The following is a 142896-nucleotide window of genomic DNA, read 5'->3' on the forward strand; positions in this document are numbered from 1 at the left end:
CTCTGGTCTCTCCTGGTCTTCCTCAAGCACAGCTCAGGGTGTTGAGCTGAGTGATGTGGGCTCACTCTGAGCCCAGATAAAGCATTTCCCCAGCTCTGCTGCTGCAGGGGGGCCAGCAAGGGGCACTCAGGGGCTGTCCCCACACCATTCCCAGGGACTGTAACCCTGCCCTCAGAGCAGCACTGCTCACACTGCCTCTCCACGGAGGGAGAAATCAGAGTCCTCTGCTCTTTCCATGCTTTCTTTTTTTCCTCCAGATGAAATTCAAGACTGTGCAGGAACATTTTGGGAGGGCTGATTGTTTGCTTATGAAGTAAATACCATTTTTCTCTCTGGCTGAAGTTACACAATGATTTTGTGAAGTTGGTTCATTGGTTCATCCCTCAGGGTGTCCAGCAGCAAAGGACCCTTCCCACACAGACTGCAGCATCCCACAATAGCACAGCCCCACTCTCCCAAGCACTGCCTGTGTTGGAGACAGGATTCCACATAATTTCAGAAATGGAAACTCTTACTGTGCTCCTTTTCCCTAATTGTGTGCACATTTTGTCTGTGCAGACTCCAGCCTTGCCTGGGAATGGGAGCTGAGAGCCAGGCCCAGCTCCAAAGTTTCCTCAAAATGTTGCATTTTTAGTGCCATAGGTTGGGCAAGTGTGACTTTGCCATGAGAAGGAAGAGGAAGGTGGCCAAGCACTGTAGGAGCTCCCAGCCCTGATTGCAGCAGTGGATCCTGCTGCATCCCTGCCTGTTGGGAGGTGCAAAGCTGGCAGGCAGGCCATGGATGCTCTGGTGCTCCCAGGAGCTGTTTGCAGCTGTGCACAAGGCCCAAGCTGGTCCTGCAGAGCTGCTGGGCTGCAGGGTGGCTTTGCTGGGACACTGCCTGTTCTCCCCTGTAGCCTTGTCCTGCCAGCAGCTCTGCTGGGCACCAAACAGGGTCTCTCCTTCCTAGAACCAAATCCCTGAGGAGGCAGAGGAGCCCTGCAGTGTAAAACCATCCCAGCCGTGTGTCAGCGCTGCCTGCCCCGGGCACGGAGCTCAGTGCTGGTCCTGAAGGGACAGAAATGCAGGGGGAGCCGGGCAGGGTGCCCGGAGAAAAGAGGCAGAGCTCCCAGGGCAGGACAAGCTGTTGCTGAGCCCTGAGCTCCCAGGGCAGGACAAGCTGTGGCTGAGCCCTGAGCTCCCAGCACAGCCCCACTCCCTGGCCGGGAGCAGCCCGGGTTATTCCCGGGACCCTCGGAGGAGGGATGCTTTCCCGATGACATAGTGTGTGCTGCAGGGACTGTCTCTGCTTTATCCCGGGGTGGGTTTCCATAAACAGTCGCTGTTGTCCCACGGCAGGGGGACGCTCTGGATGAGCAGATCGGGGTCCGAGCACCAAGCGCTTCCCTGAGGGCTCCGGCCGGGTGAGTTTGGGGCTGTTTACATCTCAGTCGGCACCGCTGAGACAAACGCAAATTGAAAAGCCTTTCTCAGAGTACAAGCCCTCTGGCCGGCAGAGCGAGGTTAACCCGGCCAGAGGCAGGTGAGGCCCCCGGGCGGGCAGGGCGCTCACCTCTCACCCCCGCCTTTCCCTTTGTCCTCTGTAGCCGCGGTCCCCGGGCGCCCGTCCGGGGGCTGCTCCCACCCCGATCCCATCCCATCCCACTGTCCCGGTGTCCGGCCGCGCTGCCCGGGGCTCCGGCTCGGGGTGAGCTCGGGCAGTCCCCGGCGCCGCTCGCTCGGCCCCGCCGCGGCTTTCCGGCCCCTCCCTCCGTCCCTCCGTCCCGGGGTCCCGGGCCCCTTCCCCGCCGAGCCGAGCCGAGCCGAGCCGAGCCGAGCCGAGCCGAGCCGGGCCGAGCCCAGGGGAGCCGAGCCGAGCCGAGCCGAGCCGAGCCGAGCCCAGGGGAGCCGAGCCGAGCCGAGCCGAGCCGGGCCGAGCCGAGCCGAGCCGGGCCGAGCCGAGCCGAGCCGGGCCGAGCCGAGGCAGCGGCGCATGGAGCCCGGTAAGTGCGGGGCAGCCCCTCCAGCCAGAGCCCTTCCTTCCTTCCCGGGACAAATACGCGAACGGAGATTTCCTTTTTTTTTTTTTTTTTTTTTTTTTTTTTTTTTTTTTTTCCCCTCTTCTTCTCTGTTAGTTTGAAAGTGGCAAATTGTCACAGGGAAAAAAAAAAAAAAAAAAAAAAAAGTTGCGGTGGATGTTTTGGGAGCTGTTTGCTTTATCGAAAACGACTGGCAGGGTAGAGTGTTTGCAAAGCAAAATGTCATTTCGGCGCCAGGAGAGATCGCTCCTGAAGCGCCGAGTGGTGCGGGCTTGTGAGCCGGGGAAAAGCCACGGGCAGCCCCAGAGGAGGAGGAGAAAGCACACGGCAGAGCTGAGAAAGGCGCTCCCCGCCTGCCTGTGCCGGTGCGCTCGGATTGCTGAACCAGCCGCGTTTGAATGGCCCGGGGCTCCGGGCACAGGGCAGGGATATGCCGGGCACAGGGCGGGGATGGGCCGGGCACAGGGCCGGGCACAGGGCAGGGATATGCCGGGCACAGGGCCGGGCGCAGGGCCGGGCACAGGGCCGGGCACAGGGCCGGGATGGGCCGGGCACAGGGCCGGGCACAGGGCCGGGCACAGGGCAGGGATGGGCCGGAGATTGGGGCACCAGGCTGGGATGATCGGGGCAGGATCACGGCGGGCTGAGCCAAGGCACCGCTGCTGTCCCCTCCCCTCCTCTCCTGCCCGTGTCACCCTGAGCCCCCGCCCGGCCGTGCCCGGTGAGCCGCCCCAGGTGAGCGCAGAGCAGCGGGGTTTGGGCACAGACAGGGCTGGAACACCTGCGGGAAGGGCCCGGAGCTGCACTGTGCCCCACTGCTATCGAATTCTCTATCCCAACCTTTGGTTTTCTTTGGAAAGGGAAGCTGCCACCATTGCCAAGTTGTATCAGCGTCCAGTTTGGTTTCTTTGCAACCCGCAGGCGATGAGTTGGGGGCGGTGTTTGGGGTCTGTGTTTGGGGTTTTCCTGCTCCTCCTCATGCCCCGGCTTTGCTTTGGCCATCCCGGGCCTTTCAGATGCAAACGGAAGCTTTGGGCACATCCCGTAAATGTGGCTTTACTCCTAATTTACTGTCATTTAACAACAAAAACTGCAGCTTGTGGTGTACAGTTAATGGGTGTGAAATTATCTGAGAAGATTTTAGGCACATCCCCCCCCCCCCCCCCCCCTTATTAGTGGAATGGATGAAATTAGTTTTATTATGAAAGATTTTCCCCTAATGACAGAATGGAGCCTACAGAGGCCAAAACCCAGTCTTTTAACTGGTTCTTTTCCCAAGTGGCGTCAGCTGGACCTTCAAAATCACTTTGAAGACATTTATACCAGTGTTAATAGGGCTGATGTTGGCCTAAAAATATCATCCAAAAATCACACTCTTAATTGGCATTGCTTTGTTGGCAGAGCTTTCCCAGAGCTGCCTCGCTCCTCAAGAGCCGTGTTATTCTAATTGCATCAATGGATTCTGTCACGAAGGCAACGCTCCCAGCAGGGTTTAGTGAGTTTGGTGTGGAGCTTGGAGCTTTCACTTCTGCATTAAAGACAAGAAACCTCAGCCCTGGGAGCTCCTCAGGGACCCCACCTCTGGCTGAGCACACTGCATCAGGCTGCTCTGCAAGCAATGCTGGAATAAACCATAAGGAAACAGTAGCCTTGCAGTGTGTGTAAATACTAGGAAAAGTGGTTGTCTCTTGGTTTAAATCAGTTCTTGTGACTGAACTGACTGAACTCTCTTTTCTTTTCATGCATCCACTTGGATCTCTTTCCAGATGCATTAGATGATATTACACACTTCTGAATGTCTCTGATGTGCTCGGAGCTGGAAGAAATGGTGTTCTGCAATTCTGTGCACTGAGTGTAGGTGGCCTTTGGGAGGTGATGATGGGCAGGGAGTCCCTCACAGTGCTTGGTGTCATTAAAGATGACATTCCAAACAAAGCTCAGGTATGAGCTCGAGGAAGGGCAGCAGCAACCCCCATCTCTGGGGGCTGAGCATCAGCTGGACCCTGCTGGGAGAGGCTTGTGAGCTCACAGGGGCCTCACCAGAGTGCTCCTGGGTGTATCTTCACCAGGGTGAACATCACCAGAGTGCTCCTGGGTGTATCTTCACCAGGGTGACCATCACCAGAGTGCTCCTGGGTGTATCTTCACCAGGGTGAACATCACCAGAGTGCTCCTGGGTGTATCTTCACCAGGGTGACCATCACCAGAGTGCTCCTGGGTGTATCTTCACCAGGGTGAACACCAGAGTGCTCCTGGGTGTATCTTCACCAGGGTGAACACCAGAGTGCTCCTGGGTGTATCTTCATCACAGTGAACATCGCCAGAGTGCTCCTGGGTGTATCTTCACTCCTGCAGGTGTGAGATGCATCCCACCAGGCACCAGGCCCCTTTTGGGACTCAGGTGGTGGATGGCAATGGAGCAGTGAGGAATTGGCATCTCCTGCAGCTGACCCTCTGTCTCTGGCTGGGAAGGAGCCCTGGTGTTGCTCTACCTGGGAAATGTTCTGCTGGACAGTTCCTCAGTTCCAGGAGGGGACACTGCTGGGGCTTCCCTGCTGCCAGAACCCCTCCAGCCCTGCTGAAGGACATCCCTTCCTCTGGGTGTGCAGGAGCAGAGTGGTCACAGCCCTGCTCCAGGCTGCTTTCACTCCGTGGTTTTGTGCCTTTTTTGTGTGCCCTGGAAGCTCGGAGGGCTCCTGTTGCTCTCCCTGCTGTCATATCTGGTGGCTCAGGTCTCACAGACTGCATGGGGACTGCTGGGGATGGAAGGGACCTTGGCTGTCCCTCCCTGTTCCCCTAGGTTTTGCATCCCATGTAAATCAAACCAAGCCTCCTGCCAATCACCTCTCTCTGCTGCCTTCTTTCCCTCATCCAGGGCAATGAGAAATCTTTACAGGGCTGGTCTTCTCTTTCAAACTGTTCTTTGGGAACGTTTCCATCCCTGGGGGTTTCTTCCCATCATTTGTGGGTACAGGGTGGGATTTAACTGCTTCTGCCAGAACCAGAAGTGTCTCTTACGTCCTGCGGAGATTCTGGTGCTTGCTGAAAGGCCTGCAGTGGGCAATGCTTTCCTCCTGCTGTTCAGCAGAAGGAACCAGAGTGCTGCTGCCTGGGGCCTGCCTGACTCTTCCATGAGCCTGTGACCCTGGGGCCACTGTGCTCTCAGGTGCCCTGGGAGCTCCCCTTCCTCCCCTGTCCCAGGCTGAGTGTGCTGGGGTGTTTTTCTTATTTGTATGCAGATCCCTAGTGACAGAAAGAACCCTGACTCTTAATTACTGTGCCTCTTATCTCCTCCTGGATGTGCCACCAGCCCATATGTTTAGAGTAAGGCTCTGATCTCCTGATATGGGCTCATGCATTCACTTTTGTTTAGCTTTTCCCCCCATTCTCTGGCATCAGATATTTGGATTTCCTTCCAGCCCGTTGGCATGCCATTAACCTTTCTTTCTGCTGGAAGTGAAATGTTGCTTTTAATAACAGGGGCCTGTATTTAATATCCCAATAAGTCCCTTCCAATTCCACATTCATCCAGATCAGGACTTAAACAAAAGAGACTTGCAAAGGTGTTTTCCCGAAAGTGGATTGTTTTCTCCTGCTTATGTTATTGTGGTCTTTCTGTTGGGAATCAAGGGGTGGAAACCAACGTAGGTATGAAGAAATGCAGCTCACCTGTGGCCTGGCCACTCTTCCTGCCGCTGGATGTGACCAGAGCAAGCCCAGAGCCTTTGAGCTACATTTTCATTCTTGTGTGTTACAAACCTAACCTGTTATTCATGAGAATTGAGCTGTCTTAGGTAATTCCATCCCTCGGTTTGCATTAAGGCACATCCCTGCCTGTTCTGTCTGCTGACGAGCTCTGGGGGCTGGATCCAGGGGCAGGGGCAGCCTGAGCCCTGTCCCTGCTCACTGACCTCCCCGTGCAGATGTGGCCGGCAGGGGCAGAGGTGTCACTGCCATTTCCTGTTGGGCGTGCTGGAGCCTTCGTGGCTCTGCTCAGACTCGTTTTTGTGAATGGAGGCAGGCAGGGAGTGCCCAGCCCAGCCCGGGTGTCCCTGGCATGGCACAGTGGCACAGACAGACAGACGGAAAGACAGACAGCTGCCATGGGCCACCCCCATAGGAACGAGGACCTCATCCCCTCCTTTCTGTGTCATCGACGCTGAGGAAGTGCCTCACCACACCTCGCAGACTTTCTGTTTTGGTATTTCTATTTATTCTATTTTGGTAGGATTAATATTATTCTATTATTCTATTTATTTTATTCTATTATTTATTCTATTCTAATTATTTTATTCTATTACTCTATTTATACTATTCTAATTATTTTCTTCTATTATTCTATTCTATTTATACTATTCTAATTATTTTATTCTATTATTCTGTTATATTTATACTAGTCTAATTATTCTATTTTGGTAGGAGTTTATTTTCTTTAATTTTCTTTAATTTTTGTGTGTGCGTGATTGTGTGGTTTGAAAGCAAAATGAGTGAGAGGCTCCAAGTCAGAAATACAATTTAATAAGAAGAAAGGTTAAAAGGTTAAAATAAAATAAAATAAATGCAATAACACAAAGGATCACTGACAGAGTCAGAACACAACGTGAGCAGGGTGGTGGGAGCAGTCCAGGTGAGGTGCTCTTCCTGAAGCAGTGATCCTGTAGAAAGGTCTGGTAGCTCTGCTCCTCTGGAAATCCAGTGGGTCAGGGCTGCTTGTCCTGTCCCAAATCCCAGATTCTCTCCAGGTGGGAATGCTTGGCTCCTCCCCCTGGGTGGAGCATCTCCCAATGGGATGAGGAGTCGTGCAGTGGCTCCTTGATGGCCCATTAAACAGAGATAACTCCTGGAGGGAGTTACCTGTGAGTCCTGGGCAAGGCATTGATGGGCCATGAGCAGAAGAGCCCAAAGGAAGGGGGGCCTGGGAAAACACTGCCCCACTTGGTTTAACAGTTCATGAAGATGGTGATAGAATAAATACTTTGTGCACATCCTACACTGCAACCCACGACAGTGATCCTTGGCAGGAAACTTCTTTTTAGTTTAGTTCTAGTTTTTGCTCCCAACTCTATTCACTGAGAATACCTTGGAGACAAGGAGCTCATTTTTTCCTGTATCCAGAAAATCTTTCAGTGACTGCTAACCCTTTACACCTGTACACATAAGTCAAGAAAGGATCTTAATGCAGTTTTGTCTAGACTGGTGATGGAGAGAGAGAGAAAAAGCAGTTCCTGGGGCAGGCATGCATGACATTTTGGAAATAGAAAATACAAGCAGCAAAGATTATATCCCCACCAGAGCTGGCAGAAGGGGTCTTATGGGTGTTCCTAATCCACCTCAGTACAAATCCAGCCAGGTTAGCTCAAACCACCTTTGTTTTTGACTCGAATTAGCTGAGTCTGCACTAGCACAGTGAATGTTCTCTCTGTCCCTCCTGCCAGACATGTGGTGGGGGACTCCCAGCCAGCTGCTGGTGCTCAGCCAGCTCCTGCTCCAGCCAGGGCCAGGAGACTCTGTCTGTGTGTCCCCAGGCTTCCCCCAGTGACAGCTGGGCCCTTGGGCAGCCTGAGATGTGCCCCTCACACTCTGTTTGTGCTGCCCTAAATCAGCTCAGGTCAGTTCCTGTCCCCACCCAGCTCATAGCTAGGAAATCCCACAGATCCCTGGTGGTGCTCAGGGTGGAGCCAGCTGAAATCCTCCAGGGCATCCATGTGCTTCCCACTGAACAACTGTTTTACCCATGGAATGACAGACCTGTTCTTCTACCCGAGCATCTCTGAACCTTCTCAGGTGACTCTGGATGTGCATGGACAGAGGTTGAGGGGATGCCTGTGGGATCTGAATTCCCATTGAAGTTACAAGGCAGTTTGTTGTCTGAGTTTCTGTGGCAATCACATTTGAAGTGTTTTGTAGAAAAAACCTTCTAGGACTGCTGCTTTTCTGTGCTATGTTCTGGGTTTGGAGGTGAGGTTACTTATAAAAAAAATTAAGGTGAAAGCTGGGAAAAGTCTTTTGCTGGTGTCATGAATCAGATCAGAATGAACAAATACATTTAAAACTCTGAAGTGAAACCTTTTCACAGGAGAGTGTTACTTTAAATATATGTCTGGAATGGGGAAAGCCCCCCATTCTGCAAATGATTTTTAAAAAAAATAATTAAACTGCACTGTTTAGAAATGATTAATTATTGTAACATGTGAGCGCTGCAGAGTTTCATCTATTCACAGTAGTATTTCAAATGATTTAAAGTTGTTTGTTCAAGGTTTGCTTTTAGTGTGTCATTAAATGTCGTGGATTTATTCCAGCTGTCCTCCACGAATGTATCACTTGTGAAGGGTTTTGCATGGGAACAGGCTGCCAGATTTTAGTTTTGATAGCAAAGCCCAATTTTGTTTTATTTTTAATCAGTTTTGCTTTGCTAAGTGCATTACTGGCTCTAAATGGAGTTGGCAGAGGAGATGGCAGCAGCTCTGCTGGGCAGGATTATTGGGCTGGTGTGCACCTCCTGAAACCCCCTGAGCCTGGAGTCAAGGGTGGGCAGTCTGTGCAGGTCCCTCGCCCCACTGACCACTGTCAGCCCTCCCCTGCTCAGTTCCCACCAGCACTTCCTAATTTGCTTTAATCAAAACCAACTGGATTATCTGGAGCCACTAATTAGACGGCTGAAGATAATCCTGCTGGATTTTGGGTTTGTCTTTTTCTTTCCTGACGTGAATCAGCGAGGACTGAGAGGCTGCTCCTGCATCCACCTGGAGAGGCTGAGCTGCTGAGCCTGCCCAGGCCTCTGGCAGCTCTGTGTAGCTTTTTATTAATTGAGTTGTCATAAGCAGGACACTCAGCTCTGGCAGCGTTGTGTTTTAATCTCCTCTACCTGTGCAAGGAGCTCTGTCACACAATCCATCCAACACCCAACAGACGTGGTTCTGATGGCCCTAAAGGTGGGATCCTGGCTGTGGTTAATGTATCCAACTGAGATGGCCACTTGGAGAGAATATAATGGGATAGAGAGCAGATTGGTGTGGGGGTTTTACCCCTTAGTTCTGAGCTGGTTAAAGTGGACTACCTGGTTCTGCTCAGGGGAGCTGCAGAAAGCTCCAAAACATTCACTCTCCTTCAGAGCAAAACCAAAAATGCAGTCTGCTCTCTGACACGCTGTTTGGTTCCTGGCATGGCTGCCTGCATAGCCAGGAGGATATGTCCTGTGGAAAGTGTGTGTAATAACTCCTGGGCTTTTGTAAAATGCAGATGTTAACAGCTAGAGTGCACGATAAGCAATCTCTCCCCGCTTTTATTGAGACGTTTGCATTCTTCTCAAGGTGTTGACATAGCACACTATGCCCTGGGGTGCTGCAAGTGTCTGAATATTTAGGATGTGTAAAAGAACAAGAACATTTAATAATGTCTCTCCAGTCCGGGCAAACAGGTCGAGTGTATCACTTCTATCTCTGCATTTAAATAGACTGAAGTGAAGGAAACTCACTGGGGTTTACTTGAATTTACTAAAACCTCTCTTTTTGTAACAATTTAAAAAATAAATCAGCACATTATGATGTTTGCCATGAAAATGAAGCCTATGCCTAGAGCAGGCAGCTGCTGTATTTAATGCTTTGTTACATTTCTGTGGTGTGGGGTTGTCTCTGAGGTGTAAATAGCAGTGGCTGTGTCTGTGCAGTGCTGGGCACTCCCAACATGCAGCTCCATGGAGTTCCATGTTGTGCCACATCTGGGGGATGTCTCTGCACTGAGAAAAAACCCATTAACTGGGAACTGGAACTCAGTAATTGTGTTGGATCTGGATGATCTTCGGGTCCTTTCCAACCCAAACCATTCTGTGCAAACAGGCAGTGAAGTGTGTCAGGCAAGCATGTGTGTGTGCTTCAAATAAACTCTGCTGGGTTCAAAAGGAAATATTTCCATTTGGGTTTAAGCCTGCTTTTCTAAAACTCGTTTAAAGAGCCTAAATAACATCTGCCATCAGTAATGTTTGGGGTTTGGGCTTTAACAAAGGGCAGGAGTCGTGTTGGTGACTGAGGTGGCTGCAGAGCTGGGTGTTCCCAGGAGCAGAGCCCAGGACTTCTCTAATAACACCAGTAACAAATTCCAGTTTTCCCTCAATGCTGTTTTTTTCCTGATGGGTGAATCGAGCAGGTCTTGTTTCCTCATTAAAAAGAAAAACTCAGTTAAAGGAGAAAAGTGCTTTCTGCAAAACATCTTGTTTTCATCTTTATGTAATTAACAGGTTTTAAGTTGCAGAGTGACTGTCATCCATCTGACCTGCCTCCCGTCCCCTCCCCTCCTATTGACACTGATATTAGGAGTATGGGAAAACTTAGACTGTTGGCAAAATGGGTGGAAAAATCAAATGTTTAATGTTTTGCTTGAACATTTTGTGGTTTCTCCTGAAATTCTTCGTCTGAAACAAAGGATGTTCTTTGTTCTTTATTGGGAGGCTTGCTTTTTGCTTGAAATAAAAAAATGCAATGTCATTGTGATTGCAGAAGTTTCTACAGAAATGGCATAAGTTCTCTACAAAAACATTTTTTAAGACCTGGAAAAAAAAGGAGACAGTTACAAACTGAAAAAAATATAAAATAATTGACTAGTTTGATTTTTTTTGGCAGATTCTTACAAATACATTCAGAGTCAAAATGTTGGTGATTTGGAAAAATCTTGAAACAGAGCAATTTCACATGACCCCCTTTTGGAAGCCTCTAGGTTTTGCATTCTTTGCTCCAACACAATTCCCACTGAAGAAATACTTCAAAAAAACAAAGATTATGGATTCTTTTAAAAATGTCACTCCTTGCTTTTCGGCTAACTGCACTGAGTCGTGTTTATGTCTCTTAATCTCACCGCGATTTACATGATCAAAACAAAGCCTTCATGGATTTGTTTCGAGTCTGGAAAGGATGTGAACTCAGCCATGAGACAAGAGGAACTGGCAGGCCCTAGGTGCCCAGCTCCTCCAGCTGGATATGGGGGTCCTGTGGGGGTCCCCTGAGCACCCCAATCCCCTGAGCACCCCAATCCCCTGTCCCCTGGCTCTCTGGCACCACGAGGGCCCCCTGTCCCTCCACTCCAGTGGGATGAGCAGTGAGGGTGGGGTGGTGCTGGGAGTCTGAAGTGGGATGGAAAGGTAGCTTTGTGCTGATATGGTGGTCACACACCTCCTGCCCTTCCAGCCATGCCTGTGCTGTTAAAGAGCTGGTAGTTGTCACTCCACCAGGATTCCTTTGTTATTTGAGAATTACTGAGACACTTAATTGGCTGTTCATTAGCTGCCTTAGAGAAAAATAAGATTTGATTAATCATCATTTCAGCGAATTATAGCCTATTTCTGCGGGCTAATGGAATGAGGCAGTGAAGAGCTGGCTCCCTGCAGAGCTGTGCCCTGCCCTGGCTTTGCAGCCCTGCCTGGCCTCACCTGGGGGACTTGGGGAGCACAGAAATCAGGGGGCACCAGCACCACTCAGGGATGGGGCTCCTGCACTGCCAGGGTGGTGAGGTAGGACCAAGCAGTGCTGCTGGGGGGCAGAGGAGCAGGTTGTGGATTCCCTGGCCCTGGCACAGGGTGCCCAGAGCAGCTTTGGCTGCCTCTGGATCCCTGGAAGTGTCCAAAGCAGGGCTGGACAGGGCTTGGAGCAGCCTGGGACAGTGGAAGGTGTCCCTGCCCATGGCAGGGAGTGGAATGAGATGAACTTTAAGGTCTCTTCCAACTCAAACCATCCCATGATTCTATGATATAAACACAACCATTGGCAGAGACAACTGTTGGCCTCCATTCCTCACCTTTGAGGTCACTTCACTTCCTTTCTGTTGCTTTTTTTTTTGTAAGCAATTGTCATTATAGCAAATCGAGATCAAATTTCTGAGCTGAGATGTTGAACTCATCCTTGAAGAATATATCTTTTTCTCTGAAATAGTTCATTATATGATTCCAAGTTGTATCTTACTGACATCCTAATTTCAGACTTAACTGGGTTAAGTGAATGCAACAGGGAAGATAGAGCTCTCACCTTTGCTTTAGAATAAAGGCCAAGAGTTTGAGGACAGGAAAGCTCAAAGATGCAGAATGCAGTTGTTAGAAATCCCGCACAAAGTATTTGTAGATGTTAAATAGCAGGGCAAGGATTTAAAGAGCAGGTTCCTTACATGAAATTGCCTTGCTGCCTCCTGGCCAAGAGTTAAAGTTCCCCCAAAGGCTTTCTGTTTTCTGCCATCCTTTTGTCTTACATCTTTCCTTTTCCAAGGTCCCTGACTGTTTCTTCCCTTTCTTTAATCTCTTCTAGGGGTCCTCACTTGGCAGTTGAAGAGCAGCTCTACCTGCTCCCCCATCTGCCCAGGGCTGGCAGAGGGAGTAGCCGAGACCTGCCCCTGGCCAAGTGGGGCTCCCTCTACCTCCCCAGCCTGGCTTAGCAGTGGTTGGGTTCACTGGCAGTGTGGACACTGGGATTACATGGAATTTGCTTGCACAAAAGCTGGGGAATAGCACAATCAGTCTGCACCTCACCCTTTCCCAGAGCAAAGGCTCAGGAGATGCCTGTGCTGGGTTGGTGCTGGTTGGCACCACTGGGATTGACCTGAGTGTGGGGCTGGACCAGCAGGAGTGACAGGATTTGAGGGCTGCTCTCCCTCTCCTCTGCACCTTCTCTGGTGCATTTGTGCTTGGCAGCTTCACAGTGGGTGTAACTCTGCCCGGTGCAGAATTTGGGAGGAAGAGGCATTTCCTCCTTCTCTCAGGGTAGTGTTCTGCTCAAGCACGATGATAATTGCAGATTCAAACCAGAAGCAGATCAATAACGGAAGAATATTAACAGAAGAGTTAATTGGCAAAGTTTAGAGGCTCGGTTTTTGGGCACTGGTAATGGCTTAGCTGATGGCAGCTCTGGAGAGGAGCAGATAAAACTCTTCCAGCCCAGCTTGTGTGACATCTTCATTGCCAGGGATCCCAGACCAGATGCCCAGGGCTCTGCTGGGTCTCCAGGGGCCTCAGCAGAGCTGCCTCAGTGGGGAGCCTTACTTTGGCCCCCGGGATGGTGGTGGCCCTCAGCAGGGGGGGGGGGGGCTAGCCCCTCTGTGATGGGTCCCTGCTGCACCAGGCACCCAGGGGGAGGCAGACAGGGGCCTCAGCAGCCCCTGAACCCCCCTGGGGGTCTGGGAGGGGGAAATGAGCCATTTCAGGGCCCCACTGGGGTGCAGGAGGCAGCCCCAGCCCTGTCCGGGCTGTACCTGGGTCAGGCAGCCCTGGGCTCAGCTTTGAAATGTGAAGCAGCTTCCTTAAGCATTGCAGGGGGTAAAAAGTGAATTAACCATATCATAGGCACATGGTACTTCCCTGCTCAGATTACACTACAAAATCTGGGCAGTTCCTAAGATAGAGCTGGAAAAGGGGATTTGGGAGTGTGAGCAGCACTTGGAGCAGAGCACAGCTGACATGGCTGGGAACAAAAGGTGACAGGAGAATTCACCACATCTGCACTGCTGCTCATTCACAGGTCAGCAGAAACCTTTCCTAACCGGGCATTTCTTGCAGATTCGCCGGGAGAAGTGTAAAATAACTTTGTTTGAGTGCTGGCTTTGCTTTGTGGCTTGTGCTCTGCTCCTTGCAGAGCTTGTATCTGGCTGGGTTTCACTTTGGTTTTTGTACTTTGTTTTCCGGATTTACTTTTAAACTCTTCTTTAGGCTCTAAAGCTGTTGTTAAATATCTCCAGTTTGATGCTGTTTAAGGACTTAAGTAGAGAGGGGCGGGTTTGCTTTGTTAGTTAAGGCTGCTAAAGCTGGGTCTTTGCTGCTCGTGGACAAAGCTTTTTGCTTTTTTTGCAAAATGCTCCATAAGCAACACATGTGTTTGTGCTATTAGGGTTAGTCAGATCTTCACGGACTTTTTTTTGTTTGTTTGTTTGTTTGTTTTCTCCTCGAAGTGAGCTTCTTACAAAAACAATCGCCTTTAATGCCACTTCTGGCCTTTTGACTGAGAATTCAAAGTTTTACCTCACAGGCTGGAGCGAAAAGCTAGGTTTGTTTTTGTTAATGTAAGTCAAGGAGTAGCAATGATTCACTGTGACAGGCTGAATGTGAGCCATATGAACCGAGCTGCACGGGCATAAAGGAGGATTGTGCTGCAAAATATCTCCCAGTAATTTAGATTTTGACACACTTACCACTTCTCAAGTTGCATTTCCCCCTCTCCTCGCACTCCTGCCCTTCCCCCACCACGCAGGATCTGATGTGATGGAAAAATATCGGCATTGTCTCTGGGATTAGGAATGGCTGGGCTGAAAGTGCTTTGCTTCTGTGGATTTTATTATAGCAGTGTGAGAGCTGCCCAGAGAGATGGCAATGATTATACACAGTCACAGGGTCTTCAGTGAGGACTTTCTGGGCTGGAATAATTGAGTTTTGGGATGATCACTGCTGTCCCTGGGGGTGTGCAAGTGTCCTGTGCTGGGTTGTGTCCCTGGGACACTCCGGGCTGGGATCCTGCTCCAAGGAGTGTGAGTTACATGGATTTGCTGGAGCCCAGCTCCCACAGCTGTGGGGGACGGGCGACAGGGGCTGCCTGGCCCCCAGAAAACCCCAGGAAATGAGCACTGTGTCCCACTCTGGGGGCAGCATTCTACAGAGCCATTTTTTTCCACTTCTATTGATTTCTTTTGTGTGTGTTTTGGGGTTTTTTTGCTCTTTTTTCCCCCCCTCTCTTTATTCTGTGGTTTTCCTGCATGAATGGCAGATGAAAGCTGTTTTAGTGTTGACTCAGATGATACACACTCATAGCAGGACTTTATGTCCAGCCTTTTTACTGATTAAATGTCTTGGCATTGGGGTGTAGGAAGGAAAGGCAAATGGCAGCTCATTTCTGGCTGGGGTTTCTTACAAGAAAGTGAAGGAGAGAGTGTGGAGCTGTGTGTGAGTGCAGGAAGTGTAATATCTATAAAATAAGTCATATTTTAATGGCTCTTAAACTTGAAGACTGGATTCTGTTCTCTTAGGGAGTGTATCCTGCAGATACAACAGACACACACCAGGGGAGAGGAGAAGAGAATTTGGTGTTGCAGTGAATTTGTTACAACCCAGTGGCCCATTCTGGGTGTCTCTGTCCCTGCAGTTACTACAGAGGATCCTGCTGGAGGTGGGGATTAAGCCAGACATTAAAGTCCCATCTTGACCCACCTTTGCTGCTTAATGTCCAATGTCAAGTTTTAAAAGCCAACCAAAAATAATACATTGGATATCTATTTTTAAGGCAAACCCCCAGCAAAATGTCTGTCATGGGGTTGGTTCCAAACGATGCCTTGCTTCACTTTTAACAGTGAGCTATCCATTATATGGCCTTAATTTATGGAATGTTAAACAGTTTCTGGCATTACTGTGCCCCTGCAGGAAGAACAGATGGTACTTTTGAATGAGTTCTGCTATGGGATAAAATGTTCCAGGTCTTCAGCAGATCATATCCATCTGTAAGAAAGGAGTAGCATTTGTGTAAAGTAAACAAGATAAAGTCAAACAACCCCAAATCTCCTACTGAAGGAATAGCAGTGCCTGTGGGCTGAGGTGGTAGTACAGATTGGAAGGCAATTCCAATTCCACAGATTGGAAGGTAATGTGGAAAGCTGCTGCTTAATACTATTTTAAAAGTGAGCACTGATGTTGGTGAAACATCCCAGAGGGGAAATCTCATTTATCAGGCCTAGGAGGCAGTGCTCAGGGTGTGACATGGTCAGTGTGTACTGACAGGAGCCTGTGTGTAACAGGAGCACATTATTTTTATCTCTGGTTTGATTTATGGAGCTTTGGTTCTCTGAGTGTGGAAACCATGAAAATCCAGCTCCTGACAGTCCTTATGTGCCCATGTACTGTGTGGCCACCCCATCATTACTGAACATCTCCATCAGGATGTGCACCCTGAACCCTTCAGAGATGTTTGTCTTGTAGGTGAAGCAGAGGACTGGAAGAACTATGAGATGTTGCTCCACTCCCCTTCTCCATCCCTCTGGATGAACTGCTGCAATGATGGAATCCATCATTTTTTTCAGGGCTCTGCTGGGATTCTTTCTCCCAGCTGGCCTCCAAGGAAATGATTGCTTCCTCCTCCCTAAGCTCTGCACTGTTGTGATCCACATTTGGTGAAGAAATATCCCCTTCAGTTTATTTGTATTCCTTACAGCTCTGTCAATTTTGTTCATGTTGCCCATAGAGTTCTCCTTTGCAAAGTGAAAAAATCACAGGCTCTGCAGCTTTATTTACTCCAAAATAAGGTAATTAATCATGTAAAGTCTCTCTATGGTGCACAGTTGTGGACATCCTATCCCTGGAAGTATCAAAGGCTGGGCTGGACAGGGCGTGGAGCCACCTGGGATGGTGGAAGGTGAAACTGGATTATCTTTAAGGTCCTTTCCAGCCCAAAGCAGTCTGGAATTCTATGGTAAACCTCAAAGTAGAAGGACAGTCCATCCATCCCAAGCAGTTTCTCAGGGGTGTTAATTCCCCTCTGAAGTCTTACCCACCACTCCACTGGCTGCAGCGAGGTGACCTCCAGAAAACTGATGTTAAACTGCACCAGTGACCTTCTGAGAATTTAAAACCCATGGACCTCTTTGCTCTATGCTTGTTCTTTGTCCTTTGGATTCCTGGGATGGTGGTGGGGCTTCCAGCAGGGACCCTGCAGAGTCAGTGTGTGTGAATTCCTGAAATCCAGGGAAAACCTGTCCCGTGGAGCCTCCAGCCCAGGCAGCTGGGTGTGCACGTCTGGGCTGCCAGAGCACTTCAGCCAGATAGGGTGAGGCAGGGTCGTGCCACAGGAAGGTTCTCAGGAAAGCTCCCTGCAGGTGCCTCAGCCCAGCCTCGAGAGCATTGACAGCCCTGTCCGGAGGCTGAAACACCTCCCACTGCACCTCCCCTGCTTCCCCTGGTGGGGCTTTTATCCTTCTTTTATTGTTCTAAATACCGAATATTCTGTGCTCTTGAGAGAGTTTATTTTATCTCTCACGTTAGCAACTTTTCCATCTTCATTTTCCTTCTCAGTCATGTGCTGGACTGTGCATAATTAATGTGGAAAGAGGGACTACAACCTCATTCTTCTTCTGTTGTACTAATTATCCATTTCCCCTTGTACTAATTATTAATTTCCCCTTGTACTAATTATTTACTTCCCCTTGTATTAATTATCTTTACAGTTATAGTATTTCCTCAGCTGGCAAATAAAACAGTTTCCTTCCCTTCCAGAAGATCATTGACTAAAACATAAATATGTATTTTAATGTGCCAAGACTAAACAAATTGTTGCTACTAGTCAATACCACTTTAGGTGGAGTATTCTATTTAAAATCAGATTGTATTTACTGTTTGGTCAGTGTGTTCAACAAAACCAAGACGATGTTAAAGGAAAAAAAGTTTTCTTGCTTTAAATTATGTGCATGTCTATAAGGCAACATATACAATTATTTAATCAGCGTTTTTTGTTAATGCAGTATCATCTGGTTTACTGGGATTTCTGTTTTGAATATTCCACCTGCAGTTGCAAGTGATCATGGGTTTAGTTGTATTGGGTAATGATCAGTAACTGAAAATATTCAAGGGTCTGGGTTGCACACAGCAGATCATACTAACTCCGTGGTATTAGAAAATGCGATGTGTAATTTACAAAATAAGCAAGAGTTACTTTTCTAATCTCATTCTGGTTTGTAGATTGAATATGGTACAGAACCACAAATTGTTCTGGACACGAGAAGTGCACTGGTGCATCTGAGGGCAGAAGCTGTCCCAGTGCATTGGGACACTAAGCAGCTGAGTGTGCCAGGCTGGGGCTGTGTGCAGACAAACCCGTGCTCCTATCTCCAGGAAACTATTCTGCAAATTCAGGTTCCCCCCTGGGCAACTGGGATCTGTTCCCTGTCAAAGGAAGGGAGTCAAGACACAGGATTCCACCTCTGCTGCAGGCAGAATGAAGGAGAAGCCTGAGCTGGGAGATGGAGGCAGTGCACGTGTGACTTCTGTTCTCTCCACCTGCAGTTATCATTGTCTCTGGAACAGCAGAGCAGGCTTCTTCCTTTTTCAGTTTGGTACCCACCAAACCAAATTAATTCCATTATCTTTTATGGAAGGTTTTTTCAGGAATCCTTTGGGTTGATGGATTACATCTGTGGCTGCTGACTGATTAGCAGCATGATAGATGCAGCTTCATTTACAGGGATTTACTTTCATTCATGAGGAAAAAATTGAAAGTTTCTTTCCAGCACTTTTTTTTTTTTTTGCATTAAAACTTTTCAAAGCGCTCAACAAATGGTAGGCTTTGATTTCCATTTGTTTAATGCCTGTGGTAATTAACATTTCTATGAGGACATTTTAACCAAGTGTTCTAGTTTTTCCTCCGTTAAAATAATAATTTTTTGCTTTAGCTGGAGGATTTAATTGCTACATATAATAACCCTGATATGGTCTTTCTTTTGTCACCATATGAGATGAAACTGTTCCCAGGGAATGATCACTGCTGCTTTTTCTGGATTTTATTAATTTATAATTGGCAATATGCCTTGTGGTACGTCCAGTCCACGATCCAGATATGGTCTTGCCTGCAGTCCATGGGAAGGCATGCTGAAATGAGGCTGAATTCCTTTTCTTCACACCAAAGAATCCATGGTTGATCCAATATTTTTTGGCATTTTTCCATGCCCAACAGCTAGACTTTCACCATTAATCACGACAGTGACAAAGTCAGAACGCAATTACGGAAAAAAATGATTTGCTACAAACTTGCTGTATTGACTTTTTGTTTGGACACTGATTTGGAATTAATTGGTAGACTGGAGTGAACACCTGAGCTCTGTAGAGTCTCCAATCTGATGGCTCAGTTCTGAGGCTGAAGTTGAGGTGATGGAGGCAGCTCCGCTCCTCTGGCTGTGGCCTCACAGAACTGCCTGGCACTTCCCTTCAGCCTCCCCTGGGTGAAAACCTCTGGTAATTATTTCCAAATTGCCTCATGGCAGCGCACAGGGCAGGAAAGGCCACTTGCTAAGCTGTCAGTTAAATAGCAGGCTTTCTTTGGCCTGATTTGGGTTTTAGATGGGGGTGGGGGAATTTTCAGTTTGACCTGTTTGGAAGGAGCTGCCTGCAGTAGGCAGGGAGCGCCCAGACGTTCCAACCAACACATTTCCCAACGAAAGGTCTGTGTTCATGTCACTGCTTAGGGCAGTAGGGTTCAAAGGCTGTAACAGAAGACTGGATTATGAAAAAGAAACAAACCCAAAACTTAAATCTGCTGCTTACAGAGAGGTCTAAGTAGTACCAGAGTTCTTTTGTGGAGGAAAGGAGGAATGGGGAGAGGGGATCACAGAGGGACGGGGAATGACATTTCAGGTTTTGGGGCCACTGTCCCAGAGGCTGCAGCAGGCTCTGCCCTTGGTGAGAGGCACTGCAGCCCTGTAAATGGCAGCTCTGTAAAACTGTGGGAAGGGGCAGGGGGCTGGAGCATCCTGGAGGGAGATTAGAGAAAGGAAGCACAGAGAGAGAAATCTAATCCAGGATCTTGACGGGATATATTTGAGGGGCACGGTTATGAGATTGTGCAGGGGTTGTGCTTGAGTTGTTTTTTGGTGGGAAATATGTAAATAATGGGAAACATCGTGGAAATTAGGCATTTGTTCCTTCCTGAGAGGGAAGAGAGGAGTGCAGCTCTTTAAATAAACGAGAATAAATTCTCTCTTTCACTCCACCAGAGCAGCCTCAAGTATTGACGGTGCTCACCTGAGCCCAGAGCTGGTGCTGGCTCCTGGGAGCTGTGCTGCCCTATCCTCCAGGCTGTCTCCACATGTGTGAGGCTGCTCGAGGTGCTGTGGAGCTCAGGGACCTGCCTGCTGCCAAAAGAGCTCTCCCTGTGCAAATTAGTTCATAACTTATGAGCTTTGACAAGTTTTTGTTGGCTGTGCCTTGGGAAACATTTTTGAGTGGCTGTTGCTGAGTTTGCTTTAATCTTTTCCCAGATTTCTTTGGCCAGCGTGGAAATAGCTGGATTATTTAATTGTGTTTTTGAGGAGTATATATAGTCACCTGAAACTTGGTGATGTAAAAAGAAGAGAAAACACGTGTATCAATAGCAAACACATTTATTTTCACTACAGTGTAAGAGTTTGGCTCCTTCTGCAGCAGAGCTATGACCCTGGCCCAGCTGCCAGGATCTGCTGAGCCCCCTGTGCATTGTCCAGAGAGGAAACTGGTGGTCAGTTTGTCAGGGATCCCATGGTCAGTTTGTGGGGGATCCATCCCATGGGCAGTTTGTGGGGGACCTCATGGTCAGTTTGTCAGGGATCCCATGGTCAGTTTGTCAGGGACCCCATGCTCAGTGTGTTGGGGATCCATCCCATGGTCAGTTTGTCAGGGTCCTCCTGGCTGGTTTTTCAGGGATCCTGTGGTCTGTTTTTCAGGGACCCCCTGGTTGGTTTTTCAAGGTCTCCATGGCAGAGCCCTGGGCCTGTCCCCACTGCTCTGATCCCTGCACAGCCCTGTGCTGAGCTCCCTGTGTCCCATGCCAGCCCTTCCTCTCTGGCTCCAGCTGCCCTGTTCCCACTGAGTCACTTTGGATCTGCTGCCCCGGTGACTCCCAATGACACAGAATTTCACTCCTCTGAAATCCAAGTACCTGCCCTGTTGTTTTGGGCAGGGCTGGGCTGAAGGGGAGCACTGACAAACAGCCCCAGGACATGATTCTCCCCTCCCTGGCTCTGTCATTCCCTTGGAAAAATTTGGCTGTCTTCGCTCTCCAGGACTTCCAAAAGCCTTTAAATGCTGCACATTCTGGAAGAATTAGTTCCAGAGCTGCCTGGTCACTTCTGTTAATGCTTGGCTACTCCAGCGGCAGTACCTCGGGTGAGGCTTTTCCATTGCTGCAGTGTCAGGTTCCTGTTCGGATTTGACTGTGGGGAATGGCCTGGGAAGCTTCTGGAGCATCTCTGCCTGAAGGAGCATCTTCCCTTCTGCTGGGAAGGGAGTTCTTGTCAGGGTTCTTCTGAGAGGCTCTGTGAGTTTTGATCCCATCCTGCTTTCTTCTTGTTTGCCTCCTCTTGAGTTTGCTGTTGAATTAAGTAAAAATCCTCCGACTCCCAAATGTCCATTTTGAAAAGTTTTTTCATGAAAAGAGGGTTAATGATAACTGATTCCTCATTGAAAACAAAGCTGAGGAAAGCTGCAAAAGCTATGGCTCCCGAACACAGGCTTGTTTAGCCGAGAACCAGAGCGTTGACAACTCCAGAGTGCTTCACTTTCAGTAACAAAAAGCAGCTCATTGGTTTGGGATTTGCCCTGAGGTTTATCCTCTGCTCTTTCTGCCCAACACAGGGGTTCAGCTCGGCTCAGATTCCTTTAATTTGCTGGCAGAGATGAGGGGCCCTGGGCCTGAGTGTTGTGTAAGAGCAGTGATGGAAACACTTCTCCCTTTTCATTCATCCTCCCGGTGAACAGCTCTGCAGTTCCCTCTGCGAGGAGAGCAGCAATCCCTTCCCTTCCAGCAGCAATGCCTTTCCTTCCAGCAGCAACGCCTTTCCCTTCAATCCCTTCCCTTTCAGCAGCAATCCCTTCCCTTCCAGCAGCAGTCCCTTTCATTCTCTTTCCTTCCCTCCCAGCAGCAATCCCTCCCCTTCAATCCCTTCCCTTCCAGGAGCAATCCCTTCCCTTCAATCCTTTCCCTTCCAGCAGCAATCCCTTCCAGCACCTGGTGAGATCACAAGTTTCCGGATGGAGAGGGTGTGAAAGGAAGATCTAATCCATGGGCTGGCACAGGAGTTACTCGGTTTAGGGTTTTTTCTGCTTTTCATACAAGATTCAAATGCTCTCACAAGTTTCCATATTCTCTTGCATTTAAAAGGGATTGTTTTTAAATTGTTGTTTCCTTCCGTCCCCTCCCTTCTTCCTCCCTCAGTGTAAGCCATGACCGCAGGCAGAGAGGAGCTGCTGGCAGCTGCAGCTCTGGCTGGGGAGAGGTGTGAAACTGCTCAGGCTGGGGAAATGCATTCCCCTTGCTCCCCGGGATGGGTGTGCACATGTGCTCTGCCTGCTGCCCTGCTTTCTGCAGAGCTCTCACTGCTGTGAGAAGGGATTCAGCATCAGCAGAAGATTCACCAGCATAAAGCAGGGCTGTGTTTGGTCCCTGCTCATGTCCAGCTCGAGCCCGCAGAGCCAATTTCAGCTGGCAGGCCCTGGGAAACCAGGAGAATTGTTCATGGCAGCTCTGTGGGCTGATGAACCTGCTTAGTGCACAGGTGGTGGGTGCCAGCCGTGCACTGGCTTTCCCACAGGGTTTCTCTTTGTGTGTTGGATCATGGGCAGGCTCAGGGGCTGCCCCCAGTTACACCCAACAGGGCTTGTGCTCCAGTACCCAGCACAGGAGGGATTGCCACCTTCTGCTCCTACATCAGCCTGGCACCTGGCCCTGCTCACTCCCAAAAGCAGAAGATACAGATCAAACCAGCATTTCTGTTACTGTCATCCTTGATTGCCAATTCAGTGAGGGACTGAGAGGTGGGACAGAGAAAAGATTTGCTCTGTCTGAACCTCTTCACAGGGAGCTGCAACTGGTGAAATCACAGGTACACCTTAAAGATGGAAGTCAGTGAGTTCTCCTACAATGCACTGGATTTGTTCTCTTTACAGTGCACTGGATTTATTCTCTTTACTGCTTTTTGTTTATGAATGCCTGCCTCCTTTTGTTCAGAGCATTGGACAGAATGCTGTTGCTCTTGTGGTCTCTCTCCCACATGTGCCCACCTCCTGCCTGTCTCTTGGGCACCCTTCACACAGAGAAGTTGTTTTTGTGTGAAATCTTTGAAGGAGAGTTCCTCCTGTCACCCCTGCAAATCTAGAATAGGCTTTCTGGTTCAGCACTGAAATGGAACCATCTGGAAAAGGAATCTCCCAATACAATTCTCCTCCTAATTTAAAGAAGTTGCACATTTAAAATGTCTAGATCTTCTGTGGGAACACACTGGTTTCATCAACATTTTCGAGTAATACAACTGAGCAATTTTAATCAAGTCAACATTCTTCCTTTTGGTTTTATGTTATGGCTTTGATTGAAGAAAATCACTTGGAGTACATTGTTTTGCAAAAATGTCAAAATTTATAACTTTTTGGCCCCCAACTGAATTGAAATGAGCATCTTGAAATCTTCTTTTATTCCCCTGCCAGGAGACAGGGATATGATGTTTTTCAGCCAGGACTAGTTATAATTTTGATGGCTGCTGCTGTTAGCCTTGGATGTCCCATCACACAGATACTGGGTTCATCTGCTTTCCTTTTGCAGGAAAATGTGTGCCTGCAGTTCGTGCTCATTTGGACTCTTTTTTTAAAGCTGGTTTTCCATGAGGTGTCTTTACTCTGCCTTTCCTTGGAATACTTTTTAAAGAAGGAATGGAGGCTTAAGGAACTGCAGCAGTGTGACCATGCCGTGTTTCCTGCTGGTTTACCTCACGTGTTTGCCTGGGTGGAGTTTGAGGAATCTACTCTCACTCCAGAGCATTTCCCCTCTCTGCATGGGCACCCCTATTGCTCAGGAGGTATTAGGAGCACAGGAATGGCAACAACTTCTTTAATAATGGCCCAGTAAAACCCAACAAAGCCAGCAGGGCCAGCCCTTGAACCAAGGCAGACCAGGATATGCAAGTTAGGAAATTCCACCATGGATATGAATGGAATTCTCCTGGGACATGGAGCAGTGCATGAGGGTTGGCACGGGTGGCACATGGTTCCCTTGTAGAGTTCAGTAAAGCTTTCTACAGAGCCTCTGAAAGATTTTTATTTTAGGTGTGCAGGGCTTAATTTGTCACTCAATAGAACAGCAGAAGTCAGTGACATTGGTCACTGGGTGAAGGACATTGGTGAGAGTACAAAGAACCAATTGTCATTTTAGTGAAGCCCTTGTGTGGTGCCCCAGCTGTGTAAAAAGACGTTAAGGAAAGCATGAAAATAGTTAATGGAAACAAATTATTGCAATAACATCTGCTGGTATTAAACTCCCCTATCCTACAGAGATAACTTGGTTTGGGGTTTTTTTACCCTCTTGGTTCAGACACCTTTATTTACAGCTCCAGCTTTTGATGCTGTTCCCCAGCAATGAGCTGCAGTCTCCAGAGGACAGTTGCAGTGCTGGGGAAGGGCAGGGATCCAGAGAGGAGCACATCATCTGCAGGGCTGGCAGCAGCACAGCTCTGTGTGCAGGGATGGGGCTCAGTGGGGCTCAGCAGCTGTGCTTCCCTCAAAGAGGGTTTTCTCTGTGCCCAAAGTAGGGCTGCTGCTTTGATTTGTGAATTTATGGGTTGGGGGGAGTGATGGGTGTGGGAAACAGATGGAGAAAGCACAGGGAAAAGCAGGGGTTTAAAGGAATAAAAGATACTTTTTGTTGGAGTTGTTGCACCAGAAACAAGGAGCCTCTGAGGAAGGAAAGGGAGCCTGAGGAAAAGGAAGGTTGTGGTGTCATTCATGGAGGAAGAGTTTATAAGGATCTCAGCCTTATCTGTTAAGCTTGAAAAGCCAAGTGCTGAGGGATGTGGGAAGCGAAAGGCACAGGGAGACTGAGCAGGGCAGGGAGCAGGGACAGGGTTTGCCAGGAGCTCTCTGGGCTCTCCCTGGGCGAGAGGCAGCAAGGATGGGAACACAGGAGGGACTGGTGGTGACCCAGACAAGCAAACTAACCCTTGGATAGAACCTGGTGTGGGTGAGGGGGGCAGGAGGTGGCAGCACAGGGCAGCAGCTCCTGTCACCGAAGGATGTCCTGTGATAAACCCTCAGCTGTCCTTGAACACCCTGCTGTGAGTGATGAGGCTTTCTGCTCTTGCCTCAGCATGGGGATCACTGGGGTTTCTCTGAGGAGTTGGAGTGTGTGCCTGAGGAGTTTTGGGGCACCCTTTCCCTGAGGTGTGCCCCAGCACAGGCTGGCTGGGCTCAGGGGAGTTCAGCTCATCCCTTACCTGTCCCACAGGTGATGCCTGGCCCTGCCCTGGTGCTCCCAGGTGGGCCGTGCTGGGTGCTGGGGCTCTCTGGGAATCCTGATGTGGAGAAGGGAATGTGGCCAGGGCAGAGCTGAGATCAGCTGCCTCTCCATGGGGTTTGCCTAGGAGACCCACAGGCATCAATGCCAGGAGATTCCTTGGGAGGGGATGTGACAAAACCCTGCTGTGAGCCCCTCACAGGAGTTATCTGTAGCTGTCCTCCCATTCATTATTTCCCGGCTAAAGCAATGTAACAATTAGAAATTTAGATTACCTGGAAAAGCTGCTGAAAGCAGGGTAAGTTATTAATTCCCAGGCTGCCTTCTGAAGAATAAATTTCAGCACCACATATTGAAAATTCTCCTTTGTGAGAAATAGCCTGATTTTGCGAGCAGTGAGAGTCTGAAAAAGTGAGATTCTTCCAAGCCATTACTGTATTTTCTGACAATTTTATTTTTCCTTCAATCATTCTCCTTTAGCACACTCAGCTAATATACTCAAATTAGTACTAGGAAAGCTGCGTTTGTAAGAATTCTGTCTCTATATGAGGTACTGAAGTAATTGGGATTCCAGGGCAGAACTGTGGAAATTCTTAGCACTGTTTGTCCATATCTTATCAGAACAGGCACACTTTTCCCATAGCCTGGCCTCCTGCCAGAGGGCCTGAGCAGACTTGTTGGAAGCCCCCTCTGAATGGGAGAAACAATCTTTCTGAATGGATTTTCTGGCACAACTCCTGTTGCATGTGTGGTTCATTGTTCTGGGTGATGTGGATGTGTTTTACCCGCTAGAAAAATGTTTCAGGGTTGTTGTTCTTTTTGATGATGGGAGGGGTCCCGGGAAAATAATCAGATTGCTGGTTCTATAAAATTCTATAGGCAAGCTGTTTTCCTGTTGTAAGTGGTTTTCCATGTTAATTGTGTTGCTTTGCGAGCGTAATCTTGATATGAACAGCAACAACTGATTAACCCTTGAAATTTTTGATGCTTAAGGGGCTTAGTAAAAAAGCAAACCATTTTCTCTTCTTCAAGGCACTCTAACAAAGTGTCATTATGCCAGTTCATGTATGTATAGATGTACATTGTGTGTTCATAGTATAATAGTTCACGAAAAGTACATTACTGCTGGTGTTGTCAGAACTAAAAGAAGTGGTTGCCAGTGGTGGCACATCCTCAGTTGTTGTAAATGTCCTCCAGTGGGGTTGGAGTGGATCCTAGTGTGCACCACAGTCCTGCTGTGGAGCTGTGCCAAGCCCTGTGAGCAGAGGATCCGGCCCTTAATATGTATTACAGGATAGTTAATGCGATGTGTAACCGCAGAGTAACCGCAACACACAAAGAAGTTCTATTTTAGCCCTGCTGGAGCAGAGAAATCACTGTTATTGCTGAAGGCTGAAGTGCAAGAGATTGCTTAGTGGGGGAAGGAGGCAGGAAAAAATCCAGATTTTGAGTTAACATGTGTACAGACAAATTCTCACGTCCCAGGGCTAAGTTTTGTCTATAAAAATTCCTTAAGATTTGAGTCTTTGTAATTAAAACATAAAGAATAATTATCTTAAGCTCATATCTGCAGAGGAAGAACTGTGTATTTACTTATTCTCTGCCAAAAAATCTCTTTAGCTGGAAAGATTAACAAAAAGGCATTGAAGTATAAAGAAGGGCCTTCTTTTTATTGAAATATGTATGTTTTGTCAACAGATTCAAAACAGAACAGCCACCACTATTTTTTCCCCTTCCTTTCTTTTTCAAAATAGGGGTGGGGGAAGCATTCAGATCCAAACTTAGTGCCTCTAACGCTTGGAAGGCATTATGATTAATTTTTGTCCTTAGGTTTCCAGATGTTGGATTCTGTCCCAACTCTTAAAGACCTCTGACGTTTAACAGGGTATGTGCCGAGTGTAGCCTTTTAACAGAGTTTTCTTTCATAACTCCAGGATCTATGAGAAAAGGTAACTCAGGAAACTTCTGCGGATCAGGAGACGAGCCCCCAGCCTTCCAGGACAGCTGCCAGGGCTGAATGTGCAGGGCTGGAGTGGAGTGGAGTTCCTTGGGAGCGTCCCAGGAGAGCCACCGGCGCTGACCGTGCGCGGCTGGAGCGGAGTCGAGTTCCTTGGGAGTGTCGGCGCAGGCAGGAACGGGACAGGGCTGCCGGGGTAACTCTTCTCACTCTTTAATGAAGCATCAGTCTCATAAAGGGATTTTTGCATAGCTAAAGGATGGCAGCAGGTCACGGTCTGCCCCCCAGCAGCCGCAAATTTCTTAGTTACAGAGCATCTTAAAAGTTTTTCAGCCAATAACATGTTAAAGTTTACAGACAATTGTTCTAACGAATTAATTATAGGACACGTGCACCTGCTTTGAACAATGTTCGTTTGTGTGTTTCCCTATTAACAATACACAATACCCTTATTAAGCTTAAGACCTTCTGCTATCTTGTCAGGGATATGTTTTCTGCAGTGTTAAGATTTATTCAAGCCAAACCTATAAACTCAGCCTTTGTTTCCCATGTCCTTGTTTTCTATACTACTGTATCTCTTTTAGTTTCAATCTTTTTCAGCTACAGCAGATTCTGAGTATCTGCTCAGATATCTTTTCTAGTTTCAATCTTTTTCAGCTACAGCAGATTCTGAGTTTTCAGCTTTTTCTGTTCGAGGCCTGCTTTTTCAGCTCCTAAAAATCCTTTTTTACTTTCAGTGTTTCCCACACTTGGGGAAGACGATGGCCAGGGCGCGGAGCTGGCGGCACAGCCCCTGGCACGCCCTGCTGCTGCTGCTGTGCATGGGCAGCTGCCAGGCTCAGAAGGACTGCACGGGTGCTGAGTGCCAGCCTCTGGAGAACTGCATTGAGGACGTGCTGGAGGCAGGCGAGTGCTGTGCCACGTGCCTGCAGCACGGCTGCACCTGCGAGGGCTACCAGTACTACGACTGCGTCAACGTGGGCTTCGTCAACGGCAAGGTGCCCGAGGGCCAGTCCTACTTCGTGGACTTCGGCAGCACCGAGTGCTCGTGCCCCAAGGGAGGGGGCAAGATCAGCTGCCAGTTCATGCTGTGCCCGGAGCTGCCCCCCAACTGCATCGATGCCGTGGTGCCGGCAGACGGGTGCCCGCAGTGCGGCCGCATCGGCTGCCTGCACGATGGGCAGAAATATGTGGCCGGGCACACCTTCCACATGCCTCCCTGCAAGGTGTGCCACTGCCCCAATGCTGGAGGGGAGCTGATGTGCTACCAGCTGCCTGACTGCGACTCCTTCCCCCTGAACACGGCCAGCCCGGGGGACGTCGAGGATGGCGAGCCTGAGAGGCACTACGACGATCCCTACAGCTATGACCAGGAGGCCTCCGAGGGGGACAACGCCCAGGTGGAGTCCCCAAAGAAGTACAGCAGTTACTCAGCCCAGCTGGAGCACGAGAGCCTGAGCCAGGAGCAGGGTGAGGACTATGACTACCTGGCGGCCAGCGTGGCTCCGTCGGGCCAGCCCCATGCCCAGGGCACTACCCCAGGGCCCACAGAGCGCCGCAGGCTGCCCCGCACCACTGCGCCCTCCCTGCAGCAGGGGACACACCAGGAGCCAGCAGCCACCACCAGGGCTCCTCCACAGCACACCACGGCCACCACAGAGACACCACAGAGCCCAGGGGAGACAGAGAGGAGACCGAAAGGGAACAAGGAGAGGCACGAGCACGAAAGAGCGCCCCACTCTAAGATGAAGAAGCATGCCAGGAAGGAAGAGCCAGAGGACAGCAAGTATCAGGGCTTGAGAGAGGTGAACTTCACAGAGCCGAGCTCAGCGAGGTCATCCCAGGAAAGGCTGGAGGGGAATGAGTTCCCCAAGGTGAAGTTCAGTGCCACGACCTCTCCTCCTGTGGCTCTGGAGGAGGAGCACAGCGAGTCCACCCCGAAGCAGTCGCAGACGCTGTATCGCTACCACCCCGAGGAGGATGGAGACCCCAACTCCATCCACGCCAACCCCAGGCTGCCAGAAGGTAAGAACTGCTCCAGTGTGGGTGTCTGGAGAACTCTTACTCATGATAGCATTGGTGCTCATCCTCTGCAGTGCTATTCTTGCTGCTGCACGTGGCCTTGAAATCAATCAAACCACCACCAACCTTCTCCCATCCCTGCAGGAGGTGCATTGTGTTGGGTTTCACAGGACAGGTACCATGTCACTGTTGCCTGTTGCTGTAGGACATGAAAGAAAGACTCCAAGTATTTCAGAAGGTAAAGAGCATAGAAAAAAGGCTTTATTGTCTAATCTTTACTACTTTTTATAAGGTGTTCTGATACAGACTTAACATGGTTGGGGTGAATAGGAACGACACCTCTCTGATCCCATTGGTCAAACCAGAGAAACAGCAAAACACCACCTGGAGAAAGATTGTTTTGAAAAAAGGAGAGTTGTTTGCCAAGATTGTTTTGAGAAGAAGCTTTCCTGAGAATTTTTTTCCTTGGGAAAAAGTTAGCAGCTGCCAGCAGGTTAAAAATCTTCCAAACTCAGAAATATCCAGCCCATAGTTGCCCACCTTGCTTTGATCTTCCCCATGCACTGATGGGGTTTTCTGGTATTTTAACTTTATTTCAGATAATGATTTATTAAGCTCTGGCATTTTCTTTCAATTACTTTCTTTTAACTTCTGTTGTGATGTTAAAGAAGTGTCTTCCTCTACATAGAAAGATTTTAATTAGTTATCTCCAGTTACCAACTCAGTGTAATCACACTAGTAGCTTTTGTCTTCTTCTGGGAAGGAAGTGAAATAGTTGTGCTTTTGCTTTCTAAATAAAAATATTTAGAGCACTTGTAATATTTATCTCATGGTTGAAAGCCTGTCTCAGCTCATTAGTTCAAGAACCTTGAGAGATATACTCAAATACCCCTGGGCACTAGCAAGGAGAAAATGGGCTCTCTCTTGCTTTATGGGTTTTTTTTGGGGGGAGGCTGGAAATTTATGATGTTTATGATCAGCTGTGGCAAGTTTACGTATTTCCTCCCTGCCTCTGGATTCCTCTTGACATCTGCAGGGAATTTTGATTATACTCTTTATGCAATGCTCATTACTATAATGAATGCAAACTTCATCGCTCTAAATTAACACATACACAGCTCATATTTCCAATTCATTTTTCATCAAATCAAGAGCAGTACCTCCTCTTTCAAGATGTGGCACAAAATGTTCTCAGGGGACTCAGCTGGAGGCTGCTGGCAGGGGATCCTGATGAGTCCCTAGGCACTGGTATTTCTCCTGGACTGTGCAGGGAGCCCTGAAATCCTGAGCTGTCCAGTCCATCTCCTGGAGAAGTTTAAGGCAGGTGGGAGGAGAAGAGCAGATCTGGAGCTCAGACCCTGAGTCCCAACACAAGCAGCACCTGGTGGCTGTTCAGACAGAAAGTGTGCCAGGCCCATGGATGGAGGTGGCAGCTTTTTCCTTTTCCTTTGACTTCCCTTTTCTTTGCTCCAGCCTATCTCAAAATCTGAGCTGTGGACCTAGGCTGTGTATGATCCATGGGCCTGAGTAAGGACTGACACACAATCACCTGTCTCCTGGTGTAACTTTAGAGAAGATTTTTTTTTTAAATTAAATTGCTTTTTCTTTTCCTTTCAAAAAAGGAGAAATGAGTGGTGGACCCTGAAATGTTCAATGAGAGGGTTTAAGAAAGCCTGTTGGGGTGAAAGTGTTCAGCAGCAGAGCTAAGTACTGGATTTTGGAGTCTGCTTGGGTGATTTGCAGTCTGTGATCACCAGGAATTGCTTGGCTGAGACAGGTCTGGCTGGGGGCTGGCTGAGGTCGAGATGCCTGGAGCAAGAAGTGATGGATGGCATGTCAGGCAGGAATTGTTCAGCTGGCAGAAACAGGCTGGGGCATCACTGGGTACCATTTTCCCCTTAGCTGAGATACCTGTGATTTCCTTTAAATATTGCAGAAGTAAGAATGAAAAATGAATGTCCTGTGGGAGCACAGAACTCCCTGTCTGGCTGTAGGTGCTGCAGCTCTGGGGCTGCTGCACCCCTGCCCCACAGAGCTGCTGCAGGTTTTTGGGAGCCAGCTCTGGTGCCACCATACCATTCCCATCACCTACAGCCACTGCCAGGTGGGACTGGCTGATCTTCCCCACCATTCCCAGCAGGAATAGTGGTGGAAGATCTCTCCAAGGATGAGGGGTCTCTCTTGTCATGGCCAGTGCCTGGGGACAGCCGTGTTTACGCTCTTTCTGCTGTTTTCATTGACGTGCTTGTGATTCATGGGAATAGCTCCATATGCTTCTAGTAATAAAACACATACATCTTGTGTCTTCAGTGACTCCTGAGCCACTGGTGGAGGGGGAGGGAAGATATCAGTCAGACTTGAAAGGAAAATTAATCTCTCCTACAGATATAGAAAGAAAACATAAGTTCTGTGCGTGTATTTCCAACTGTAACATGACAAAATCTACCAGAATTGCCAAATAACTTTGTTTCTCCCTTCAGGAATGGTCAGCGTGAGGTAAATAAACTACATCAATCCCTGATTTTTAGAGCCTGTGGGGCTGTTGTGCTGTTCCCTAATGAGGCTGCAGCCACTCTGGCAGTGTGCAGGGTTTTGTTCACCCAGCTCTCAGCAGAGTGCTCTGGAGTACATTTCTGTGACTCCATGGCCATTCTAGTTTTATTTTTATGTTTTGTTTAATGTTTCTTTTCCCCCAGAGTTTAGGAAAGTTTAGAGAACTATGGGAGCTTCCAGAGAGGCTTTCAGCCCAGGTGAGGTGCTGTTGCATTTGTTCCTCCACTTTATGCTGACCCCAGAACTCTGCTGTGGTTGGATCCTTGCTTAAAAACTTGGCTTTATTACTTGTATTTTACATATCTCCCTTTGGTTTTATATGTAGCTGAGTTTTCATCTCCCACATCTTTGCTGGTTCATACGTAATCTAATGGTGGAAACAAGGTGGGACACTTTGGTGCTCAGGAAAGGTTAATTTTGTGACTTGGTTTTCTTTCTAGCATTGTTGTTCATCTGTAGTATTGCCCTGTGTCCACATCAGGCAGCTGAGGTGATCCCTGGAGCATCATCTCCTCTCACAGACTCTGCTCATGGCCATTTGTTGGGGGTTTTCTCCCTCTCCTTTGTGGGCTGCTCTGAGCTTTGCAGGACCAGCCCTTTGCAGGTTTTGTGGTGCTGTGTGTGTCTCCTTGGGGCAGCAACAGAACTCCCAGCCCCAAGGAGGAGCATCCCAGAGCTGCTCCCTGTGGTTCTCCCATGCCAGGAGGGGAGCCAGGCTCAGTTCTGTGCGAGCCCAAGATGTGCTCCTGCCTCCCCAGGGCTGCTGCCTCCTGCCCAGGGTGTCCAGCAGCCCGTGCCAGCCCCAGCATCCCTGCAGGGATCTGCTCCAGGGCACTGCTCTGGCCAGGGGGGTGGGATGGGGACAGAGTGCTCCCTGCAGCAGCACACAGACCCACCACAGACCCTGTGCAAATGCTGCTTACTCCTTTCCTGAAAGAGCTGGGAGTGTACAGCAGAGGTAATTACTCAGCTGAGAAAGTGTAAATTAAGTGCTTTCACCATGAGAAGGGATGAGATTAATGGAGACTGTTCTCTTTATGCAGTCTCTCTTCAAACATTGATCTTACTCTTAAGATAGTAACTTACTGCAAGAGCAGCAAACGGGGGCATTCTAATTTCTGTATTGCCTAGTTCCTCCTCCTAAAAATGCCCTGATCAGGACAGGGATGATTAAAACATATTTCAAGAACTTAGTGTCAAATTCTGTTATGATTTCCCCACTTTCTTCCATTTCCCCAAGCTCTGGCAGTAGAATGCTGCTCCTTGGAGAAATGTAACTCAGGTAGCAAGCAGCCTCACTGTGGATGTTTTATGATTTGCATTCTGGTTTTGGCAGGCTCAGCAGCAGTTTGGGTCTAGCTGGACCTGTCATGTTTCAGAGTGTAGCTGTTTTTTTCCAGTTAAACTCCTCCACGACTGGTGATTGTTTTTTATCATGGTGGCTCATAGAGATAAAGGTAATTGTTCTCGAGCAGAAGTGAATTGCACCAATTTGTGAGCTGAGATCAGTGGATGTGAGAGTGGCATTTATTGCCAGTGAGTCCTGACCAGGCAGGAGCTACTGGGAGGCTCCTGTGAAACTTCTCAGGGTGTATCTGTGATTTCCACCAACCCATCTGCTGCATGTTTGCTGATTCTGAAACTCCTGGAGAGAGATGACCTTGGATTTCCTAAACGAGGACAAACAGATCCATGTGCAGGTCCAGGGGTTGGACTTGATGATCCTTTTGGTCTCATCCAACCTGGATACTGTATGACTCTGTGAAAGCAGACCTGCAGTGAGGGTTTGGAAGCATTCCCTGAGCACAGCCACTCTTTGTCCCTCTTACTGCCACCATAAAAAGCACTGGAGGTGAGAGAGTGCTTGCATGGTCCTTCAGAAACAACCTCTGTTTGCAATTACTTTGTGTGTTTTGCTATCAGGTGAAGCGTTGTCTCATTTTTACTTGAATTACCTCAGGCTTAATCCTGTGTCCTCTACTTTATCCCAGTCCTTTCTCTAACAGGAAGGAATCAGCTTTGAGCCCTCAAAATAGGATATCTGAGGAATAAAAATAAACCTCAGGAGACTGGTGTGCGAGGAGAAAATGCCTCTGGGCCAGCAAGTGTGAATCAGCATGAATTACAGCCCCAGGTGACAGTGTTCAGTGCTTTCTTTGGTGGGTTGGAGTTCTGAGCTAGCACAAATGGGAACATGGCAGTCAGAAAGAGGAAGACTAAAATACTATAAAATTGAATAGTGTCTCTCTGTTCTGCCAAAAATGGCCTTTGTATTTTATTAGGCAGCCAGATGCTAGTTTAGGAGGGAAAAATGAAATAATTGAACCATTTCTATTAATGAAGATGTCCCATGTATGATATGTGGGGGGCTGATTCTCTCACGGCTGCTAGTGCACAGCCTCCTCTTGTCCCCTCAGGCATGGATTCGTGAGCAGGGGTTTCAAGCAAAAGCCAGACCTGCCCAAATGAGACAGAGGAGTGCACTCAGAGTGATTGTTGACAGGCTCTGCCATAAACAGTAGCCAGAGGATCCAATCTGCAGGCACAGACAGCCAGATGTGGCCTGGCTCTCTGCATCCCCAGTTCCTGCTTCCAGTGCCTGCAGCATCAGGGCTGGATCCTGTGCTTGAAGCAGTCCCTGTGAGGAGTGGGAGCAGGGGTGGGGGCTGCTGGAGCCCCCCAGGCAGGCAGGCAGGATTCCCAGTGTGCAGAGCTGTCCTCGCTGTGCTTTTGGGGTCAGTGCTGCTGCTCTGGGGTTTATGTCGGGGTTTGTCTGTGGACGTGTTGCTGCAAGGCTGCAGCTTGCCTGGCTGTGTTTTGGGAGCTGCTCTGGGTCAGATCCTGCTGTAGCTTTTCCAGCTGGCTGGGCTTCAGAGCTGCAGGCTCTGCACTGGGAATGTTCTCTGCAGGAATTCCCCCGTGGAGCCCAAATCCTCCTCACCACCATCCTTCTCCCATTCCTCATATGTATCTTCCTTCTGAAACGGAGCTGTTAACCACAGGCTGTGAGCTCCTGGCTACCAATACTGTTGAGTCAGGCTTTTATGGGGCTGTTTGGCTCCTTATCTTAAAGGGTATTTTAAGCTGTATATTGAACTAGTGGTCTTCAGTTAGAGAATACAGTTTAGGTGATCCTTTTAAAGCTGCCAAGATCTTTGCAGTGGCACAGGCAGAAGCCTGGTGTGCAGAATGCCAAGATTGGGTGCCATGCTCTGCTAAAAGCTGTGCAGCCTGGCACAGTCAGGTGTCTGCCGACTTTTAAGAGCCTAAATAATTTAAGGAATGCTCAGATCTTGACTTCTGCTCTTTTCAAACCCCAGTACCTAGCAATCTGTTAAACAGAGATGTGTGAGAAGGTGGCTCTCCATCTTCCTGTGTTACTCATAAAATCAAGGTGACAGCTACTGCCCTCAGTGTGAATCACTGGGGACCACGACAGGCAGGTGCAGTCTGCAAGGTTGGATAAATGTCTGTTCCTGCAGCTCCTGCCAGTCTTGCCTCCATTAAATACCCTCTGAAGGGCACAATTCTTCAAATTGCAGCCATAATACAGCTGGAGTTGGGTACCCAGCCTAGGATGGTGTTAAAATCCCTTTGAAAACCCATCTCATGTGCCTGTTCTGTAGAGGTAAAAATCAGTATTTGTGCCAAGTCAGTTCCATCCGTGGTTTGCAACAAGAACACTGAAACTCAGTTCTGAAGTTCAAACATGCTGCTGACAAAGTATGAAAATAAGATGGGAGTTTTCTTGTATAAATTAATTACCCACTGGAACAGACGAGGCTGTTGGGCTCACCAGCTTTCTCGAGGGGACCCCATTTGGTGTTTATTTATAGTAAGTATCCCAGAGTATATTTTCTTGCTCTGCATCACGGATACTCCTTCAGAAAACAGAATTTAAATGAGACTTCTTTGCAGTAATGTGTCTGTTGTTCTAATCGATCACCAAGGAATTAAAACCAACTCTGAATATAGCTCCTTGTTAGAGAAAGGAAAGTGTAAGTAGTAATTCCTGATCCAGATTTTGTGAGACAATAACCTTTTGAATAGTTTCAAATATGTAGGCCAAATAAACGTAGCTTTCTAGCATGTGCTTACTCATGAAAGGATTTGTAATTTCATTACCCCGGGCCTCACAGCGAGCAATTTCTCTTACCTCTCAGGGATTCTTAGGTAACACGCCAGCAAGTAATTGGAATTTTATAAAGATCCCCTTATGTGTGAGCAGGTTTTATGTTTTCTTGACTCTTCCCATTCTGTCTGTGCTGCACCTAACATGACCAATTCCTTTCCAAAGTCACCAGAAATTCCTTAATCACTACCCCAAAGCCCCGGCGGTGTTTGCACTCAGCCAAAGGCTGAGAGAGGGGTAGGAGAAAGAAGTATTTGTGCTGTATTTAGGGCCAGCAATCCTCCTCTGCACATTTTCCCCTTCCCTGCCTTTGCCAGGGAGCTGCAGAGTCCCCCAGGAGCTTCCAGGCACACAAACCTTGCTGTGGTGGGGAGGAGAATTCCCTGGAAAGCAACCACTGAGCAGCAAAGCTCACCCTGTGCCCCGGCTGGCTGAGCCTTGTCTAGAGGGGACTCATGTCCAAACCTGTCTGGTCTGTCATTCCAAAAGTGAACTTCATGACTGTGAAATGAGGATACATGAAAACATATCTTTGTGATGAAAATGGAGCTTTTATTATGGAGCTTTATTAAACCACCATTATATTAATGATGGTTTCTCACGGTTCTTTCCATGAGGTTAAAGAGTTTTCTTCTTCAGAACAAGAAGCCCTCAGCAAGTTTAATGGTGTTTAAGGAGATTTTTTTCCCTTTCTTTTACTTCTAATAATGATTGTGAGAAGGCACTAGGAGGAAGAGTTTTGGCTAAGGGTGTGCAGGCAGTGCAGCCCTGTGTGCCTGGTGGCACGGAGAGCTGTGTACCCATCCCACAGCCCTGCCAGGAGCTCTCAGGGGTTGGCTGCCAGGCTCCCAGCTGATGGCTTTAAAGCTTCCTTACACCCCACTGTAATTCTGCAGCCATGTCTATAAAACTTCTCGTTTATGGCCTATGAGCAGCTGAAGATTAATACAGTTCTCCCTCTTATCCAAGAATCCTTCCTCTGCAATGTTCATTAATTTTCCTGGTGTTGGAATTGCCTTGCGTGGAATTACTGGCAGTTTTCATTTCCAGATTCAAACCTACAGTGTTCTGGCCAAGTGATTTTGTAAGAGATTCACTCTGAGGAACTGTTTTCATTGAAGATAGCATACCCTTAAGTAATGTCTCATGTAATCATGATAAAATTTGTACTTTTCCTGGTTCTGGATCAAAGTTGATAAGTGTTGTCTGAACTCGTGGCATTGAAATCAAAAGAAAAATGTAGTGACCATCAGTGATGGCTGGCTTTACATTAGAAAGTTCCATAAATGTTGAATTTCAGTCAGTTTGGATTGCCTGTGGTGGTTTTGCTGGTGGGAGATAAACACAGAGACTTTCCAAAATCTTGTGCTGCAGTGTCAGAAGTTTTGGACGATGCTTTAAAGTGATGAATGTGTTTTGCATGTGTTCTTGAGGCACAGACTTTTGCCTTGCTCAGCCTGTGGCCCTGGGACAGTTTTCCTGGTGGTGTCTGTGCTCTGTCTCCTCCATTCTTGGCCCCCAGGAACAAGAGGAGCAGGTTTGTGCTGTGGCGTGGCCAAGCTGTGGGACAGGCAGGGACTCTGGTACCCTGTGACCAAACCTACTGAGATGAAAAAAGAATTGTATTGCTGCTTTTCTTATTCTTGAGGAATATAGCCAGCCAGTTGAAATGGGCAGGAGCTTTTGGAGTCAGCCAGTTGCATCTGAGCCTCCTTCAGCCTCCTGAGTCCCCGTTATCACCCTGGGCCGTGCAGAGAGCTCGAGCAGGATCAGCGCTGCTGTTTGTCTGCACCCTCCAGCCACGGGCTCTGACCTTCATTGGGCAACACGGCAGTCTCCTCTTGGTATGGGGAACAGATTCACACGGCTTTGAAATCTGACCCTGCTATTTCAGAGAGAGTCCAATATGGAGTCAATAATGTTCCTTGAAAAAAGACTTTGAAGGTCAGCCCCTGTCTTGTCAATGCCATGTTATAACCCCATTAGTTTCAGCGAGGTATACACTCATTTTAGCTCTAATGCTCCTCTGATACTACTTTAAAATGGTGAAGGGCAACCGTTAAGCATTAGAAATTTTGAAAATTAAATGCTGTCTTTAAGAAAGAGCTCCTTACATCTCACATGGGCATACAGCAGTGGCTCTGCTCCACAAGGTTTCCTTTGCAGTAACAAAGCACTTACTTGTTTGTCACGTTTTTTGGTCAGATTCAAATTCCTCTCCCAGAACTTACAGTTATTCTATAGTAAACGAATACCTCATAAACCATAGATTGCTATATAAATACATTATTACGGCCATTTGTCTCTTTTTGTTTGTGAATTCCCCAAGCTGGATGTCTGTGTAATGGACGTTTATGGCCATGCACTGATAGCACTGAGCCCCTGGCACCACACGGTGCCGAGGGTCACAAATGAGCTCCTCTTCCCATGGCAGGCAGGAAAGGGCTTGATGCCTGCTCATCCAGCATCACCAAACACGTTCCTTTGGGAAGGAAGAGCTGGTGTTGATTGATTAATATGCTTCCCCCACCCTTGCCCGGGTCACAGAACAGAGATTCTCACTGCTCTGTTTCAAATGTGGCACAGACAGCTTCAGACTCCCACAGAAAGTTAATCCTGCACTTGAACATAAATATCTGGGCGCTGGTCAGCTTTAAACCCAGAGGAATTGCACAGTTTTCTAAGTATTTAGTGTGAGAATTGTCCTTGTGTGTTGCATCCACTCTAGGTCATAATGCTGCTTGTCTTGGAGCAAGTCTTGGTTTAGTTTGGTGTAGTCCTGGTACTAGTGAAGAAATCTTCACAGCAGTTTCCTATTTGCTATTTTAATGCCAAGAAACATGTGTGTATATGATAGAATCAAAGAATCAGTAAGGTTAGAAAATAGCTCAGAGATCATCAAGTCCAGGCTTTCTCTCACTCCTGCAAGGCTGAGGAAGAGTCCCTGTCCTGGGGGCCCAGGGCACCAGGCTGCTGACGTGGTGATTGAGCCTGTTCCCAGGATGAGCCAGGGAGCTTTCCTAACCCCTTCTCCTTTGTTTTCACTGGCTGTTTGCTGCCACCTTGCTGAGATTTTTCTTTTGCTGCTTGAATCTGCTCCAGATCCAGAACCTGAAAGCTGCCAAGGCTCGTGGCAAGTGAGAGGGAACAAATGTTAATGCAGTGCAAGGGGAAGGCAGCTGGCAACGGATTTGAGGATGTTTTTGGTGTAGTAGCCCACGGCACTCTCAGTATGGGGCATGTGTTGCCTTATCTGTGAATTCTCCCAAGGATGAAAAGCAAATTATCTGCTCTCCAAACCTCTCCCCTCTCTGCTGCTCCATCAGTTCTAGTGCACAGTGCAGGTTTGTTTGGCCCTGCCTCTAGTGGGGCAGAGAAAGTGGAGTTTAACTTTTATTAAGTCTTTATTAATGAGTCATTTACAAGTATCTTGGTCTAATTAAGAGCAAGTGGCTCCATGTGGGCTCCCCTAGCCCAGCTCAGCAGCCTGACTGCGTGTGCAGCTGGGGAGAGTCAGGACAAAGCTGTGCCCTCCTGTGGGCATGTGCAGACTCTCTAGAACAGGAGTTGTAGTTGGTTTTCAGTACAGACATCACCCACAGCTGCAGGATGGGGAAATACAAGCAGCGCTGCTGGGCACATGTGTGTGACTCTGTTGGGTATCAAATGTCTCAAAAAAGGTGCAAAGGAGCTTCCAGCTGTGTGCTGAGGCTGGAAAATGCCTTTATCTTGTTTGCCCTCTTTTCTTATTCCCTGGCAGTAAGGCTTGTTTGTTAACTTTCAAATTGCTGAGCAACTTTTAACTACTTGTGTGGACTAGAACTACACCTTCGTCAAATGCTAAAATAGCTCCTAACACGTTCCCTGAATCAGTCTGTCAAGCAGGGGAGAGTTCAGTTCTGCAGCAGCAATGGCTGTGGCCACAATTTCTGTAACTGAAAATAAAAAATAAAAATAACTTTTTTAAAAAATAAAAATAATATCTTTGTAAGCAGGAGTTTAGAAGTGGCAGAACTGCTGCACAGGTGTTTGTGTGGTGCTGTGGCAATGGGGGCTGCCTCAATGGAAATATTTGGCATACAGGCAGATGGGAATTCTTGGTGCTGCACAGCCCCAGGGGTTTGGTCACTGGAGGTCACCAGGGGAGGTGTCCCCAGTGGAACTGGGAGCCTTTGCTTGGGGACAAAGCTGAGCCCCAAGGCTCAGAAAATCCTCAAAGTGATTCAAAGTAGGGCCTGGTTTGCAAAGCAAACAGAGCACAGCAAATACAATTGTGAGTGTAGCTCAATAACAGGGATGTGTAAGCCGAGGGCACCTGGCTGCCTGTTTAGCTGCAACACTCCCTGCATTTTCCTTCCATAACTGCCAGTTATGCAAATGGATTAATTTGACAGATTTCTGCCTTTTGTAGCAAGTCGTGTTCAGAACAAGGAAGAGCGTTAATCTGGTATGAGAGTAAAGTTGCTTGTCAGGTGTTGTGCTTGTAAAGAAGGTGAATAAACTCTTCCCAGCATGGAAATGTATGCTTTGGACATCACATACAAAATTAAAGGAGTGCCAAATTCTACAGCGTGTTTCAAATAATCCAATGTTTGAGGTTATTTGTAAGGTTCTGTTCCCTGTAGTCCTCTGGCTGCCCAAAGCCATCACCTTTCATTTAAAACATGTTTATTAGAAAAATAAGAGTTTCACAGTTTTCCTCAGGGAGAAAAACTAAATCTCAGATGTTTAAAACCAAACAAAACCCACCCACCCTATAAGGAGAGAACAATTTAAAAGCTATTTGTTAGACTTTCCCAGCAGGGACTGGAACACCCTTCCCATCAGGGACTGGGGTGAGCTGGGGTTGTTTGGGGTTTGTTTTTTTTTGTTTGGTTGGTTGGTTGGTTTTTTATCTATTTAACATTCAATCTGGAGGTGACTAAATAGGAATGGTTTAAAATAGCCCCACAGTTGCCATAGATACTTGTCTAAATTGGAAAGAGAGGTCTGGCCCAAGCTTGTAGTGTGTCCTCCACAGCCAGCCTTGGAGGGAGCTGCAGGAGCCCTAAAAACTTAAAATTTGGGATTTTAGTATATAGTAATACATATAAGTCAAGTTGGAGGATTTTAGGTGTTGTCTTTGTCCTTCTTCACCTTCTTCTTTCTTCTTCTTCATGGGTTTAGGTGGTTTTCTGTAATGAGGCAAAAAAAGTCCACATTGCAGGCTTTGGGTAGGTCATTATTGGGTCGAAAACATATATAACATAGGTATCATCTTCTTATTGGGTACTTATCACATAAATAACCTTGGAAAGGGTTAGAAGCACTCCATTTTACCCTTGTTTTCCTTGCATGCTAGTTAAGCTCATGGCTCCTGAGCCTGTAAATACTGTAAATAGATAAGAGATAATAAACATTCCAAGTCCGAACTCGACATCTTCGTTTCCTCTGTTATCCATCCTGACCTTAGCAAGGGAAAAAAGAAACCACAGAGCCCCACAGAACTGAGGTGCTGCAGGGATTCAGCCCAGGATGTGTTTGATGTCACCAGGCAGCTCCAGCAAGGCTTGGCTCGGGCCCGGAGACTGGCAAGGGAAAAATCCTTCATGCTTAAAACGCTTTTTTCCCCTCTTTTTTGCCCCGGGAGGTCTGCAGAGCTGGAAAAACCACCATGGAATGCTGCTTTGCTGGCACTGGGCTTGGTTTTTATTTGTGAAATGTTACTGTGCAACAAAGCAGCAGCAAATTTAAAGTAGTTCAGCTGGATGAAAGCACCCTATTAAGGTAAATTTGGTTTATTTGTCCCAGGAATGTGTAACAAATGCGTGTCTAATTACAGATAAGGCAGCTAAGCCTTTCATCTCCTTTCAGTGAACAAAAAAAACCTCTGCAAATAATGTGGAAAATGTTTTGGTGAAATGAATGAAGGTCTTTTCAAGGATTTGGTTATCACAGGTGAGAGCCCCACTTGAGGGAATTTGGAATGTTTCTCCCTATCCTCCCCTTGGATGGATGCTTTGGGACTATGGCAGCTGACTCTGGAAATGCCTCACTTTGAGATAACAATCTGTGCCTCTGCCTTTGGGGTCATCCGTGGGGTTTGGGATGGGGAGGGCAGGTCTGTCCCTCTGCCTTTGGGGGTCTGTGTCATTGTCTCTGGATTTGGGATGGAGAGGACAGGTCTGCAGTGCTCGGTGAGGATGATGGAGATGCAGGAATCTGACTGAAAAGTGCACACTCAGCAATGTGCCATGTTTCCCCTCCAATTTCTCGCTCTGTAGGTGGTAGAGAATTAGTGCTTAATTACTTGCAGGCTGTGGACAACAACCAGCCCCCTTAAGCTGTTTACAGTTCTGGGTAAGGCTGGAGCTGGATATCCTTTGAGGTTCAGTCCATCTCAAAATCTATGGGAGATTTTATAGTGCTTTTTATCTTTTATACCATTGCTGGGATAAATGTTGGTTCCCAAAGAGCTTTTGTCTATTAAAAACCCCAAACCCCTGTTCTCCACATCTACATCCCATTATATAGGATAAATCCCATTCATGCCATTCAGCTTCCCAGGCTGTGAAAAGGCCCAATCAAGAGGCTTGTGCAACTGGGGGAGTTCAGAACTGGGCAGAAAATCAGATTCAAGATAGAGCTGGAGTTCTAGACCCACTTGGATGCAAGGAATTATATCCAGCAAATCTCGCTTGAATAAAACATTAATTTCCCATTATAAAACATAATGCTGCTCTGATAATGGTTCCTGTTTTAAGTAATCCCCATTTCCTGCATCTCTCTGGTGACTCATCCCAGCAGAGCTCCCATCCATTCTGCTCTGCAGATGCTCCCAAGCTCTGTATTCCCCATCTGACTCAGCTCCTGTGTACCAGCATCTCCTCCCATTGCTCTGGAGCTGAGGGAATGTTTGCCTGCTGCAAACTCCAACCTCCCTCCAGCCTAAAAATGACTGCTGCTCCTGGCTGAGGTTTTAAATTTAACTCCAGTTTTTGACAAGTTTTTTTGGTGAAAAATTCACATTTCAAATTTTCGTGTTGTCTCAAGTCTTGAATGTGGAACTGAGAATCCCAGATTGCAGAAATTTCTGTGTCTGTCCTTGTGTGTATGTGTGAGAGGAACCAATCTTTCTTCCTTGCAGGTTTTCAGTGAGGGGTTGCCTGTGTGAAACATTCCCAATGACATGTGTGCCTCCACAGCTTTAATTAAACTTAATTAAACGGGTTTAACAGTTTTTGACCTGTTTTAATCCATTTTAAATGGTTTTTAACCCTGGTTAAAAATGATGAGGTGCAAGGGTCTAAATGGAGGCTGTGGTTCAGCTGCCACCTCTGTAACAAGGGCTGAGCTGCTGCTGCTGAGGTTTATAGGTAAATATAAAGTTCTAAGAAGTTTTAAGAAGGCTGATGGGTGGGTGGTGGACTAAGCAACAAAACCACAGGATTCAAAGCAATTTCTGTTGGAGCTGGGGGGGCTGCAGTGTTCTGAGGTGTCAGAAGGTCCATGCAGAATGTTCCACCTGTGAATTCAGAGCCCCCAGAGCTGGGGCAGAGCTGTGGGCAGGACTGCTGAGACATCTGTGGTGCCAGGGGAGATGTTTGCCACCTCTGGGGGTACAACAGGGCCTTTCCTGACTCTCTTTGCCATTTGGGCTAAAGGAGGGGAGGGTGCAGGTGTTCCCAGGTGTAACTCCCATCACAATTACCTGGCCATAAGTAGATTTTTAATACTTCCCTTCTTGTCTTGCTGCTTGAGGTGAGGTTTGGGCTGGAGGCTCATTCTCCAGCTCCTGGCTGGTGTTGAGCCGTGCAGGGGAGTTTTCCTTTCTGAAGCCAACCTCACCCGCCTGTGAGCAAAATGGACCCTGGTGTTCAATGAAGGGAGCACTGCAGTGAATATAGAATTGGTTGTGCCTCTCTGGGGCTTTCATTACTCAGGGTAAGCCCATGGGATTGGCACTGCCGTGGAGCTGCCCTGCTGTCACCTGTACAGGTTGCACCTGGGACTCATTGCAGCACAGCCTCTTTACTTTTCATTGACTTCTCCACTTATTTCTGGCAGCTAAGCTTCTTACCTCATGTTTGGGTAAAGTTTTCCTTTCCACACTGAAAGCAGTTTCTAGCATTAAAAGTTGCACAGGGATGAGAGTTTTCACTGAATGAATGATGACAGAGAGGGGAGTTTTGGGACGGTGCCACGCTTCATGCAGTTCTTTAGATAGATTGTCATGAGGTGGTTACCTCAGCTGTCAGTCTGTCAGGATTACATAACATTTTTAAATTATCTCCCTTCCTATGGCCAAAAAATGATTCAGTCCTCTTGCATATTGTATTACCTCGAGCTCTTGGTATTTATAACATATGCAATCAAGAAAATAAGAGTCTGAGGCTCGCAGAGATTTATTTAGTAGCATTTAACAACTCTCTGTCTGCTAGTAATTTGGTTCATCAGAATGAGGAATTCATTCCTGAATTGTCTTTTAATGAGCAGATAAGCAGGTTTCTCTATCACTCTAAAACTGTGGGTTGTCACTTCAGGGCTTTGTTTTTACAAATGGAAGTTGTTATGTCTTGGGTAGGTATCAGCCTGCTGTGGTGGTTTCTGCTGCTTTTAATGGTGCTTGAATTTAAATACCCCAGCTAAAAGAAGGATAAGAACCTTCCTCTTTAGAGATACTTCTTTTACTGTGTTTAGTGCTTGATGGAATTTATGCCGCCAGAACAAGCCCCTAAATGATTTTCAGCTCTATGAATAGTGACTTTTTACTTGGGTAGATGGTAAAAGGACAAGGGGAAGTGGTTTTAAGCTAACAGAGAGCATGTTTAGATTGGATATGAGGAAGAAATTGTTCCCTGTCAGGATGCCTTATGACACTGAATTACCTGGTTTTGGGAGGGCCAAGGCAAACAGAGGTGTTTTTCTGTGACAAGGGTTTCTGTGACTGAAACAGAAGATGAGCAACGTGGTGTTTCTGTGTGGGAAATGAAAGTGATTGATCAACTGATGGACTAGCTGGATAAATGTTTGGGATATTTTTGGGTGGGTTTTTGTTTTTGTTTTTTTGGTGTCTTGGTTTTGTTTGGTTTTTAATATTTTTATTTATTTATTTATTTATTTGTATTCTATATAAAGTATTTTTATATTGAACTTATTTTTTATTTTATTTTTATTGAATTTATTTTTATTGGGGTTTTATTTATTTTTTAATTTTAATGTTATAATTTTATTTTTGTTTTATTTTATTATTTTGGGTTTTATTTTGTTCTTTTTTAAATTTATCATTTTGTATTTTTAAAATTTTAAAATATTATTTATATTTGCTATTTTACTGTTTTATTTTTGGTGGGGGGTTTTTGTTTGTTTTTGTTTGTTTAATTTTGTGGGGGTTTTCTGTTTGGTTTTTTTTGGGGGAGGGGGTTGGGTTTTTTTGCTTTTTCTAATTAGAAATTTAAAATGAAAAGTCCCTGCTGCAAAGCCTGTAGATGACACGTGGGCTGAGGGAGCAGTGAGGAACAGGGAGGCCTGTACAGGGCTGTGTGAATTGCTTGCACTTTAGCATGCTCAAATGAGAGGTCATTCAGCCAGGCTCTTCAGCCTGGAAGGAACAGGAAAAGTTAATTCTCACTTCTTCCAGTCTGGGAAAGCCACCAGGATTTCATCACACAGGGCTGGAAGCTGCCATGAGGTTTATGGAACAGACATGGGGTGATGGAAGGTGTGCTCAGCACCCGTGCTCAACTCTCACTCAGCTTTAAGGTTGCTCTTCCTACAAACAACTAATGTACACAAAATTATTTCCCTCTGGGTTGTGATGAACAGCATCAATCCCTTCAGGTAAAAAACCCACTTCTGTCATTTGCAGCTTGTGAAATCCTATGGGAAACAGGAAAAGAAAATTACTATTGCCTTAAGGAGATAGAAATTGAACTTTTAGTAATTGCAGCTTCCTCTCTGTTTTACGAACACAGGCATATTTAGCTGTTCAAAGCCTCAGATATTTTTAAAGAAACACAGAATAGTATGTAAAATGTGAGGGATTTCTGGTCAATATCCATTTTTTAAGGAAGTGAGAAAGACATGTAGCAATACCTGTTGTTCATACTTTTCATTGGCTTCTTGCCAGGACATTGCTCTTTTTTTTAACCTTTTTGTCCTTCAGTTTACCCCAATTATAACTGATTTACAAATGGATTCCTCGGGAATGCCATTCAAAAGCCACGTGCTGTGAGACAAGGCAGATTTTCATTTTTCACACCATCAGGTTAGGCTGTACAAAGTGGATCAAACAGGACACAGGGCTGGCCTCTTCCTTGGGTTTTTATCCTCTTCTGCTGAAATAAACACATAGCTGTGTGCAGGTAAATCCTAACTAAGAGTGCTCATACCTGTGTGGGAGGTAAATCCTCACCAAAGAGTGCTCATACCTGTGGGCAGATAAATCCTCATGAGAAGTGCTCATAGCTGTGTGCAGGTAAATCCTAAATAAGAGTGCTTATAGCTGTGGGATGCTAAATCCTCAGTGCTCAGAGCTGTGTGGGGGTAAATCCTAACTAAGGGTGCTCAGAGCTGTGTGCAGGTAAATCCTGAGAGTGGTCCTTGCTGTGAGCTGGAGCTGGCTGAGGCGTGTCTGCGGCAGCTGGGGATGCTGATGGACTCTGATAAATCAGGCAAACCATGCACACAGCCTGCAGCAGCTGCTCCTCAGGAGGGATGGCTGGAGAGGGGCAGCTCCAGCAGAGGGGCAGCTCCAGCGTGGCCAGGCTGAGCTGCAGGAGCAGTGTGGGCTGTCTGGAGCCCTGCAGTGTCCCCTGCCCTGGGAGCAGCCCTGGGGAACCATTCATTCCAGGCTGGAGGGTCATCCCAGGACCGGGGCATGTCCATCCACACAGCCCCAGGGAATTCTGGCACTGCAGGGCTTCGCTGCAGCCTCCCCTCCCTGTGGCTTGGCACGGGGCAGCCCTTTGGCACGGGGCCTGGCAGGCATCACTCTGTGAGTGACGTGGAGCAGGAGCTCCCCATGGATGTTCCTAGCCCCCCCTGCTGCTGGCAGAGCCCAGGGGACACTAGCTCTGCTGCATTCTTGGCCTTTGCCATCATCCCTGTGCCCTGCATTCCTCAAATCCTGCCAGCTGCAAAAGGAAAATGAATGTGGTGTTTGGGGTGCTGGTTGGACTTGATGATCTTGAAGGTCTCTCCTAACCAAAATGATTCTGTGATTTGATAAAACATGAAAAGTCACCTTTTACTTATATGGGGTAAGAAGGATTGCAAGGGGGAATTTGTATTGCCCTAGCTGTGGTAAGTGAAGATTAGCATTACTAAGAGATAAACCAGTTAAAAATATATCAAAACTGCGTGTTGGCTTGGGTCCTACTTTGAAAAAGAGAGCAAAGTATTCTGTAAAGATGATGTGTGATGGGCCCATTTGTTTATCTGAGGTGAAAAAGGAAGGAAAAAAGTCCTCTGAGATCTGTCTGATGTGAAGATGACGTGAGCTGTGCTATATGTATCTCTAGAGATGGGAATGATGCCTCTTGCTAGCAGCCAAAACACTTCTTAAGGCATTGAGGAGATTTTCAAGAGAGATTATTGTGAGTTAGACTGCTGGGATTTAAATTATGGCCACGTTGAAGGGAAAGCATCCTCAGCTTGAAGCCGTTCTAATTGGTGCCAGGTCAGTCTGTCCTCAGACTGTTGTTGTTGCTAAAAAAGTGAATGCATTGCAGTGTGGAAGAATGGGGACAGGCATTTGTGAAGGCGTGACTGAAGTTATACCTGCAATCAGCAATTAAAACAATTTTCATTGATTACAGCTCAGTTGAATGGTGCTGAGTGCACAGTTCCTCAATTCAGTTTGGAACTTGTTTGTGGACACCAAACAGGATTGGCAAAATACTACATCAAGAGTTTAAAAGGTTGAGTCTTTCTTTTTAGCAAATATCACTGCATGTCAAGCAAACATGTCAAATTTAATTGACTTTTTAAACATATGGAGTGTTTTGGAGCTGTTCCATGGAAATAGCATTTAGAAAGTTTTACCTGTCCATGGTTTTTGTGTTTGAGCTGGATCTACACTGCTGGCAGATGAATGGGCAGTTTGGGCTTTTGGGGTGGTTTTGTTTGAAGGCATTTCTGACTTGAGAACTAATATAACTTCCTGTGTTTAAAGGCCAGTGTATTTTCCTCATTTGCAGTTGGCTTTTATGTACCAAGTTTACTGTACAGAGGTTTGCAAAAAAAACCCTTTTTAATCACCAATTTTCAGTGACAGCTGATGTCATTAAAACTGTTTGTGTCATTGTAAATTGACATCAAGCCTTGGAAGGCTGGAAGTGGCTGAGCAGTTTCCCTACTCACAGGTGATTAGGCAACTGTAACACGGGAGCATTCCTAGAGATAAGGAGATGTGGAAAGCAGAATTGTATTTAGGAGGCTTATTTTATTCCATTCACTGCTGAATATTACTTCCTAAGGAAATAACTTTCCTCCACGAATCAAGCGCATGGAGTTGAGCTAATCATGACTTTAACAGATGATGGTGAGGAAGAGTAATTAGCCTTCAATTGGTTACACTGTGCTTTACCCTGCATGCGCTGTAAGTGTAAGTCATCCTGACACTGCTGGGAGCTCATGAAGCTCCGAGCTCAGCTTTCTGTGTCTTCTCAGGCTCCTGACATGTTGTTCACGGGGTTGTAGTGCCAGTCAGTGCTGACAAAGGGAATTAGAAGTCATTGAGGAGTCAATGAGGCGCTGCACAGGAGTGAGGCCTGTTCCAATGGCACAAAGTCAGTGCCAGTGCCATGTTACTGATTCCATCCCCTGGCTGGGGGCAGCACACACAGCACGGGATGGTGCTGCCAGCAGGATGAGGGATCTGCTCTCGAACAGGGTAAGGGACCTGTATTCCAGCAGGATGAGGAATCTGCTGTGTAACAGGACGCGGGATCTGTTCTCCCCAGTCCCTGTGGAACGTGAGCTCAGGATTCATGGCACTTGGGAGAGCACTCTGAGCACTGACTGAAAGCAGAGTAGATGTGCACAGAGGTTTGGGGCTGAAAAAGGCAGGCTGGGTGAGAAATGTGGCATCAGGAGTGGTGGCCTTGCTGGATGATTGTTTTGTGTCCTGACTTGGAGGGAAAGAGGTTTTTTTTGTTTGTTTGTTTGTTTTTTTTTTTTTTTTTTTTTTTTTTTTTTTTTGTTTTTTTTTTTTTTTTTTTTGAGATTTATTTTCTGGAGAGATGCAGGAAAAGAGAGAGCATTTGAGGGGGAGATAAGGAGAAAGGGTCAAGAAAAATTGGGGTAATGCGTGCAGGTAGGAAAAGGAGAAGACTCGAGGGCTCTAGGGAGGAAGAGCAGCAGTGAAACAGGGAAATCCTGAAGGGTGAGAGCTGCAGGACTCCAGCTGGACACAGATGACTCTGTTAGTGCTGCAGGGCTTCTCTAGTTACTCCTGTCTGTCCCAGCAGCTGGGTCACTGCTGCATTTGGCACCGTGGGGCCACCCCTGTGTGACAGCTCTGCCCCTGCACTCTGCCTCACACAAGAAGATTAAAGAGAGGAGTCCTAATCTGGAACATGTGGATGGCACTTTCCTGTTATTGAAAAGGGAATATTCATATTTTTCATCAGAGTTTTTGTAACAAATTGCCTAGAAAGCTTGTGATCCCAGGAGGGTTTGTACTGGCTTTTGCCAGATAGCCAATCTTTCATTATAATGTGGTTGCAGAGCATTTAACTTGAATTTATAAACAAACAACTCCTCCCTAAGAGCAGCCCTGCCAATACACTCTGTTGGTGGTCCTGACCCTTGCTGAAGGGAGTACAGCTCGGAGCTCTTGTCCCACAGCTTTGGAGCTGCCCCTGGCCTGGCAACTTCAAATTTCAGCTGTGCTGCTGCTGCTACAGAACAGAAAAACCTTCTCCCATGACCTTGTGCTGAGCAGCAGAGCTGTGGGGACACTCAGAGCTCAGAAAGCTTTATCTTGTCTATGGGAAGGACTGGGAAATCCTTCAAACCAAAATGCATCTTAGATACCTGCAGCTTGTGCTGGTTGGGTCATTGGCTTTCCAGAACATTATTGTGTTGAAAATGTTGAGGTTTTACTTCACATTTGTATAAGGATTCACCTGTCTGATGTGAGCAGGGTTTCAGGCTTTGGTTTTGGTTTGCAGACACTGCAGGGCTGTGTGTTGATACGCTGGTATCACCACATTTATCTCACCTCCCCTCCACCCCTCTTCCTTCTCACTGCAGGTTTACAGAGAGTGGCAAAACAGTCAGATTGTGATCAGACTGTGACCCATATTTGCAGCTCTGCAGTGGAGGGGAGCCATCCTTCCCCTGTCCCCGCTGTGTGGCCCCTGTTCCCTGTGCCAGCTGATGTCCTGCAGTGGCTGGGGAAGAGCTGACAGCTCACCAGGAGTGTTTGTTGGCTGGAGCAGCAGTGAGCTCAAGGTTGACCCTCTCCCCTGAGGAGGAAAGGTGCATTCCCTACAGGGAGGGCTCAGACTGTGCCCAGAACGTGCTGTCCCATTCCATGGCACCCCACACGTGGCTCCCAGTCCTTCCTGAAACGACACCTAAAGTATTTTTACTTTTAACCCAATAACCAACCACCCGTGGCCACGATGTGGACTTTTCTATCCAATTACAAAATCCCACCCAAAGCCATGAAGGAGAAGGCGAAAAAGAACGACTGGCCTAGGCCCTACATCTTCAGTCTTGCTTTATATATATATTACTATACTCTAAACCCTTAAACTCTAAGTTTTGCACCCTGTGATATCACACGCTTCTATTCAAATTGCACACCCATAATCCCAGGAGTTGGATACTGAGGTGAGGGTTTGTGGGTTTAGATGTGACCTGGAGCCTGGACGAGGCAAGGAGGGAGCTTCCCACAGGAGCTCGCTGCCTTTCCTGCCCCCAGGGTCCTGTTTGGGATGTGCAGGATGTGCTGTTGGCACTGTCAGAGCCCCTTCTCAGGACAAGAGGACTTTTGGGAGCACAACGGAAAGGAACTGCATCTGGTGAGGAAAATGAGGAGATGCCACTGGCACTTTACTGAGATCTATGGGTTTGCTTGTCCGTGCTCCCTAGTGTTGTATTTTGCTTTTAGAGATCCATTTCACATCCCCTAGTGTTGTACCTTGCTTTTAGAGATCCATTTCACATCCATTTGTGGTGGCAGGTGCAGCAGAGAAAGGTGTAACTGCTGAACTCAAATAAAAACAAAATAGATCTCAGCAGGAAGAATCCAAAATTGTAAAATTGCTAGAGAGAGCAAATAGTATGTAGGGTCCTGCTCTTATAGAGTAGTTTATCAAAGACCTGTTTCTATGGAGTAGTTTATGAAAGACCTATTTTGTGTTAGTGAATTAAATCCTGAGAAAAATGTGAAGTATTGTGGCCTCTCTAAGTGTTGTGCTTGTGGGTGTGCACAGCTTGGTGGTGGCTCCAAACACTCTGAGGCACCCCAAGCCCAGCGTTCCAACCACTTCTATCCCTCCTCCTGCCTGATGACTCAGCAAGTTATTGTCTTCTTCCAGCAATGTCCAGACTTGGCTGCCTTTAAGTATCCAGACACTTGGTTCTTTTCTTACTGCTGCATCACCACAAAGGGTCTCATATGGATCTTATTTTCAACAGCCTCTGGGCAGCACCACACCCCAGCTCTAGGTGAAAACAGCCACTTCTGCCATAGTTTACAGTTATTTTCAAGTGTTGCCTTGTTTGAAGGTGACTTCAGCAGCAGTGCAGCTAGTACAGGAGTGTCATTTGTCCTGATGAACACATTCATAAGTGACTTTATGCTACTTGTAATTAGGAACATGGAATTGAAACAAATGGTTGGAATTCTCTGTGTGATCTGGGTGGTGTCGATTTTTGTCAGGGAGGAAGGATTTAGGGAATGAAACAGTTCCTGTGAATGTGTTTCCCTTGGCGTGCTGTGGGGTTACCCTGAGCTGCACCCTGGACAGGCAAAGTCTGAAGTGGGAATGGGCAAAATGAGTCACCCAACCCCTGCTGTGTGCAACCACAGTAACAGCATCGAGCCAGGTGCTTCATTTAGGAGTTAAAAACTCCATTTTCCTCATTTCTACCCCAAACCATTCCTGTCTTAGGGAACTAAACCCCCTTGTTTCCAAACATCTGTGGTTCTGAGGCGTGCTGCATGGCAAAGGAGAGATTTCCTGCTGTGCTTCCTGCTAGGGCTGCTAAATTCCCCTGGAACAATCGAAACATCATTATCAGCCCATTCAAATTAGTATTTCCTCCCACGTTTGTAAGGGATAAAAGGAGGTTTGTTTCGTTGCTGTTGACTTAAGTGTCCCACTGGAATTCCTTCACAGGAACTGCTCTGGCACTGGGTGCAGCCTGGAGAGTTTAAACCCTCTTGGGGTTACAGCAGCCAGGGAGAACTGGGGCCATCAGCTTTTCCAGCCTGTCACTAATCCAGGAAATGCCCTGGGCCACCATCAGTGCTGCTGAAATTCTTGCCCAAATCCTGGTTACAAAACTTATAAAGGAAAGCCTGAGGAAATGAGGGATCTCTTCAGAACATCATCATAAAATGAAGGAAGAGTGTAATTTATGATTATAAACCTGACAAGGACTAGCAAAGAGTCCTGGAGGGCTCCCAGATGAGGAGATGGAGCTCTACAACACCTCCTCTGCTCAGTTCAAGCATCCCTGATCGCTAATTAGAAATTCAATGAAACTGGGAGCTTCCCTTCCTCTGCTATTGAGAATCTTTTTGTCAACAGTCCTCGGCTAGACAGAGCTGGAGGGCACAAGCTTGGTCAGGGCACTCCTGGGGCTGCTCAGGCCACTTGCTGCTGCTGTCACGGCATTATCTCTCTGTCCTTACCTTCTCAGGTGTGCATGGCTCCTATTGTGTCATTTTCTCTGTTCTTACCCTCTCCAGAAGTTTGTAATTTAGTTACCATCACAACCTGGGCTCAGTTTGTAGTGTTAAGAACATCCTGGAAGTCCTTGGCAGAATCAGAGATTCAGTGATCCTGCCTAATTTTCCCAAGTGCTCGGAGGGACATTCCCTGATAAACATTGTTCCTCTGAGTTTTAACTTTAAAATTAAGCAGGGCTGGTGGAAACACTTTGAAGAAAGGAGCCTACCTAGCCACAAAACAGATCATGCAAAGAGCTTGCTCTCTCCGAGATAAAATTCTTCAGACGGGAATTACAAGGATAATCGGAACCAGGCTTTGCAAAGCCTCAGCTCTTTTGAAAGTTAATAGCCAGCATAAATACACTCTGTGCAATATCTGGGGAAGGAGGGTTGAGAGGGAAAACACAGCCCAGACTGTGCTGAAGGGCAAGAAACATTCTGCCTGCTCTGAGTTATTATTGGAACTGATAGAAGGATGATTGTGCGTGAACTGTTCTGCCTCAAACTCCCTGGCGGAGGGATAGAGCAAAATGAGACACATTTTCAACTGGCAGGGAGAGGAATTGCTGGGGTTTGGAGCTGGTGAAAAGGGTTAAAGAATTTATTTAGTTGTTCCCCCCCCCCCCCCCCCTTCCTTTCAAGCTGGATCTAATAAAGGATGCTGTCATGGAAACATTAAAGACCAAACAGCGTCTAAATTATCTGGACTCTGCCACAGGTAATACAAGTTTTGACTTACAAGGATTATCCAGAGTTAAACCAGAGGGAGTATAAGGTTGCTATTCATTCACACTTTGAACAAAATGTGCCAAGCAAGCCTGGCTGGGGCTGTGCTGATGTATGTCTCCCTTTTATGGTGCACAGTAAAACCAGCGTTCAGCCTGGGTTATCCCGTTTTTTCATTGTGCCTCGGGGCAGACACAGCTCTCTGTGTTTTACCAAGCAAGCCAGCATCAGGAATTCATGAAAAGAGAATGATGTAGGAAACGGAATGTTTTCAGGTTGAAATAGAAAGCAGATGCTTCCCAGGGAGTGAAGGCAATGTAACAGGAACTCGTCCTGGCTGAGTGGTGGGATGGATTCCCAAAGGTGCCTTCAGAGGATGGGGGAGAGCACAGAGAAACACTTTGCTGTCTGATGGTTAAAATGAAGGCAGGTTGCTCCAGGTGTGGTGGACCTCCCTTACACTGCTGTGGCAGGCAGGAGTTGAAGAGGGTGGTGGAAAAGGATTTAAGCACTGAATTGAATCCATGAGGTGTGTGCTGGATGCTCAGCCCCTGTTTCTCCTGCAATCTGCTTTTCCATCGTTTCCAAGGAGTGAAGGCTCAAAGGCTGAGGAGGGCACATGGGTTAGAGCCCCATCCCCAGCCGTGAGCTAACTGTGGTTTGCTCATGGAAACACTCAGCACTGCCCTCATTCCAGGGAGATTTAGAGTCAGTCCTGAACACTGAGGGCTTGGAGGAGTCTGCAGGAACCTGCACAGGGTAAAACCCTCTGCTCATTTATCTGGGAACAGCTCCTGGGGAGAGCTTAGGCAGCCCCGATGAGCTAAGTGATAGCTCAGTCTGGAGTGAAAGCAGCTGGCTCTGGGGCCGTGTTGTCATTCTCCCCTCCCCTGTCTTTGCCAAGATAAATGTTCTTCTCCCCTTTACCTTCCTCATTAAAACGTCTTCCCAGTCATCCCGGATAAATCAAGTTGAGAACATGTTACAGTGCACACCTAAATGGTGAAATTCAATGAGGGGATTTAATAAAGCCTCTCAGGCTGTTGATAAGATAGGAAATGACAACCTGTTAAGGGGTAAAGCTACAGTACTTTGTTATTTATTTATTAGAGCTTTAAATGGTGAAGAGATTGGAACAGAAAAAAACACCCACTGGAAAAAGTTATTTTTCAGTGTTTTAAGAACCCCACCAAGTTGTTCTGTGAGGTTTTTGTCATTATTTTTCATAATATATGCTTTTGTGTTGTCAGGCAGGTATTTGATAAGGAAATACAACTTATTTGTCTCCAATGTGAGCAAACAGTTCTTGTTAAGTGTATGTACTGGTTGCAAGTGTAAATACTGTGGGTTTGGGGAAGATAAATGACTTTCCTCAGGTGGACTTGGAAGTTCCATCATAACAGCAAGAGTTCCGCTCAGTTTTGAGAGGATGACCTTTGCCTCTCTCACATGTGAGTGCTGATCCAGCAGTTAACAGCTGGAATTAAAGACAGCAGGGAAGAGATGTGGGTGCCTGGGGCTGGCACTGCCCTGATCCTCCTGGTGATCCCATGCAGGGCTCTGCCTTTCCCTGCCTTCTAGATAATTGTTTTTGGGGTTAATACCAGGTTTGAACTTTACCTCTGCCTGAAGTCGAGTGATTCTATCCAGGCCCCTGCACTGTGTCTGCCTCGCGTGGGTCTCTGTAATTGAAGATACTGTGTGAGACTCCTGGAGTCATTTTAGTAGAAAGGGAAATAATTGTCGTCTCTTGGGTGGGTTGGTTGGTGTGATGGGTTAGTCCTCGCTGCTCCCATCGTGTGAGGAATTGTAGACTCAGTGAAGAATTTGTGTGCAGAGGGATTTAAAGCCCTTCCACTGTCCCAGGCTGCTCCAAGTCCAGTCCAGCCTGGCCTCGGACACTTCCAGGGATCCAGGGACAGCCACAGCTGCTCTGGGCACCCTGTGCCAGGGTTTTACCAGGCTCAGTGAGGAAGTGCTGATGTCTCAAGGTTTGTCTGTCTTTCTGCTTAGACAAAAGAACCACTTGCAGCGGGATGATGGATAAAGCTGCTGACAGCTCAGTCAGGAGCGTTGGCTCCAAGAATGGGTATTTGCATAATAGGAGTTATTCAATCGATGCAAATGCTCTGCAGAGCTGCCGAAGTGAGAATGGGAGGAAGCAACGAAATTGGAGGTGTTAAAGGTATGAAGTGCTGTGAGTGGAAATTCAGGTGAAGCCGAAATCAGGGAAAACTTCAGTGTCAAAAGAGCTCTGACAAGAAAGTGAGATATTCTATCCCTTCTTGACCTTCTAGAGCTGGCTGATGATTTTTCACTCTGGAAACATAATTTGTCAACACTGGGAGGGAAAAAGGGGAGGAAAGTTTATGAAAATCCACTTCGTCTCCTTCGCTGCTCCAACTAACTTACGGTTCACTGTGACAGTGGGAGGAAATAATTGAGTCACCTTTAACTGTGTTTTCCTCAATTTGAGCTGCAACTAAACTTTATAAAATACACCCACCCACAGCAGATTTTTGTAGCTGAAAGCTGAAATTCTCAGCATGTACAGGCTGTGTGGGTATCCTGTGACCATGGAAAAGCTGGATGTGTCCCTGGGTCAGTGTGAGGCCATCCCACTGCTGCTCAGGGTTGGCTCAGGCACTGAGACAACTGTAAAGCACAGGCAGGGAAGAGTTAAAATTCTCGGAGGGAAAAAATATTCTTTTCAAAATATTTGAATTAACTTCTGGGTGTCTTTAGAAGACAATACACAAATTTCTGAGATTAGGCCAAAGTGTTCTGTAGTTCCTATCTTCAGACTGCTGCACAGTGTTAATTGCAGGAGGTGAATTTCTGAATTGCAAGCAAGTGAGGAAGCTGCTGCTGTTTTATTGTGCAGCCTGATGTAAATTATCTTTTTTTTTTTTCCCTTAGTGAAGAAATCTATAAATAGCAAATTATCTATTAGCAGGTGGGTTGTGAAATGACTTCAGGAAGTAGCAAAGATTCACACAGTATGTAAAAAACCCTCAGGACTACAGAGTTCTCAAACAAAATTACTTTGTTTTCCATGAGCAGATGCAAATCTGCTTCTAAATCTGCTAATATCATGGAAGCCTCAAATAAACAAAGCTCTGTTTGAATGTTTTAGTGTTTCAAAGTCTGTTCCTCACAGAGCTGAAAATCTCTATCCAGCACAGAGGCTCTGTGATCCTCAGTCCTGTGCATGTATTTAGTTATATATATTTGTTCTTCCTAATGGAGAATTAAAATATCATAAATCCTTGCTAATGTCTGTGAGTCCTATTATGAGTTATTCCAGTTTTTTTTTTAATTCCTGATGAAGATAAAATGCAGTAGTTTGTTTATTTTATGATAACTTCATTCTAAGTTTAATTATTCATAAGATCACAACAAAAGGCAATATATTTTGCAAATATGACTGTTTAATAGTGTGGCACTTCAGTAGAGCAATCTGATATTGAATCTTCAGTGGGGAATGAGTAACTCGCTTTTATTTGAATTATAAATCATGTAGATTACTACAATACAGACAGTTAAATTCTGCTCTGTTCTTGTGTTCCAGCAAGAGCAACAAAGGTAATTCAGCACTTGGAAAAATGAATGGAGTCTCCACCGAGGGAGTGAATTAAAACTGTGTTAAAAATTCACTGTTTCATAGCAATGTGTTGTAATTATCTGGTACTGAGTGTATTTCCTGCCAGTTTAACTGCACAGATCAACCCTCCAATGTCACAGAGCAAGTCTTGCACCTGACACAGCTCTCAGGACTGGAGGATATTTGAAGATTGTTAATGTGCTGTAGAAAATGAAAGCATTGCATAGCCTGAGGGCCATGGTGTGTGAGCAGGGCTAGGCAGGGCTGGGGGACACAAATGCCTTTGGTCATTAACCCCCTGCACCTGCAGTGACCCCAGCTCTGCTTTGGGCTGTTTGAAGAGAACAAAGTGCCCTAAATCCGTGCAGTAGGAATAGAGGATCCAGCAAAATCCCATTTCACTGCAACCTGCAAATTTCCTTTGGGAAGTAGAGAGCATTCTCCATGTCCATCTCTCTGTCTACATCTTAGTGCCAGTGTTTCACAGTCAGAGTGAAACAGTCTCCCAAAGCCTTTTCATTGTGTTTTAAAGCCAGCTGAACCCTCCGAGGCTGGGGCACTCCATGCTAACCCAGCCCGTGTGGTGAGGGCATTGTTGCAGCAGCATAATGACTAAATCAACTTGCATCAAGTGGCCAAGCATGATTTTTTCAGGGATTTTGTCCAGAGTTGTCAAATACGGAGTTTTCTTCAAACCATTTATGTCATTTATAGCATTCAAAACTCTTAATTTCCTCCTGGTGTTCAGCCCTGAAAGATACCACTAGATGTATTGTGTCAACATGTTTCAGATATCAGTTGTGTCTTCTTTTTTTTTTTCCTTATCACCAAACAAAATGTGGAAGGAAAGGGAAAACCCTCACCCTGAACTATCGTTATTTTAAAGATCTTCTCAATTAAGAAGCAGAGCTAAACCAAATCCATTCCATACAAAATAATCTAAAATACCCTGTGTATGTGTTTGGTCCAGGTTCCACGAAGGAGCTGATTGAGAGCTGCTGTGGAGCTGGCCAGCAGTGGGCTATAGACAACGGGGAGTGCACAGAAATCCCTGTAAGTGGAATGGATGGTGATATTTGCAGGTACGTAAGGTGAAACTGAACATTTTCGGTTGGCATAAAGAGTAGCCCTTGAGAAGAAATCAAATGTACTTCGTGGGATGTCCCAGAGACTGGGAACTGTGTCATTCCTTGTCTGAATTAATTGTAAGACTGGATGATACTCACGGCTCATTAGAAGCCAGGATTTCCCCTCCGTTTGCCCGAAATCTGATCTTACCCAAAGCTTTTTAAGGTTTCTTTTTGTCTCTCCGCTGAGCAGAGCACAGGTTCCTGTTTCCCATTTTCTGCCCATCTGTGGAGCTGCAGTTAAACGGGAGGGCAGAGTTGGCTTCCCCTGGGCAAGTGCTAAACCTGTCATTAAGGGATGTATTAATTGCTCTCTGTGAGTAACCCTGGTTCTGCTGGGGTCAGGGTCCCCTCTGCACAGCAGCAGGACAGGGATGGCTGCAGGGGAACCTGGACTCCACGAGTCTGGAGCAGCCCCTGGGGAGGGATGAGGACAAACTCACTCCAGACTCACATTCTGGAAGACTGATCCCGTCATTTAGAGCACTGAAAAGCTTTGGTATAGTCCCTTTTATCAGATCGAGTATCATTGCACCTTTCTGAAGGTCTTGGGAGATTGGGATCCTCCCCACTGGGATCTGGCACATACCAACTTGTCTGTGAAGTAAAGGCAGATTAAAAATTCCAGCCCCGGCCTGAGTAGGTGCAAATCCAGTACATTAATGAGTTGCACCTGCACATCTGAGGCTGGTTTGAGATGAAAAAGCCCGATCGTAAATGTTTCAGTCCTGTGAACCTGCTGGGATTTAAAGGAGTAGGACATCAGAGGTTCAGTTGTCTTACTTGAAAAATTTCAGTTGTGTCCCTGTTTTAAAGATTTGGGCCTGCCTATAAATATAATGCCTGAAGAAAACATTTTATGTACAAAAGTATTCGAGTCTGTGTCCTCAGAGCCTGGCAAGCAAGGACAAAACCTTGTTGCTGCCACTGGGAGCTGTGCCAGTGAGCAGAGCTGGTGGCCCTGCCCCTCCCCAGCCCCAGGGCACTGCCTGTGCTGGAGCACTGCAATTCCTGCAGCTCTCAAGGGTCTGCTCCAGCTAAACTCACTGCCTAAGGAGTGTGAGAGGCAGAATCACAAACTCTTAGTCTGGTTTGGGTTGGAAGAGACCCTAAAGCTCATCCCATTCCACCCCCTGCCATGGCAGGGACACCTTCCCCCATCCCAGGCTGCTCCAAGCCCTGTCCAGCCTGGCCTGGGACACTGCCAGGGATCCAGGGGATAAATACAAAATAGACACTAATTAAAAAAAAATAAATTCCTGTTCTGCCCAGGAGGGTTTTCTGTACATGTTTAGGTGTTAGAAACGGGCTGGGTTGAGGTGGCACTGGGGTGTTTCCAGAGCGTGGCAGAGAGCCATGCCCAGGGGTGTGTGAAAGTGTGACAGTGTGGTGGCCTTTGCAGGATTGCCCAGAAGCAGTGCTGTGTGTCCACGGTGAGGGAGAACAGCTGTCTGGCCGGGATGGTGGCCGCCAAGGAGGGGGACACGTGTGGCCCCGAGGACAGCGACCCCTGCACCGGCTCGTCCTACAAGGTGAGCTGCCCCACAAGGTGAGCTGTCCCACAAGGTGAGCTGCCCCACAAGGTGAGCTGCTCTACCTGCTCTGTGCAGGTGTGCAAGGTGTCCTCTCTGCCTGCCTCCAGCAGGGTTTGTTCCTTCATTGCCCTGGGGCATGGAAAAGGTGAAGCTGCAGGAATGTGGCAGTGAAATGGTGCTGTTGGCATTTCAGTTTGCAGCACCTTTTAAAACTTGTTTTGAATTAATTTCCATCTCCATTTCGTAGACCTAACTGGCTGCATTGCTTTTGCTTCCTCGCTGTGGAAGTAGCCAAAAAGTCCATTTTAGTTTTTATATCTATAGTGTAGAAGAATTTAGAAAATGATGGGGCAAAACTTAGTTGAAGATGTAATGTGAAACCCATTACTGGGCAGTTCGCTTGGCTGCAGTGTTGAATTGTGGCCCCCTTTCCCAGTTCCACACAATGCTGGGACTAGAGGAACGAGCATTTAGATGATGATGGAAGCCCTTGTTCATAAATAAAGGCAAACCATTAACCAACAGCACAAATCACAAATCCTGAGCCACAGCCTCGGCTTAGATAAATGAGATTTGCTTTACGAGAACCAGTGGAGCCAAACCAATTTAAACCAGTTTGAAGATTCAGCAGCTCCTGTTTTCAGAACACTGCCTTTCAGAATTCATTTCCCTCCCGATCAGAATTTACACAGCTATAGCTCAGCTTAAGTGCAGCTTCCGTCGGCCTCAGCAGGAACCTGATTAGTTCTATCTGCTCTTGTACATCGCAGATTCGCGCAGATAATTTTCACTGGAAAAGCAGGGGAGTGGCCATCCACTGCAGGGTTTGAGGTTTAATTAGCTGTGCTGATCTGTCAACCTCAGAACCATTGTTAATTTGGGTCTGAAGTCTATCGTTAAAGGAGAATTTGTGCATTCGGGGGAAGACATTAATATGTCTGAAATGTGACAGAATTGTTATTCTGAGGTTTTCAGCAGGGGTGGTTTGCATGCCAGGCAGAGCCGGGCTGTGGAGTCAGCCTGATTACACACGCCATTCCTCAGGCACAGGTGGGGAGGGAGAGCTCCATCATTCCTGCCTCAGCTGAAACCAGTGACAAAATACTCCCATGGAATGGTTCTTCATGCCAGTCTCAGTGGGGTTTTTCCCTTAAGATAAAGCATCTGGGACAGTAAAATTACTGAACAGCTTCGCTCACCTCTTTAGCTCGTTTAGCTCTTGAGTCATTGCAGCTACTGCTGAAAAAAAATCAATAAATATTGAGACTGTTGAGACTTCATATTACTTTAGCATTACAGCGTGTACTGCTATAATGCAAAATAATCCAACTTTGTACTGTTTTCTAATGCTTTGTATGACAAGAAAGGTTTTCTAATTTTATTATAGTTAAACATTGTTTCAGAAGGGATGTGGCAGAAGATGCTGACAGTCCATAGTGGTGCTTCCCCTGATCCATCTGCTCTCAGCAAATGCAGTGGCATAAATCAAAACGTTTGTCTGGAATGTGGAAAGGTTCTTTAATTGCCGCCAAACTCAGCAAGATATTTACACTGTCTTGCCAAAAGCCAGGGTTTTACCTCCAGAGGTTACAAACATTTGTAGGTCTTGAGGCATTTCAGATGTTTTCACCTCTTGCTTCAAGGTGAATGTGGCAGTGCTGGATTTTCAGATCCAGGAGTTTAGCCTGTGCTAAATGAACCTAATCTCACTATGCTTTAATTGTTATTTACTCCAATACAAAAAGCACAGGCTTAGGGAATTTCCCTGGTGGATGGAGACTCCACCAGGGTAAATCCAATTATGCAGGATTCCAGCAAAGCTGGTTTTGAGGGGAATGCAGAAAGCTGTGAACCAAAGAATGGTTCTCAAGGTGGGTCTCTCAATTGCAAAGTAGAAACAGTCATATTGGCTATTATATCAGCTGTAGAATTCCTGGGAAGTTGAAAAAGCAGCTAACAGGAGGTCGAGGCATTCCAATTTTTGCATTTTGGAAGAAAATTCTCAGTGAACAGGTTTTTCTACCTTCACCTGGAAAATATGTGAGCCCAAAGATGTATGACTGATTTAATACCCTCTGTCATGCCTGCACATGGGATAAATTATGAATCAAACCATGGCTGAAAGGAGACAGGGTCTTCAAGGCAAATACTGCATATTTTACAGCCCTTCAGTAAAACCATGTATTATCTTGAACTTCTTCTCTTTTGCATATTGAAGGTGACAAAACTGAGCCAAAACAAAAAAGAATACTCAGAAAACAGATTTTTTTTTTCATTAAATTTTGAATTTGAGGGTTCTGGATTTGAGGAGGATGGCGAGAGGAATTTTCCCTTTTCCAGCATAGCCACAATTCATTATTGCTAGGACTTGGTTTTTTAAATGTTATTTTGAAAAGATAATTTAGCCTATTTAATGTGCAAAATAATTTACCCTCTTCAAGGCCTGTAAATTTTTCACAAATGTGTTTGGGCACATGAAGGGAGCTCCTTATGGCTGTGCATATTTGCAGATGTGAGTAATGTCTGCTGTTTATGATGTTTGGGGATTGCTCAGATTAGGAAGCAGGGCTGTAAAATGTGAGCTGCAGCCATCAGTGCTGGCTGAATGTGCCAGGCTGTGCACTGAGTGTGAAATGTTCACAAAAACCAAAAAAGTCCTGAAAAAAGGGACTCAGCTGAAGAATTCTGAGCGTTGAGCTGGCACTGGATGCCTTTCCCTACTAGAGACAGACTCTGGATTAACGGGAATGCCCAGCTTGGGTTTCTTATGATGAAAAGTGATCCCATTTCCATCCTCCTTACAGCCCTGCCCAGGGCAGGGATCTCCCTCCTGGGAACTGCTTTGTCCTTGGACTTTGTGCTGCCAGGGCTCCTGCTGCCAGCTTGAATGCTGCCCCTCATTCCCTGTGTCTGACCCCTTTCCACAGGGGGGATGTTTCACCCGGCTGGGGTCTCCTCTCTGGGTTCAGAGAAGCTCTTCCAGGGGAACTGCAAACTCTCACTGAGCAGATATCAAAGGGGAAAGAGACTCCGTGCTTTTCAGCCAGTGCAACGGGTGTTATTTATAGCTAAAATACATAAATAAATAAATACATTAGGGGTGAGAGGACACTTAAATTCAAATCCACAAAGGCTCCTCCAGCTCAGGTGTAAGTCCTGTCGTCTCTGCTGCAGACTCGCAGCTCCTCAGCTCCCCTGCTTAGTTAGGGACCCACTGTGCATCCACAGTGTGGACTTTCTCACTTTGGTATCATTTATCTGAAGCCCTTTTGGTGGCTTGATTGTGCAGTGGATTTGTCTGGGGCTGATAAAACAGCACACAGTTTTTGTCTGCCACCTGCAGCAGAGCAAACTGTGAGGGGTGGGAGAGGAATGTGGCAGTGAAGGTGCTGCTCAGATACTCTGAGAAAAGAAAAAAGAGGGAAATAACTCATCAAATACAGCCTGGCCCCCCTCCAGTCAGTCTCAGCAGGATGCTGAGAGCACAGCCAGGTAATTAAAGGTCAGAGCAGGTTTGCAGAGGAGCACTGCAGAGAGAGAGTCTTCCCTGACACCTGACAGGGCTGAGATGCTGCTGACCCTCGTCTGTGTGTATCATTCCCAATTCCAGTCACCTTGCTCCAAACTGGCCATGTTTTGAGCTGTAATGGAGGGAGGTGCAGATCTGTGTTATTTTGTTGGTAATTTTTGTTCATACCACACACAACAAGGCCTGTGAGCAGGAGCTGGGAGGAGCTGACCTGCAGCCCCACTCCTTCCTGGTGTGTGGAGCTGCTGGAACCACTGGCATAGCCAGACTCTGTGTTTGCTGTGGCTGCACAATGGCAGCAACAAGCACGAGTAAAGCTCTGGTATTTACAGCTATCCACACTCCAAATGTTTTTCCAGATGCTTCACTGCTTAGGAAAGTGCAGATCAGTTCCAGGTGTGTGTGGGCTCATCTCTGAGGCTTGTTAAAGCACAGAGCAGAATTGTTAAGGTGGAAAAAGACCCCTGAGATCATCAAGTGCAAGTGTAAACCCAGCCCCACCACCCTGCTCACCACTAAACCACATCCTCAAGTGTCCCATCCACACATTTTATGACCACTTCCAGGGCTGGGGACTCCACCCTTGTCCTGGCAGTCTGTTCAGTGCTGGTTGCTGATGTTTCCCTTGTCTTGCAGCAATGCTGTGACTGCTGCAGCCTGGGCCTGCGCCTGAGGAGCGAGGGGAAGAGCTGTGAGTCCAACATCAACCTGGGCTACCCCTGCAGCCACGTTATGCTGTCCTGCTGTGAAGGGGGGGACCCCCTGGCCCAGCCCGAGATCAGGAGGCACCCCCAGCCCCTGCCAACAGCGACCCCCGAGAAGGGTGAGTGGCCTGGGGACTGGGACCTTGCACACAGGGGCTCTGCCCCACACACACCTTCAGGAGGGAGCAGGGACCCCACACAGACCTTCGGGCAGCTGCTGGAGAGGGCATCAGGAGCACAGCTGTTTCCCTCTCACATCAAGCACAGGTTTCCTTGTTCCTAAAGCAGGTTGGAAAAAGGAAGGAAGGTGTGGATGTTTCTCATCCTCAAATATAGCTGAGGCCTCACTGAACAAGGAGCTTCGGCTGCATGTGCTGAAGAAAAGCTGACTGAGAAAGCCACTTAGAACCCAGTAATTAGAATGTCACAGAAAGCCTTGTGAGACCTGGTCAGGAATGGGAGCAGGTGATGGTCCAGCTGTGGCTGGTGTGTAAAGGCACTGGGAAGGACAGCCATGCCACTGCTCAGTGGCTAATGGTAATACAAGAGAAGCCAACAAATTATGGTGTCAGAAAGTCTCCAAACCAACTGGATAACTTCTCCTGCAGTTTGAAATTGAGTGTGGGGCCAGTTTCAGGTGGGGCTCAGCACAGTACCTGAGTTCAGATGTCAGTGGGAATGGGGCTTGTGAAAGGTAAGTTGTGACCTCCCCTGTGACAGTTTCTCAGTGCCTCTGTGAAATACCTGTGTCTGCAGCCCCAGGGAAGGAGGGGCTGGCCCTCCAGCACAACACTGTTATCTCCAGGGTGGGTTCCTTTGTTCTCACCCTTGCAGTGACTGTTTTGGGTTAGGTCTGACTGTTGTTGGCATTGTGTGCCCACACCCCGCGTTGTGTCCAGTCCCAACCCCAAGAGCTCTGTCAGAAACCTTGTGCTGCAGTTTCAGAGAGGGAGGATCACCACGAGGCACTGTCCATCAGCAGTGAGGCCGAGCTGTCCAACAGCCTGCCTGGGGATGACCTGGATGAGTGTCTGCTCTACGGGGGGGAGCTCTGCCAGCACCTCTGCATCAACACTGTGGGCTCCTACAAGTGCTCCTGTTTCCCCGAGTTCACCCTGCAGGAGGATGGCACCAGCTGCTCTCCAGGTCAGAAAAGGGATGTGAAGGGAAGGGTCTTCATGCCTGCACTCAAACCAAGCTTTTTTACTTTCTCTGCCTTTTCTCTGAGGTTTTTTAATGGGTGTTGAGGCATGTTTCTGTGTCATGTTGATTTCAGTTTCAGGACTCAAAGGAGAACTTTCCTGATGTTTTGTTATGGACAGCTGCTCTGTAAATTACAAAGGATTTTATGGACCGTAAGAAGTGATTCACAGGGCAGTCTGCTTTCTTAAGATTCTACATGTTCTGTAGCAACTGTACAATGTAAAGAAAAACGATAATTTAGGAAACTCAGTTGTACCTTATTTTTGTGTTTAGTGGCACGGGATAAGGGTGGTGTTCCATATGTTCAAATCAAGACTGTTTGCACTTTTCAGAAGAGGATTTTTAAAGGTTTTTAAAGATACCTCTTCTTCTCAGAGTAATTTTGTATTTCAGTTAGGTTTTCTTTAGATAAGTTTAGATAAACTTAATTCAGACAGACAGCATTGCTTCCCGAGCTCTGATTTTTATCTAAAATCATTAACATCCCTCAGTGATAACAAACTCTAAATTTATGTAGTGTGGTGGAAGTCTGGGAAAGAAAGTCTGTTGTGTTGTAATTGTTTTGATGTGTGGAGTTCTCCAATGGCACAATTTCAAGTCAGATAACCCAGAAAGTTGAAACCTCATATTAGTTACAAGTGCTTTGTGTTATTTAATGAGCAAAAGCAGTGTTTCCATCCAATGACAGAATTCCTCAGGCTTCTAATCCTCTGCCCAAGCCAAGCAATGAGCATCGTGTATGGCATCCTTCTCAATGTAGTGTTACAGTATTTACCTCAAGAATGCATTTGACTGTTCCTGTGGCAGCTGTCTGCTCTGCTTATATGGAAATCCTGGGAAAGGAACCTCATCCAAAAGAGGAAAGAAAAGTTCTTATTTTAGCCCTGCCAAGTGTGGCCTGACTGCTCACCTGGAGCATATATTTGTGGTTTTGTTTTTCTGTTCCTCTCCCAGCACTGCCTCTGCTGGAGTTCTGGGTGAAACATCATCTGAGAAGTGATGTTCCTGCAGGTCTGCAGCACTGCGGGGGTCAGGGCTGTGCCCAGGGCTGCAGAGGGGTTTACAGAGCTCACCTGGGGAATGGGACTGTGACAGGACACACTGAGGGAGCCCAGAGGTGTGTAGCAGGGCCAGGGCAGAGAGAGCTGGTGCTGCCACTGCTGTGCCAGGCTGGAGGAGAGTCAGGGAGGTGGTGAGGAGCCTCAGTGGCTTTGCTGGGCTGAACTACACGTGGCACAGTGGCCTTTCAGTTCTCCTTGTCCCTCTGTGCCTGTGCATCTCTCTGCATTCCTGGGGCAGTCACTCAGGTTGTGCCCCAAGCAGGTGAATTTTGGTTTGAATTTTGGTTTGTCTCTGTTTCACAGTCTGTTATGCATCTGTGCTGACTCCATTTGTTTAGGGAAGTCACTCTTTGTTTAGGGAAGTCACTCTTCTCATCTCTCAAACCTGCACTGCAGTCACCCTTAGTCATTTAAGTCTGTCACTGTTTTGGGGCTCACACTTTGCTCCAGGTGACAGTTGAACTCAGTGGGGACAGGACATGTCCCTCTAAAGGGAGAATTTAGCCCTGTGGATTTAGGCTTCTGTTTTGGTGATGCTGATAAACTGGGTTACTTTTATTGATGTAGCAGAGCGCTCTCTTTCCTGATACCTTTAACATTACTGTCCGTTGGAAATATTAGTGGCAGACAGCAGCTGTCATGTTTTCCACTTGGCTGTACAAAAGTCATCCCAAAGTACCCTGTGCTTGTAAAGGTGTTTGTTTGTCTGTGTTGAAATAGGATAGGTCAAAGGGTGCTTTTGGGTTTGGGTTTTGGTTTTTTTCCATCAAATACTGAATGAAAGCCAGCCACTGTATTTAAAATACACCAAAGATTTTAAAAATGAAATCTGCACTTTCTAGCTTATTCAGATATTGCAGATATCCTTTAAGATATTAGATAAAGATATTCCTTTACAGAAGTTCCTGTCAGCTAGTCTGATCTGTATCCATGATGATCTCTGCTCTGTATCCACGATGTTTGTTTCCTCCTCCAAACCACCATGGACGGAGGTGGATGGGATCACCCCTTGCCCTGGGGTGTCTGGTGGGGATGCTGCTGTTCCTGACCCTCCCTTGCCTTGCAGATCCTGACAGGGGACAGATGACCAGGCTGGAAGCTGAAGCCACCATCCCTCCAGTGGCTTCTCCCTCCCAGCCCATCCTCGTGGTGTCTCTGCATGAAGAGCAGGACAAGTGCAAAGGTAAGCTGGAGGAGTCATCTGGAGAGGCATGTTAGAATAAAATTCCACTCATCCCGTCTCCAGTCTGATTTCAGTGCACAGCTTTAGTCTCAAACATGAGGCTGAGGAATTGTCAGCGGAAACCTGAGGGAGAAGTTTGAGGCTGCTCTCTGCTTTCAGGGTTACTCCCCAGCTGCTGCTCAGGCTGGGGTGGGCAGTGCAGCTGTGCAGGGTGATGGGAGCAGTGCAGGGTGATGTGGGCAGTGCAGGGTGATGTGGGCAGTGCAGCAGTGCAGGGTGATGGGAGCAGTGCAGGGTGATGGGAGCAGTGCAGGGTGATGTGGGCAGTGCAGCTGTGCAGGGTGATGGGGGCAGTGCAGGGTGATGTGGGCAGTGCAGCTGTGCAGGGTGATGGGGGCAGTGCAGGGTGATGTGGGCAGTGCAGCTGTGCAGGGTGATGGGGGCAGTGCAGATGTGCAGGGTGATGTCAGCAGTGCAGGGTGGTGTCCGCAATGCAAGTAGGAGTGCCCAATGTGTCTGTGCACAGCAGGAGAGTTGGCAGCAGCTGCACAGGTTGGTTACAGGCTGATTGCCCTGGCCTGGCCTGGCCTGGCCTGGCCTGGGGTTGTGTCTGGTTGTCCTGGCAGTGTGGAGCTGCAGCTGATCCGTGCTGGGGTCCTGATGGATTTTGCAATTTTGTGTCATGCAGATAACGGCCCCTGCAAGCACCTGTGCAACATCGTGGAGGGAGAGGCAGTCTGCTCCTGCATGGCTGGGTACACCCTCATGGCTGATGGGGTTTCCTGTGAAGGTAAGTGCTCTGGGCTCCCCACAGAGCCATGCCAGATGTTTGTGTGGTCCTTATTTTCAGATTTGGGAATTGCAGTGCCATCAGAGTGACCTTGGTTTGGCAGGAGGAAGCCCAGCTCTGCTTCACAGACACCTCCTGAAGCACAGCGTGGTGTTACCTGCTGAAGTGGAGGTCAGCCTGGGCTGCTGCTTTTTTCCTCTGACATTGCAAGCTTTTTTTCAGCCCTTTCTCTTCCCTCTCAGGTTCCTGCCCAGGCTCTGTGTCACAGCTGTGGCCATGCAGCACTCTGGCTGGGAGCAGGAGCAGTGGGCAGGGCACCTCTGCTGTGCTGGGGCACCCTCAAGGCACAGCTCTGCCCTGGTATCTGCTCTGTTGGCTTCTAGCTCCTCCTGCCTTGGAAACCTGAGCTCAGGGAGGCTTCACAGCTGAGGCAGGACGTACCATGGGCTGTGCTGGGCCAGCTCCAGGTGTTCACTTGCTGCTGGAGCTCTGGCCTGCCCAGTGATGAGCAATGAATTCCAAAGCTGCACCATCACCATTTCCATTACAAAATTTTCAATGAACCTTCTTGAGGAGTGACAAGGGATATGTTTGCCCAGGGAGGGTTTAGGGACCAGAAGCAATGCCCTGTGACATACCTTAATCATAAATCTCTAAGTAAGGGAGCAATAACAGTGAAATGCAAGCAGGAGCTCCCAATGCTCAGAATTGCTCACAAATGATCCACATCACTCTTAATCCTAGATCTTATTGAATAACAAATCATTTTCATGAAATTCCAGACAGTCTGTGAAGAAAATGGGATTTTAATATCGCCAGATGAAATATTCACAGTGCACTGCTTATTCAAGTGTGGTGGAAGCTAATTTGATTAATTAATGTCAGAAGCAAAAGGGGCATTTCAAGGCAATCGTTTTCCTACAGGAAATGAAAAGATTTGTATTTGTCAGTGGAAGCAGTGAGTTTAAACATTGGCAGGGGACATTTATAATCTCCGTTGAAGTCGGGATCTGATGGTGAGGGTGGTGGTGCACTGGAGCAGGTTTTTTTCAAGGAGTGTGCACTGTCTCTGTGTCAATGCCTGCCTCTTTTTAAGGATGTTTCTTTCTGGAATGGCAGAAGTACAGGAGAGTGAGCAAGGACTGAACGATCTCCAAGGGTTTCTTGCAGGCTTATTTCCAGTGTAACTGCTTGTGTTCCAGCCTGATGCTGATGTGGGAGCTCCAGCACACTCCATCCTGGCATCCCCAGCACGGGAGAAACGTTGTTTCATTTCAGGAGCTGTTCTAATGGAGTTCTGTTTTTCCCTTTTGCCTGTCCCGTGCTGCTGTAGATGTGGATGAGTGCCTCACAGGTGCTCAGGCTTGTTCCAGCGGACAGTTTTGTGAGAACACACTGGGATCTTTCTCCTGTGTCAGCCCCAGTGGGATGTGTGCAGAGGGCTTTATTCTCAACAGGCATAGGAGATGTGTTGGTAAGACGAGGGGCACACGTTCCCATCCCATCACAGCTCTCCATGCTCTGCAGCCACATCATCCGTGCTCCAGGCCCCCTGGCCATCCCTGCACCTCACACCTCAGGCCAGGCAGCACCCACACACATGCACCATCTACTCAGCCCTCCACTGCACGAGCTGTGTGCTGTCTGCCTTTTTCCCCAGCTATCCCTTCTCCATGCAGGTGTAGCTTGTGCCCACAAGTGTGGTCACAGCAGCTCAGGCTGCAGGTGTAGTCTTGGGCAGCAGCTCCTGACAGCTCCAGGACACAGAGCTCTGCTCCTGATCTCGCCCCTGAATCCCCTGATGTTTTCCAGAGGGATGGATCTGTCCTTTCTCACCTCTCCCAGGAGTGTTCTGCACCAGCCCAGCGTCTGCAGCTCTGGCAGGAGCTGCTGTGGCAGGAGCAAAGTGCTTCCTTTCCCTCTGCCCCATGACATCAGAACAGTTTTGTTATGACTGTACCAGATAAACCTCAGGCACTACTCATGAAAGCAAAGACACAGCTCTCATTTGTGAAGCCTTTCTCCCTCACTAAACACCAAACCTCTGTGTTCCTCTAATGCAGGGCATTAGAGGTATCCTTTGAAGTAACCTAAAAAACTTGGGAAATCCTCTTCCTTTTTGTGTGTGTGTGCTCCCCACTCCCGTCCAGCTCCTGCTCTGTGTGTGGTGCCAACAGGACGTTTGCCATGTTTAGCATTTTTTCCTACTTTTGTAGTCCAAGGGGAAAGCCACAGGCACACTGTGGTTTGTGTTTTGCTCGCTGCCTTGTTCTCCTGGGGTACCTTTTTCCAGCCTAACAACTTTTGTTCTCTACCTTGAGCTGTCCCAAACACTGGGAGAAAACCTTTGGTAATTAGTTTGCAAATTCTTGTTGGTTTAACAATGTCACTCTTTGCATATTTTACAATCTTTGCACAGGCACAAAGCAGCTGATAATCTTTGATCTGTGGAATTTCCTTTAGTCAGAGGTGGGGGATTATAACTCCAGGTGCATTCAGGAGCAGACACCCAGGATTCCCAAAAGGCAGCCATGCACAGAGAGGAGTCAGCAGCTGTTCAAACAGCTCTCACACAGCACCTCTGGGAGTTTTTGGGAGCAGATCCTGAAATTCTTTAGGCTGGAAGCTCCAGGGATAAAAGGCAGGCTGGATGCTGCTTTCCTGGTGACTTCCAGGCAAAGTCATTCCCACCACACACTGACAGCTCTGCTCCTGTCCTTGCTGCTCCCACCCGAGTTTCCCTCCTGACGGGGAACAGGACATTTATTCCTGGACCCACAGGGTGGGTGGCTGCAAAATAACAAAGTGCCCGCATTGCACAGATGTGTCCCATAAAACAGCCAGAGCTGAGGAGATTGGAAGAGGAAAAAAAATCATGAGAAACTGCAGATGCAGCACAAGAAAAGTCTACGTTTCACTTTTTTAAATAGGAGGTACACCAAAATGAATTTTTGATGTCGAAGTGCATATTGAAGTAAATAGCACTAGGTAAATGTTGATATTCCTCTGCAAAAGGAATATCATCCAGCTCTTGGATGTAAAAATGTGCTCAGGGATGGGGTGTGTGTGGCTGTTTGCAGCAACAGATCTGGGGAAATAAGGAGTTATTACATGATTGCATTTCATTCTGGGTTTTGCTGACATAAAGTGAGGAATGTTGCTGCCACACACACTGAGCAGATTCCTCAAAAATTAACGGTGTGACTTGTTTTGGGTATAGTACTGAGTTATTTTTCCTCTTTTTGCTGTTTTTAAAATTAAATATTATCTTACACGCCTTCACAGCCTTAATTGGGTTGGATGAATACCACAGCTGGTCCAGTGCTGGAATTAACTGTGATTGAGACTGAAAACATAACTCTGTTATTCCTAGTGCTCTGTCAAGCATCTCACTGACTTGTGGAGTTGGCTTCCAGGGTCACGGGCACTCTGGAGTCTGCAGCAAATTTAGGAATTTGTTTAGACAAATGAACAAAACCAGGCATGTTTGCATGATAAACTGGCCAGGAGACTGTGCTGGGCTGGCAGTTGGCACAGCTAGAGGTTCCTGCTCTGGCTCTGAGCAGGCAGAGCAGAGGTTGGCATGGCCATGGCTCAGGGTTTGAGCCTTGCAGCTCAGCCCAGCCCACAGTCAGGCTTTAGAGCTTGTCAGTGTCTCACGAGCACAGAACTCCCTTTGAAAGCAAGAATTCTGCATTGTAATCTGCCAGTTTCCAGCATTTTCATTTCCTCAAATGTGTTCCGGCCAGTTCTGCATATTTTTTCAAGTACTCAGAGTTTTGAAAATTGAATCAAAAATACAGACAAAACATGAAATCATATTCGATTTTTTTTTCCCTCTGTGAGATCACAACCTTTTTTATGCCTGTTATTTAATATTCCACCTGCTGATCACATGGAATGCCTCCTACCCTCTTTGGTTCATATTTCAGACAAATATAATTTCTCTTTGGATGTGGTGCTGGACTGACTCAAGCTCATGAGCTGCAGTGTGGTGCTGTCAGTTTGTTTTTGTGAGGGGCCTTTTTGTGGTTTGCAAGGACAGATAATCTCAGACCTGTGGTACAGCCAGCAGAAAATCTTGCAGTGCTTTGGGTGCTGTTAAGTGGCCCTCCATTGCTGGTTTTCTCTACAATAAAATTTTTTAAAAATCAAAATTATTAAAGAACTATGTCTAAAGAGGTGAGAGGGATCTACCACAGCACCTCCCAGCATTTGAGGGGACTTTGTTACCCCCACAGGATCACGTGTGAAAATACTCCTAATGAACAGAAACTCTAATGAACAGAAACTGGGCAGGTGCACAGGCATTAGGGGGACATAACCCTGCAGGCACTTTGGGGCAGGCCAGGACCTGTCCCTCCATGCAGGAGCTCAAGCCTCATGTGGGACAGGTAGAAAGAGATCCAGGTGATTGATCCTTGCTGTGGATCAACCAACTGCTTTGGAAAGGAACTCCATAGCATGTGGAGAGTAGCAATGGCAAACAGAGCAAAAAAAGGAAAAGGGAAATAGGAATAAGTGAGAAGTGAAATGTGACCAAGCCAATGCAGGTCTTGCAAAACTCAGTGCACACCACCAGTTATCCCAGCCCACCAGGAGCTGAAGTTTTTTGGTGCTCCTCCTCATTTCTTTGCTAGAAAACCAGCTGACACAGTTTTAAAGACAAAAATCTTTTCAAATGGCTTTTCCTGTTTTCATGCTCCACAGGGGAAGTCATATATCTGATGTACTTATCTGAGAATGAGGTTCTACAGCCAAAATGAAAATTTGATTTAAACAATACTTGCTTTATTGTGTAGTATGAGAACAGCTTCATGCATAGAGCAGCCAGAGGACTGGTAATGGTTCTGGTCACATTTGGCTTTTGTTAGCTCTAGCAGTTCTTAGCTTTATATAGAACTGAGAACGTGTGAGGCTTTGTGGAGGTTGGCAAGAAAATTTCCCAGTGTCTGCCCCTTTTTGTTGCTTCTAAGTATTTGCTCATCAGGCTGTTCTAGCTTTCATTATTAACATAACCAAGACCTGAATTGGAGATGATTTCATCCAAGCCTATCAAAAGGTATCATTTTAAAGGTGTTTCATATTCCTTCCTTAATTGTCTCATGCTCTGCAATCTTGTGTTCAAGTGTTGTTTTTTTTTTAAATAACTTTTCCACTACTCCACCTGCTGAAATCAGATCTCTTTAAAGCTCCACATACAAATTTACAAACTTGATTGAGCCATCAGGGTTCCTCTCCATGAGTTCCTGCATGTGCAGTCACAGTGATGCATTCCTTAGGGAGCAGGTACCAGCACGATCCAGCTGAGGAGCAGGGTGACTCTGGAGCAGTGCCAGCCCCTGCCAGCCTGGCCTGGGGCAGCAGCACTGCTCAGTGGTCGGGCTATGGAGCTCTGGTGAGGAGCAGTGGGCATTAATCCCTTTCTCATTCATTTGTCCAGGAGTTCCCATCCCGTCTCCACTGGCTGCTCATCAATCCTTTGCCTTTCCTCAGTTCTGTCAATCCCTGTCCCCTGTGCCTACACCACCCCATGGCCTCTGGGGAGAGGGGAGGAGGGGGCAATCCCCCTGTGATTCGTGTCTTCTCAGTCACTGTGTGCTAACTAAAGACCCTGGACTAAAAACATCTCCCATCAGAGCACTGTAACTGCATTGACTGTCTTTCATCTGGGCTTCCTGCTCCTTCCATGAGAGCAGGAAGAGGGAGATGCCTCAGCAGCCTGTGGCACTGATGTGTTCCCTCTCTCTCATAGACATCAACGAGTGTGTGACAGAGAGACACACCTGCCAGAGGAGAGAGCACTGTGTCAACACCATGGGCTCCTTCCGCTGCCTGCAGGAGCTGAGCTGCCAGCCCGGCCACGAGCTGAAGGACGGGGAGTGTGTGGGTAAGGAAAGGGCTTTTCAGAGGGAAGGGAGGGATTGCAAAGCCTTTTGGTGTTGCTGCTCTCTGGTACCAGCGCTGCAGCCAAAAGAGGCTGCTCATCATGGAAATGTTGGGCTTTGCAGGCTCCTCCTGCACATTCACTCCTTTGAAATGGTTCCCAGGGATAACTGTAAATTACTTAGAACATGGATGAAACCTTCTGAATGAGGATTTGCCATCTCCCTGATGGAGGAATCCCCCTCAGCTCCTCTGCCTGGCTCAGATGATGCTGTTTGCTGGTGATTCCAGCAAAAATTCCCAGCCTGAATGGGTCACAGGGCTGACAGCCCCATCCTCCCCATGTTCAGGATCTCTGTCAACATTTATTTACATTTTACATTTCCATTTAACCATTTGGGATGGTCACAGGGTTAAGAAGTCATTCTTCATCCCCCTGTCCTGCTGTCTGTAGGTGTCTTAACAGAGAAGGGAACATCAGTGCTCACGGCAGCACAGGAGCGTGCAAGGGACACACGAGCCCTGCCTTCAGGGAAAAACTCACTGTTATTTACACCTACGACTTTTACAGATCCCTCACATCTGGAGTAAGAGATGCCTAAGGAAAGAGCTTAGCTTTTGACATAGAACATAAAGAAAGAGTTATAAAATAGAAATGATCAGAAATCTCCCTTTATAAACAGCTGTCATAGATAAAGCTTGGTTTACTTGAAGAGGCTGTTTTATGAATGTCTCGTTCTGTTGTCTGATTCTAGAGCATTTCTAACATTTATTACTAATCTAATTTACTTTCTAGTCTTTAAATTAGATTACAGAGGATTATAATACTTACAAATTGTTTTACAGCAGCCTGTAAAAAAGTGCAGATATTTTGGTATTTGTGGGTTGCAAGAGAAGCTGTGAATGAGGCAGCAGGGACCTGAATCAAATGTGCTGCAGGACCTGACAAATCCTGAAGCGATGCCCCAGAGCACACACATTACCCTCAGATTTCCCATTAGTACCAGGTGTCTGTTGAAATAATGCCTCCTAATTTCCTTCCTGGAGCTGAGCTGACCCCAGTGTGGTGTTTTGGTGTGATGAACAGATATCGATGAGTGTGAGAGAGGAACCCACAGCTGCAAGGTGAACTTTGTCTGTCAGAACACCCAGGGCTCCTTCTACTGCGAGTCCAAGCAGCGCTGCATGGACGGGTTCCTGCAGGACCCTGAGGGGAACTGTGTGGGTGAGTGTGAGCAGCAGGGCTCTGAGCCCTGGCCTGCAGCTCCTGGGGCTCCCTTGGATGGGGGGCTGTCCTCAAACCCTGCCCTGAGCTTAACGTCAACACTGCAGTCCATTTAAAGATGGGAATATTTGAATTAGGAACTATCCCCACTTGAATTTGGAACTATCCCCACTTGAATTTGGAACTATCCACTTCAGCATCCTTATCTTTGTAGCACAAGAAGTTGAAGTGAAGGAAAAGAAGGACAGGTGGAAGAAAGCACCTTGCAGTGCACCCCCACACCCAAGCAGGTGTTCCAATATTAGGAAAAGAGTTTAAACCTCACCCCTGAACTTTTAAGGAAAGAGAACCAGAAACTTCTGTGCTTTTCTCACCATAATTGGACCAGTGGCAGGACAAAAGCACCTCTTGGATCTTTAGCTGTTCCTCAAGGAATGTAACTGTTTTCTATTGGGCAGCAAGCCAAAAACCTCTCCTAGATCATCAAATACTTAAGAGAGAGCACGGAGATTCTCAGGGTATTTTTGGGGTGTCTTAGCAGGTGTAAGGGGCCTCCCTGCACTGTGCACATCTTTTACTCATTTTTTTTGTATAGTTTGTTATTTTCTCTTTAATTAAAACCTTTTTGCTATTTCCAAACGCCTCCAATCAGCCGTCTCACTAGTTATTCTTAAGCCATTTCTGAGAGGCTGCTGGTCACCCTCAGAGCTCGATACATCTTTGTGGGGCTGATAACACACTGGCCTCACCCAGCCACGTACCAAAAGCAGACCAGAAGGGTTAAACAGCATCTCTCCCTGCTCTGTTTGTTTTCTTCACCAGATATCAATGAGTGCACATCTCTCCCTGAGCCCTGCAAGCCAGGATTCAACTGCATCAACACGGTGGGGTCCTACACGTGCCAGAGGAACACGCTGAGCTGCAGCCGAGGGTACCACGCCAACGAGGACGGCACGCGCTGCATCGGTGAGGGCAGCCCGGGGATCTCCCAGGGAAAAAACCTGTGTCACTGCCAAAGACACGTCTGGAGTTACCTCCAGTTTCCTAAATGTCTTTGGGGAATGGGAATTTGCTGTCTCTGCAGCTCTGGGGTTTGTTAGTGCGGCAGGGTCCTGTCATTGCCCCATGGAGTTTCTCTCGGTGCTCTCAGCAGCTGGTTTTGGTTGCAGATGGGATTCACTGGCTTCCACTCTGGGGAGAATGTGTTTTAGTTACTTTTTTAACTCATCCTGTCAGGCAAGAACACAAGGCCTTGGTGGTTTTTGTAGTGCCTCCCTGGAAGTGGAGTGATCTGCAGCAAACAAGGGGTGCTGGGTTTGGGGGCTCACAGGAGTAGCACCAAGTGGATGTTCTTTGTCAGGATGTTCTGTGCATGGTGTTCCCATTGCATCCACCTGTGAGGATGTTTAGGATAAATTCTCCCTGTGTGAAAAGAATTCTGAGGAGAATGAGTCTATGAAATATTCATACAGGCATGCAGCTTGATCCTGATTTGTGTTTGTTCCAGTGTATTTGGGGAGTTACTGGCTCAGAATGGCAGATTTCAGTGCTCGTTAGCATTTATTTGTAAATGAGCACATGAGGCACCAAGGGCTGGGAAGCTCAGTCCCTGGTGCCCAAGGCAAAGCTGACTGGGTTTCTCCAATTCCCTGTGTTCCAAGCTACATGAAATAGGAAATCCCAAAATGACAGTGGGGAAAACAATAAAAGAAATGACAAAGCAGCAGTTTGCTCAGTGCTGAGACCCCAGTGATCTTTACCTGCCTTCCCCTGGAACAGAGGATGATAGATTAACAAAATGTGCTTTGTGGGGCTGCAGGTGGCTGGGAGCCACGTTAAAAACCATTAATTTGGTCGTGGTTAGGAACTTGTAATGCACACCAGCGGTGCAGCTAGACCCCATTTCCACAGATCTTCCTGAATTCGCCTTTTTGCTCTTCATTGTCCTCTCCCTCCCTTCATGGTTTTAGCCCCAGGACTGTCCACACCATGCGTGGCCAGTGGAAAAGTGGAGAAGATTTGGAAGCAGCAGATTTAGAAGAAATAGTTCATGTGTGCAACTGAGGAAACTGAGAAAGCTTCCAAATACTGTGGTTTGTAAGTTCAGGGCAAAGCAATGCTGTGTTCTTGGCTGTCCTGTTAAGCTTGGGATATTTCAGTGCTTCCAAAAAGAAGATCCAAAAGTCTTGTCTCCTTCAGTTCTGTGCAGACACAGTTCTTCAGCTTTTGATCTTTTCTCAGCCAGGTCACCTGGGCTGGGCATGGTTGCACCACCTGAGGTTGTTTTTAGGGTGAGCACCATACCAGGGTGTCCCTGAATGCCATTTTCCACACAAGCAGCAGTGAGCCCTGAGCAGCACAGCTGTCTTGGCCAGCAGCCTTTGCTCTTCATGCCCTGCAAATGAGGGCAGGGGGGCAGTCCCCACCCCTGGATGTGGCCAAAAAAACACGTGGATGTGACACTTGGGGACATGGCTTAGTGGTGAACGTGATGCTGTTGGATCAACAGCTGGACTTGGTGATCTTGGAGGCCTTAATGATTCTCCATCCTTAATGATTCTGTGATTCTGTGACTCTGTAATGGCTGGGGCAAGTTATGTTCCTAAATTTTAAACTGATGGTACAGAAAGAATCCAGCTTTTCTCCCCAGTTGTTTGTAAAACAAAAGGGGCTGTGTGTAAATCCATGAGAGAGAGGAGGAAATTGCCATTAATCCTCCAGCCTCTCTGCTCTAGAGCACAGTGAGATAACACAATGATTCCTGATGGCCCTGCTTTACACCACTGACAAGGCTCAGTCAAGCTCAGGAGCAGGCATAAAGCAGCTTCTCTAGCTTGATTTTGGGAATAATTTATGTTTATTGGTGATTTCTCTGTCTTTGCTGTGTGCACTCTGTCCCTGCTGCTGGTCTGTGTTGTTTGGTTTTTTTTCTAAATGGCTTTTTTAAGTAGGCAGAGAGCACAGAGAAGAAAGAAGAAAAGCATATGGTCGTAATTTCCTCTCTCTGTGATAAAGACTAGTGTCTTTGAGGCATTACAATAGCTAATTAGATGCCTGAATCAGATTTATTCACAGCAGTAAAAACATCATCTACACGTGTTTCTTCAGCAGAACAACACTTGTAGGGTCATCTCCTCTGTTCAGAGAATTCATCTGTCTTTAAAATGTTCAGATTTTCTGATTGAGCAAATGAGTTATTAAAAAGTGCCTCTTGGATTTAGCTGAAAACTGCTGTAATGTGAAATATGGCACAGTTCTGATGGTGTCACGCCTTAGAAGCGATTAAAGTCTGAATGCAATGGAATACCGAACTTTGGACAAACTAACAAAATGGTTGCACATACAAATTCATTACAAATAAAGCTTCTACTTTACAAATTGTTCTCTGCATTAGATACTTCCTTGGTTTTGGTGCTACCTCTGATTCAGAGAAAACGAGGATTTGGTGTTCCAGCAGAAATCTCAGTTCCTGTCAAGGATTCCTGTGTGGTGAGGGGCATTCCCTCATTCCCTGCCACCCCTGACCTGGTGCCAGCAGGGACTGTGTGGGTGCAGCCCCTCCAAGGCTGTTGTTTGATGGGGAACTGCCCAGGAACCCTCTGACATGATTTCGTGATCAAATTTATGACTTCAAACAGGGCAGCATGGCAAATTTTCAGCCTGAGAGATCCATCCTAATGATCATTACATGAACAGGGATTTGGGTTGTAAAAGTAGTTGAAAATGTGAACAATAGGAAAAAGGCAGGATCCATTGGCTTAGGAAGTGGCAGAGCTTGGAATACTTGAAGAAATACACAATTGTGAGGGTTAATCAGACTTTCTGATGCTTCTTGTCACAGATGGTAAGAGGGATTTGTTAGATGTTGATGAGCTATTTAGTCATGTTGCAAGTCTTGTAAATCAGCCTGTATTGAAAACTCTCATCTTCCTCCGAGGATGTTTAAATGAGATTGGAAATGATGTGTGTGAGTGGAGAAGCAACTAATTTGTTGGTATTTGATGTTGGATGAGAGGCCGTGGGAAATATCAAAATGGGAGCTGATAGAGAAAAGAAAAAAGATCAACATTGGGAAAGAGCAAAAGGCAGACAGCAGAAGCAGACTGAGAGGGCAAGTGGAGATTAAAATAGCAGTTGCTTTAATTGAAGGGATGAGCAGAATTTCTGGCTGGTTCTTGTTTCGCTTTAAAAGGCTTGGTGTGACTCATGGAATGGCAGAACATTAGAATGGGGGCTTTAAATGTCATGGTTTGAGCAGAATCAAAGTGTACTTACACTGAAATGCAGAATATACTGGGAGAGCCCCACTGCAGGTCCAGTTACCATTTTCACTTTGAAGGTAACGCTCTGTCTTCCCCAAGTTTGACTCCACTGCCTCTGTGACAAGCATGGAGGGAGAAGCTGTGATGTTTCCTCTGTCCAGTTTCTAACCCTGCTGTCCAATGGATCCTTTTGTGTCCCTTTACAAACACTGGTTTTAATCAAACAGTCCTGAAGCAGTTTTCCTTGTCTGGCCCTGCAGATGTGGATGAGTGCCAGGCTGGGGTGCACCGGTGTGGAGAGGGGCAGCTGTGCCACAACCTGCCTGGGGGCTACCGCTGTGACTGCAAGATGGGCTATCAGTATGACTCCTTCAGCCGCAGCTGCATCGGTACGTGGGGCACAGCAGGGGCTGGGGGCTGGCTCTGCCTGAGCCCTGGGCCCAGGCCAGTGCTCAGCACCACTGCAGTATGGGCTGTGCAGTGCAGTGCTCAGCACCACTGCAGTGTGGGCTATGCAGTGCAGTGCTCAGCACCACTGCAGTATGGGCTGTGCAGTGCAGTGCTCAGCACCATTGCAGTGTGGGCTGTGCAGTGCAGTGCTCAGCACCACTGCAGTGTGGGCTGTGCAGTGCAGTGCTCAGCACCATTGCAGTGTGGGCTATGCAGTGCAGTGCTCAGCATCCCCTCCGGAGCTATGCAGTGTAGTGCTCAGCACCACTGCCGTGTGGGCTGTGCAGTGCAGTGCTCAGCATCACCTCCAGAGCCAGACTATGCAGCACACCCACACAGCTCTGCCACTCCCGCCGGGGATTTGGACCCTTGGCTTGGTTTGCCTGCAGGTTGTCACTTAAAGCCATCTGCAGAGTAACTTCCCTGTGGGTTGTGCATCTGCTGCTGTGGGGATTTGGAATTTGTCTGTCTGGAGGTTTCAGCACTTTCCTCCCCAGAGCGAAGACCCAGCCCTGTGCCCTTTGTCCCTCCGGGCAGCAAGCAGAGCTGGGAGTCAGCCAGCCTCAAACCCTGGCCGAGCACTTCACGCCCTGCAAACCAATCTCTTTAAAACTTTAAAAAACACCCTCCTGCGCCTGCTTTGCTCGTGCCCCTGAGCTGACTGTGTGTTTGCTTGTTGTGCTGGCAGACATCAATGAATGCTGGAATTACCCGGGGCGACTGTGCCAGCACACATGTGAGAACACGCCCGGCTCCTACCACTGCTCCTGCTCCTCGGGATTCCGCCTCTCCTACGATGGCAAGCACTGCGAAGGTACCAGCCCTCCTCTCCACGAGGAAGAAATTGCTGTGAGAATTAGATATAAAAGCAGTCACCTTTGTGTGCTCTAATTTGCAGTCAAACACTGGGATTGTCAGATGAGTGTTAACAAGTTTCTCCTCTTTCTTCCTTTCCCCATATACTTTTTGCTTTCCTTCCACATGACAAAAGGAGAATAGAAGAAACTTGAAACAGGAAACCATCCAAATTCGGATAAAGATGAAACTCAATAGTGGCAAAACTTACAGGGAAAAAAAAAAAGAGATTTTGAATTAATGGAAAAATTTTTACTGCTCCATGATTTTTTTAGGGCAACAAATGCATATTTTAGTGAACTGAAAGCCATAAAGTCTGAAACAAATGCGTGCATGTGTATGTGTTTCCACTGGTATATATATGGAGAAAGGAAATTCAGGTGCAACAGACATGCTGAGGCTTCTTGGCATTCTGCCTAGGGAGCAGAAAAAAGAGGGACAAATTAGTCTTTCCTTAGTCACTCTGCCTGGAAGGTAAAGGTTTTCAGGGGCAGGAAAAGGTGGAGGACACTGTTCAGAAGCACTGTGGCCATCTCTGTGGGTTTGTTTTTGGATGCAGATGTGAATGAATGTGATAACAGCCCCTGCAGCCAGGAGTGTGCCAACGTTTATGGTTCCTACCAGTGCTACTGCAGGCAAGGCTTCCAGCTGGCAGAAGATGGGCATTCTTGTAAAGGTAAGCTACTGCCTCTCCAGGTTATGGACTGTGTGTTTATTCTCTGTAGCAGCAAGAGCTCTCTGGCCCTCAGCAGCCCCTGATGCTGTAGGTGATGCCTGGGGGTGGTTGTGAGTCTCTTTCTCTCTTTCTCTTTCTCTTTCTCTTTCTCTTTCTCTTTCTCTTTCTCTTTCTTAATTTTCCTTTCCCTTTTCCCCTTTTCCCCCTTTTCCCTTTTCCCCCTTTTTCCCCTTTCCCCTTTTCCCCCTTTTCCCTGTGTGACTGTGTTCTCCCCGCAGACATTGACGAGTGCACACAGAGCGCCGGCATCCTCTGCACCTTCCGCTGCATCAACGTCCCCGGCAGCTACCAGTGTGCCTGTCCTGAGCAGGGCTACACCATGGCAGCCAACGGCAGGACCTGCAGAGGTAACAGCACCTCAGGGGCAATCAGTAACACCCTCACAATGAGCTCAGCCATTACAGTTGCTCAGTCGAGCTCCATGTTTTCTAGCAGTCACTGTTCCAAAATCAGTCTTGGGCAGAGTTGCCAGATATTGGTATCTGCAAAGTCGGTTTTCCTGTGCTGGAAGAAAGTGCTGTGGCAACTCAGCTGTCAATGTGAGCTAATTGCTGACATGAATTCCCAAGGAGCCCATTTCATCCTTCCAGCTGGGGCACTTGGTTGCTCACGTGAGCTATGTGTGCACCTTGGCACAGCACGTGATCACCTGGGGGTTTTAGAGGTGCCAGATGGAGAAATCTGTGGCTTCTTTATGAGTTACAGCTTTCGCCTTCAGAAAACTGGGAGATGAAATGTTGGAGCTGTAATTGGATCTTGGCCATCCAGCAGTGTCACCTAAGCGTGGTTCTGCTGGCATTAATAAATGTTAGTGAAATGACAAGTGCCCTCCCCTCACACACCCCTTCTCTTCAGAGTCATGGAGATGTCTCCTGGGAGCCTGGTGGTTTTCATCTGGTGTGCAGCTGTGTGGTGCTGAGCTGAACCCCCCTTTCCAAAGGATGCACTGCCTGTGTAACCTGGTGGAGGATCTGATTACCTTTACATTCCTGCAGTCCTTACACCAACTGCCAGGCATTTCCTACCTGGGCTCTTTTAGGAGCCCTCCATGTAACTTTGGTTATGTATCTCCTGTGCTTGAATTCTAATGGCAGTGAATTTGCTCTGTGTAAATGCATGAGCATACTTAATCCTTACTGTGGAGCAGTGAGGCAGATTAAATTACAATTAAAATCCTTTTAAAGCGTTCTAAAATATTTTTAGTTGTGTTTTCAAGTATGATTGCAGTGATATCCACATGCACTTAGATTCTTACGTAAAATTCACCTTTAGAAAATGGCAGCTGTAACTCCCCTGGATCCATCCCCTTGTTTGGAGCTCTGCATGTCTGTAGTTACAAGGCTGAGCAGACACTGAGGTGTCTGAAAACGTGGTTGGAGGAAGGCTGGGTTGGTGTTGGCTCTGATGAATGCAGGGAAATGATCTGGGTTTCCCCCAGTTGAAGGTCTGGCTCCAGTTGCTCATCATCTGGCCAGTTCTGAAGAGTTACTGGTGGAATGTTCCTCATTCCCTTTTTCCAAAGATGAGTTGTATCTCGTGGAGTAGTGTCTCAACATATGGATCCTTTTTGCAGAAACCGCCTGTGGTATTTTGCAGTGCAGCCAAAGTGGTGCAGGGAGTGCTTTCATGACAATGATTGCAATATGGAAGAAATTTTCTTTTCACCTACGGGCACTGCTGAGAACCAGCAAGGGATTTACTTGACTTTGATTCTCTCCTATTTCCTATTGTATACTTTTCTTTGCAAGCCTCCTAAACCAGCCAGTTCAGTGTGTGAGATCAGTTCTCATCCCAGGGGACGGGAGGGAGTGGAAGGTTATAGTTTCCCTCTAAGAGTCTCTCTGCTCTGTGACAATTGGCAGAGCTGCAGGGCCCTACACAGTCCACATGCCTTGTCTGTTAGGATTTATTTCATTTTAAAGCCTCCGTGCATTGTCTAGACATTTGGGAGAACACAATGTGACTGTGAGGGCTCTGCCAGTGCTTTCTGCTCAGGCTGGATCCTTGTCACTGCATCTGGTTTTCAGCATTGTCATGGCTTGGCTTGTGGGGATGTGTTGTTTAGGTAACCACATTTATGCTCTGGGCCATGAAGTATCTTTGAGCTTTAAATGCTCTTTACTATGTCTTCTGTAATTGCATCTCCTTATGCAGAGATATTTGTATTTAGGTTTTTGAAGCTGTGTGCCTTGTTCTGAAGTGTTGTTCTGAGTTCCCATGTCTCACATCTCCTGCATCCTGTAGGACAGCAGTGACCACTTTGCACTTGTTTACTTTAACTCTAGATTTATTTTAGCTGCTCTGCTTTAATCCAGAGCTACCTTGGTGCACAGATGCATTCTTTTGGCCCAGCTTTCTCCAGTCTCATAATTCACTGAGGAAGTCCTGTTGGCTTTTAGCATGAGTTAATTATATCCTGGTGGGATTTGGTTATTCCTGAAAAACACTAGGAGTTAATTCTTACTTTTGAACTTAGAACATCTTTATCTTGTGCTTCTTCTTAGATATTGATGAGTGTGCAATAGGAAGCCATAACTGTTCATCTGCAGAGACTTGCTACAACATCCAGGGCAGCTTCCGGTGCCTGTCCTTCGAGTGCCCTTCCAACTACAGGAAGGTATCTGACATGTGAGTATGGCCCTGGGGCAGCATCACTGCCTCTGCTGTTCTGTAGTGCTTGGTTTGTGGGTGGCTGTGGGTGCTCAGAGCTCTGAGAAGCTGCTTTGGCACCAGGAGCTCACAGACCTTCCCCGTGCAGAGTTTGTGTCTGGTTATCCTTTGTTCTCCCAAGCCCCAGAGCCCCTGTTTGCCCTCCAGCTGCTGCTGGAACAGCAGAGATCAGAGCCTGCAGCTCTACTTGCAGCTCTAAAATGGCTCTGTTTATAATTAAGTTTTAAAGTAAGATCTTCTGTGCCGTTTGTATCAGAGCAGGAGCAGCCAGGCTGCTCGGTGCTCCACTTTTACAGTGGGTTTGGGGCTCCCTGTTTAATATTCAGATTGCAATCCCTCAGTGTTGGAGGGGAACAGGATGCTGAGCTTGCCAGGCCACAGGGCTCCAGGAATGGCACATCCCCAGCTCCTCAGCAGCCCCAAAATCTCCCTACCAATTTCCTTCCTCGGTGGCTGCCAGTGCTTTGGAAATCTATATTTAGTTGCCCATGGCTTAAAACATACTTTTCCTCCTTACAGAACTGAGCAGCTTTGCCAGCTGAGGAGCTTTTTCCCACTCCTGTGTTTTAGGTGCTTTTTAGGGTCTCATTTCCTTGGAGCAGAGCCCCAGCCCTTTGAGGGATGAGCCCCTGGCTCCCCTTCCCTGCTCTGTGCTGTTTGCAGCCTGCCTCTGGCTCGTCGTGGTGCAGCTCCCATAGCTCCCCATGTCTGAGATCCCTGCCTCGGGCTGCATTGCTCCACAACTGCACACTCAGAAATGTTCATGGGCACTGGGAGGGCAGAGCAAGCAGCCCCTGATCACACACTGTGGTTCAGGACTGGGCTTTGTCCTGGTGCCTTTGGGGCTACCTAAAAACAGAGACCAGACAGAGTTAAGGGAATAAAAAGCAGATCTATTTGTTGAAGGCCCTTCAGGTACATTTAGGGCAGACAAAGCCCCCCAGGGGCTGCACCCAAAAATGGACAACAGGTCATGGGTGTTCACAATTTTATCAATTTGGTCCATTTGCATATTGAGGGTTCATCTTCCAATTACAGGTTCAGATAATGAAGTCATTACCCCAAGTTTGCTGCTCCCAACTCACTTTTGTTTCCATCTCTGGGGGCCTGAGGCAGTGAGGGGTCCTTGATTGCCAGGTCTGGAGAGGAATTGTTGTGTCTGCCCAAAGTGGGGAAGCAGCAGCTCACACTGTGTGTGGAGTTTAGAGCTCTACACTAAAGAACTGCAGGGTTACAAATAGATGAGAATAATAAAAGCTAAAATCCTGAGGTGTCAGTCAGATCCTTGGCAATGCCCCGAGGGTTTGGTGTTTCTCCCTGCTATCCCCTGCCCACTGAAGGTGCCTGATACAGGTTGGCATGTGGTCAGAATGTAATAAACCAGGTGTAAATGTATTCATCTCTGAGGGTCCAGCCTTTGCAGAGAAGTGGCTAAAATTAATTAGCCAGACCGCTCTTCAGAGGTGTTTTGTAAAGCAAAAGGTTTAATAAGGAAAAATATCAAAATTACAAATGTTACAGAAAACAAAAGATAAAGCCGTGCATGGGTGTCTGAGAAAACCTCTGACACCTTGCTAAAACACTCCAAAAAGCCTCTCCTTTTTTTGTGCTCCTTCATAAATACTGAATATTTTAGGAGAGACAACTTGGCCTGCTACCAATAAAATCACCAAGAGCCTCTCAGAGCCCAGTCCATGTTCTTGTACTGGCACTGAGGCAATCACTGCTAGGAGGGTTGTTGCAATAGGACACAAAATAAAGATGCTTGACTCCAGTCAGAAGGCAGTAAAAATCAGAAGCTTTATTTATAGTTCATTCAGCCCTTTTATAACATGCTGGGCTAAAAGGCACATTATTGGTCCATAGGGCTGACACCTCTCCCATTGGCTGAGTAACAGAAATACCAAACAACACCTGTCGTTATGGGAAAGGAATATTGTTTACACAAGGTTGTTTTGGGAAAAAGAAAAACTGTTGAAAAATTTCTCTTGGGAAGAGCTCAGCAATTCTCAGGCTCAGAAAATATCAGGTCCACAGGGTATGGAAGTTTCTGGGTTCTTTACCTTAAGGAGTCTGTAGCTAGAGGACATGAAATGAAGGACACTTATGTACTCAGTTTGTCAGAGCAAAAAGAGAGGTGGTTTATTTTTCGCTTGGGTTTATATAGTCTTTGGAGTTTGACTAGAGATTGGGCAATGAGGTTGACACCTCTCTGACCCCACTGGTCAAACTACAAGTCTATCAATTGTCTCTCCTCTAGAGAGGAATGCAAAACCAATCACTTTGTTTATGTTACAATCCATGAAAAACTCCAGTACAAAAATACAAACATCAAAAAGCTAAAATAAAAATCAGAGCAACAGGGGTCAGTCTTAAACTTTTTCCTATATGGAAAGACACCTGCTGGGTGTGAGAAGTGCCTCCCTACAGGTGCTTCCCTCCTCTTTTCCCCAGGCGGTGCGAGCGCATCGGCTGCTTCAACTTCCTGGAGTGCCAGAGCACGCCGGTGCGCATCACCTACTACCAGCTCAACTTCCAGACCAACATTGTGGTGCCAGCTCACATCTTCCGCATCGGGCCCTCGCCCGCCTACGCCGGGGACAGCATTGTGCTCACCATCACCAGGGGCAACGAGGAGGGCTTCTTCAGCACCCGCAGGCTCAACGCCTACACTGGCGTCGTCTTTCTGCAGCGCCAGGTGAAGGAGCCCAAAGACTTCCTGCTGGACGTGGAAATGAAACTCTGGCGGCAGGGAACCTACACGACTTTCCTCGCCAAGATCTACATTTTCATCACAGCTCACGCCTACTGAAGCCCGTGCTGCTGGCGTTGGATTTTTTGTTTGGTGCTATGCTCTTTAACTGGTCTACCAAAGCTTAATACCGTTGAACTGGCAATTCCATGTATCTAGCCTTGATATTATTTTTCTATCGTTGCTTTAAACTTTCTTATTGGTTGTGTAAATTAAGTTAATTTTTATCTTTTTACATTCTGTTTCCCTATGCAATTCTGTACACCATCATCTGCCAATGAACGAAGGAAGGGTTAGAAAGGCAGTACGAACCTTGTGATAAATATTAGGAAAAAGTTTTTTACAGGAAGGGTGATAAAGTATTGGAAGGGTCAACCTGGGGAGGTGGTGGAGTCACCATCTCTGGATGTGTTTAAGAAAAGACTGGATGTGGCACTCAGTGCTATGGTTTAGTTGAGGTTAGGGTTGGGTTGGACTTGATGATCCTGGAAATCTCTTCCAACCTTGTGATTCTGTGATGTGCAGTTATTTTTAGGTGTAGTCACTTCTGCAGGGTATTGCACTGGAGAGGGAAGGTGTTCATGTGGGAGTGCTGGGAAGAAAAAGCCATGGAATGATTTCTCTTTCTGACACAGAGTTCTGGTTTGGCCGGGCCCATGGCCTCGCTGAGGTGTCTGTGCTGAGGAGCTGAGCCCAAGGCCGTCTGTGGACACTGATGGTGACCCTACCTCCTGCTCCCAGGTTATTTCCCTCCTTCCAACTTTCATAATATGTTGCCTTAAAATATATATAAATAAAAGGAAACTCCACCAGTGAAAAAGCCTATGGGTGAGTCTTGCTTTAGTAGGAGTCCTCATGTGCTGAATATTTGTAAGACCAAGGCCTCACCAGAATGCGACATTTTAAGGTGAAAGCTCAAATTGCCATTTTTAGTAGTTGTCTTCAAAGGTGCTGGTGTTCCTCTGTTCCTCACTCTAAAATATGTAAGTGTAGATTTGAAGCTTCGTAATTTTTAAAGGAATGTCCAAATGGAAATAATGAAATAATAATTACTGCTCCTTATTTTAAAGCTTGGGTGTGTCCCTGAGCAATAACTTGCAATTTTAAACAGACAAAGAGGGGATTTGCTTCTCTGCTTCAGAAAAATGCCTCCAGTGGTGTTGCCAAACGATGCAGAGAAAAATGCCAGTGAAATTGGTGGGTTCTATTTTGCCATTTAGGAAAGAGCATAATCAAAGTTTTGAGCTCGATTTCCTCTGATTCTTCAGGGAACTGGATGAAGGCCAAAGTTGGAGGCCAGATCTGGCAAAGCATAATACAATCAAAGTATTTATTAGAATTTAGAAATGAATATCAGAACTTCTTTTTAGCTGTTTTCTCTTTTTTTTTTTTTTTTTTTTTTTCCCCAAAAAGCTCCAATGTTGCAATTTTCTGAGCTTCCTTTGTTCCAGCTGTAAGTATTCTGCAAAATGTTTTAAAGGAAAAACATAGCTACAAGCTATGGACGTTTATTTCTCTGCAGTTTAATAATCCTAGAATCCCAGGTTGGATGGGGCCTCAAGAATCATCTGATCCAACCTTTCCTGGCAAAACAATAACACGTTCTTTCCTACAGGAGATCTTATTTTGATCAATGTGTATACAAAAAGAAATGGAGAAATTGAATCTAACACATTTTTATGCCATATTCAGCGATTTTATTATGTTGTAAAAATTGCATCTAAAAATCTTGTAAACATCACCTATATGGTGAGAGTTAATGTTCTGTATTCACTATGTCCTCAGGCCAGTCTCTACCACTTCAAGTCACTCCTTTAATTTGGACGTCCTTAAAATAAAGGGCAAATTTTCTGTATCTGAGATCATAAAATCCCATTAGCAGGGAAAAATTATTTATGTTCCCCAGCTGTAAAACAAGGACTATCAGTGAGCTTGCATACATCAAACTTCTCTTTGTTGTTGTTTTTTTTTTTTTTTTTTCTATAAAAAACCATTTAGCAAAATATCTTCTTCCATCCATCTTTTGTTTTCCATAGTTAACAGTTCTGTAAGCATGCAACATGGAAGTGCCAATAGAGAAAGGCATGTTTGTGCCATTTGTCATCCCAGTTAATTCCTGTCTGACAGCTCCAGGCCTTCCAGCCCCATCCTGCACACGTTCAGGGGTGACACATTTCTCCAAGCCCCACTGGGGCACTGCAGGAGTCACCAAAAACCCAAGTTTTCCATCAGCATTAGGATTTGATTGAGCTCAAATGACACCCAGGCCTCGACTGTGCTTCTTGTCAGAGAACAAATGGACAAGTAATTTGTTACTGGGAGACCTTTTGCTGACTGAAACCAGCCACAGTCAATCATATTAAGGATCTGGCAGGTTTTAGCACCAACTCTTCATTTTTCAGACAGGTAATTGATGAAGAAAGTTTTAGGAAAGGCTTTGCATACTATTAGAAGGAAAATGCTCTGCTGGGAAGAGGAGTGTCTTCATCTGCAGTTGGGAAAGGTTGGAAAGGGTTGCTTGGTGCAACTGGCCAGAGCCAGGGGAAGAATTTCAGGACATTCTTCTGCTTCCAGATTAACCAGAGGAGGGTTGTAGCTTTTCCCACCCCAAAGAGTTGTCCTTGTCAGTTCAAGGGGAGCAGGAGCAGTCAGCACTGCACCCTTTGCTTGCCCTGGGGCAGTGCCCCTGGCTCGACTTGAGCAGCCTCACCCCACCCACAGGGTGATGTGCTTTCATATGGTGTCAGTGGCCTTGAAGTGGAATTTTTGTCTCCTTCAAGTGGTCCAGCTCCTAAAGGCCCAGTCCCCATCTCCAGGAATGTTCCTTGCCCTTTATTTGGCTGGGAAACCTGTGTGTGTGTGTGTGTGTGTCCACGTGCACTGGAGGTCTCAATGGAAGGAGTTCAGGCCTGGGCTGCATTGCTGTTTCTTTCCTTTTGAGTAGGTTTCATTTATTCCCTTTGCTCCTCTGTGGCCACCCCACCCCTTGCCTGGCTGAGGTGAATTAAGAGCAGCTACACAAGAGCTGTGCAAGCTGATAAAGACAACAGCTGCAAACCTCATAAAGAATATAGCTGACCTGGGCCATCTGTTCTAGATGTGTAAAAACTCAGATTCTTGGTGGGTTCCCCAAGATGGAAATGGCCTTGCTATGACCTGCCCTGAGTGAGGCTTGCTCTGCTCAGCTTTATTTGCTCCTGCCTTGATAAAATCTGACCTCTCTGCACTCTGCAGTTGTATTCCTTGGGAGATCCGGTGATCCCAGAGACTGAGCAAGACCAAATGAGCTGCTGGAAAGAAGAAATGTTCCTCTGTGTGTTTGCTGGAAATTGGACTGGGTCTACTCCAAAAAGAAGCATCAGGTTTTATTTCGACTGGAATGTACATAAAAGAGTTGAAGTAGCAGGACATGGGTCAGAGGGATGTTTTTACCTGGTATTTTAAGTTGTTCCCTTTCTGGAGCAGGGAGAAAGTGCTTTACTCGGTGTGTAAATACATGTCTGTTGGGCACTGCAGGTGCTGGCCAGCCCTGCCAGCATTCCTGGTGCAGGGAAAGGCATTGGATGGCTCAGCCTGGGGCTCCCTCTTTCCCTCACACAGAGCAGGGGAGGGAGCTGTCAATGGGTGTGGGAAATGGATTTGTAGAGAATTTTCAAAGTTTGCATACTAATACACGTTATATAAACCTTCTATCAAACTCTGAAAATTCTCTACAAATCCATTTCCCACACATGGGCCCAAATTTTTACATTTCTTCAAAGATATCCCAAGCAGACTTTCATTCTCTGTTATTTCTCTATACCAGTTATTCAGTCAGTTACATCAATTCTAACAGATTCAGGACAGAAGTAAATTTCAGACAGATTTTATGGTAAGAAGCTGTAATAAAGACCATTCTGCAATGTCTCTTCAGCTTCAGAGCACAAGAGCCTCTTGCACCAAGGTCCCAGTGCCTCTGCCAGCTGAGGGCATCTTGGAGAAGGAGGGGAGGGCTGAGCCACCTCCTGCCCTGTCCCCTTGGGCAGCTCCTGGCACACAGACACCTTTGGCAGGCCCTGTGCAGAGGGGGCACACACTCACTGTCCCTCTGTGTCGTCCTGCAGACCTGCCTCACACCTAGGGAGATGGTTTTTCTCATTAATTTGCCTCTTTTTATCTTTGTCTTTCCATTGCTCCCATCCATGCCAGGGGGGAAGAGAAAGTTCCAGCCATGGAGAATTAGGATTCTGGAGTAAAAATAGATCTTGAGGTCAAATAAAAAGTTTCTTTACACTTCCAGTGTTCTCTGCATCACAGAGAGGCTCATTTTGAAGTGGCTACTGAAAAGCAGGATTTAATTAAATCTGGTCTCAGTGATGTAAAGCTGAAGTCACAAACTTGAGCCTGTTGTCTGCTAAAGCACAGTTCTTTCTCATGCACGTTCTCTCCCCATAAGCTGAGGCTCCTCTTGGTTTGGGGTTAAAAATGACAGCATCTGCAGTGAATTTTCCCTTTTTAGCTGGAGCTGGGGAGGAGGAGGATGACTGGTGGTGCCCACCCTGCAGGCGTGACAGGAGGGGTGGGAGCAGAGCTTTTGTACATCCCTGAGCTCCTGTGTGGCAGCCAGAGCTGTGTGCAGGGCAGAAATGCACAGCAGGGTGTTTGAGCTGCTTGGCACATGGGATGGGATGGAGGGGCTGAGCTAATGGTGCTGGGGCTGCAGCACGAGAGTCTCTGCTCTCACAAACTGAGGACATAAACCCCAGCTTATTCTGGGTGCAGAACTGGACTCAGGGGGGAGGCCTGGTGTTTACAGGTGACCCTGGGTCAGGTCAGTGAGCCCAGAATGTGTGGGAAGGGAAATGAAATCAGTTCTGTGCACGGTTCATGAGATTTGGTTCATTGCTCATAGTCTGTACTTTATCTCCAGAGGAAATTCCGAGTTTCTGAAGAGAAACACTGATTGTGGACAGGGCCATCTGAAGGAGTCAGAGCTTTTCCCAATAGAACAAGTGTGGAATGCTGTCCTTTCTGGGGAAGAGTAGAGGAGGGAGATGTAAAATCTAATTCTATTCAGGCCCTTCCATGACAATAACTCAGTTATTTTGTGGGTTGTTGTACTCCCCTGTCCAGCAGGACAAGCCATTTCCAAAGGCACTTCCCAGTGTTTCACCATTTCTGTTGTGCATTGCAGCCATCTCCTTACAGTCAATAATGCAAAGATTTGCAGAGTCGTTTTCTTTCAAGGCTGATCTAATTAGTTAATAAAATAATGGTCTCTCCCCTACCTCCTCCTACTTGTTTCCCCCTCATTTCTCATGTTGGCCACTGAAGAAATATTTCCTCTGTTCTCATGAAAGGAATGCATTTGCACTTACCACAGCAGTTCAAAGATACCAAGAATATATTTTCCTTGTGCTGGTAATTGCTTTTTTTGGTCATTAGTTGATCAAAGTGGAAGAAATAGAGCAGGGGCAGTCAGACTAAATAATAGATTTGGAGTAGAATTGGGACTGGAGCTTTCTTGGGGGTTTTGTTTTGTTTTCAAAGGGCTGAGTTATTCAGGCTCTGCACAGGGGTACGTCCCTGGAAGATGTGGAGTAACTGTGAAGTTACTGGGGTGGTTCCTCCGTGGTGTAAATCAGGCACCAGCTGCTCTATGTTGTCCCTCATAGCTCCAACACAGGCTTGTCTCACAAGCAAACTGAGGAAATACTTTTTTTTTCTTTTTAACCTGTCCAGCAAAATATGCAGGTGGTGAGGGGAAAAAAAAAGGAAACCTGGGGGTTTGGTGCTTGGGGTTTTTGGGTGATATTTTGTTTGGAATTTTTTTAGCAAGGTAAAAGTTAAGATCATTCTTCCATGCTTTCTGGCACTGTTCTTGTTTGGAAAACTTGTATGGGACATGACACTGAAACTTTGGATTAGCATAAACATTTTAAGGTCTTTCATCAAGTCTGTTGCACTTACTGTCAATGTATGTCATCATCATGGCTCTTTAATGAGATTTGGCTGGTGCTGGCGAGGCAGACAGTCAGAAGTTCACTTTTGCTTCATTTGGGTTTTTTGTGGGTGTTTTTCCCCCGCCTGTGTCCGTCCCTGTGAGCTTTGGCAGATTTGCCTGGCTCCCAGAGGGCTGAGATGAACCAGTTTCCTTCTCTGAAACAAGTGCCCTTAGCACTGCTGCCAGGAATACCCTGGGCTGAGTGGCAAAGGGCCAGCAGCTCAGAGGGCTGGAATTCCCAGGGAAAATGGGAGCTGGCAGCATCAGTGCCACGGGGGGAAGGTGTTGGATAGGCTGTGTGTCACCTCATGGACACCATCTTCACAGAAACACTGGTGTCTTTGACAGAGCCAAGTGGCACACCCCTGGCTGGAGGCTGGCAGGACCAGAAGGGAGGGGTATTTTTGAGTTTCTGAGTACAGGGGGAGCAGGCTGGCTGTGGTGGTGTAGCACAGACTGACACGATGCTGAGGGAAGGAGCCAGCAGAGTGGGTGGATGGTGCTGATGCCGTGTGCGCCATGAGCACAGGGACAAGGGGACAGAGGCTGAGCTGCCCAGGCAGCAGCTCCTGCCTGTCATTGTAGGACACCAAAGAAAGATGAGAGACTCTAAATATTTCAGAAGGCAAAGAGCATAGGAAAAAAAAAAAGGCTTTATTGTCTAATCCTTACTACCTTTTATAAGGTGTTCCCATACTGACTTAACATGGTTGGTGAATAGGAACGACACCTCTCTGATCCCATTGGTTAAACCAGAGAAACAGCAAAACACCACCTGGAGAAAGATTGTTTTGAGAAAGGAGAGTTGTTTGCCAAGACTGTTTTGAGAAGAAGTTTTCTTGAGAAATTTTTCCTTGGGAAAAAGTTAGCAGCTGCCAGCAGGCTAAAACCTCTCAGACCCAGAGATATCAGCCCCACACCTGCCCATCTGTGCCTGGCAGGAGGCTTGGGGGTCTCTCTTGGCAGTGCAGGTGTCCTGTGTTTGTCTGGGACCTGTCCCCTGTGTTTGGGTGGTGGCACAGTATTGTTACAATTCAGGATGGCTCATGTAACGACACGTAGAACTCTGATTTCTTTAGAGGGTTTATAGCAAAGTTTATTGAGAGTCTTTTATCCAGTGTTTGAGTACAATGAATAGGATTGGTCCTTTAGGGCACCACCTTTTTGTGAACACCTCTAGCAGTAAACAAGCTGGAAAAACACCAGGCTCAAGAGGATGGTATCTACAAGGTTGTTTTGGGTTCCTCCTTACGATTTCCCAGGCCAGACTGAGAAACTTTTGTCCTTGGCTTCCCCACAGGCCTCAAGCTTCTGCCCGGAGCCTAAAAATCCATGTTCTGACCACTGTCAGTCCCCACAGCACAGAGGCCAGCCCACAACGGGAAACTGATCCCTGTTCCTCCTTTCCATGGCTGTGAGGCCTCCAGGCACCACCTGAACAGGGCATAAATGGATTTCTGGGGATGTTAATTGTGCCTGTTCTCGCTGGAAGGCCACCTCACTCCGGCAGGAAGCTGCAAATGATCTGGGTATAAAAGGTGCCTCGTTTTCCAAAAGGCCTCCCAGTACTCTCTTTTACCCTTTTTGTGGGTTTTTCCCACTAAAACCATGGTGGGACCTCCCCTGGGAGGCCTCCTCTGGCTTTGGCTCTTCCTGGGGCTGCTCTGTCCAAGGGACACTGGGCTGGGCACCTCCCTGGGAGAGGAGCAAGGTTTAATTCCATGTGCTGGTAGGGATTTGGTGTCACTGGGCAAATCAGCTCAACTCCTCCTTTATTTCCTCTCAGAACTGGGGAATATGCCATCTCTTAGCCACACTGCATAAACACAAGAGCCTGATTGGGGTTTTTTTGTACACTTCTAATAAAAATAAATGTTACCTAAAGCATCTACAATATGAGTTTAGGGTATTTCCTGTTTGCTTTAGGTTTTTTCTTATTTCTTTTTAGAAAGAACTCAAACTAATTTTGCTACAACCACCAACTCTTTTTTTCCTTAACTCTTTTTTCTTTCTGGCAAAAGATTTCTCTTGAAGATTATAGACTAATTTTACTCTACATGTATTGCACTAAAACAACTGGTAACTTTTCCCTGTGCCTACTCAGAGAGCTGGCTCCCAGAAATAGTGTTTCACATGGCAGGCACATAATACCCATGCTCCGTGGTCTCTGCCAACAGTTTTAGGTATGGAAATGAGGTTAATATTCATCTAAAAAACATCTTTTATTTGGAAACCCTTCTCTACCTTTTCCCACGTTGCTGTGGGAGGGATGGGAGGCAGAGATGGACAGCAGCTTCATCCCTGGGAACAGATGGAGGGTGCAAAGCAGACATCTTCAAGAGGAGCTGACATTTTAAGCACTCTCAAGTCTGCAGGGAGAGATAATATCGTTCCTGAGACATAATGATATACTTGGAAGTGCAGACAAGCTGAAAAAGCAGTTTGAGACTGAATGCTTATTTCTTTTTCTCATTTTATTCCTATGTGCAATAAAGATGTTATCTCCTCCCTCAAACCTTGTCTTGCTTGTACCCCAAGACCTCCACATCCAAAACTGTACCAGATTTGAGTTTCCAGTTTGCTTTCCCACCCTTGATGTTGATGTCTGCATCTTCCCACCTTTAGGGCAATGCTGCATGTCCTGGCCATGTGACACAGGATAAAGAGAGCAAGGGTTTATTTTTTATTTGCTGTCCTCATTGCTTTTACTGATGAGTGTTTATTTATCCATCAAGTCAGAATAAGTAGTCATTTGCACTGGATCCTAATTTCAATTATGGATATCCTAAGCATTTGAGTAATAATGTCATTGTTTGTTATTAGGTTTTAAGTAACAGACATGAGTAAATAATAAGAGAAATTAATATAAATCTACTTAATTATCCGAGCCTTAAATGCCAGGCAATAATACCTAATCTAAAAAAAGAAACCCGTGTGAATTACTAACATCAGAGAGACTTCAGAAAGAATCTGTCTCTTATTAAATTTAAGTGGGTCAAATCCTGCAGCTCCTCAGTGCAGGGGAGAGGTTTGTTCAAGGATTTTAATGGACTACACCATGATAAATGATGACAGAGGGAGTGATAAATGCAATGTGTTGCTCATTAGGACAAGCTGAGATGGGCTGGTAAATGATGGGTACAGATCTAATGATTTATTTGCAGAAGTACTGAGAAACATTCAAGCCCTAATGTAAGCTGTACATTGGGATGATACTAAGTGAGTTTGTGCAAAACTCAAGTCTCAGGGAGTTGAGTCTTACATTATTTGTCTTCTGTATAAGCAGAAGTAATAGTTATAAGGAATAAAAATGTATATCCAAAGAGATTGCTTGAAATTGCAACCTTAGGGATGTTCTTCATCCAAAACTGGCAGGAAGAATTTAGTGCTGTCTGGATGTTTCCCATTGGCTTCTGAAGAGCTCATCTTTGGGTGAAGCATGAACGGGGAGTAAAGTGGAAAGCTGACAAAAGCCTCCTGTGTTTCCTGGGCTCCTGCACTCTGAGTTGATCCTGTGGAACCTCTGGGCTCAACCCCTTGTGCTGTGCAGTTGAGATGAGCTTCCCTGGACCAGCAGGACTCCAGGGCACCAACACTGCTCCAGAGTCTCCTCCCTCCCTGTCTGAAATGAGAGGAATAACAGCTCATTAAAGCATTGCCTGTGCTTCTGCAGCAGCACAGGAAAAGAAGAGCTTGCTTGGGAAGCAACTGCTTTTCTTGCTTTGTGTGAGCTTGATGCCTTAAGTTTGAGCTTTGATGTATTTCAGGTTCTGTGCTGCCCAGGGTGCAGTTCTGAGCTCACAATCAGTGTCACTCAGCTCTGCACAGAGCAGGGACACAAAACAAATCCTTTTCCAGAGGGAGACCAAGGACAATGGTTATAAGTTTTCAGGCCCAAAAGCACAAACAAGGGTGGGCTGAAGGGAGGAACAAGAAGGATGGGACCTCACAACCTGGAGCTGGAATTGGACGATTAAACCCCAATATGCAAATGGACCAAAACTTACAAAAGTGTGAGATCTCGTGACTGTTTGTCCATTTTGTGACCATTTTGGGTTCACCTTGGGTGTAGCCCTGGCCAGGCTCTTGTCCTGCCCAAGGTGTATGCTAAAGGCCTTTCAATAAATATCTACTTTATTCCTTTAACTCTGCCTAGTCTCTGTTCCAGGTCAGCCTTGCCAAGGCATCAAGCTCTGGGAGGGGAGATGGTGCAGTAGTGTATTCCCAGTCTTTTCCAGGAGAAAACTGAATTTGGTAACTGGGAAGAAACAAACAGCAGCCACAAATGGGAGGGAGACAGGGCAGGATGAGTGGGAAGGAGGGAGCAGGGAAGTGACCAACCTGCCCAAGGGAAGGAGCCTTCAGGGAAAAGATGACTTTGCCTTGATAGCCAAGGTCAGGCTGTCAGAGACAACCACAACCTGTTCTATAAAACTGATGCAGCTCTTCCAAGGCTTGGAGCATGCCAGGGCTCCTCAATTTATTTTCCGTTCCCCAGGGGCAGTGATACGTGTGCTGTCTACCCCTTAGCTGTGTGAAGGGAAATGAGTTTCTGCACCTTCCCTGCAGGGGGAATCTGGAGGGCTCTGACTGAGGCAGAGGAGGGGAATGGTTCTCGGGACAGTTCCAGAGAGAAGTTTGCTGTGAGGACAGGGGTGGGAGCTCTGCTGCGTGGGCTCAATGGGGGTCCCACCACATATGGCTGAGAGGGAAGTGCTTTGCAGTTCTCTCACTCCCTTGCTAAGATTCACGTCTTTGGAGTCTCTCAGGAGAGGGCTGCAAACCTCAGAGCGCTGTTGGAGCTGCAGTTCTGCTGTTTCAATCTGCACGAGTTTCAGAAGCAGCCTTCTACCTAAGCAAGTATTTTGGTATTGAATTAATTACCAGTTCTCTTACCATAGCACTTTCACAGGAGCTGCATCCCACACCTGCACCCCTTCCCCTTGTCTGGCTGCAGCCCCAGGCAGTTTCTCAGCTGGGCTCAGAGGGTGCCAGCACCCTGAGCCCAAGCCCTGGCTGCTGTAATCCACTGTCTTTGCAGAGTTATCCCCACAATGACCTTGCTCCATGATCTCACTGCAGAACCTGGTGCTCCATGAGCCTCTGCAGAGCTGCTGGGGATGCTCTGGCCCTGGGGACAGGCTGGGATTGCTGGGGGTGCTCACAGGAGGCTCCGGTACTGAGCACTGGGACAAGAAGGACACCACAGCGCCCATTCCCTGCCTGGTTTTAGTGGTTTAGTGTTTCAGTGTTTCAGGGTTCCCTCTGGCTGTGCAAATGTATTGGGTTTCACAAGTCACAATAGAAGAGAGGCTGATGGCCAGTGCCTCCAGTTATGAATTAATGAAGCTGATGATTCAGCCTGGCTGCAGGGAAGGTGTGAGGGCTGCTGAGGTGAGCACCCTGCTGCCAGGGGTTTGGGAAACAGCAGGCAAAACCTGCAGGGTGCACGGGGGGATCCTTTCACACCCATGGGGTAGTGCAGGTCACCAGTTTTCCCTGGAGCCACCAGGCTGAGCCCTTCTGCTCTGGAGCCAGGCTGGGACACCTGGAGGTGCTCACCTGGAGAGGAGAAGCTCCAGGGAGAGCTCAGAGCCCCTTCCAGGGCTGAAGGGGCTCCAGGAGAGCTGGAGAGGGACTGGGGACAGGGGATGGAGAGACAGGACAAGGTGGAATGGCCTTAACCGGAAGGAGAGTAGATTTAGATTAGATTTTAGGAAGAAATTTTTCCCTGTGGGAAGAACTTCCCTGAGGATGGGGAGGGTGCCCAGAGCAGCTGTGGCTCCCCCTGGATCCCTGGCAGTGCCCAAGGCCAGGTTGGACATTGGGGCTTGGAGCAGCCTGGGACAGTGGGAGGTGTCCCTGCCATGGCAGGGTGGCACTGGATGGGATTTAAAGTCCTTCCAAGTAAACCATTCTGGGATTTACCTAGAGCAGCCTCATTTCCATCTGTTCTCTTCATTCCTACAGTCCTTTTGTCAGTTCCCTGTGGCTGTGGCAGGGCTGAGGCAGGAGCAGGCAGGGAGCAGAGGGGCTCAGCCTGCAGCCAAACCATCTTGCCCTTCTCAGAGAACACTGTGCCCAGGGGAAACAACATCGAGGAGTTATGGACAGCCCAGAATGATAACAGCATCATTAGAGCCTTTGTCATTCGTGATGAATCCTTGCAAGACGTGTCAGAGGATAAAAGTTCCTTTTTTCAGTTCCAGGGGATAAAGGTTCCTTTTTAAAGAGCAGCATCAGCTGATGCAAACTCAGATAAAATTCACAGCACTCCACTGCATTCCTCAGCACAAAGAGTCACAGGGACGCCGGGTACCACTATCTCACACAGGGAAAAAGTACAGCCAGCACCAGACCTCACATCTTCTTTCCGAGCTAAGCAAACCCCCAGCAGTTTCCCACCCTAGGATTCATTCCTGTTGTGATCTTGCTTTGCAGACACAACACAGCTGCTGCTGGGGCTGAGCCCCGCTCCCCTCTGGGAGCAGCAGGGGACAGGGGCTCTCTCCTGTGTGAGGCTCGGTGCCCCTTGAGAAGTGTGATCCAAACAAAAAACCAATTTACTGGAAGTCACCCATCCAAATTGGTGTTCTAGAACTCCTTCATTTGTGTGAATGATCTAATGAAAGTCAAACGAAACTCAAAATAAGATTCCTTCCACCAGAGGGGGTTTTTTTAGCATCTTTGAGGACTGTACAATGTGACAAGAGGTAGGAGAGAAAGGGAACATGCTGGACTGAGTAATGGCAATTGGGATGAACGTATTTCAGTTGTTATAAATATACAACTTACTGTAAAAGGAATAAATGGCCAATCTGAGGAATTATTACTATTTTTTAACATCCCCCCAGAGTGGTTATTTGTGAAAGATGTGCTTGTTGTGTACCACTTCCATAAAAAATCTGTGTAGGCAGGTTTCTGAGCATCACATCCTTCTCAGGAGTTTGTGCTGAGGGAGTGTTTGTGGTTTGGGAAGGGAGGAGAAGGGTGTGAGTTATTTTGAGTTGATTTGGGGTTTTTTGTTTGTTTGGTTGGTTGGTTAGTTGGTTGGTTGGTTGGTGTTTTTTGTTTGTTTGTTTGTTTTGTTTGTTTCGTTTTGGGGTTTTTTTGAACAGAGAAATGGAATGGTATTGAAGAAAATGGAATTTAAGAAAAAGAAACTGGAATGGCACTGAAAGCAGGAGGACACCCTTTCCCTCCCACAGCTGCAGGGAAGCCAGCAGACCTCCTGTTACCTCAATACTCAGAGCACCAAGAGTTGTGTAAACTCTTTCCACAGATGTGCTTATCAAAATTCCCTCCTGGAGAACATGGTCAGGCCTGGGAACAGGCTGCCAGGGCAGGGGGGTGTCCCCACCCCTGGAAGTGTCCCAAAACACCCGGGGGTGTGGCACCTGGTGACAGTTCAAGGGTCACTGGTGAATGGGTGGTGGTGCTGGGCTGATGGGTGGATTTAATGATCTAAAAAGTCCCATCTGACCTTGAGGATTCTGTGATTCTCTTTTTGGCTGGGGGATAACACAGACAGGCTATAGAATTATAGAATTCCTATAGAATTATCAGCCACAAGTAGAAAGAGACTTTTACTCCTCTGTCTCTATTCATTTGAGCAGCCAGCTTTGAATCCTTTTCTCTCTCCAGTATTTTCCTCTGATTGCCTTCGTATTCAAATTTAAATTAAAGCAAAAGATAACTGGCCAGAAGTTGTCACCTTTAGCCTGCAGATGCTTTTGCTCTCAGCTCTGGTGTGAATTTGCTCTCAGTGTTGCTGCCAGGCAGGAGCTGCTGGTGGAAAGGTTGGATGGAGCTGTGGTGATGCACGGCTCATAAATCTGAGCAAGTCAGAGTTCTGATTTACACTTTAATTAAAGTATGTATCATACATATATTAAAATTCAAATGCTTAACTAATATAAAGGTCAATGGAATGCAGAAGCTGCTCCCTTCCTACATTTTTAATTTCCACATTTTGGTTCACTCAGTCAAACGTGCACACTGAGTGATCAGGAAACTTAATTCAACAGTTTATAAGGAAAGATACAGTGATGTGTCTTAATCTAAATTCAAATTACTTTCTTCCAGGGAAAAAGTCATAGCTGTCAAAATCATTGCTGTACTAACTGTAAGTTTATCACTTTTGTTACATAATCTCTGGGGAAATTAAATTAGAAAACCTGTTTCTGATTCTTAAGGCTTACACACCAAACAATAAAAATTTGCCTTGATTCATAACCTGTTAGACTTCATTAAAAAAATATGGAGCCTAGAGATTTATGAATAGCAGTGACATTGACATAGCTTCATTTGCAAAGAAATTACATCCATAGCTCTGCATTAATCTGTAAATGCTTGTGAATGAGAACTTATTTATAATTGTTGGGAAAAAATATTTGTAGGATTTACAAGTGAGATATGATTTATCTTGGGGAATTTATAATTTCAATTATATGCAATTAATACCAGTCATAATTTAAGACGTGGTTGATGAAAGGCTGTGCATATTGACTAATTATCCTACTTTTCAGTTACACATAAAGAATGTTGTGCTTTGAACAGTTTAAGGACTGCAGGTTTTCATCATGTAATAGCAATGGCACAGATCTATTTTATATGACACAGATAATTCTTGTCCCCTAAATGGCTAAGCACAGAATTCAGCATTTGAAAGGGCAGGATGTCAATGTGACCACTAAAAACTTTTGTAGTGAATGTGAAAACACAGCTTCAGGATTTTAAGTGTTTATACCTACCTGGTCTCTCCTTCCTGGTCTGTAATAACATCATTTTGCAGCTTTATCCCGGGGTACCTCCTTGGTCCTTTCCAGCTCAGCAGGGACAATGCCACCACCCACCCACACTTCTCTGTGCCCACACCTCAGCCATTTCCTTGTCCAAATTCAATCAGGTTGGATGCCATGGCACCAAAGGTTTGTTTCCTGCAACGAGTGACCAAGGGAGAGATTTTATGTGCAAACCCCCTTTAATCATGAAATCTTGTGTTCCTGATTCTGTGAGTGCCATAAGGATGCAGCTGCTGTCCTGGCTCTGCATTCCCTGGGAAACTGGGTTTCATTTGCAAATAAATTTGCTTCTATTCGTGTTTTGTATCTACCAAAGCACCAGTCCCAGGGAATACTCCCTAACATTCATTCCAATGTCCTTGACCTTGTTTCTACCTAAATCCTGACTCTGAAAAGGAGGAGGGATGTCCACACAAGAATGTTTTAGCAGTCGCTGGGCAGACTGGACAGTGATATGAGATATGAGGAGCTTCCTTTGAATGCATGATGTGGAAATGGGAATAATTACAGTGTCCATGACTGCTTCCAGGCTGTTCTCTGGGCCCAGAAACTCTTCAGGACAAGAATTACCAATCCAAGTTTTTGCAGCACGACAATGTCCCTCAGTTCCCTCAATGTCAAACCATTCCGTGCAGTGCTAAAAATACTTTCCTTGTGCACAGAGCCAGCCTGCATGAAAGGCTGCCTGCTTTGAAGAGGAAAGCATCAGAGCTGCCTGTGCTGATTGACTATTCCAAAAAAGCTTTCTGCAGAGAGCTGGGCAGCTTTCTGAATGGATTAGCTGTGGCTGGGCTCACACCCCTTTGTGTCTCCCTTGTGTATGAACAGACAGGCACTGAGGGTTTATTGCAGGCTCATTTTAACTTGGAAGTGTGCACACAGCAAATGGAGGCTTTTCATTTTGCTTTTGAGGTCTGTTTTGATCAAGAATATAAAAAAGTTGTGCTCATCTCATCAGAGAACCAGAGCCACGTGTGTGTCTGGGCAGTAATCAAAGCTGCTGGCACCTGTCTGGGTGGATCATTAGTAAAAAAAACCCTGGCAAATAAATGAATTGTTCAAATGCTGCTAGTTAATGTCTGCATTTGTACAGAATTTGATCTGAGGCTAACAAAGGTCTGGGACGAAGGTTCCACTTCCACTTGCAAAGAAGGTCCTGTGCTCTCTGGTGCAGCCACAGAATTTTAGAGCACTGAGAGGAGGGGCTGAACTGCAGTGATGTGACACTGCCTGAACACCTGGGACTGAGCTGGAGCATACCTTAGGACAAGGGGCAGGGAGTGCAGGAGGCAGAGTGAGAGCAGAGCTGACAGGGATGATGTGGGGAACCAAGCAAGTGATGTGGAAGGTGATTGGAGTCTTAATTAGCTTCTATTTTTTTCTGTAGCCATCATCCTACTGGATTGCTGAGGCAGCATTATGAAGAGGTTGATGGAGTTTGGAAGTACCCTGGATGGATGAGATCCTCCTGAAATTTGAAGATTTTGCTATTTCTGGAAAGGCAAAGAAGCTTCTAAAAATGGCAAATGTTTGAATGGGCCTTAATTTGACCATAATGTAATTTTTTTTTTTTTTTCTTTTTCTTTTTCTTTTTCTTTTTTTTGAAGGTAGGCCAAAGTTAGGATTGAGCAAGAGAGATCAAAGTAAAACTGGAGCTAAATGCAGCTGAGGGAAATGTGAAACTAATTTACAAAACCCCAAGTTGCTTTATGATCTGAGCAAGAGGGATCAGTGCTGGAAACTGTAATGGGGTTCCTGCATGGCAAAGCCAAGAGCACCGAGAGAAATGGTTCAGCAAATCACTCACATATGAGCCAGTCCAGGCAGTAAATGGTTCATCTGATAATTTGCTGCTTTGAATGTGGAGCTGAGCTGGTCTTTGTGCTTTCATACTTGCTGTCTCTATTTAGTGACACTTTCAAATTGCAGTTGGAAATGACTTTGTAATATTGTCTTCCTGAGGACAATTACATCTTCAGAGATTCGTGGTATTGTCATTATTCCTAAAGATAATCCTTATTTTCTAGCAGCTTGGATTGGCCTGTTCCAATTGATTGTGTTGTGACTTGAAGTTTTCAGGCATCTTCCCACAGCAGCCCCTGGCCACAGGAGTGTCCCAGCAGGAACTGCTGCCATGAGGGTGCCCCAAGGCTAAAGGCAGAAGAAGGGGGAGCCCATGTGCATCTTTTTTAAGATGCCCCTGGATCCCTGGAAATGTCCCAGGCCAGGCTGGACAGGGCTTGGAGCACCCTGGGACAGTGGAAGGTGTCCCTGCCATGGCAGGGGTGGAATAGGTTGAGCTTTAAGGACCCTTCCAGCCCAAACCAGTCTGGGATTCTGTGATCACAGGCCCTTCCCACTTGCATTAGCCGTGCCCTGGATCACGCAGCTACCATCAGGGTCGATCCTGAAACCAAAATACTTGGAGCTGTACACACAGGACAGAACAGAAATGTGAAGGCATCATGTAATGCATGAGCTGATTCTGGAGAGATGCCCTTCAAGGCATCCATACCTGTCCTCTGCTCATGGCAAGGCTTTGGGATATTCTTAACTTGGCAGACACCTTCCAGATGCTGCATTATGGTGGGTGCTGGTGGCTGTTCTGCCCTGGGCACTGCTGCATCCTCACAGGAACAACACCCGGCCATTCTCTTCCAAACCCTCAGCCAGGTTCTGTCTTTGATGGCTGAGATGCTGAACGTGCTGAAACCCAGCTGTGCTACCAAAGAGTGTTATTTCTTCTCTGAAGATCTTTTCAGCAAAGCTGATGAATTAAAATGCTTTTCAGATCACAGAAGGAGCTGAATTTCCATCTCACAAAAGGACCCGCAGTCACTGCAGGAGGAGCTGACGCCTGTCTGCTCCTGATGGATGTGCACCAGGGAGAAGTGAAAGTTCCTTTTATTCCCAACAGCCAAGTGCCACAGTCGGAGTTTCAGCCGCTTCATCAATCAGTGTCAGGCAGTGTCACAGTCCCTAAGCAGCACAGTTAGCTCTGCACTACCCTATTAGTCCCATTACTGCTCCTGCTGCTGAACGGGCTCTGCTCCACAATTCCTTCCCTCGGGAGAAGGGCTCTGGGTGGGGTGGGGAAAACACTCTGCTGGAAAGGCTGGCTGGGCTCGGGGACATCCAGGTGTCTGCTGTCTTCTCAGCTCCCTGGGAAGGGAAACTTCTGCATAGAGGCACAGCCAATGAGGCTGAAAGACAACATATTAATTACACAAAGGGAGGGGAAGAAAAGAAAATAGAGATAAAGCATTGTGGGTGAACATCTGAGCCTGGTGCTCTTCCTGTGTCTGTTACTGGGATTCCCAAGAGGCCAGGATGGGGATGGGTTGGCACCTGCAGCCCTTCTGCTGCTGGAACCCTGCTGGAGTGTCAGGGACAAAGCTGGGCTTGTTCTTCAGCAGGGCTGAGCAGCTCGTGGCCTTCAGCTTTACTGCAGGCTCTAATGAGAGGACTGAAGTCTAAATCAAGCCAAACAGATTGCTTTTGTCATTTAACCTCATGCTGCAGCCTCACTGCACTGCTCCCAGCCCTACCCTCACCTTCCTCATCCTGGATTGATTGCCCAAAGGAGTTAGAGAGAAGCATTGTTTTAAAAACACACTGCTTCTAGGAACAGGAAAGCAATGCAGGGCTCTCTAAGGACTTGCTCTTACATGTGGTCTAGAATTTTTTTTCCTTTGAAGAATGTAAGTCTTAAAAGCCTCACAGTTGCAGTGAGAAAAAACCAAGGGCAGAAAAATAATTTTCTACCTGACAAAGCAGCAGAGTCCTCTACTCTGAACAAAACCCTGAGAGATGCTGTGAAAATCTGAGTCTGTTTCCTCCTAAAGCAGAGTCTCTAGGAAAAGGTTAATCTGAAGTTTGTGGAAGGTTGGCTGGGAGATGGAGAGTTTCCTCTCTGAATAACCCTGTCTGGGTGCCAGCACCTCTTCCAGCAGACACAAGGCAGTGGGGAGGCCCTGCCTTCCTCCCTTCAGCCCCACCCTCTTTTTATCTTCTTTCCTTCTGTTAGGGCTGGGATGAAAGCACAGGAGACACAGTTTTCTTGTGTTTGGACTCAGATGTTTATTAATTCTTATCTGTCACTATAGGACACAAAATAATGATATGCACACAGTCAAGTCGTCACAGCAAAAAGAGAGAGAAGTTGTTTTTTTTTACTTTGGTTTATATAGATTTTGGACAATGGCCATGGATTGGAGGATGAGGTTGCCACTTCTCCAACCACACTGGTCAAACTAGAAATCCATCAGTTGTCCCTCCCCAAGAGAGGAATGATAAACAAGAAAGACAGTTTACAATAACATCACTTTGTTTACATGAAAATATGTGAAAAACTCCACTACAAAAATGCAAACATCAGAAGGCTGAGAAAAAAATCAGAGCAACACATATCTATAGCACAGTCTCACAAGTTGTGAGTTCCAGCCAACACGGTAGACAATGGCTCTGTCTCTAACACTTTCCATGGTCTTTTAAGTGCTAATTACCCAATAATGAGGTGACACCTATAATACTTATACTTTTAACCCAATAACTGACCACCCAAGGTCTGTAATGTGGACCTTTGCACCCAATTAAAAAAAACCCACCCAAACCCATGAAGAAGAAGGTGAAAGAAGAACTTAGTCTACGCCCCAAATCCTCCATGTTGCTTTATATATATCACTATACAACAAAACCTTAAAATTTAAGTTTCCAGGCTTCAGCATCCATCCTCAGCGTTGCTGTGATGGGCAGAGAGGAGCTCAAAGATGCTCTGAGCAGATTCCTGCCCTTCCTGCAGACAGTGACCACAGGCTGGGTCCCTCCTGGAGACCCTCCTGGATGAGCAGTCATGGGGCTCCTGTGAGTCCCTGATGCAAAGAAGAGGTGAGTCCTGGGGGGGATGCCCTCCCCAGTGTGCCCAGTGAAGATGTAATTATATGTAATTAATGTATATAACTCCATGACATTAATTACATATAATTACACCTTCATGTAACACCTATATTATATCCCCAATATATAGCTATAAGACACCTAATATATAGGTATATTAATATACCTATAATGTAATTATATGGAATTAATATACTTTCAGCCTTTTTGCCTGTGCCCCCTGTGCAGAAGTTTCCCTTCCCAGCCAGCTGCCCACTACAGCCAAATGAGAAGAAAGCAGTCTCCTCCTAGAGACTCGGGGGCTGCTGTGAGCCCCTCCTGCACACAGAGGTGAGTCCTGGGGAGGATTCAGTCCCTCTGCACAGAGGTGAGTCCCAGGGGATGCTCTCCCTAGGGAAGGCTGCGGTGCAGCTCCGCACGGAGCAGGAGGATGCTGCTGGAGGATGCTGCTGCTGCTGTAAAGGCTTTTCCCTGCTGTTCCTCTCCTCTCCGGAGCTGAGCCTGCCCAGGCCGGTCCGTGGCCACCCCCTAGTGCCCGGCTGTGCTGCAGGCTCAGGTGAGCACAGCCTGGCTCCCCTGGGCACTCAGCTGGGCGGATTTTCCAGAGTCCCACCCTGGGAATTCCACCCTCCCGGGGAACAATTGCTTCCCAACATCCCACCCATCCCTGCCCTCTGGTGTAAAGTTTTTATCTTCTTTTCTTCGTGTTACAGCCGGGATTAACACACAGGAGTCACAGTTTTATGTTTGGGCTCGGTGTTTATTGATTCTTACCTATCTCTAAGCTTTTCACCCTGTGAGATCACACAATTCTATTCAAACTCCACACCCATAATCCCAGTGCTGTCACTCAATTTTGGACTCCTCTTCCACGGCCTCAGGTCAAATGTGGTGCTGGCTTGAGGGTCAGTGCCTGTCAGCACAGAAAGTCTGAAATTCTCAGCCTCCAGAATTCCAACACTCTGGCAGTGGGAAGTCATTCCCTGTGTCCTGTCCCTCCATCCCCTGTCCCCAGTCCCTCCCCAGCTCTCCTGGAGTCCCTTTAGGCCCTGCCAGGGGCTCTGAGCTCTCCCAGAGCCTTCTCCTCTCCAGGTGAGCACCCCCAGCTCTCCCAGCCTGGCTCTAGAGGGGTCAGGTACTCACAGAGGGGACAGGTATTCACAGAGCTTTGGGCTGGGGCAGGTTACCTGCAGAAACCATCCCTGAGAAAAAGAAAAGCCAAACTGAACGTGTGTTGTAAAGAGCAAGGATGGGTTTAGATCCAGCCCCTCTGAGACACAAGGCACTCTTACTTTTCTGCATGGATCAGGAGGAATTTATATTAAACTGGAGCCACCTAAATAATCTCATTGCTGAAAGATGAGGGGGGTTGGTTTCCTCCATCCTGAGCCCAGCTCAGCACTCCCAGCCCTGCTTGAGGCAGGTTAATTGTGCCTTGGGATGTTGGCCAACCCATCTGATTAGTGAGTTACTTATTTATTCCACACTTCTTTCTAAAAATCCCAGGCAGATTAAAATTTGGCAAAGGCCAGGCTGCTGGAGTGAGTGATGCAGAGAATCATAAATGGAGCAAAATTAATCCAACTTCCTCTTGGAAACTCTGCAAATATGCATATTAAATCATGTTTGAATCACAATGAATGTAAAAAGTGAACGTTCACCAAAGCACAGTGCCCGTTTACAACCCGTGTTCCCTGTAAATCCAGAGTTTACAAGGACATAAATCCCACACAGTCCCACCTCCAGAGTAAATCAAAAGGAGGAGGATTTGTTGTATGCTAGTAGCTACTTCACGCTTCTCTGCAGGATGTTTTGCTAAAAGGAGAATCCTCCAGGAGAATCTGCACAGGATGGAGACCCTGTCCAAGAGAAAAAAAAAAAAAAAAAAAAAAAAAAAAAAAAAAAAAAAAAAAAAAGAGAAATTTCTGAAGAATGGCCTCTTGGATTTCCATTTTTGTTTGTAAACTTCTCATTTTTACATTCTTATAACCTACAGTCTCAAGAGGTTCTTGTTTTTTAAACTTTTCTAAGACCTCTGGGCTGTGAGCCAAGATGTCAAAGTTCTATCTTACTTATTTTTTTACTGTTAAAATAAATAAATACACCTGCATCAATGCTGAAAAAACCAAAACATAAATGCTGAGATGGCTTGGATTAGCCTGGGAAAATGTCCCCAGTTTTCTCAGAATGTTCTTTAGCCTGCAAAGAATGAAAATGTTTGATATAGATAAAGGGCATCATGATTTGTCCTACAGAGATTTGTGGGGGCATTGTACCCTTTAAAAATAACAAACACCCCCGAGCTGCTTCTGACTTGATTTGTTACTTCTGCTCCCACTTGGTTCTACACTCAGCCTCAAGTGGCTCATCTGTGCAACTAATCCCACTACCTGCTGGGATAATTGTCTGGCTTGGCTTTATTTTGGGGATGTGTTTTGTTTTGGGTTTTTTTGGGGGCCACGATGGGTTGGGTTTTGTTTGCCCTTTTTTTTGTGTGTGTGTGTGTGATGTGTTTGGGTTTATGGGTTTGTTTTAGGTTTTTGTTTGTTTGTTTGCTTTGTTTTGGAGTTTGTTATTTTGTGAGTGGCTTTTTTTTTTTCTATTGCTTTGTTGTTGTGGTGGTTTATTTTGTGGTTTATTATGTTTCACTCCTATTTTTTATTCAGAAAAAAACCCAACACAGTTTAAATAATAAAAGAGGGAGGGAGGTAATTTACAGCTGAATAAGGACCTGAATGGAATTGAAATACAGAGATGGAATTAAGGTAATTTCCCTCTCTCTGGGTGTTGCCTTTGTCTCTGTTTCTTATGTCTGAGGAGCAAAAGCAGGAGGGAACTGGTGTGGCCAGCATGTAAAAAGAATTAGGGGTTGTTTCTTTGCCAGAAATGCCTTTGGGTGCTCACCCAGGAGATGCAATGAATGTTCTGAAGGTTTCCAACTCAGGTTAAATTGAAATCTGCACATACAGTCGGGAGTTCACTTCCAACCCAGCTCTGGATGTGATGAAATTCTGGGGAAAAGGATGAGGAAAAGATGCCGTGGTCTTTACAGCTGCACACACTGGTTTTAGGGTTTCTTTTCCCCCTGTAGGGACACTGCTCACCTGTCTTTCAGCTGCACGGAAAATCACCTGGTTTTATTCTGCTGCTGCCAGTTCTTACCCTGCAGTGTCACTTACTGGCAGGGCTGGCTCCCAGGGAATCCCTGCCAGCTGCACATTGCAAATAACCAGGATAGATTTGAGCAGTTCCATGCCCACATAAATCAGCTCTCTGGAAGCAGCACTGCTGCCACCTCCCATCGGTTCAGAGGAGATTCCAGCCCACAGATCTCCTCATCCTGCAAGGATCATTCCCTGGGGCACACCTTGCCAGCATCACTGATGGCTGATGTGACAGGAGGTTCCTCTGTGCTGGTGATAAATAGATCATCTGCCACATAAAACAGTCTGCTTCAAACTCAGAACCTGCTGGCAAAAGAATAAATGAGTTCACCAGCCACTTTCCAAAATCAGATTTTCTAATCCCTAAGCCAGTCCTTGAACCTTTTGCTCTAATTGATTTTATTCTTCCTGTGGTTGCATAAAGTAATCATCTTCCAGTCTTCATTTCTGCCCTTAAATCACTTCATTTTAAATTTTTTTTGCAGTTTCTTCCTCCTTATTTCTCAGGAGGCTGCAGTCAGTTTTCATAAGTGCAAAATAAATCATCTGTGAAAACAATCCACCAAGTTTGTGATAGATCATGTTCAGGGGGAATAAAACAAACCCAACCCCTGCATTGGCAATGCTGTTACTGATGGCAGAGTGATGTGTTTGGTCATCTGTGAGAGCTCTGGTGGTTGTGAAGGGGAATCTCAGAGTCCCAGGTTGGTTTTGGGTTGGAGGGACCTTAAAGGCCATCCAGTGCCATGGCAGGGACACCTCCCACTGTCCCAGACTGCTCTAAGCCCCAGTGTCCAACCTGGCCTTGGACACTGCCAGGGATCCAGGGGCAGCCACAGCTGCTGTGGGCACCTGTGCCAGGGCCTGCCACCCTCACAGGGAACAACTCCTTCCTAGTGTTTAATGTAAACCTGTCATGTTTTATTTTAAAACCATTCCCCCTTGTTCTGACACCATCTGCCCTGAAAAAACTGAGTCCTGCAGCCTGTGCCAGGAGAGCAGGAGAGGAAGTCTGGGGGTTTTATTATGGGGACAATATTTTGTGTTCTCCTGTCTTTCTCAAGGACCAGGAGCACCCTGCAAAGCAGCAGCAGCAGTGGTAGAGCTGTTTCCCTCTGCCCTGAGGCATCACTGCCACTGCAGCCCTGCAGGTCTGTCACCCATCTGTCTGCCACAAACTGCTGAGAGTTTGTTCGGCTCATCCTTCTGAGGGCTTTAGGATCCTCTGGATTAGGGTGGGGGTGCCAGATCAGCAGCAGCAGTGACAGCTCAAGGGCATTTGTTAACTCTCCAGGCCCTTGGCTCAGCTCAGAGTTCTGCAAAATGGAGATTTCAGTTTTAAATACCCACCTTGCCCTTTCTCAGAGGAGTTCTGTGTACCTGGTGGCGAGAAGCTCAGGAGCCTGGGTCTGTTTGAAGAGAATGGCTCCCTCAGCAGTGATGGGGACAGCTCTGGCCTCAGTGTGGGTTATTTTCACCCTTTGGCTGTTTCAAACCTGAGCTTGCTGCAGACAAACCCAAACCTTCAGCCTGTGCTGGTGCTGGTAGAGTCCAGCCCCCTTCCCCCATGGGATTTGTGCAGGGCCAGCCCCTGGGGCAGCTCAGGAGCAGCTGGAAGGGGCTGGGAGGGAGAGTTATTTCAGCTCCCCTGCAGAGCATCCCTTCAGATCCTCTCCTCTGGGAAGAGCAGGACTGAGCTCTGAGTAACCACAGTTACTGGGCCAACACCTTCTGCAGTCATTTGGGTGAAAATGAAATGCAGAAATTCCTTTAAAACAGCTCTGGCAGCTCTGGCAGCTTCCCAGGGGAGCACTGATGGGCACCACAAACCCTCCCGTGGTCCTTTCCCAGCCCCAGCTGCTGTGAGGTGTGAGCTGTGCTGAGGCACAAGGACATCAGAGCTCCTCCAGCACCTTCCCGTGTGTGTCAGCTCAGGATTTGATCCGAACCAGGCTGTCTGTGACCTGCCATGGTCTGTCTTTGAGCAGGAGCATCCTGTGAGCTGAGGGGGATCAGGCTGTGCTGCCTGCTGAGCTCTGTCTGCAGCAGGGGTTAAACCTCAGTGATGGCACTGCCCTTCAACTCGCCTCCTGCCACTCCTGAGCCCTCTAATTTCATTACTCAGCAAGCTGCTGAAATTGATTTTGCTTCTCCAGCTGTTAGCAAGGGTAAAATTACATTTTTACTGGATTTCTGGCTTTCAGCAAATTAACTTGAAGGCAATCAGGATTCTTCAGGGACTATAGGAAGGAGAACAATTAGCCAAGCCATAAAAGCCTAACTTTAAAAAAAAGCTGCCAAATACAAGGCCAGTTCTGTCTTTAAAAGTTTTATATCAGAAGAGTTCTACTTATGTAAATTATGGCTGCAAACAAATATAGGGTCTCTGCTCTCTTTCTGCAGCATGAATTTTAATGTATTTTCTCCAATTACTGGGAACATTTTCTTTTAGTTTTTACTAGGTGAACATTGCTGCAACCACTCACAAAATCTCTTCCAAATGATGCCTTTATGACTTGAGCCATTTTACTGTCATGAGATTTATCAGGTTCCACCTTATCCTTGTTGCCAACCTCAAAACATCCCAGGATTTGTCAGGATGTATTACTTTGCTTTCACTCCTTCTCCTGCCTTCTCCATTGGCAGACTCTACCTTTATTTTTGCCCTGAAACTCTTTTCCTCCTTCTTTCCCCTTTGATTCTCCTCTGCTCTTCAAGACATAGATGTGCCATTTATTCCTGCCATCTTTTTGTGATCCTGTTTCTGCACATGTCCCCTTCCTTAGTTGTATTCCAGAAAAGTGGAAATCAAAAGGAATTTCATCAGCATGCCTGATGGAAAGTAGATCCATGGGGGAAAACCTGCTTAACTCCATTTAAACAAATGGAATAAACGGGTTTTGTATATGGCAGGAGGGGGCACAGGCCAGGAGAGGAAAAGTGAAATCAGACCCAGCCAGGGTAGGAAATTCCCGGGAAAAGCAGAAACGGGACCCGTTTGGGGCAGGAAATTCCCGAGAAAAGGAGAAACCGGACCCGGCGCGTGCGGCGTTTTCTGCATCAACAGCGCCACCCCGTGGTCGCTCGGGGTATTGCACACGGCGGGCGCGGCTGTCGCGCATCTCCCCAAAACTCCCGAATTCCTGCGATTTCCCGGGAATTCCCGGCCGGGGGTGGGCGCAGCACTCCTCTGCAGCCCCCAGCGCCGGCCTCTGTGGGTTTTTAAAGGGAAGGCATCGAGAATATCGGGTGTTGAGCGGGTGTGGAGAGGGCGGTGCTGGGTTCCCTCCTCTGCACTGTGTGTCCCCAGGGTGGCATCAGGAGGGTCCCCAGTGTGCCGTGGAGTGTCCCCTAGAGTGCAGGGCCCTATGTCCCCCTCAGTGTGGTGTAGTGTCCTCTGCTCAGCATGGAATGTCCCCTGCAGTGCAGGGCACTGTGTGTTCCCAGTGTGGCATCTGGAGGGTCCCCAGTGTGGCATCAGGAGTGTCCCCGCAGTGCAGAGCACTGTGTGCCCCCTTTGTGCCATCAGGACTGTTCCCTGCCCAGCACAGAGTGTCCCCTGCAGTGTGTGCCCCCTCGGTGTGGTGTGTCAGGTCCCCTCCTCAGTGCAGGGTGTCCCCAGGGCTTGTGCAGCAGCTGCCAGCACACCCTGCCTGAGGCTGAGGCGTTCAGTGCCTCTGGAGCCTCCTCATCCTCAGCCATGCTCCAGTCTGGGCAGTGTGAATTCAGGAGGAAGGACTCTGGCCAGGGAGGTGGAACACCCAAAGGAACACCCCACATGGCCACACAGGTTCTGTCAGAAAGGGGCTGTGAGCTGCTGTTTTCCATGCTGAGGGGCCACATGTGTCATTGCTCCCTCCTTTTCCTTGGGACAGGCATGTGCCAAGTACACTGCTGACCCCAGCACATAATTATTTCTCACTGCCAAACGCAAATAGTGAGGGGGAAAAGGAGGTATTTCTAAAGGAAACTTTCACTATAAACTTTCAAAGCACAATCTGCTGATTGGGGATAACTGATATGTCCTGCTTCCCTGGAACTGTCACCCCGTGTTACGCACAAGATGTGACCTGTGGGCAGCACCCCCAGGGTGACATCTGGGCACGTCAGAGGCCTCAGGAGTCACTCAGAGCCAGGCTAACCCCGACAGGCTGCTGCCTGTACCCCAGCCCTTCAGCATTGTGCAACAGCTGCTGGCCCAGCTCCATGCCAAGTGAAAAAACCTCTGTGTTCACAGTGATACAGGTTCAAAGCCATTCCAGTGCAGAGTGTCTGCTTGGCAATAACAACACTGTTTGAGGTGACTTTTTAATGCTTGTATCCTTCTGTTTTTTCTTTTGTTTGTGCTGTATGCTAAGTTCTGTACTCTTAAAAGCAGTTCTGAAAGTAGAGAAAAGGAGAACAAACACAGCCAGACTCTTGCTGGTCATTAATGCTGGGTCGTTAATGTTGTTCCAGGCTTGGGAGCAGCAAATTGACCCACGAGAGGGGCTGGGCTCTGCTCTGGCTGCCAGTGCCCCCTGCACAAACCTGGCCCTGGCCTCCCTCCCCTTCCAGCCATGGCATTGTCCAGCCTGGGCTGCAGTGGGGGAAGGATGGCAGGTCCCAGGCCCTTCAGGCCTCTTTGCTCTGGGTCTTTGGGTGGAGCAGAGCTGGACATACTTCAAACTTTTTTATTCCCAGTGGGGCAACAATTTCACTTGCGTGGGCCAAGATAAAGAAGCACTTCCAGCACCGTGGGGTCCACCCAAAGAACACCCATTTCTTGCCCTTTGTGTAATCACAGGGTTCAGCAGCTCTGGCAAGAAAAGCAGTAACTCAGGTGAGTCTGGTTCAGGTTGGGCTGCTCACAGGGGCCTTGCAAGGTGGGTGAAAATCCAGGGGGAAGCTCTGGCTCTCCCGTTCCCAGCAGCTCCCTCTCGCAGTTGGAAAATCTCACTTTATGAAAATATTATGGTCTTCTTGCCTTCCACCACAGTGAGAGTTCCAGGACCTTTTACATAAGGGAAATTGTTATCTCAGTGGATAAATGCAAGCTGAGTACACAAGGAACAAAATTCTAGAGAAATATGGACCCAAATATATATATGAGATGTAGAAACAATAGATACCCTATCACACAGATACCATCCACATCCTGTGCTATACAGGACCATAATTTAACTCCTGTATGCAGGGGGTTGGAGCCTGGAGAACAAAGTGAGTGGGTCTTTGCAGCTGTCTATGAGAAAGGGAAGGTGAGGAGTGGACACCATCCAGGTCAGTTTGCTTTGGTCACATTTCCCATGGTGATGCTCAGTTAGAGAATTAAAACCGCTCATTTTGGATGGAAATCAGCCTTTCCCCTGTGGCTGCACTCTCATCCAGAAAAGCTCAAGAGGACTTTAAGTAGCTGACAAAATCCATCATGCATTAAGAGCAGCAAACACAACTCTCGATGCAGGTAAAGGATTCAGTATCCAAGAGGTAAAATGAAAACACTGTCAGGGTTTCCAAAGCTTTTGGGTGAGGCTGAGGGATGAAAACAAAGTGGTCACTCCTGTGGCTTACAATGACTTTGAGTAACCCAGAGCAGCAATGACAGTGGGGTTTGGGCTCCTGTGGCACTGTTAAAGTGCTCCATTTATGACAATTTAATTACAATTAATTCAGTAAATGACAATTTAGCTCCACCTCACAAACTGTGCACCCAGCTGGGATAGTTATATGTGTGCTCCACATTCTGAGCTACTGAAGGAGCAGTCAGGAGCTCCTGGAGGAAGCCCTGGGGTGACTGGGTGCCTGGAGAGGAAAAGTCTCTGGGGTGATCTAATTGTGACCTTCTGAAGTCACAATTACCTGAAGGAAGCTTGCAAGAAAGAGGGACGGAGACTTTCCAGGGGCCTGGAGTGACAGGATGAGGTGGAACAGTTTCAAACTGACAGAAGGTGGGTTTAGGTTGGATATCAGGAAGAAATTCCTCCCTGGGAGGGTGGGCAGGCCCTGGCACAGGGTCCTCAGAGCAGCTGTGGCTGCCCCTGGATCCCTGGCAGTGTCCAAGGCCAGGCTGGACATTGGGGCTTGGAGCAGCCTGGGACAGTGGGAGGTGTCCCTGCCATGGCAGGGGTGGGATGTCAATTAGTGCCAGGGAAAAACTGTTCATGAATGCAAGGAGCCAAAGGAGGCCCTTCCATCTGCCCATCTGCACCAGCTGCACCCCAAGTCTTTCTCTGAGGTTCCCCAAATCTTTCTTTGACATTCCCCAAATCTTTCTTTCAAGTTCCCTGCCTCGACAGCTCCTCTCAGGCAGACACTGCCCAAGCCCTCCAGACTGGATGTGTTTATTTGCTCAGGGATTATCTTAATTGCAGGCAGAACGTGAGCTCTATCCTGGCTCCAGGGCCATTGTCCCTGTCACCCTGCAGGCTCGGGGGCTTCCTGGGGAGCCTCTCTATGGCCGGGCCATCCTGAGGAGCCCCGGGGCACAGGACATGTAAACACTTGGGAACAAGTGGGAAATGCCACCGGGGAACAATGAGAGCTCCTGGGGAAGCTGCCTGTTGTTACTGGGATCCTGCCCGAGCCTCCCCTTGACCCTGAACCCTGCAAACCCCCCAGGGACCTGCTGGGAACACCGAGGGCTGCCTCCTCAGAGGACTCTGCAGTGCAGCAGGAGATCCAAGAGCAGGGGCAATCCCCTCTGTGTGCAGGACAGGATCTCAGCTGGGAGCAGCTTCTCCCTTTGCTGCAGACCAAGGCTCACATTTCCTTCTGTAGCTGGGCAAACTCTCCTTCAGGAAGGACCCAGGCTGCTCCTGCCACGAGCTGGAACAGCAGCACCAACCCTCTCAGCTGATTGCAGAGGACAGGAAGGGAGTTTTCTTGCAGATGTGGGACTCTGACACGGGCTGCTTCCCTTGACTGGAGCAGCAGCTCAGTTACCCTCACCCCGTGTGTGTGTGTGCACAGTGTGTGTGTGTGTGTGCACAGTGTATGTGTGTGTGCACAGTGTGTGTGTGTGCGCACAGTGTATGTGTGTGTGCACAGTGTGTGTGTGCGCGTGCAGTGTGTGTGTGTGTGCACAGTGTGTGTGTGCGCGTGCAGTGTGTGTGCGTGCAGTGTGTGTGCACAGTGTGTGTGCATGCAGTGTGTGTGTGCAGTGTGTGTGCAGTGTGTGTGCAGTGTGTGTGCACAGTGTGTGTGTGTGTGCAGTGTGTGTGCGGTGTGTGTGTGCAGTGTGTGCGTGCAGTGTGTGTGCGTGCAGTGTGTGTGCACAGTGTGTGCGGTGTGTGTGCAGTGTGTGTGCAGTGTGTGTGCACAGTGTGTGTGTGTGCAGTGTGTGTGCGGTGTGTGCGTGCAGTGTGTGTGCGTGCAGAGTGTGTGTGCGCAGTGTGTGTGTGTGTGTGCAGTGTGTCAGTGCAGTCACACAGGGCTGGGAACGCTGCTCGAGGGGGATCCTGCCCCTCTCAGTCACTGCTGCTGCTGCCTGTGGCACAGCTGGGCAGGGCTGAGCTGCACAGCCCCACAGAGCACAGCCCTGAGCCATGCAGACTGGGCTCTGCCCTCCCCTGGCTGCACAGGCAGGGTCACCTGGTGTCCCCCAGGAGCTCTGCTGTGTCCCTGGTGTCCATCAGGAGCTCTGCTGTGTCCCTAGTGCACACCAAGGCTCTGGGAGGGCACACAGTGCCTGGAGATGTGGATCCATCACCTCACTCTGGGAGACAATAATGCAGTTATTGGGGTGGTGCTCAGCCAGAAATAACCAAATATTTGAAAGCATGATGAGCACCCTTGATTGCCTTATTTAATTAATTAATTAATTAAAAAAAAAAAAAAAAAAAAAAAAAAAAAAAAAAAAAAGGAGACGCCCAGAACTGGTTCCCTCCCACCCCCAAGAACAGCTTCGCTCTGATTCTAACTGGACAGGAAAGTAGTGCACCTTTCAGTCGTGGAATTTGGACTGCTGAACCCCTTGACACTGGTTTCCATCTGACACATCAGCTCTGCTCTGCTCCATGTGAGCCCAGCTGTACAGGGCCATGCAGATGATGGTGACAGTCCTGCTGAGGGCTGGCTGAGCCATAGCTCAGGGCAAGGAGCAGTTTCTGTGTGAGCTCAGGTGGGCAGGACAGAGGAGGTTTGTGATTCTGAGGGGGCACAGTGAGCCATGTATGGCTCTGACCAATCCTCGTCTGCTGAGTGTGAGTGTGAGTGGTGCCTCTGGCATTCATTAATACCCCCAGCCCCTGGAAACATCACTGTAGACATCAGGCAGGCCCTGGGTGCCTCCCACACACAGGAAAATGCTCATCTCCCCTCAGCCTCCTCCTCCCAAGGCCACAGTCAATGTCTGTCCCTGTTTCAGCTGCCAAGGGATGTTCCTGCTGAAGTCTGCTCACACCCTGGAATGGTTCTGTCTGTTAGCTAAATATAACATGGGCAATAATTCTCCTGACATGAGGTAAATGACTGCAATTTCCCTTTGGAGTCTCTGCTTGGGATCCTGTATTAAAAAGAGATATTTTTTCAGGTTTGTGTCCTGATGCCGCATTGTATTTTGCAGTTATATGTTGTCTAAATCAGCTGCTGGCTGAGTTTGGACAGGGAGTTTTTAAGCTCCTGTTCCACACAGGGAATCTGTGAGCCCAGCACAGGGTTTTAGGGTTTTAGGATCCAGCTCTCTGCCCTTCTGCATCCTTTTGAGATCTCACATCTCTGGTGGTGCCGTTTGTCTGCTCTGAAATAAAGCACAGGTGCTGCTCTACACCCAGCTGAGTTATTCCTCAGGGACGCTCCTCTGCAGTCTCCTGTTCTCACAGGGGCTCATAAAAACAATTTCACACCTGATCAGGCATCTAATCTTCACAATATGTCTAGGAAACTCAGAGAGCTCCTTGTCTGCTCCCTAAACACTCTGAAGATCAGCTGCCTTGGGTGTACTCATCATCATGCCACACTAATACACTCAAATACCTTCCAGACAGAAGCTCACCCCAGGCAGCTCCAAAGAAGCAAGAATTGCTGTCCCTGAAGAAGTGCTGTAATTCACATCCCCAGTGTTCACTTTAAAAGAACAAAACCTGTGATTCTTCTGGTTATTTCATGTGCTTCCTTCTAGAGAAAAACGGGCTCAGGTTTTCTCCCCTCTCAGAATAGCTGATGAAACATCCCAGAAAGGAAGAATTTCCCTCGGAAGGTTCCTTAGCGGGTTGTTAACTCTGGGGTACTTGCCCTGATGGAGGAATGGGAATTAACTGGCTGGTTGTGAGCTGAGAATGCTGGCAGAGGAGATTCTCTGTCGTGTCAAAGAGGGTAAGTTCTGATGTGTTGCAACACAGGATTTGGGTCACAGGAGCTGTGCCTTGTGCAGGAATTGTAACATCTGAGGCACTGGAATGGCTCTGCACAGGCTGCTCTCCCGGCTCCTGGGATGTTTTCCATGTGCCCTGAACAGGATTGTGGTGCTTTGACATGAAATTGAAGTTGACTGAGATGCCTTGATGAGAACGCATGCAATTCTCCTCCAGCCTGAGGTGACAGGAGTGGCTCTGTGGGCACTGAAGGGACGGGGACATGATCACCTGAGGAAGGTGCAGATGAAGAAATCTCCTCTCAGCTCTCCCCTTCCCCACTCCAGTGTGCCCTGGCAGGTTTCCCCTCGGTGTGTGAGCAGCAGATGTGCTGGGGAGGGCAGTGTCCCCAGCCAGGAGGGGCTGAGCTCGGTGCTGCCCTTCCCTCCCTCTCTCCTCTCAGGCTGGGTTTCTTACCCGAGATTCAGGCGATTAAAAGTCCTTGGCCCTCTAAAAGCCCTGAGCCACATCGCAAGAAAGAAGTGGAGTCTTCAAGGCCTTGTTTTCAGGTTTCTCCTGTTATTATTTGATATCTCAGAGTTTTCTCCGCTCCCAGCCAAGGTCTGAACAGTGGTGAGGACACGAGGGGACTGCCCGCCCATGGGGCGTCACCTCACATTTATACAGATAACTCTGTGTCTGTTATTTACAATTTCATACCGATGCCTAGTGTCTATACTAGAAGTGTCATTTCTACTTTGACCCAATCCTCTCAAACTACTTTGTGTCATCACCACCTCAGAAGATGGAGGATGAAGAAGAAGGAGAGAAACACGAGGTACCACCCTAATTCCTCCATTTTGTCCCCCACTTAACTCTATTCTAAGAACCTCAAAACTACTAAATTTTTCATCCTGTGCTGTGCTAAACTACTGTTTTCACACCTTTGTGGTTTGTAATTCCTCTCTCAGTGTTGGAAGCCTCTCCCGTGGACTAAAATCAAAGCCAGTGTCTTCCTGGGCTCTGTGCCACGGTCTCCAAACCCCCTGGACCAGCTCCAGGGCTCAAACTCCCTTCCTCGGGTCCCAGCTCATCCAGGGGGATGCCCTGGACTCCGACACCCTCCCTGCTGGGGGACCAGACCCAGAGCTCTCCTGGGATTGATTCCCAGGGCTCCTCATGTTTAGAACTTGTGAGGTTTGACAAATTATTTGTTTCCCCTGCTGGCTTTATCAGCGAAGCTGCCCCAGCCTGACTGAGTGCCAAACCGGTTTTCGTAATCCCAAGTGATGGGAAATGGAGCAGAGACGTTCTGATTGAATGGGGGAGATTTGCTAATGGACTGTGAGACAACGATTAGTGCAGGGTCTGGCTCTTGCAGAATGATTTTGATTTGTGAAAACTGCACAGATTCTAGGTTTTTAACTCTATATTCAAAAATTCGGTGTTCTAATTGTCCGGAGGAACTAGTATTAAAGATCAGCACAGCTTTTTGGAAATTTGCCATTATAAAAACAATCATGAAGATTATTATTATCAATTAATAAAACTTATTCAAGATGCCTCCAACCTCCCTCTCCATGTCCACTTGTGGTAAATGAAGGGAATAATTTTACAGGTGGTTATAACTGATTTTAGTGACATAATTATTAATTCCCTTTTTTCCTTCCCCTTCTCTGCATCCCTGTGATTAAACATTAAATAGAGAATGTTTAAACATTCCCTTTGGAAAAAACTGTGTCATGTGGTGGGACAGGAATGGGAAGCTCTCCATTTCTCATTGTACTTTGTATAATTCTGCTCCTGGGCACAACAGAAGTTTATCCAAACCCACAATTGTGTTGGTGTGCAGGTACTGGTGCCATTTCCTAATGGCTCACAAGGATCCAGCAAAGGTTTTAATGTTCCCAGCCAGAGCCAAATGCTGCCCTCCCTTTTCAGGGAGCTGTGGGAGATCACAGAAACTCCCTTTACTATCTCAACCCTTCTGCTGACACCAGGAGGAAAGCTGAGCTCATGGATGAGTGTTTGTGCCCAGCAGAGACTTCACCCACACCAGCCCAGTCTGCCCTTATGGGAAATATTGAACAATTCAGTTGATCAAAGGGGAAATATTCAGAAATAGGAAGTGAAACAAGAGCAGATTTTGGCCTGTTGTAATATTTTTCATATTTTTTATCACTGAATTGGTTTGGTTTGGGCACTGGATGGGTTTGGTTTGGGCACTGAACTGGTTTGGTTTGAGCACTAGGACAGAGCATTTTGAGGGTGTCAGACACCCCCTGGTCAGCAGAGGAGCAGTTCCCTCCACATCCTCAGGGTTGGCTGAATGCTGCTATGGCAGAGTTTTGTTCACATTATTGTGAGCAATAATCTCATGAGCTCCCTGTGAAAGAACCTCCTCTCCACACCCATTATCCTGCAGAATAAAATCAGTATTCTCCCAGGCTTTGTCAGAGTGGAAACAAAGGCCCTGTACAACCAGCAATAATAACCATTCATGTATATGCTGGGGATGAGGGAATTATGGAGGTTTTTTAATCCTCTTCTCGGCAGGTAAAATACTTCACCAGGCCAAAAAAAATTATATATATATATATATATTCTTATTTTGTTTGATTTTTGCAAATAGAGTAATTTTAGCCTGTGACCTGTCTTGTTTTGTAGCCAGTCAGAAAAATAGGCTAAAATGTTTTGGTTGATGCTTTTTATTAGCTCTGCCTTGACCTGTCTTCCAGTTAACCCCCAGTTAAACCACTGGAGGGCAGGATAGAAACAAAGGAAAGCTCTTTCCAAAACGGGACCGCACCTGGTTCACAGATTTGTGTGTGCAGGACATTTACCTTCAGTATTCTGCAGCCCCACTTCTACTCATCATTACACTGAAACCTTGGCACAGATAATTAGAGGGGAAGTCCATTTGTAAATAAAACCAAAAGTTTTTATTTATCTTTTTTTTTTTTTTTTTTTTTTTTTTTTTTTGTAAGGTCTGATGAATTATCCTCCTTGAGCACTCATATATCACAGAATATCCCAGATATCCCAGAAATATCCCAGATATCACAGAATATATCCCAGATATTACAGAATCCTGGAGTGTTTGGGGTTGGAAGGGACCTTGAGGATGATCTGGTTCCCAGCCCCGAGCCTGGGCAGGGATGCCCCACAGCATCTCAGGTGCATTGCAAACCATGCAGCAGAGCAAACCCCTCACATTTCAATCCCTTGGACAGCAGTGTAAGCACAGGTTCAGCTGAGTGCCGGATCACACACAGCCTTTGGGGTGCATTTGGGAAATTCCCCCTTTGCTTTTGCAAATGTATCAACTGGACAGATTAATATTTTCTCTGGTGGCACAAATAAATTGTGTATCTTGCCATAAATATCAGCCTTGGAGGCAATAAATCCAGGGCAGATGTAGGAACTCTCTGGTCTCAGTGTAGCTGGTGGTTTCTCTGTTCTTGTTCCAGTTATTAGTTAAAAGGTTAAAGTGCTGTATTGAAGTGACCTCTGTGGGTTGTTGGGGGGCAGGTTTTTGTGAGGGTTTTTGGTTGGTTTGCTGGTTTGTTTCTTGTTTGGTGGTGGTGATGAGGGGCTTGTTTTGAGGGAAGCAGAAGGAAGCTCAGGCTCAGCTCAGCAGTGAGCTCTTTGGGTAACAATGAGTGCATCATCTTCCTCTATTAAATTTTAAATTAAAGGGAAGAAATGTCTATCCTGGGAAAACAAGTGGGGTTAGAAGGTGCCTCAGGTGCTGAGTTCCCCTGTGTTTAACCAGCCCATACACCAGGGAATGAGCTAATCGCTTTGCTCAGTGCTCCCCTTGGTCTCAGGGAGAGCAAAGAATCACTCTGGCTTCTGCCAGCTTTATAAAACCTTGCCCAATTTACTTCTAGGTGTTTAAAACATGCTGGTTAAGGTTTGTGAGCTGTTTGAAGGTCCCAGCTGCTTCCCTGCCAGGTCTGCCTGCAGCTCAGAATCTCAGTGTCTTTCCTGACACTGCTCCACTGCTTTGGTCCCACTTTGATCTGGGCTTGGTGCAGGTGAGGGGTCAAGTGGCTGAGGAGAGGTCAGTGCCAGTGAGGATGGATCCCCGGTGTACTCCTGCCTCGGGTGTTTATCTGCAAACACAGACTGTCTGTGGCCAGGACATCTCCTGCAGAGGGGCTGGGGCAGTCCTGGGGCAGGTGCCAGCCCAGGGGAGAAGCTGATGAAATGTTTGATGAGCACATCAGCTGCACAGACAGCACCTGGCTCACGCCACCTGTCCCAGGTGAGGCCCTGGGAGCTGCACAGGGACCTGCAGAGATTTCTGTCTCCTTTTCCTGCTGCTCTCACCCAACCCTGTGGTAGCAGTTTATGTTTTTTGTCTCTCATTTCACATACAATGAAAGCATGTTTTCCTCAGCCAGCTAATTCCATGCTCCTGGAAATCCTGCCTCCATTCTTAGCTACCTGCCTGCTTTTGACAAATGAAGAATACCAAGGAAGTATAACAATGTGTTTTCCTTGTGGTGAAGACAGCATTTAAAGTACAGAACAGCTATTAAAGACAGTTTAAAAAAATGCAATTTTGATGTTTTCCAATTTTTATTATGGTAGACAGGTAGTTTCATGTTAGAGATAAGCCTATCTGTAAGTGCAATAATTACTCTTTAATTAAGATAATTATAAAAACAGGAATGTAAATACTCAAGGTATAGTATGCCTCAACATTTTTGCCTTCACATTATTCACAAACTGATCTTGCATACCTAAACCCTGTTTTTACTTGATGGTTACAACAGCATATGCTCAACACTGAAAACAGAGTGAGCAATTAAACTGTATGTAGACTGTTAAGTTTAATAGCTGAGAAAGACTTTTTGTTGTCATTTTCCTAATTTCTTCAACCTTTATCTTTTTTTCTTCTTTTCTAAGGAACTGGTGGGAGAATCCCACCAGTCTCTGATACTGATTTTATTTCCAGAGCTGCTTTACTGATTTTATTTTGGATTTGGGCAAGGGGCAATGCTTTCTAAGTTCTGTCAGGGTTCTCAAAAGTACCTGGTCCAAGGTAAGAGACCTCCCTAGTACTGAAAAACGCAGTAGCAGAGGATGAATTCTGATTAGAGAAACAGGTGAGAAATGTTCTGAGTGCGGGATAATCGTTCATTTTGAGACCTCATAGGTGCCAACAATGAACCAGCAACTGGGGCCAGTCCAGCTGCAAATAATCTGATGGGTGATGCAAGGACCCAGTGCAGAATTATAATGTCTTTTCTTGGGGAAAAAAACCCAATTTGAATGGAGTGCCCCTGGGGACAGGTGTGTATGCATCAGCAATTCAGAACCAGGGCATGGCCACTCTGAGGGCTCCAACAGCTCTTGGGATGGGACTGTGTCACTAAAGGCTTCCCTTGACTTCAGGGCTATTTGGATTAAGATTTAGGGTTACATTAACTCTTTTGGTTATTGTTATGTTTGATGGAAAATTAAAAAAAAAAATAAAATAAAGGTTTCTCTAGGAAAGCATTCCAATACTATACTTGGTTGTAGACAAAATGAGGAAATATTCCACATCTCCAGAGGGTTTCTGGCTCTAGGAAGTTCCCAGTCTGATCACTGCTTTGGTGAGGGTAAATTGCTCTTGAACAAGTTGTGATCATGAATCCCAAACCATTCTCTGAGGCTTGGGGAGGGTTACTGACTTCATTTACTATTTCAATAGGGAAGACGATCAGGTGCCCATTTATTAGAAGAGTCTTTGGACTCCACGCAGAGCAAACTCTTCACTGGAGCAAGCTGAAAATGAAAGAAATGGTGGAATGCCAGGTGAGGTGGTGAGCTGGAGCTGGTGCTGGCCCAGAGGGGACAGTCCCCACTGTCAGTGCCCTGCTCCTGCTGGCTGTGCTCTCTGACATTCACAGGATGCCACAGCTTGTCAGGACCTGCTCCAGGCAGGAGCCAGGGAAGGGGGAATCTTCTCCAGATCAAGATAATCCTCACAAATTCCAGGGACAGAATTCTTGAAAACCTGGTGCTGGGGTGAAATGATAAGCTAATCATTTTCTGGAAGTTTAAATCAGAGGAGAGAATCTGCCTGCAGAGTACAACATGCAAAGTTTTGAAGAATGTCAGTTATGCAACCTCCTAACCTGTACATCCAGACAGACAAATGGGGCATCTGTAAAAGCAGACAGCAATCCCAAGTGACTCCAGACTGGTAGTGACAACCCGTTTTTAAAGACTGTTCAGTGAGTTCTGTAGGGCAGGTCATTCTGGATGCTGTTTGCAGAGCACAGCTATCCCAATTTAACCATCACTGTGTCACTAAATGTTTTTTTTTACTGATACTCTCAACAAAGCAGCCAGAGAATGGTGTCCAAAGAGTGTGGGCTGTGCAGGGTGGCCCTTACAGCTCAGTGTCTGCACAGACAGAACTGCTCCTGGTAAACCTCACCTCTTTTGGTGTCCTCTGAGGGTATAAGCCAAAGAGCTTATTCTTAAGGCTCTTATTAAACCAAAGAACAAGCATACTTTTTGTGAGGTGGCATTGTTTTGCAGTAAATGATCTAAAATCAATGAGCTTGATGTCTCGGACAGGTATTGTGCCTGGGAATTCCTTCTTGATCACTTTAGGGCTTGTTAGAGGAGTAGTCTCTGAAAGTAATACCTTTTGTTGAGTGGAAGAACACAGAAGGTCCCCACCAGAGAGCTGCTAAGCTGGACATCAGTGCCATTGCTGCTCTTCTCTCCTCTGGGGAGATTTTTATTTATCTTGTGTGGTTCTGTGACAGCACAGCCACCTCAACCCTCTGCAGCAGGTTCACTCCGAGTGCAACAGGATCATTGATCAGCAGGAGTACAGCAGGCAGGTGGGAATTGTCTGGAATTTGCCTGAAAGAAAAAAGGGTTAAAGAAACTTGGGTGGATGTGTTGGACTGCACCTCCTTTCCTGTAAATTCTTTGTAATTTGTGGTGGTGATGTGATTGGTGTCTGACTGCTGCAGGGTTACCTTGAAACAAAACACCAGAATGACCCAGGAACTTACTCTTTAACAGCCTGGTTGGGATCATTTCTTTTCCTTCAACTGAGCATCTCTCCAGGTGTTGATAAATGTCTAGAACATCCTGTTCCTTGATCAGTTTGTGCTTGTGCTTCTTCTTCCAGTTTTCATCTGGGATTAATTCTGCTCAGTTTTCTGGTCCTTCCCTGCATGCTCTCCATAGTAAATAGGGAGAATTCCAGTCTGGATGCACACTTGGCTGTACCTGATACCCAGAGCACAACTGGAACAGGTTCTGGTTACCAGTTGTTACCATGATGTTACCAAATGAACCAAACGACCCCTAAGAGGGATTTTGTGATATGGGCTCCTGGAGGAGTCCTGGCTTCACTTGGGAAGATGTGCAAGTTGTTTTCCTCCCTGTGCTCTGATTTTATTGTGTGTAAATTGGGATTCCATGTGAATCTCCTCCATAAAGCTGTTGTCCCAGTGTTGTCAGCAATTGCCAGGTCCAGCAGAACGAAATGCTGATTGCTGATCTCGGTCAAACCTCTCCACGGTGTATTTGTGGGGTGATGCTTTGTCCTCGCGTCCTTTGCAGCAGCACAGGAGATGAGAGTCACATTTCACCCTGCACGGGCAAGATCTCCTCGGGCCAGGAAACGCCGGGAGCTGATAAACCCAAGGAAATGCTTCGGATTTCCTTATCAGAGGAGTGGCATTGCCTTTGTCTGTGTGAGCAGGGTGGGGCCCCTGGTGCGGAGTGTCCCCGAGCCCGAGGGAGGGCACAGCAATGCCAGGGACTGCGGGAGGTCTGGCAGGGCACGGGGACACATCCGCGGGTTTGTCCCCTCCCCTCTGTGCCAGGACTGACTGCCCTGATGGGGTGTGAGCCCTGCCACCCTGGGACATCCCCGGCACCCTGGGACATCCCCGGCACCCTGGGATAGCCCTGCCACCCTGGGACATCCCCGACACCCTGGGACATCCCTGACACCCTGGGACAGCCCTGACACCCTGGGACAGCCCTGCCACCCTGGGACAGCCCTGCCACCCTGGGACATCCCCGACACCCTGGGACATCCCCGGCACCCTGGGACATCCCTGACACCCTGGGACAGCCCTGCCACCCTGGGACATCCCCGGCACCCTGGGACATCCCTGACACCCTGGGACAGCCCTGCCACCCTGGGACAGCCCTGACACCCTGGGACAGCCCTGACACCCTGGGACATCCCCGACACCCTGGGACAGCCCTGACACCCTGGGACAGCCCTGCCACCCTGGGACAGCCCTGACAACCTGGGACAGCCCTGCCACCCTGGGACAGCCCTGACAGCCTGGGACAGCCCTGTCCCTGCTCCAGGGACAGCAGCTCCAAGCACCACGGGGGGGACGGGGAATCCCTGCCAAGGGGCAAAGCTTTGTTTAATGGGCTTGAGAATTAAGCCATTATCTTTATTCCTGGTAGGGAAATGATTCACTTGGATCCCTTGCAGGTTGTGTGTTTAACAGGATGATGGGAAATACAAGCACTGTAAGACAAAGTTTAGGGATACAATAATAAATAAATCTATGTGTTCTGCAGCTTTGATGTAATCCCCTAAACACCACCTGGATTTCCACTCCACAGTCCCCATGACTGCTCTGGATCCAGAGTTCTGTGCATCCTGAGGGAGGAATGCTGTAGTTTGCTGCAAGGCAGACCTGGAAAACAACTGATATCCCCAAGGCCTTTCTGAACCCCAGATATTGCACAAGGATATGGCCACAAAGGAAACCAGTATGAAGATCCCAGTGAGACAACACTCACAAAATGGTTTCATCACTACCCTGGGCTTTTGGGAAGCGCTTTTGCATCTTGAGGGGAGTTCAAGATCACTTTTATATCAGCACTAACCAGTCAGGTCTTAACTAACCCCACAAAAGTAATGCAGGAGTAATAAAAAATTTCTGTTCATTTTTCTGCCTCTCCCACCATGCTGCTGGCATTTCCATTTCTCCTGGCTAATTAGTCTTGAATTTTGTTGTTTTAAAATACTCTTTTGTTAAGATTTTATTTTGTAAAAAAAATAATTATTAGGAATTGTTTTACTGTTTCTATGTCTGTCATGTGTTACTCCAGTAAATAACTTTAAAAAATCAACTATTGATTTATATGTTTGGCTTCCCTTTGTTCTATACAAGAGCAATGATTTCACTTAGCTATTATGATGGATAAAACTTCAGAGATAATTAAATACATTAAATCCCTAAGGGAAGACTTACTTCAGGTCTGAACTATTCAGACTTGAAAGCCTTTGGAGAGTGTTAAACCCAATATAATTTCAATATTAGGACTTTAAAAGCCCAGCAGACCCTCAGAGCAGATGCAGTGCAAGGAGCTGTTGTGTGTTAAAGGCATTTCCTGCACCCTGACAAAGCAGCAGCAGAGCAACAATGGCATGAGTTTTATGTGAACCTTTCAGATATCCCCAGCAGCTGAATAAGAACCTGGACTTTGGGCACCTTTTAAAAGGATGTGTAGCTGTGGCCAGGTTTGGGAGCCTCGTTTGCCATGGCCCTGGGGCTGCCAGCTTTGGTGAACCCTCTGCCTGTGTCACTTTGACCCTGCCCAGCTTTTCTCCAGCCATTCCTTTTCCTGGGCAGGAGCAGAAGAGTTCAGCTTTGCCATCCTGCTGCAGGTATTCCCCATCCCTGGAAGTGTCCCTGGACAGGGCTTGAGGCAGCCTGGGACAGTGGAAGGTGTCCCTGAGTGGAGCTTTAATGAGTTGAGCTTTAATGAGTTGAGCTTTAATGTCCCTCCCACCCCAAAGCGTTCCAGGGTTCTCTGGTATCTCATCAGGTATCTCCTGCATCTTCCACTTTTGTTCTGAGTTGATTTAGGACTTGCTGCTCCCATTAATACAATTGCCAGCTGTTGTCACCTGAGTCAGGGGACACTGAGCCAAGGAGCCCTAATTGGGGAACTCCAGGAAATCATCACCTGTGCTGAACTGCACTGTGAGTTATGTTTAAGCCAAAATATGATTTTTTTTTTTTTTTTTTTTTTACTTTTCTTTGTATGTAAGAATGTATTTTTCAACTCCAGCTGAAAATTTGGAACAAGAGGCAAAGCATGACATTTCCTGAAAAAGACAAAAATCCATCCACATAAAACATTACCATTCCACCTGAAAATCCATTATTCTTCCAGACTGCAGCAGGGCAGGGGGGAGTGTGTCCATGTATGAAGGGAGTCAGCACCTTCCCTGAGTCAGGATTATTGACCTGCAGCAGGCCTGGGGCTCTCCCTGCCAGCAGAGCCACATCCAGCCTTGGGCACATCCTGCCCAGTTTCTCCTGTTTCTGGAGGGAAGGCCATGTTCGGCTCCAGGCTGGAATGGTCACAGGCAGCCATCCCACTGCTGCCTAGTCCTGGCTCTGGGGACACTTTTGGGCCACACATTTCAGGTCAGACCCTTTTGGCCACACATTTCAAGTCAGATGAGCTGAACCCTGAACACTTTCCAAGTTCCTGACAATTGGTTTTGCATCTGATCAAATACAGGGAACAGCACAAGTGGAGAATGTTGTGCTGGTCCTTCAGGGTTTTTTGTCTAAAGGTGAGTAGAGAGACTAGGGTTAAAGATGCACCAAAAGAAAAAAAAAAAAAAATTGTCAAGACTTTTATTTTACAAGCAAATCAAGTGCTCATGCAGAGGAGCTTGGTGCAGGAGGACCCAACCTATGTTATCTCTCTTTTGACAGCACATCTCACAGCCCTTGGTGAGAGGCAGGCATTCAGCATCTGCATCCCCTGCCTGCCCAGCAGTGGCTACGGGGCTGTGCCACCCTGTGCCAGCAGCCAGGGCAATCCTCACAGACACCCTGGCAGCATTCTGCAAGGCAGAAAATGTGAACCAGAAGATTTATGAGCTAGAGGATGAATCCAGCAGATGATAATGCGGGAGACTTGGCATCTCCGTTTTGCCTGCTTCATGAATAAAATCCAGTATTTGTGTGTTTAATAAAAAAAAAGGAACTTCTGAATATTAAAAGGGTTAATTCTTAACTCATTTCTCTTTCACAGACAAGAAATATTTTCTGTAAGTCATAAATAACACATTTTCATAAACTGAGGCTTTGATTACTTCATGCGGTCCGACTTGCATTGTAATTTTGCAGAGGCTCTTTGACACCGTTCCAACATCCAGTTTCTGTTGTGCATATTAAAAGTTCTACATATTTCAGGTCTTCATGGTCTACCAGTGAACGGTGTTATTACTGAAAATAAGTTTGACCTTCTAGAGAAATAATTGACTTTTAACGGAAAGCAATTTTATTTTTAAAAAAAACTTCATTGTTTTCATGATTTACCTTTAATTTATGTTCCCATACTATGCAGTCATTTTTCTCAAACTGCACTAATTTTGTAGTTCAAACAAGGCTTCCATTTCACCCTTGAGCCAGGATCCCTGATCCTTCTTTCAACTGGAAGTGCACAAGCTAAATTTTTGGAATCGGTTCAAGGTCAAATTCAGTTCCTTGGAGTTTTGTCTTGAATGTGAACTTCAAACAGGAATGAGAAAATGTAACTTTTTCTCAGTGATAAATACCAGCCAACACATTGGTGGTGGCACTAGAGGAGCAGGAGGGCTTGTGCTGCCATGTGCTCCAGTTCTGGAAGGAGCTTTAACTGCCTGGAAAGACTGGAAATTAATTCAAGCAGCATCTGGGTTGCCCTCTCTAATTTAATTTCATTGATTCTATACAATGAGCATTGGGTAAGGGAACATTTTTAATGTTTAAAAAGGAATAAGGAATGAATATACATACTGTGGGTTAACAGGTGCACGCTGAATTGCTTGGAATTCTGAGTTTACTTCCATACTGGGGAAAAATGTTTTCCCTTGCATTAGGGAAATGTTTCAGCTGTTAACAGGCTGAAAATGTACAAAAAACTACAGACAACCTCAGCTTCTGCAGAAAACTGAGCAGCCCCGAGCAAAAGATGAGACCTTGGCCCACGTTCCAGCTGGGTGAGCTCCTTCCACAAAGCCTGAGTTATTTTCTCTGTTTACAGTGACATACTAAGAACTTTTCCCTATATCTCCAGTGTTTCACTGTCTCTGCAATTAGATGTCACCAGGAGCCTTTGCATTTTTGTCACTGCAGGTCTCCTGTGGCCTGGAGCAGCTTGCACAAGGGTGAGCGGCTCTCCTCCCTTGCTCCAGAAGGCACCCACTGCAGCCCTGCTTTCTGTCCCTGGAATTCCTTTGTTCAGAACTCACTGTTCATCTTTAACCCTGGTTATTTATGGTTTACCTGATTTTGGCTGAGCTGAGTTCAGGGCTGAGTAATTTTCCAGCGACTTTGTACATGATGAACACTTCACTAAACTTGCTACCAGTGCCTTTGATCAATGTTCTCTTATAAAACCAATTATTCAAACAAAAACAGGCTGCTGATGGAGTTCTTAGCTCGCTTTTGAACTGCCAGGCTGGTGGTGGATGGTGCTGATGTTGTAATTTGTAAATGATAATGGTATTTATTGCTCCTTCCAGTCACTTTTACTGAGGAGTCTGCTGTAACTTGAGGCTCTCTGTTAACTTACCCAGAAATTCACTTCACCCAGAGGTATTTCTCACTTTTCCAGTGTCGATGGAGGGAGCACAAAGGGATAGAGAGGCTGCTGAAAATTTCCTGTGAAAACAATTAAATCACTCTTACAAGCACACAGGAAAGAAAAGAGATGAGAATCTGGAATTACAGTAAAGGATTCTTAGAGAAAGGTGCTTGATGGAAGGATTGAAATGAAAAGTCAGGACTCATCTGAGGCTCCAGGACTGGAGGAGGTCTCCGGGATCAGGAGCAGGGTAGAAGTGAAGACAGGTCTGTAAAAGGAAAGTTTCAGAGCTATCAGTGGTACCAATGAGCCTTGAGAAACAAAGGTTAGGACAGTAACCATGTACTTCATCTGTTCTTTCCCACCTGTTGAGGAGAGGCTGGTTTTGCGTTAAATTTTGCATTTTTATGAGGAGATCAGTTGCTCCTTGTTACATTACCAGGCTTCCTCCCTCCTGCTGTTGCAAGGGGTTCATAAAATCCAGCAGCGCTCTCCTGTGTGCTGCACCCCAAGGCAGACACTGGTGCCTGCTCAGCTCTGTGCTCTCACTGTGGTTCCTGGGTGTGCAGTGGGTTCCTCTGCTCTATCATCACACATTTCTAGGAGATCCTGGGGCTTCCTGTGGGAGATTTGCAGCCCCTGCCCTCTCCAAGGGCCTCTCTCCATGGAGGGCAGCTCAGGAATTCCCTTTTTCCCTGGGTGGGCTCAGGCTCTGACACCCTCTGGGAAGGCAGCAAAGCCATGGGTGCGCCCTGATTCTCTCATTCTCTGGAATAAAACTTCCCCTTGGCTCCCATTGAATCACTTCTTATTAACTCCAGTACAAATAGGAGCAGGAGAGCTGGTCTGCAAATGTTGAATTATTCATTGTGTCTTCAGCAGGGCTCCCTAAGATACCCAGTATCTTTGATCTATGACATCACTGGCTGGGGAAGCCAAGAGGACACATCCTACGACTGAAATGTAAATTCCCAGATATGACCTGAAAGGTAAATTTCAGTAATATCCCCTCCTCCAGGTGATCTCTTATTTCATATAAACCCAGCTTAACAAATATTCATCACTCCCAGTGCAGCCAGCTTGGTGCAATTTAAAAGCAACGATGCACAACTAATTGCTGGTGCATTGTGCTCAGTTAGAGCAGCAGTGAATGATTTCCAAAAGTTGATTATTCTTGGATGAACGATTTTCTTACCTCTGGTCCATGCAGGATTTACTTTTGCTGCTGTGACAGCCAGCCAGCCACATGTTCTGCTCCAGTGGAACATCAGAGTGTGCTGGTGAAATCCATTCCACACCTTGCAGTGGGTGTGCTCTCTCATGGCTGTTGAGGCTGATGTTTTTATGGTGCACACAATCACCAGGCCACACTTGGAAGAGAGGGGGCTGAAATGGAATTGAGCACCTCTAAATTTGATCCAAAGCCTTCAAAGAGTTTCCAAAGAAAGAATTATGCACACTGGCAGGAGACAGTGTTGGCAGATGTAATACTTTTACTCTCTTCAGTTGTAGAATGTGCAGGAAATAAACACCACCCCAGGCATTCTTCATGGCAGGCAGGTGATTTCAGAGGCTGAAATGAGCCCTGGGTGTCCAAGGTGATGTGAATATCACCCATCTGTCTGTAGGCTTATCTCCAAAGTGTTCAGAAAACATCAGTTCATACAGAGATTTCAAACTGCCCCTTTTTTAGTTTTGGCAAATTTACTGCCAAATCTCCTGCACTCCAAGCCACTCACTCATGTGAAGAGCAGCTCTCAATGTCCAAGCCTCAGTGCTGAAAGAAAGAGGAGGGAAATTGTTTAAGAAGTTTAAATGAGTAGAAGCTCAAACTGGTATTTCTGAAATAATTTACAGATTTCCCAGAGAATCTGTGGCTGCCCTGGAAGTGTCCAAGGCCAGGCTGTACCTTGTGCAGACACCCAGGTACCTAAATAGTGTCATAAAATTGCATAAACATAAAATGAGTTTCACTCCTGGTGGAAGTCCATGGGATTTAGTTCCTCCAGTCTCAACGTTTGTAAAGCAAATTAACAAATTGTGGAGAAGTTAGTGCAGGGTGTATTGTTATCCATTAGGGTTGAACCTGCCAAGAGCAGATCCTGATGTGATTGCTGAGACAAAAGTATCACTGGAGTTCTGGAGTTCTGCCCAAATCAGGACTTCAGCCCTCAGTCCTTGGTCTTTTATGCCATCAGCAATCATGATGAGGTTATTTGTTAGTGTTCTCAGCTAAATTGTATCTAACAAGAAATTGTCGCATTTGTTTGACAGAACAAAATATGTTTTCATGTGAAATCTGTTCTTCAAAAATCCGAGCCCTGTTTACACCCAGGAAATTGCTTCATTTGTAGCAATTTCCTTTTCTTTAATTCCATTTCCAATTCCCATTATGAAACTCCCAGGCATGTCGCATGGCCCAATAAATAGGTGGAGTAGGAGCAGAAAGGAGGAAATACCTGCCCTTTTGTACATTTCACTCCCATTTAGAGAAGGAAAATAAGAGAGACATATACAGAGATTCCAAATGTAAGTGGTCACGATAATGAGCAGCAAGATTAGCCCTTGATTAACTTTTTTTTTTTACTTTTTCCATATCCCCCTTTGCAGCCAGACACAAGTGGAATATTGTGGCTGACGTCCTAGCAGCCCTTTTGTGAGAATTCCAGCGCAGGTTATAAAGCTATGCCCCGAGCCCTGCTCCCAGCAGAGGTGGGTGTCACCATTCCCAGCTCACGGGGTGCAGAACGTCCCTAAAATCCCTGTTGAGGGTCAGTGTGAGCCAGCTGGGTTTGCCCCGTGCTGCTCTCCATGCTCCCTGCCTGCCAGGGATGCCCTGAGCTGGGCCAGGGGAGGCCCTTTGGGATGCTGGACCAGGGATCTTCAGCCCGTGCTCCGGTGGGACCCTGTTGTAAGGGGAGGGGGATCCCCGTGATCCCAGTCCCGCTTTGGGTGGGTTGCATGTGGCTGATGAACGGGTGGGTACGATGGATAATCTGATTTAATGCAGCATCCAAAGGCCTTTTATAGGGTTTTACCTAGGGCAGGTGTCCAATTGTGGTTACAGGGCAGGGACTTGACCTTATAAGTGTAAGGTCTTGAACCTACGGGGCTCACTCTGTTAGCATCTTCCTGATGTCCCACCTCCCAGGGTGTCAGGTTTATTCCCGTGTAGGGAGCCTGGGCTAAGCCTGGATCTGTCCCGGCTAATTCCCAGGATGGGATCCTGCTGGTGTTGGCATTGCTGCCCCTTCCCTGTACCCCCTGTCCCTTCCCTGTGGTCCTGCCCCTTCCCTGTACCCCCTGTCCCTTCCCTGTGGTCCTGCCCCTTCCCTGTGCCCCCTGTCCCTTCCCTGTGCCCCCTGCCCCTTCCCTGTGCTCCTGCCCCTTCCCTGTGCTCCTGTCCCTTCCCTGTGCCCCCTGTCCCTTCCCTGTGCCCCCCTGCCCCTTCCCTGTGCTCCTGCCCCTTCCCTGTGCTCCTGCCCCTTCCCTGTGCTCCTGTCCCTTCCCTGTGCCCCCTGCCCCTTCCCTGTGTTCCTGCCCCTTCCTTGTGCTCCTGCAGGTCCCCAGAGGGGATCCCTGGGCTGTGAACAGCAGCAGGGGTGTCAGAGCACTGCCCTGGCTCTGTGGTGACGTTTGTGTCCCCCATGGCAGGTGACAAAGTGGCCACGAGCAGCATTGCTGGGCAGGGAGGAGCAGAGCTTTGACATGGGACAGGCACTGGCATGGCAGGAGAAGAGCCAGAACAAACAAAAGAAGAAAGAGGTGGGTATATTGTTTTCCTGCCTTGATTACAGAACTGACTTAGCAGAGAGGGCGATCAGAATGCCAGGAATGAGCTCCCTGAGCCCAGCAGTGAGAGGCAGTGGCACCACAGCTCACCTCTCTTGTTGGGTTATTCCTTTTCTGACCCAGAGATGGTGTTTTAAAAACTTTTATTCCATCTTCAGTCTCATGTGAAGGGTGAGACAATACAGATGTTACAATTCATGCCACCACAATGAGAAGCCAAATTTTTTTGGAATTATTTGATAATTACAATGCATTATAAGCATTTCTTGGCCTATCAGCTTTTGCCACACAATGCTGTTAGTGTCTTAAAGCCAATCACCTAAAACTGTTCCTTGTGGGTTCTACTAGAGTGCATTTTCATAGTTCTATTTTTCCAAAGAAAGCAATAAAGAATTATAGTAGGTAAAAAGTAGAAGGGTTTAAAAAACTGTTTTATATTTATAAGTAGGTGTTTAATAAAATTAATTTAGAAATCAAAATTAAGTCCAGAAAAAACAAATATCACTTAAGTGGAATTAAAGAGAAGTCGAATTTAATATTACTAATATTGAATAAAAATTGATGTTAATAAAATTGGATGCTCCAGTGCTCTCCTTCCCATCTCCAGCCACTCCTGAGCTGGGCTCCAGCTCCCCTTGTCCTTGGGAAAGCTGTTTTTGCTGCTGACAAATGCCATGGGCTGCAGTGAGTGACCACATTCACAGTAGGGCGTGGAGCTCTTCAGCTTCCTACCAAGAAGGGAGATATGACTGCAAAGCCCGATGTGCTGAGGGAACAGGAGCCTCCTTCCCACAGCCATATCTGCCTCCATGTGTTTCCTTCCAGCAGCTTCCCCACAGCAGTCACAGGGTGTCTGCCCTTGCACATCTGGCAGCTGCTGGCAGGGCAGGTCTGAGGTGGATCCTGCTCTCAAACAGTTCTGCTCAGCCTCAGAAACCTGAAAACTTGTAATGGAATTGGGGAAAAAAAAAAAAAAAAACAAAAACAAAAAAAAAAAACAAAAAAAAAACACCAGTTACTCTGGGTGAGAGCCTTACAGGGGAGCAGCCTGTTGAGAAATTACTCCTCAACTCAGAGTGTTTTCCATGAGGTTTTCCTAAAAAGACCAAATCCAGTCCTGTATATGGAAAGTGCAACTATTCTTTCATGCTTCTTGACATTCACACCATCAGTGTGAAATCCTGGGGAGCTGGGACTCCAATCACTGCTGTCTGCGGCTGATTTGCATGCCAGGGTTGTGCACAGATCGTGGTGACGTTCCAGCTTCGCCAGCTGTGCTCCAAGCCTTGTTTCTTCATGTGGGAAATTTACCCAAACTATGTATTTTACATTGCTTTATGTTCTTCTTTTCCTTCCTGAAGCAAAGGTTAAAAATAAAAAAAAAAATAATAATAATAAAAAAAGGCAACCGCCCCAAAAAACTCCAAAACCTGAACCATGTTTTGCTTTGAAAACCCCAATCCTGATCAGGATACAAAATACAATAGAATTTTGGCACTGTTAAGGCTGCAGCCTTCTCTCCTGTGCCCTGTAGAAATCAGTCCCAGCTCTTCCCCTGCTGCAGTTCTGCTCCAGCCAGACCAGTTGTTCTGCCTGGTTAAACCTGTGCTGTGCATTCAGTGAGCAATGTAAAAGATCCTTATTGCTGTTCTAAAAATACAATGTACTCAACAATCCTAATCCAGCAGTGCAAGACAACACAGGTTTCTTTCATTAGTGGGTCGTGGTAGGCATTGCTGAATCTAGTTCAAACAATTACCATTCAATTTTGTATCTGCAGGCAGTGTAATAAACTGGAATATAGTTTTCACTCTGATCAGTCACACCAGAGGTATCTCCTTACTACTGCATCCCCTTAAGGAGCCTTGTTCCCCCATATGTGCATTCTAGCAAGTGCTGCATCCTCCCCACCAGTATTTTATGTACAGACCTTGATCAGGGCTCCTCGTTTTGGGAGTTATTTAGGCAAACCCTCCTCAAAGTGCCACTGGGGATGCACCCAAAGCCCAGATTCTGAGCCTGATGGGCTGGACCAGAGTGCTCAGCCAGGAGTGTGGTAATGGGAGCAGCCTGGTTGGTTCCTAATCTTCAAGGTTTGGGGGTTTGGTGTTCTTTTGGTTTGGTGTTTTTAAGAACAGTGCCATGAGGAATAGCAGGAAGAAGTGAAAGGAAAGATGTACTAAACTCTTCACAAAACAGCCTTGTGTTCTTGGTCACAATTAATGTTCTGACATGGTTTTTTCTTCTAAATCCTTTGTCTTACTTGTGCAGAAAATGCAGCATGAGCCTGTCACAGATGAAGATTGGGCCTTTGTTGAAGCCACAGCGGTGCTGCATGTTGTAGCTGACCACAGTTTGTTTTGAAAAGAGCAGCTGGACAAAGTGAGGAAAAGGCAGTTGTGTAAATGTGAGTCAAAAAATGAGAGGGAAGAAGGCTGCTAGATGTAGAATTGCAAGGTTTGCATCCTTCCCCAAAAATGAACTTCTTGATGAAGTTTCCTTGCATTCCTAGATGAGCTCTGCTAGATTTCATTCTGTGGGGATCAGTCCAGAAGGAACCATGGTGTGGGATTTGACTGCTGTGGGTCAGCTCTCACCTCTGCCTGGACAAAGGGAGGCTGCAGCTCACAGGGCTGGGAAGGGTCTGTTTGCAGACCCTCATTAATTCTGTGTGTAAACACAAAAACTAAATAAGGCTAACGAATCATGTAAAAGAAACTACTTTAAAAGCTCAGGCCACTAAAACTGGGTAGATTTCTATTGAATGTTGTATCAGGGGATGCAGTGTCACTCAGGAAAGCGTATGCATGTCCCAGGTTATCACACATGCTCAAAGGAGCTCCCTCCCCAGAGCTAGTGCTGCTTCGGGGGGCAGGGAATAAACAAAGAGTGCAGGCAGGCTCCAGAATGGATGTTCCTAATTAGCTTTTTTTTTTTTTTTTTTTTTTTTTTTAATGTATGAGCTGTGAAAATTGGCTGCAGCCCTCCCTGTGATTATACCTTTGCCTGCTACAAATTTTGCTGCTGTTTGGTAGAGGGAGAAATGTCAATTGCACAACCCGCAGGTGCTGTGGGTGCACTCCAAGGTGTGTTGATGAAGTAAACAGCCCTGCAGGATCAATTTCCCCCTGGTTCAAAGCTGAGCATGTCTTCTGCAAATCTGCTGATGCTGAAAGATGTGGCTGCTCACATGTCCAAACCTCAGAGCCAAACAGGCACAGAGAGCTCCAGTGAAGGAGTGACCTCCTTGTGTTTCTGGAAGGTTGGGCTCTAATGTGTTGTGCAAAAGTAAACAAACATCATGTCCTGGTATAAAAAGGGCTTAGTTGCTCATCAGTGCAAAGATTCAGGCTGTTGATAAGGGGAACATGGAAAATTCTCATTAATGCTGTGTCTGGTACAGAAGGGAATGCAGCATGGGGATGGGGAAGGCAATGATGTTCCCTCTGCTGCTTCTGCCTTGCCTTCTGAAGAGGCAGAGAATGCAGAGGCATTTCAGGCCCACAGGTGCATTTTAAGCCTTACACCGACTCCATGTCCTAGTGTGAAATACTTGCACAGTGAAATATCCCCTCCCTCAGAAAATTCATCCCTGCTTTATCAAATGTGACCTAAAGGGAACACAAGGCTGCCTTCTCATTGGACTCCAGAATGGTTTGGGTGGGAAGGGACCTAAAGATCACCTAATTCCAACCTCATGCTGTGCATTGGGACACCTTCCACTTGTCTTGTTCTTGCTGTGTCCCCTCAGTAATTCCTGATCTCCTTTCTAGCACAGGCTCTGCTGGTTCATCTCTCCCACTTCAGAGATGATGCTGTCACACACCTCTCCAGATCTCAAGGACTCTCCTATGCTCTATGCCTGTAAGAATTTCCACTTCTTGATCAAACTATTTGATACCTTCTCTCTGGTGTCTAAAACACTCCAGTCTTCTGTGCAGTGCTTGTTAATGAGTTTAAACTGAATTTAAAACAACTGAATGGAGCTTCAAGATAACTAGATATTTTTTGTAGGGGAAAAACTAATTGGTGAGAGAACGAGAAAATCCCTTCTAACATTTTCATTCTGAACATCGAAGGGTAATTCTGTAGCTTAGTTGTAACTCAGCCTTGGTTTTGACTCTGTTAAATTTAGGACCCTTAAGAGCCTCCAGCACACATATGCTCTCAAAAGTTCACTGATAGTTACAGGAAAATTGCACCACGAGGACACCATAAACTGCACAGTGGCAGATTTCCTTGGGCTGGGGATGATGCAGAGAGAAACCTGCAGCTGGAGGGATGGGACACACAAAAAACCCAGTCACACAGAAACCCCAAACACACACACCACGAGACCCACCCCAAAAAAAACCCGCCCCTAGCAAACTGCTCTTCAGGTGGAGAGGGAGCTCTTCAGGAGGCTTTTTGTAGGAAACACAGAGTGAGGAGTGTTGTGCAAGGTCAGGGGCTGGCGCACAGCTGGATTTTACCTGCATTGAGCAGCAGGGCTGGGGAAGGTGGGGCAAGGCAAGCCTGGGGCAGCAGGCGTGACAAGGACCTGCCACAAAGGGAGTGGAGCACTTTGGGCTGGAATGGCTGGGAGAGGATAATGTGGGGGCATTTGGAAAGGAATGGTGGCTGTGTTTACTCACCATCCCAAGCTGGCACTTGTTTTCGGGGAGGGTGGAAGGCATTCCCCTTTCTGCTGGCACTGCTAACACAAAAAGACCTGAGCTTGTGGGTGTGGAGGGATATAAACCCAGGGAAATGGTGAGTTACTGCTTGGTTAACTGTTGGGAGCTGAGGAAAATGAGTGGCTGTTTTCTCCCTGGACTGCCCCTGAGGAGAGGGGAGTGTCTCTGGAGGTGAACTGCTGCGGGCACCACAGTCTGACACCTGCGTGGCTGAGAATTCCTGTCACTGGCAGTGAATTCACTGGCAGAGAATTCCTTCCACTGCTGGGTGCAGCACACCTGTGTGAAAATCTCATGCAAGTGAGCCCTTGCAGATATGGCTTCGTGGAAAGGAAAACCTCTGGTGTGGCAGACACAGCACAGTCCTCATGAGACGCTTTGTGCTTAATGTGGGTTTGCCATCTCTGCCCCACCATCTGCTACCCAAGAAGAGAAAATTTGGAGTGTTGCAGCTGCTGTCTCTGAGCTCCCAGTCAGGATCCAGGCTTTAATGGAATATTTACCTCACCAACCAGTGAGATCTTGCTCTCAAGCCGCTCCTGATCATTCCAAAGATGAAATTGGTCATTTGCTGGTTTCTCTTTCCTTGTTTTGTGCCCCTGCGTGGCAGAGCAGGGCTGACAGCTCTGTGCTTCTGCCTGGCAGAATGACTTGTCTGAAATTGGGCTCTGCAGCAAAAATGCCCAGCTTTGAAAAGCAAATGCCATTTTGCCATTTTTTTGAAATTTCCTATGGCTGCTGGGGACTGTGAGGGGAGAACGGATCTGGAGTCATCATGGCTCAAGGGAGCCAGGATGAAATGAGGAGGAGGATGTCACCTGTATTGCAAATCTAGTGCTGAAAATAGTTAGGGGTTTGTTTGTTGGTTGGTTGGTTCGTTGGTTGGGTTTTTTTGTGGGTTTTTTTTGTTTTGTTTTGTTTTGTTTTGTTTTGTTTTGTTTTTGGGGGGGGGGATTGGGTTTTTGTTGGGTTTTTGGTTTTGGTTTTTTTCAGGTTTTTGTGGGGGGTTTTGGTTTTTTTGTTTGTTTGTTTTGCTTTTTTTTGGGGGGGTTGGTTTTTTGTTTTTTGTTTGTTTGTTTTTTGGGTTTTTGTGTTTGGTTTTTTGGGGGTTTTTTTGGGGTGGGTTTTTTTTGTGAGTAAGCCAATAAGCTCCCATCAAGGGCATTGATTCTGGGTTTTTGTCTCTTCCTCCTCCTCCCCCAGTGTGCACTCCTAACACTTATGGAAAATTAAGAGTCACTTTGTGTTTTGTTTTGCTTTCCCTTAAATGGGGATGTTCTATCCACTCTCCTCAAGCCTGATCAAGCCTTCTATTTGATCCCAAATAGCCCAGGTTTGCAGTTTATGGAATTATGAATAAAGGCTTCATGTGCCATTTAAGATGCACGTTGCTTCTCATTCAGAAGTGTTTGGCATTTGCCCTTCTTATTTAAACATGTTTAAGCGATTCCATTACTAAATACTGCTGGAGGGAACCAGAGGGGGAGAAGAAACTTGGCATCAGTCCCAGTGCAATTTGGAGGCGAAGGTCTGAGGATGCTCACTATCCTATAGAATGACAGTAATTAAAATTAATGAAAAATCGCTGCACAACACCCACCACTTGACATATTTCCTCAGGTGGTTTTTGCAAAAAAAACTCCAAGAGAGACCCGTGGCTTGGGGCTTTGAAGTTTCCCAGCCCCTCCTCAGTCTCACCTCAGCTTTCATAAATACGGGATGATAGCTGGATAAATATTCCCAAAGAAGTTCAGTGCTTAGGACTGCTCTGTCCTAAGTAACTTAATTTCTGTCTCAAGATGCCTTTATAAAGCTGCATTTGTGCCCAGGTGGAAGGATTGGCATTTGGGGAGCTTCTCAGTTCCGTGGCAGGGATACAACTCCTTGGAGAGTCAGCAAGGAACAGCAGGGCTGCTGGAGGGATGGAGGGTGAGGGGGAAAAAAGCCCCAACAAAACACAGTCAAGAGCCCCAAAACAAGTTTAAAAAACCCCAAACCCCACCCCAAAAACCCAAGCCTCACAAAATATCCTGTGTGAAGATAAATCTCTTTGGTTGGTGAAGAAAAACAAAGAAAGACTCATCATACTTCAAAATTTTCTGATTGTTTGTGACCAACAGCACGAGTCTGGTAAGACATGGCACAGGAGGCCCACAGAAACAGCTCTTTCTTCTTCATTTAAAATCCTTGGGTTGATTCCCTGGTTTTGTTGTTGGGTGGAAGGATTTCACACCGAGGTCCCAAAAGGCAAAGTCAGTATTTGACAAACTTTGAGGAAGAAGCCCATATTTTATGGTGGTTGGTGTTTGTTTTGTTTTGTTTTTTTTTTTTTTTTTTTTTTTTTTTTTTTTTTTTTTTTTTTTTTTGTTTGTTGTTTTTTTTTTTTTCCCAGGTGAAACAGTGCTGGAAGAACCCTATTAAATTGTCTCTTCCTGTTGCTACCACACAGTGCCACTTACCCAGGTCTGTGGGTTCTCTTTCAGGTGAAAGAAAACTTCCTTAGCTCTTTTTTATTATTATTTTTTTCCCTAAAAAACATTTAAGACTTAAGAGAAAATTCTGATCTATTTGTGAAAATCTTTTTTTTTTCCCTTGCTGAGAAAAAAGATCAACACTAGTTTATCAGGCAGAAGAGTTTCCACTGTCACTTGGAAGTGACATTAAAAGGCTCTTTTGATTCAGCACAGCCCCTAACACATAAAATCCTCGTGCTTTCCCTCAGTGCTTGGTGAACAGTCAGGACATTTTATTACCCTAAGGAAAGAGACAGAGTTGTTTTTGTCTTGGTACTCCTTATTCTGAGTTACTCTTTGTTTTTTGTCATGTTGCAAATCAGCGGTGAAGAAAATTCACTCAGCAAGCAGTAAAAGCAGCAACAAA

General features: G+C 46.9%; 1 protein-coding gene across 1 annotated transcript; it reads left to right on the forward strand.

Moving 5' to 3' along the window:
- Window positions 1–27700: 27700 nt before the first annotated feature.
- Window positions 27701–87629, forward strand: FBLN2 (fibulin 2; the record flags this gene model as incomplete). Its single annotated transcript, XM_083869646.1, has 17 exons — window positions 27701–28964; window positions 57841–57952; window positions 59400–59529; window positions 63698–63884; window positions 64705–64911; window positions 67096–67212; window positions 67901–68002; window positions 69336–69476; window positions 73758–73892; window positions 74976–75113; window positions 75936–76079; window positions 79636–79764; window positions 80514–80639; window positions 81240–81356; window positions 81635–81763; window positions 83921–84044; window positions 86541–87629. 17 exons carry the CDS (start codon window positions 27701–27703, stop codon window positions 86896–86898), a joined length of 3660 nt encoding a protein of 1219 aa, XP_083725772.1. The 3' UTR covers window positions 86899–87629.
- Between the last annotated feature and the right edge of the window lie 55267 nt (window positions 87630–142896).

The sequence above is a fragment of the Zosterops lateralis genome (assembly GCF_965231275.1).
Source record: "Zosterops lateralis genome assembly, chromosome: 11".
Classification (NCBI taxonomy): domain Eukaryota; kingdom Metazoa; phylum Chordata; class Aves; order Passeriformes; family Zosteropidae; genus Zosterops; species Zosterops lateralis.